The 144179-nt window shown below is 29.5% G+C and overlaps 17 protein-coding genes, 2 long non-coding RNA genes and 1 pseudogene across 29 annotated transcripts; 10 read left to right on the forward strand and 10 right to left on the reverse strand.

Annotated features, from left to right (window-relative positions):
* Positions 1 to 5189: 5189 nt before the first annotated feature.
* On the reverse strand, positions 5190 to 6546 carry LOC8271129 (tropinone reductase-like 1). Its single transcript, XM_015725976.3, has 2 exons — positions 6346 to 6546; positions 5190 to 6156 (listed from the first exon to the last, which is right to left on the reverse strand). Exons 1-2 carry the CDS (start codon positions 6378 to 6380, stop codon positions 5355 to 5357), a joined length of 837 nt encoding a protein of 278 aa, XP_015581462.3. The 5' UTR covers positions 6381 to 6546; the 3' UTR covers positions 5190 to 5354.
* Positions 6547 to 12502: 5956 nt separating this feature from the next.
* Positions 12503 to 13825, forward strand: LOC8271128 (short chain aldehyde dehydrogenase 1). Its single transcript, XM_015725979.3, has 2 exons — positions 12503 to 12664; positions 12843 to 13825. The coding sequence occupies exons 1-2, from the start codon at positions 12624 to 12626 to the stop codon at positions 13639 to 13641; spliced, it is 840 nt and encodes a 279-aa protein (XP_015581465.2). The 5' UTR covers positions 12503 to 12623; the 3' UTR covers positions 13642 to 13825.
* A 9091-nt stretch (positions 13826 to 22916) lies between these two features.
* Positions 22917 to 23962, forward strand: LOC8271127 (annotated as a pseudogene).
* Positions 23963 to 25784: 1822 nt separating this feature from the next.
* LOC112536523 (stemmadenine O-acetyltransferase) lies at positions 25785 to 27116 on the reverse strand. The gene has a single exon (XM_025159296.1). The coding sequence runs from the start codon at positions 27114 to 27116 to the stop codon at positions 25785 to 25787; it is 1332 nt and encodes a 443-aa protein (XP_025015064.1).
* Positions 27117 to 31149: 4033 nt separating this feature from the next.
* On the reverse strand, positions 31150 to 32526 carry LOC8271124 (stemmadenine O-acetyltransferase). Its single transcript, XM_002530126.4, has one exon. The coding sequence runs from the start codon at positions 32524 to 32526 to the stop codon at positions 31150 to 31152; it is 1377 nt and encodes a 458-aa protein (XP_002530172.4).
* A 6301-nt stretch (positions 32527 to 38827) lies between these two features.
* On the reverse strand, positions 38828 to 40062 carry LOC8271123 (short chain aldehyde dehydrogenase 1). Its single transcript, XM_002530125.4, has 2 exons — positions 39903 to 40062; positions 38828 to 39804 (listed from the first exon to the last, which is right to left on the reverse strand). The coding sequence occupies exons 1-2, from the start codon at positions 39938 to 39940 to the stop codon at positions 38994 to 38996; spliced, it is 849 nt and encodes a 282-aa protein (XP_002530171.1). The 5' UTR covers positions 39941 to 40062; the 3' UTR covers positions 38828 to 38993.
* Positions 40063 to 47359: 7297 nt separating this feature from the next.
* Positions 47360 to 48538, forward strand: LOC8271122 (short chain aldehyde dehydrogenase 1). Its single transcript, XM_002530124.4, has 2 exons — positions 47360 to 47520; positions 47610 to 48538. The coding sequence occupies exons 1-2, from the start codon at positions 47483 to 47485 to the stop codon at positions 48403 to 48405; spliced, it is 834 nt and encodes a 277-aa protein (XP_002530170.2). The 5' UTR covers positions 47360 to 47482; the 3' UTR covers positions 48406 to 48538.
* Positions 48539 to 49360: 822 nt separating this feature from the next.
* On the forward strand, positions 49361 to 50059 carry LOC8271121 (40S ribosomal protein S17). The gene has a single exon (XM_002530123.4). The coding sequence runs from the start codon at positions 49472 to 49474 to the stop codon at positions 49904 to 49906; it is 435 nt and encodes a 144-aa protein (XP_002530169.1). The 5' UTR covers positions 49361 to 49471; the 3' UTR covers positions 49907 to 50059.
* A 1178-nt stretch (positions 50060 to 51237) lies between these two features.
* LOC8271120 (MTOR-associated protein MEAK7) lies at positions 51238 to 54858 on the reverse strand. Its single transcript, XM_002530122.4, has 8 exons — positions 54754 to 54858; positions 54555 to 54657; positions 54365 to 54469; positions 54191 to 54276; positions 53809 to 54038; positions 53404 to 53593; positions 52536 to 52719; positions 51238 to 51773 (listed from the first exon to the last, which is right to left on the reverse strand). Exons 1-8 carry the CDS (start codon positions 54804 to 54806, stop codon positions 51468 to 51470), a joined length of 1257 nt encoding a protein of 418 aa, XP_002530168.2. The 5' UTR covers positions 54807 to 54858; the 3' UTR covers positions 51238 to 51467.
* Positions 54859 to 55558: 700 nt separating this feature from the next.
* On the forward strand, positions 55559 to 58680 carry LOC8271119. Of its 3 annotated transcripts, none has more exons than XM_048379817.1 (4): positions 55559 to 55687; positions 55927 to 56119; positions 57969 to 58178; positions 58347 to 58680. In XM_048379817.1, the coding sequence occupies exons 2-3, from the start codon at positions 55958 to 55960 to the stop codon at positions 58140 to 58142; spliced, it is 336 nt and encodes a 111-aa protein (XP_048235774.1). In that variant the 5' UTR covers positions 55559 to 55687; positions 55927 to 55957; the 3' UTR covers positions 58143 to 58178; positions 58347 to 58680. The 3 variants fall into 3 exon arrangements, with proteins under 3 accessions (XP_048235774.1, XP_015581464.1, XP_002530167.1); XM_015725978.3 differs by having other exon boundaries at positions 55637 to 55797; positions 58344 to 58680; XM_002530121.4 differs by having other exon boundaries at positions 55637 to 55797.
* A 12789-nt stretch (positions 58681 to 71469) lies between these two features.
* LOC8271118 (protein GL2-INTERACTING REPRESSOR 1) lies at positions 71470 to 72878 on the forward strand. 2 transcript variants are annotated; one of them, XM_002530120.4, is made up of 2 exons: positions 71470 to 72017; positions 72131 to 72878. In XM_002530120.4, exons 1-2 carry the CDS (start codon positions 71802 to 71804, stop codon positions 72500 to 72502), a joined length of 588 nt encoding a protein of 195 aa, XP_002530166.1. In that variant the 5' UTR covers positions 71470 to 71801; the 3' UTR covers positions 72503 to 72878. The 2 variants fall into 2 exon arrangements, with proteins under 2 accessions (XP_002530166.1, XP_015581463.1); XM_015725977.3 differs by having other exon boundaries at positions 71879 to 72017; positions 72135 to 72878.
* Positions 72879 to 75247: 2369 nt separating this feature from the next.
* Positions 75248 to 82743, reverse strand: LOC8271116 (serine/arginine-rich splicing factor 4). Of its 2 annotated transcripts, XR_007214254.1 has the most exons (3): positions 82423 to 82742; positions 79683 to 81860; positions 75248 to 75539 (listed from the first exon to the last, which is right to left on the reverse strand). XR_007214254.1 is itself a non-coding variant. In XM_025159295.2 (2 exons), exon 2 carries the CDS (start codon positions 81858 to 81860, stop codon positions 79830 to 79832), a length of 2031 nt encoding a protein of 676 aa, XP_025015063.2. In that variant the 5' UTR covers positions 82423 to 82743; the 3' UTR covers positions 79531 to 79829. The 2 variants fall into 2 exon arrangements, 1 of the variants encoding a protein (XP_025015063.2); XM_025159295.2 differs by lacking the exon at positions 75248 to 75539 and having other exon boundaries at positions 79531 to 81860; positions 82423 to 82743.
* Positions 82744 to 85761: 3018 nt separating this feature from the next.
* Positions 85762 to 87895, forward strand: LOC107262131. The gene is made up of 3 exons (XR_007214352.1): positions 85762 to 86326; positions 86677 to 86905; positions 87752 to 87895. It is a non-coding gene; the product is annotated as an uncharacterized LOC107262131 (long non-coding RNA).
* A 1172-nt stretch (positions 87896 to 89067) lies between these two features.
* LOC8271115 (ubiquitin-conjugating enzyme E2 variant 1C) lies at positions 89068 to 92680 on the forward strand. The gene is made up of 4 exons (XM_002530117.4): positions 89068 to 89267; positions 90674 to 90813; positions 91830 to 91955; positions 92277 to 92680. Exons 1-4 carry the CDS (start codon positions 89231 to 89233, stop codon positions 92415 to 92417), a joined length of 444 nt encoding a protein of 147 aa, XP_002530163.1. The 5' UTR covers positions 89068 to 89230; the 3' UTR covers positions 92418 to 92680.
* A 3272-nt stretch (positions 92681 to 95952) lies between these two features.
* Positions 95953 to 97169, forward strand: LOC8271114 (probable CCR4-associated factor 1 homolog 11). The gene has a single exon (XM_048380172.1). The coding sequence runs from the start codon at positions 96205 to 96207 to the stop codon at positions 97069 to 97071; it is 867 nt and encodes a 288-aa protein (XP_048236129.1). The 5' UTR covers positions 95953 to 96204; the 3' UTR covers positions 97072 to 97169.
* A 13804-nt stretch (positions 97170 to 110973) lies between these two features.
* On the forward strand, positions 110974 to 112264 carry LOC8271112 (transcription repressor OFP15). Its single transcript, XM_002530114.4, has one exon. The coding sequence runs from the start codon at positions 111255 to 111257 to the stop codon at positions 112122 to 112124; it is 870 nt and encodes a 289-aa protein (XP_002530160.1). The 5' UTR covers positions 110974 to 111254; the 3' UTR covers positions 112125 to 112264.
* A 14914-nt stretch (positions 112265 to 127178) lies between these two features.
* On the reverse strand, positions 127179 to 128143 carry LOC8271111 (transcription repressor OFP6). The gene has a single exon (XM_002530113.4). The coding sequence runs from the start codon at positions 128046 to 128048 to the stop codon at positions 127419 to 127421; it is 630 nt and encodes a 209-aa protein (XP_002530159.1). The 5' UTR covers positions 128049 to 128143; the 3' UTR covers positions 127179 to 127418.
* A 1301-nt stretch (positions 128144 to 129444) lies between these two features.
* On the reverse strand, positions 129445 to 131379 carry LOC125371340. The gene is made up of 2 exons (XR_007217643.1): positions 130596 to 131379; positions 129445 to 130130 (listed from the first exon to the last, which is right to left on the reverse strand). It is a non-coding gene; the product is annotated as an uncharacterized LOC125371340 (long non-coding RNA).
* A 392-nt stretch (positions 131380 to 131771) lies between these two features.
* On the reverse strand, positions 131772 to 136304 carry LOC8271110 (lipid droplet-associated hydrolase-like). Of its 4 annotated transcripts, none has more exons than XM_048370279.1 (13): positions 136087 to 136283; positions 135884 to 135957; positions 135742 to 135795; positions 135620 to 135648; positions 135455 to 135505; positions 135196 to 135246; positions 134837 to 134896; positions 134670 to 134752; positions 134108 to 134255; positions 133812 to 133862; positions 133423 to 133527; positions 132743 to 132890; positions 131772 to 132293 (listed from the first exon to the last, which is right to left on the reverse strand). In XM_048370279.1, the coding sequence occupies exons 1-12, from the start codon at positions 136131 to 136133 to the stop codon at positions 132744 to 132746; spliced, it is 900 nt and encodes a 299-aa protein (XP_048226236.1). In that variant the 5' UTR covers positions 136134 to 136283; the 3' UTR covers positions 131772 to 132293; position 132743. The 4 variants fall into 4 exon arrangements, with proteins under 4 accessions (XP_048226236.1, XP_015581474.2, XP_048226234.1 ...); XM_015725988.3 differs by having other exon boundaries at positions 135724 to 135795; positions 136087 to 136279; XM_048370277.1 differs by having other exon boundaries at positions 135620 to 135795; positions 136087 to 136291.
* A 1401-nt stretch (positions 136305 to 137705) lies between these two features.
* LOC8271109 (lipid droplet-associated hydrolase) lies at positions 137706 to 142472 on the reverse strand. Of its 4 annotated transcripts, none has more exons than XM_048370274.1 (14): positions 142348 to 142472; positions 142147 to 142236; positions 141977 to 142050; positions 141803 to 141874; positions 141560 to 141688; positions 141295 to 141350; positions 141172 to 141222; positions 140650 to 140700; positions 140166 to 140225; positions 139985 to 140067; positions 139394 to 139541; positions 139157 to 139207; positions 138409 to 138513; positions 137706 to 138062 (listed from the first exon to the last, which is right to left on the reverse strand). In XM_048370274.1, exons 1-14 carry the CDS (start codon positions 142419 to 142421, stop codon positions 137916 to 137918), a joined length of 1191 nt encoding a protein of 396 aa, XP_048226231.1. In that variant the 5' UTR covers positions 142422 to 142472; the 3' UTR covers positions 137706 to 137915. The 4 variants fall into 4 exon arrangements, with proteins under 4 accessions (XP_048226231.1, XP_048226232.1, XP_048226230.1 ...); XM_048370275.1 differs by having other exon boundaries at positions 142147 to 142246; positions 142348 to 142453; XM_048370273.1 differs by having other exon boundaries at positions 142345 to 142440.
* Between the last annotated feature and the right edge of the window lie 1707 nt (positions 142473 to 144179).

The raw sequence follows: 144179 nt of genomic DNA on the forward strand, positions 1-144179 counted from the left end.
TTAATAGAAAATTATCTTCTTTATTATATACATTTTAAATGATATCGCTAATTTTTTAATTATTTTTTACAATTAAATTGTTCTTTTTGTCTTGAATGAAATATTTTTATTTCTCAATAGAAAAGGATAAAACGGAATATTCACTTGGATCAGCCACATCCTTTTCATTTTTATTTTTTTGAGAAAATTCAGTCACATCTATTCGCTTGTTTGTCTTTTATTATTAATTCCAAATAGTTTTTAGTTGTTAGTTAGTGTTTTAAATGAAAATACAGAAGTACTTGAGCAATCGAGAGAATAATAAAGGTGGTTTTAAAGAACAATGTATCAGTTTGAATTTAAAATTGAGGTCCCTCTCATATTTAATATTTGCAGTTTACATTTTTTTTATTTAAAATTGAACTTTTGGGAATTTATTAAAAATTTAAATTTTAAATTTAAAAACACCTTGAATAACAAAATATCAAATATTGATTTTAAATCACCTATCAGAAATTATACAAACATCACGTATTATATATTCAACTTAAATATAAGAGAATCTTAATCCCTAATTTTAAAAGTCAAACAAACCATCAAAACTAAATTTTTGAAAAATCAGAGTTAAAAATTAAGTGGAATCAATAAAAGGATACCTATCATAATCTTTAAATAAAATATTAAGACATTCTTCTTCTTTTTCGTTTTAAATAAAATTCAATATTGAAATGTTGAACAGACCTAACAAGATGAACTTCTATAAATGGTGTGCATTTATAACCTACCTGTCCAAGTAAATGAAGATTTCAGATGAGGAAGGCACCGCAGTTACAGTAGCTCGGATTAGAAGTGAGGGGCCATTATGTTACCGCTTCAGCTGCATGGTCCTACCCAAAATCGCCAAGAGGGAAATCATCTCCTGCGCCATAAATTAATTGTTGTCAGATCTAAGATTAGCAGACCAATCAGAGAGTTCTTTCATTTATTTTTGATTTAATAGTATTTTTATACAAAATTTAGTAATTTTAGCTTATTTTTTTAACTTTGACAAAAACAGTCCGAATTGCAAAATTATTGGCAAAAATTTAGTTTAAACTCGACTCATTCCTACATCATTTAATTTTAATTAAGAATAGAAATTAAATAAAATTATCAATAATGTATGATTCAGACAATCAAATTTAATTAAAAATAAAAATTAGATAAAATTATCGATCATTTATAATTCAAACTATTTTTATTAAATTAAAAATATTGGTCAAAATCATCAAAATTCATACAATTTTGATTTTTTTCCTATATATATCTTTTTGATACTTTTACTTTTAAAAATAGAAAATGATTTGGAATTGATTCTTTTGTACCTCACTAATTTATTAAGCGGTTTAATTATTAATCCAACGGAAAGTTGAAATCGTACGAAACTCAACCACGTCAGGGAAAGAACAAAATACGAAAGGAAACCCCTTTCATTTATTTTATTTCTCATCCTTCACCAGCTATCTACATTCAGCTCAATGCAATAATGGCAGTTTCTCATTCAGATCATGGAACCCATTCTTCCTTCGTTTGCATTATCTATGGCCGCTTCTGTTATTCAACACATCAAGATTCTTCCAGATCTCATTTCTTTTATTTTCTTAAGAAATACTAATTAATTAATTTGTGGTTCAAAATCCATTTTGTTAAACAGAGGGAAAAGCAAAACACCATAAGATTCATAGAGAAAAACTAATGCATTTACAGAATTTTTACCGTTAATTGAACTCTTTTTTAATCATAGCCATTGGATTATAATCTATTACTTGTTTAGCAGGTCATATTTTCTACTCTAGAAAACCTGCAATTTATTAAATAGTTTTTCACAATAATTTATTAATTGTGTAAATTTCTTATACTATAATCTTCATACTTCATACTTCATACTTCCACTTCTTAATTTGAAATTATTTAACTACTTAATTCATTAAAATTTAAAAAATAATTAAAATATTTTAGTTTTTTCTTCTTATTTTTTTGATAATTTCTATTAAATCTGTTCATTTGGCCATCTCATTTTACTTATTAAATTACTTACATATCATAATACAAATGAGACCCAATATAACTTAAGCAACCTGCTATACTAAAGTTTATATGATGCTTACTTTTAATAGCAGATCAATTTTTAAGTGCATATTATATCCAGGTGCACTACAGGAAAAGTCTGATTTAGACACTTAACTTTTTTCTCTTTTTAAATTAATAAAAATTTCTCTTTTTTAATCCTAAATTACGAGCGATCTCTTTCTTTGACTCTTGCCAACTTGTCCATCACTTTTTAAACTACAAATATTATACAATTTTAGAATAAAAAATAATGGACCACAAACCCTTAAAAAGATTCCTTATGCAATTAGTTAATTAAATGAGGAGTTGATAATTTCTTTTATTTTAAGAAAATTTAGAAATTTCAATTCTACTATTTCTAATGTAAGGATTTGTTTTTCTTTTAAAATCCTTTATTTTTTATTAATATATGAGTGTAATTTGCCCAGCTTATTAAAATTTGTATATGTCATAGTGCTTGCTTAATATGCGTTTCTGTAAATAACATCATAAGTGAAATCGGTTAAGATAAAAGTATAAAAGTGCTATCGGTTAAAATAAAAATACAAAAATATTAGAGGTCAAATATGAAAAGTACAAGTGTGAAATTATACAATCACTCGTTAACTTTTTCTTCCTCATTCTATCAGTTTTTACTCTATTATTTATGTATTCATCCCTTTTTTTTAAATCTTTTTCTTTCTTTCTCTCTTTTTATTTTTTTTTTCTCTCTCTTTTTATTCTCCATTAATTTCTTTCGATAAATTATTTCATGGGCTCAAATATAGATAACATTGTGAACCTGGGTCATATTACACGTCAGTAGTTTTTTTTTTTTTTTTTTCAGAGCTTTGTTTGGTTGTTTCTTAATTATATTCGATTTGTTTTCTTTTCTTTTCTTATATAGCCTTTTGGATAATAAAATAGTAACGTCACAATTTAATTAATTATAAAATATAAAATATGACTTTTATATTTAATATTTGGTAAATTAATAATTTTGTTAATGTATTTAAGTTTAAAAATTATTTTATTTACTATTAAATATTAGTTATTGTCTTATTTAAATTTTTTTAATAATTACTCTCTCCATTCCATACTAATGGACGCTTTTTAGTATTTTATTTGGATTTAAAAAATATTTAATAGGCTTAATTATAGAGTATAAATAGCTAATTGAGACTAAATGACTCTTTTATAAATATTAATATATGTATTATATTAAATAAACCTCAAATGCGCAATTGATGAACTTATAGTTTGTAGATAATGAATCTATTATTTTTAATATATAAATACTGATTTGTTTTATGTACAGACGCTATATTCATTCTTTATAAAATGTATATTCATTTACTATTAGTGTCAGGTTCATTAAACATAAACTATAGATTCATCACTTATAAAGTATAAATTCATTTGTTATCGATTTCGGAATTTTAAGTTCATTACTTATAATATATATATATATATATATATATATATATATATATATATATATATATATATGTTATTATTGTAAGTTTTATTAAATATAAAATGTGTATTTATTGATTTTTAGTTATAAACTTGTTCTTAACATATGAATATGTTATTAATGTCAGGTCTAACTGAACATAAATCTTAAGTTTATTGCTTATAAACTGTATATTCATCTACTATTAGTGTTAGGTTCATTAAACATAAACTTTAAAATTCATTATTTATAAATTGTATATTCATATGTTACTAGTGTTAGGCCTACTGAACTTAAATCTTAGGTTCATTGCTCATAAATTGTATATTCTTCTATTGGTATAAGATTTTTTATTAAATATAAAAATATATATTTATTAATTTTTACTGGTGAACTTATTCTTAACATGTAAATCGATTTTTTAATTTTTAATTTTTTAATCTATAATCTATGAACCTCATGTATATATACGTATGAGGAATTTACAATTTACAGCATATAAACCTACAAGTTATTTTATAAATTTAAATAATAATATTGTTGTTTGGAGAAAAATATGTTAAAATTATTTTTATTATATTAGAAATATAAAATTATTTCTTTTCTTATGTTTACTATTAATTATATTAATTAAAACTTCTATATTTTAATACATAATATTTTTAAAAATGGTTTATTTATTCTTAAAAATGAATTTAGTATTGTAGTAAAAAAAATATAAAATACAATAAATTATAAAAATTGAAATAAAATATTATTATAATTAATAATAATATAATAAAAATTAATGAATGAGACATGATAAAAAAATATTTTATAGTATATTGATTCATCTATCTTGTAATGGATTTAAACTTGTGGTATTATTTTATTTTTTATCCATTAATCATTTAATGACATAAGATGTCAATTAATGTCCAACCAAACAAGCCTTAGTTTCATTATTTATCAAAACACACACTTAATTATATAACTTAATAATACACGTGTGTTTTGGTTTCGGCACACGATTCTTCATGTGTCCGAGTTCATGATATAACAAAGTCCTTTTCGGTTTATTTATTTCTTTATCATTTTTTCTTTACCTTGTTAAGAAGTTAAACAATTAATTTAAACAAAGATGTTTTTATAAAAGAAATTTAATTAGTGACTGTTAAGAGGTTTCGTGCGAACGTGGAGATAGAGCCGGTTACTACCTGATAGTAACTTTTGTCTAATGGGTTGGTGTTGTTTGGAGGTTCCTGTGTGCTCTATCTCCAGGCAGTTATGGTGAAGGTTGCTGTTATTGTGTGGATGCTGAAACTCTGCTATTATTGTTGTTACTGCCATCCTACACTTATTCCTGAGCAGTAGATCTTTTTATGTTATGCATGGAGATATTGCTATATTTCTCTGCCTTGGAACTTCCATCTTCTGGTTCTGCAAATTCAGTAGAAATACTCCTGATTCTAGTTGTCAGGTTCCCTGTTTGTTTGTCTAAATTGCTATTGTGGTTGTGGTGGTAGGTTTTCAGTGACCTGCTGTCCTGCCTGCAACTGTCGTTCTGCTTTGCTCTGCCAGTTAGAGTGCTTACCAGAACCAATTGTGAATCTGCTACTATGGATGGACGCCATTCTGATGCAATCAACTGAAGTATAAGTTAAAGTAGTATTAAAATCTTGGCAGATTCTCTAAATTTGAAATTTTTTTATAAAGCAAAAACCACATATAATGGTGTAACATTAGATTAAAATACTATCATAAACATACAAGCAAAAAAGAATCATACACAAACTCGTAATTATTTCAGCACAAAGTAATATTTGATCACTAAAATTTATGGAATGACTACTTATTCTACTTTCTCATATTGTTGATGGATAGAAGCCTTCATAATGGTAGGATTCACAACACTAAATCCTCCATCCACCACAAGATTTAACCCACTAACATAATATGCTTCATCACTAGCCAAATAAAGCGCAGCCTTAGCAATACCATCTGCCCTAAGTGTTTGCCCCCTTAAATTGCCGGCCTTGCTTAATATCCCTTCTGCCATTTGTAGCAAAGCAGGATCAGTAACAGGGGTCATCCCACTAATCAATCCGTAAGGCGAAACGCAGTTGACTCTGATACCATATTCGCCAAGCTCAGATGCCAAGTTCTTGGCCAGACCCCAAATTCCATACTTTGATGCTGCATAAGAATGAGTGGAAAGTCCTGCAATGGATGTACAAGCACTAGCAGTGAATAGTATGCAACCTTTTCGCTGCGGTATCATGACTCTAGCTGCATGTTTAGCTCCTAAAAATGCACCACCTAAGTTAACCTTGAGCATCAAATCTAGTTCTGATTTCTTAGTGTCTAAAATACTTCCTAAACTGCGGTCCATGACACCTGCATTGTTATACATGATATCAAGTTTTCCATGTTTCGCCATGGTTGTATCGACAAGGTTGATCATATCATCTTCATTTGATACATCACAATGGATGTAGGTAACATTTTCTCCAAGCCTATTAGCTATTTCTTGGCCTAGGCTGTCTTTGATATCTGCCAGGACAATCTTTGCTCCGTTTTCATGGAATAAGTGCACTGTTGCTGCTCCAATTCCACTAGCACCACCAGTGATAATTGCTACTTTGCCTTCTAACCTGAAATTTATTAGAAATTTGAGAAATCTAAAAACATCCAAGCACAAATCTATATGGAATTGAGAAAGGCATATCCAAGTATTGCGAGTAAAAATTACCCAGAATTTCGGCAAAATAAAACGTGATTATTGGTTTCACAAATTCATTTTTGTAAAATGTACGATCTGCTGAAAATAATTAGTTAATTACCTTTTATGAGAAACTACTCCAGAAGCCTCACCCATTTCTTTCTGGAAAACTTGGGAACAATTAATGAAGTATCAGGCTTGACTTACTGAATTGTGCTTTCCTTTCAATGCTAATTGGCATTTAAATAGGACAAAAATTGTAGCACTTGTTAAGAAATTATTATTGATATTACAATTCATTTCTTAACCTTTGCTCAAGAAAAAGAAAGAGCTCTTTACTTGGACTTGAGCATATAATTTAAAATGAATTGTAGTTGAACGCCGGCCGACAAATGTAATTAGCATTGTAGAAATAAATAAATTAAGAATTTAGTCATTGATAATGATTTCTTCTATTTTAACTAAATATTTTAATTTAAATTTAAAAAAATTCTTGCATAAGTTTAGTGTATGTTTCCATCTATACACCAAACCGAGTAATGATTTATACATATTTATTAGTTTTAAATAATAAAATATGTGTAAATTATCCAATCAGATCATACTGAAAGGGTCTCAAGAAAATAAGGAGTTTTCAAAAAATTGAGGGTCTTAATTTTTTAATATATATATATATATATATATATATATATGGTTAAATACTATTTATCCTCTCCGGTTTAGTCTAATATATTAGTCAGTCTCTGTATTTTTTTATAACATTAAAACTCCATTCAGTTTAATAAAACTAACTATTATTCCATTCCATGTTAGTTTAAGGATTAAACTGGTAATTTAAAAATATAATTTGATTATTATTAAGTATTAAACATGTCCAAAATTAATTTTATTATTAAATTAGAGTAAAATTTTATTTTTAACATAAGTTAGTTTAAGTGTCTAGTTAAAATAATAAATTTAATATTCTTTTTCTTGCTTTAATTTTTTATTTTTAATACAATTTAATTCAAACAAATTTAAAAATTTTAAAACTACTTATATCTACAATAATATTATTAATTTACTATATAATTTAATTTTAGTTATTAATATAAAATAAATATTTTTAATTAAAATATCATTCTATTGTCATTTTTGTTATATATATTATAATAAAATTATATAAAAGTAAAAACTAAATTAAATAATCATATTTCAATCTAGTGAAATAATTCTAGACACCAAGTTGACAAATTTACTATAAATGAAAAGGATCATGATAATGTTGTATGTTAAAATAATTTTTTTTTTATTAATCATTGAAATGAGATTAATACTAATAATTTTTTTATTTTTAATTGTCTAATAAAAATAATAATTTTAACTATTTATTTTATTTAAATATTTAAAATTAAACTACATTGTAATTTGATAATATTAAATAAAAAGTAAGTATTTTCTTTAGAAAAAAATTATACCAAAAAATAAAAGATATAAAAAAATAAAATAATATTAAATTTATTATTTTAATCAGACACTAAAATTAACTTGTGTTAAAAATAATATTTTATTTTAATTTGATGATAAAATTAACTTTGAACAAGTTTGATATTTGATAATAAATTTAAAGATCAAATTGTAATATTAAATTATTAGTTTAGTCCTCAGATTAATACGAAAATGGTAGTTGTTAGTTTTATTAAAACTGAAGGGGGTTTTAATGTAATAAAGAAAATATAGAGACTGAATTATATATTAAACCGAATCTCAGGAGATAAATAGTATTTAATATATATATATATATATTTATTATAAACATTAATTTTATAAAATTCTAAATAATATTAATTTATGAAGTAATAATTAGTGTTAATAGTATAGTTAGTAACTTATTGAAGTATTTTAAACAAAAAAAAAACCTTAGCTATATTATGTATATAAGTTAAAATTGTTTAGTGATAATAATTTTAAAACAAAAACAAGTTCTTTAAATTTAGAAAATTTTCTATAACATTCTATATTTTCCGACATCAATGATTTATATTTGTTTTTAAAATTAAATTTTATAAAAAAATTATAAAAAAATAAAAACTTTATAAAAAAGATCATTTCTTTTAAATGCATATATAGTTTGTAAAATACCATAATTGTCATGAGAGCTTCAATTAAAAAAATTAATATTATTTGTACTCAACCATGTCACAACTCAAATCTAAACAAGCAAAAAATAATAATTTTTTTAATATATTTATATTATATAACTAAATATTGTCTAAGGCCACAAAAAATGTCAAGTCAGCCCTCTTCCATTGAATATCAAAGTATATATATATATATTGTTCTTCTATTAGTTATGGTGTATACACCAAATCTAAGTGAGAATTACCCAATAAATCTTAATTTTGCACTAAACCTAGATTAGTAAATTAACTCTGGATACTAAACGAAAGAAAAAGAAAATCTTATGTATGGAATAAACAAATCAAAACATCAAAATCTAAATGTCTTCAAAATCCAAAGCTTCCTGATTCCAACATAAACCAAATCTGCATACCCTTAATGGGTCAAGTTGTGTGTACACAAGTTAGATTAACCCTGTTGCGTGCAAGAAAAAAAATTCACAAAAGACATGCTTAAAAACTTGAACTTTGACAATCTAACGTATTTACAGAGGTCCAAGATTATTTGTATCGTCAAAAATTCGGACTAACCCCATAATCAACCCTTCTCATACTATAATTTACTAGCAACTTTAATCAGTTTTTCAATAACCACTATTCAATTTATGTGTATTAGATTTTCTTCTCCTTGCAGAATTTCTAAGGAGAAAAGATGTTCTTTTAATATATTATTTGGAACTTTTTTATTTTATTTTTGTACTTGGCGTGCAATAGAGAATATAATTCTTATGTGTGAAATGATGATTTCTTTTGTTAATTCATTTTTAATTGGGAGATCACTCCATGGATCACAAGCTATAGGCTACATACGGTATAGTGATTAACTGTGATAAATTTTATTAAATATTGTACATACTGAAAGGATGTGAAGAAATAAATCAGACTAGGTCTAATTATCTTTGTTGTTTCTATCATTAACTTTATTATTTTGTCTAATTATTGGAGCACTATTCAGATTTCATGTATATGTAACATTTATTTCTCCTGAAAATCATATTTGAATTTAATAAGAATTATTTTCATGATCAATTACAATTGTTTGAGGAGGAAAAGACTCCTGATTACTTGGTTACTGTCTAGTGATTTAAAAATGAAAAGTTATGAAAATACTGCACTAACTAACGAGAAGAAAGATCTATAAGAAAATCAGATATCTAGAAGATGAATGGAATACCATATATGCATAGTACTTCCCTTCGTTCAGGTTATTATCTCTCACCTACAAAACCTTTCAAAAACTGTCTTCTTATACCTCATGTGGATGATACTTGTTGGGTTTTTTCTTTTCCTAATATAATTATTTTCATGTTTCAATTTTTTGCTTGGCGTTTTCTCTTCTTTATGTATATATATATCTACATATATTGGTCCAAATTTATTATTATCATATTTAATCTAAAAATAATCATGAAATAAAAGCACATAAAGTACTATAAATATAGTTCTTTTTCTATAAAGTTTTTATTGAACTTACAAATTCATATATGATGTTTTGGGATGAGACTGATCTAGTCGCAATAAATAGATGAATCACACATATTATTAATATTCTATAATAATTAGACGTTTTGAATAGAAATTCAAATATTTATGCATGTTCTTCAAATAAGCTAACCTCCTCTTAGTAGCCAATACTCGGATCTAAGTCTCGTTCCAGGAGGTTGCATTGCTATAATTCTTTCCTGATGACTAAATACAAAAATATTTAATTCCGTATGGCCATGGGGAGTAGGAGTTAACAATTATATGCGTTTTTGTAAACTAAAATAAACCCTTCACTAAAAACCAAAGTATGTTTTAAAAATTTATTGCTCTATTCTGTGTGCAAGTATGCGATTGGTATCATTCAGTCTTTTGATGGAAAATATTCTTATTTAATCAAAGTCAATGAAGTTGATATAGACTTAATGAATAAATACTAAATGGTGGTCAATAATTACTTATTTATTTAATTTTTAAGTAGAAGATGAGCACAATGATCTCATCTCTCCTTCTGTTATAATTTTGTTTAATATCCTTTACATATAGGATGCAGTCAGAGTTTGGACTCATTCTTATTCGTTATGTATATTTTATTTAAGAAAACAAGCAGGTTGAATTTTATTTATTTTTCTTTTAATTGAAAAATTCTTCTGATGAGGGAAGCAGTTTGAACTTTGAACTTTAGCAAAGAGAAACTTTCATAGTGAGAATTTGATTTGAGTTTCAACAGAAATGGAATAAATAATTATGATTGTCTTGATCATGAAGGATGGTAGGTTTTTGCCTAACCTCCAAGTTGCTGATATTATATGTATGTATGTATATAATGCTGTATAATTATATGAAACCACGTTACTTGTGCGCTGGTTCGGCCGGATTATTAATCCCAACTGTAATAGTACTTGCACTTTTTTTCTTCTTTTTATTAGAAGGATCAAAAGCATGTATTAAAACACCAAATTAACAAAATCAAATGGGTTAGAAATATTAAAAGCCTATATATAGGGACTATAACAGGGCTTAATACCCAACATAAGCTAACTCCTTAAAGGAGTTGAACAAATGGGTACATTATACAAAATCATTTGGCTAAATTACCCTCGTTATCCTTGAATTTTAGGGCTAATATCACTGAAATTTATAATCTTTAATTTGTAATACTAAATCTCATAAATTTTAATTTTGGTATCACTAAATTCTCTATTGTCACTTTTTGTTAAATGTATTGATGGAAGCTGATGTGAAACTCAATTTAAAAAAATAATTACATGTCATTTAAATGGGACAATGTCAGCAACATGTGTCCTATTATCATTTTCTCTTTCTTTGTATGACTCGTTTGTTATGACTTTTTAGTAACCATACATGTAAAGAAATATTTTTCTTATCAAACTCAATGGCTTTTTAGTCATTCCCTCAATTCACTACCCATTACTAATGACAAACATCTTTACTTTCTCATCGAATTTAAACACTAATTGCTGACTAACAAAAAAGAAAATTAAAAAAGAAACGAAGCTTTATCTCATTCTTTATCACGATTTTGACCATGGTGTCTTCTTTGCTAGGAGAAGAGAGTGTCTTCTCTCACTGCTCCATCAATTTCATATTTAAAGATATTAACATATTTTGTTTAATTTAATTTTTTATAATTTTTCGTTTATGGAATTGTGGTAGTGATATTGTTGTGTTCTTTAATAGTAATTTGATTTTTTTGGTGAAGAAGAAAGATAAAGAATGATGGTGACAAAGTGATGAATGATGAGAATAAATATATGATTCTAATTTTTAAATGTGAATTTAAGAGAAGTGGTGAAGTTGCCATTTTGATTTCAACAAATGACGAGAATGAAGGTAGAATGTGGTTTTTTCTTCTTTCGACTTTAAAAATAGTAATTTCATGATTGACTTTTAGGGTTTAAAGAGATGGAAGAAAGAATGATAAGTTGTAAAAGATAGAAAGAGAAATAACAATTTGAATAGTGGGATACATATTGATGATGTGTTCCACTTAAATGATGTAAATTTTTTTAAAATAAAATTTTCTTATACAGACTACCATATCATTTTTTATATAATATTTAATGAAAATTAACGTTACTGAAATTGAAGTTCAGAGAGTTTAATATTATAAATTAAAGTTAGAAACTTTCATAATATTAGCTTCAAAATCTAAGAATCGTGAAAGTAATTTAGCCGAAATCATCTCCAACTATTGGCTAAGAAAATGAGATTTTGATAAATCTCATTCAAATTTTTGTTCTGGTGCGGTTTTAAATTTATTGTGTACTTAATACAATTTTATAGGGTTAAACTCACTGCTAGAATTAATTTATCCAATTCCATATTTCTGTAAAATGACTGCCTGGACAAAATATATATTTTAGCTTCATTAACAATCCACAAAGCAAGTTGGAGGGGACATTGCATGCCCATCTCCTTACATGCAATTACTTTGCCAGAGATCTATCTCCATTTGATAGCAGTTGGGAGGTCCCTGGTTGGCTCTCTTTACTGATCATAGATTTTTCTTTTCAATTAATACAGATCATGGTTATTAATTACTCCATTCCAAAATTCCAACCACCAAATGAGCATTAATTAGAGAAAAGAGAAAGGAAAGGAAATTGAAGAGAGAGAGAGAGAGCAATTTGTGTCATTTCTCTTAGATGGGCAGTCTGCAGACAACTTATTATATAGTCTCTACAGACTTTGAACTCTTCATTGGTTGAAGTTTCACATTCCATTTCACTTAAGCATGAACTGCTCGACATCAGTAGCCCTCAGTAATGCCAAAAGGTAAGCAAGTTAATTAAATTATTTCTCCAATCTCTCTCTCTCTCTATATATATATGTGTGTGTGTCTTGAGCTTCATTTTTCTTTTCTTGATTTGACTAAATGGTAAGAGATTTTTTATTTTTTTTGAGAATTCGTAAGAAATTATAAATTTAATGTGTCCCTCAACATGTCTTTCAGATTAGCAGGAAAAGTGGCAATAATCACTGGAGGTGCCAGTGGCATTGGGGCTAGCACCTCTGCACTCTTTGCTCAAAATGGAGCTAAGGTAATAATAGCTGATATCCAAGAAAGTCTTGGCCAATCGCTATGCCAAGAAATTGGCAAAGATGGCAATGTATCCTATGTTCATTGTGATGTTACTAGTGACAAAGATGTGAAAAACATTGTTGATTTTGCAATGTCCAAGTACGGAAAGTTAGACATCATGTACAACAATGCTGGCATCTCTGGCAACAACGATCCAACAATTTTAGGCACTGATAATGAGAACTTCAAAAGGGTTTTTGAGATTAACGTCTATGGTGGTTTCTTGGGTGCCAAACATGCTGCTAGGGTTATGATCCCTGCCAAAAAAGGTGTCATTCTTTTTACTTCTAGCGTTGCTTCAGTTAATTGTGGAGAATCACCTCATGCTTATACAATGTCGAAGCATGCGGTGGTTGGACTAATGAAGAATTTATGTGTTGAATTAGGGCAGTATGGAGTAAGGGTGAATTGTATCTCTCCTTGTGCCCTTGCTACTCCATTGCTAAGAAATGCAATGGGGACTGATAAAAGTTTTGTAGAGCATGTTGTTTGTGCATCTGCTAATTTAAAAGGGGTGGTGCCGCAGCCTGAGGATGTGGCAGAGGCCGCCTTGTATTTGGGTAGTGACGAGTCCAAGTATGTGAGTGGATTAAACCTCTTGGTGGATGGAGGCTACAGCACCACCAATCAGTCTTTCAGTACGGTGCTAAGAAATTTAATGTCATCATGATTCAAGATTTTGTACTAGTAGAAATCCACTCGCAAGGACACCAATCTAATGGAGAAGAAAAACTATGTTCTATCAGAATTTATTACAAAATGAGGCTTTAAATTATTTTGTTAATAATTGCAATAGTTTAGCGTTAGGACCACCAGTAAGTTAAGTTAAAAGATTACCTCCATGTTTTTTTTTTTTTTTTGAGAATACCTCCATGTTTATATGTGTCTCCATTATGCATGGCAATCCGGCGGGATACCGTATTCCGGTGGGGAACGTCTCAAATGGGGCGGAAATTATCACTTTCTTCCTCCATGGGGTGGCAAACAGGAGTGCACCACCGTCTCGTGACTTTGTGAAAGACCTAGACATTCAAATACTATGGATATCGCAACTCGAAACTAATCGGGTATAAATTTACAATAAAATTAAACGAATCTATAGATCACGTGTATAGCCATAAAATAATGAACTGTTTTTATTGTAAAATAATGTAATTCATATTTTTAGTTAATATGAAAATATTTCTAGAAAATAAAATGAGAAAATAAGGAGGGGAAATTACGGGACTCTATAGCTCATGAGAAATGAAAAAGGAAGGGGCTTTTCAAATCTTTAAAGGGTTTCAATCATAAATATCACAAAAATATAAAATAATTATAGAAATATCTGTAAAACTTGTTGACAATAAAATACTAAAAAAATGGAATTTTATTTATAAAAATATTCTAAAACGGAATTTTATTTACAAAAATATTCGATTTAGTTTATTCGGATGGAAAGATATACGTTGGCTATATTTTGAGAAAAATATGTTCATGTTAAATATAAATTTTTATAGATAATGAATTTAAAACACATTAATTTTGTAAAATATTATTGCATTTTGTTTAGTGATGAATAAATAAATAAATAAATTTAAAATATAATTTTCTAATTCAAATATTTAGAAATGTAGAGAGAATATCATATTTGAAAAATGAGAAATAGCTAGAAGGTGAAAAAAATATATATTGAGTATATTGTGAAAAAAAAAGTATATGTCTAATATATTTTTGACATAAATTAGATAAAGTATATGTTGATTTTTTAATTATATTTATATATAAATACTAATAATATGAAATATTAATTTCTTTCAATATTAAAATTTAAATGAATAATTTATTTAATATTTATAATATTTTTAAGTATTTCAAAAAGTTAATAAAATGTAAAATATTATTAAATAAAAATAAAAAATGATAAAAATTATATATTTAACCAATAATAGTATATACATACATTAAGTATATATTAGGTATCTCAATTTTTTAAATGAAATAAAATATTAATTCAAAAGAAATAAACCACAAAATATATACGTTTGCTAAATAATATTATATTTTAAGTATTTAAATTTTTTTAAAATGAAATAAAATTTAACTCAAAAAATATTCAATAATAAACTGTATACTTAAGTATCTGAAACTAATTTTGAAAAAAGAAAAAGTGTAGAATAAATACTTTTGAAAACAATAGTGTGCAATTTAAAAAAAATAGAAATATTCTTATAATTATTCTTAAAAATAGATAAATAATGAAATTTTCTATTTTTAAACATAACTAGTACTCGACTTTATATCTTGTGATGGGCCACAATATATATGATTTGGCTTGTCATCTCAATTCAGCATATGAATTAGAATTTGGATCCATCCCCACCACATATGCATAACACATAATTAAATCAGCTAAAGAAAAAAAAAATACGATTAGGTCTAAATAGTCTATCAAGCACTAGCTAGCTTAATCTTTTTAGTCTTTATAGTTTTAAAATAACAACTTAGATTATTAATTTAAAAATCATTTGAAGATGTTATTACGTTTTATTATAATTTAATTTAATTATAAATAATTTTAGAAATATAATTAAATAAAATTTTAAATATTTTATTTTAATAAAAAATATATTTAAATCAATAAATAAATTTTATAGAATTTTGTGAAATTATATCTTACTAATTTTTAATGTTTTCTAATTTCATCATTAGAAGCAGCACTTGCAAAAGGAAGTAAGACAGGTGAGAAATGGAAAGAAACTCAGATATATTGAAGTGTGTGGGGACATAGATAACCTGCTGGGTATCAATAAATTGTTGGTTACGAAGCATCTTTTTCAATGTCAGGTAGCAATAATGATTCAGCCCTCCGAAACCACGTTTTTACATTTTCTCATCAATTAAAGGATTCCTGCATGAATGCCATTAACATTGCTTTCCTCTTCTCCCGCTTAATGGGGTCTACTATTTTCTTCCAGTGTCCTTCCCCGAACTGTAAAAATGTCAAAGCAAGCATATGTAAATTTATATAGACAGGAAAATGAATGTCCTCTTCATATTATATTTATTATCCCATTTTATTTTTATTATCTAATTTTAAATAACAATAGCTAAAGAGAGAAAATATTGGTAAAAAATATATAAATAAATTTTAATTAGAACGGTGTAAAAGGTTTAGGATACAAACACGTGAACTACCAAAATGGCAGAACTAACCGAATTTATCAAAACCTACAAAAAAATTTAATTAATTATAATGTATTTAAAAATAATTATCTTTTAAATTATTTATTTTATTTACGGTAGTTAAGAGAATAACTATAGCAGTGTTATACTTAGAGAAATACTCTAAAAAAATGAATCTCTACAAGAAATATAATGAGAAAACAAAAGAAACATCGTTCTATTATTCTTCTTTCCGCGAGTTCTCTGTAGTTCGTCTTCTACAATATTTAGTTAGTTTTTGCATTATTCTTTCAAGGATCAGAGAATCATTTTAGGACGTGGAGAGTGATGATCAATCTTTTTCATTATTGAAAAATTTTTAAATTTTGAGGGAGCTTTAATTTCTGTTTTATATTTCTTATGTCTTTCTATTTAATTACAATGACCGTTGGATTAAGTATGTTGAGCTAAGTTCCATAAGTGTTTAGTTTGCTTTTTACTTATTTATGAATCTTATATTTTATAAGTTTAATGAATGATTTCTTTACCTTCATACTTGCATTAGTTTCATCTATTATTATTGATTGACCATCATATTAATTTAATAGTAATATTTGTTATGAAAGTTTTTAGGTTAAAAATTTTAAAAACATTATTTTCACTTTAATTATGTTGGTATAAGAAACCTATGTTCCATCGTTAGTTTGAGTGACTAAAGAAAAAAGACACATCACTGTTTCATTTATTAGATTTGGACTTAAAGAAAAATAAGAAGATTACTAAGTCTAAACTAGATTAAATGTTATTTTATCATATAGTTTACATTAAATATTTCATTTGCATATTTATTTTTTAATTTTTTTTTTTCATAAATCTTAAAATTATTTTCAAAATCTTAACTTAGAGTGTCTAGATTTATTTTTAGATATTTTTGTGTAATAGTTGATTTTTATAATATATGCAGCAGAGTTATCTTATGAGATCGACCTCGTAGTGAATTTACCCATATTATCATTCAGTTTGTACACTTACGAATACTAAGTTTAAAACATTATCTCTCAATTGTAATCTATTGTTTAATTAATAAATATTTTTTCATTAGCTTAAATGTTCATTAGCTTAAATGTCCATTAACTTGAATGTTCTCATTTTTAATTAATAATTTTGATGAAAGTTAATGAGTTTATTATTTTGACCTCCTCGGATTTAGCAGTTTAATTTTAAAAATATCTCAACTCTAAAATTATCTCATTTGGTTAGCTTTAACTTTATATATATATACCATAAATTATTCTCTCCTCTATTTCAAAGTGAGATTCAATGTATGTTTATAACCCTGTATCCTATAGACATGTCAGTCAATACCTTTGCCATGAGCCATGCATCTTTACCTTTGTCTTAGCATTTCTTTCAGACCTTATCCGATTGCTTCTCCAAGCCAAGGAGTCATGATTAGACAGCACGTTTTTTTTCTGTTTTTTTTTTTTGTTTTTTTTTGTTTTTAAAGATTTTCGTATTCATTAGAGACCTAATGTGTTGTCAACTACCCAATAGGTAATAGTATTTTTTTTTTTTTTTTAAATTCTTTCTTGGAGTCTTGTAAACATTGCTTGGTATTTTTATTTAACTTGTTGGTTTTTCTTTGATGCCTATGTTGCTTGTTTTTAGTGTATTTTGGCAGATATAATTTGTAACTTTCTATAGCCGGTTTTGGTGTATTCTATTGAGTGCTAGAGCCCTCCCCTGTAGTTTTCCTGTGAGATTCTGGCTGACGTCGAAGGTAGGAGAGGGTGAGAAAATGCAGTTAGGTCTTTGGCCAGGGCAAAGGCGAAGGTGATGCTTGAGATCGATGTATGCTTATATCGTCTAGCTTTTTTCTTCACCTTTGGAGGAAGGATTTTCCTTCAAAGAAGATGGTTGAGTGGTTGTATTTGTTGGGTTCCATGTTATCTTGATCAATTGAATCTTTACTTGCCAAAGTCTAATTTATGGATAAAAAGGTTTTGGCTTTACAAGATTAGAGAAACTTTCAAGAGTCTGGCGAACTAGACCCCGTTTAAAGTCTATGTGGCTGCTGTTAAATCAGCGGTTGAGATTGCAACAATAAAAGAAGGCTTCAATGTGTTCATTAGCTGCCCTGCTTTTTACCATATTTCTCTTTAATTTAGGTTTTTGGTTTGTGTTGATCAAATGCGCTATACCATGCATGGCCATGAAGGGAGGAGGGGAAGTGAAAGTATTTTAAAGGAAAGGAAAATTGAAGGAAAGACAATATAAAGTATTTACTTTATTGTGTTTGGTTATATAAAAATTTTCATCAAAGGAAATAGAGGGAATGAATTAATTTTGAACTTTTTTATTACCATTATAAAGATAAAAATAATTAATTATATTTTAATTTCTCTCAATGAATTGAAATTTTTTATTTTCTAAATTGGAGTATAAATGATTTCAATTTCTATAAAAAAATGGAGGAGAATCATTTCTTTTCAATTCCCTCCCCGTTTTAAAAAATTTATTTATTAAACAACATTAAAAGTAATTCTTTATCTCTTTACTTCTCTTTCTCTTAAATTACCTTCCATTTATGTATACACGGTTGTTTGTCAAATGGTTAGATTGTTATCTAATAAGGGTGTGTTTCAAATTTTCTTCAATTTTAATTTTAATTTTATAGTATTATTTGAATTTTAAAAATTATTTTTGCAAAAGTTAAATAATTTAATTTTTTTTAAAATAGATTTCAGAAAATAGTTTAAAAAATTAAAAATTAAATAAAAAATTAGAAACCTACCTTTTCACACTCTAACTCATTAAAATATTATGCTTTTAGAGCTATAGGCCGGTTAATTTTTATATTTGATCAAACTGGACTTTTTGGCCTATTTAAAACCACCGCCACAATCTTTTCTGATTAGAAAACCAAAAAGCTTTCTGTCTTAAGAATTAAAAGAACAAAAGGTTCTTTTTTTCTTTGTTTTTTCTCATCAGAACACCCCATTAAATTTAAAAGGGTTAAATCCTATTTACTCCTAGTTTAGTTTAATATACGAGTCGGTCTATATATATTTTTATTATATTATTTTTTTTTGTTTTAATAGAACTGATGATGAGATTTCTAAGTGGGTCTTTCAATTAATTCTCTCTTCCTCTCATATATATATATATAATTCAGCACCTTTTATGTATACGTATAATATGAAATAATAGAACAGCTGCAATATAATGGAGAAACAGATTTAGTTTTTGTCTATTGGAAGTATGTGCGATTTTTTAGCTCTTGTTAAGGTTGTAATGCAACCAGAATAGATATTTAAACCAAATCTTGATATATACATGTATGATAATATCAACATAATATTTCTGTTCACAATAAATTCAATGTACTAATCGAGTTTTTAAAGATAAATCAAATCTTTTAGCCGATTAATTATTTTGTCTTGCTGCCAGTGAGGTTCTCCTTTTTTTTTATTTCATTGAATGAGTGAAGATTCTAAATTAATCATACCACTAATAACAGAATATTAAGAGATTAAATTATAGGCGGTGGAAATGAAGATGAGTGGATGGAAGACTAAATCAGAGCTAATCAATTGAGGTGCATGCTACAACTTTAAAGGCAATCCCCTAACTTCTCCCATTAAGACCATTCTACTTGCTGACTTTGTTTACTTTGATGACTCACATTTTGATACTATGTCTAAATTATTTTCCTTTCACTCCACTCCAAAATTTTGTTGAATCTAATTGAAACCTGTCGTGTCTCTTTTCATTTTATTCTGTTTTCCTTTGTTTCCTTTTCATAAAAACTGTTCCTTAATGTTTTTTGGTTGAGCAAAAAATATATATATATTTCAACGAATGTCCAAATCACCATGTTATGGAATAGGAGATAATACACTCCCTATATAGTTGTTAAATTCTATTAATATAGTGCTATAAGGTTCAATAGTTACCAACTCATTATCTTCATATGGTTCTAGATCAATAGGTCGATCATGTTTTTCAATATCCATAAACTCAAGTGATAAATTATAGTAGTTTCGAGGCTTTACTCTTACTACTAAATGCCAATTAGAATTTAGAACATTATTTACATAATAAATTTGGTTCACTTAACATGCTAGGATAAATGAATTAGTTTTAAGTTTGTGTATCATGTTAATACTAATGAAGCCATATATGTTCTTTTTATACCTTTACTTTGATTTTTTTCTCTACGAGGAATATCAAATCAATCACCTTTAAATAATACGACCTGGTTACTAAAGGTATATTGCGACTCCATAATCGTTGTAAGTGCACCATAAAACTTCAAATTACTGATTGATCTATTACCCTTACCAATGATTCCGCTATTTTATGTTTTCAAATATCTCTTTGGTTCTCTTGTGTGAAACTTGTATTCATCCATAAAATAGCCTTTAAAGCAACAAATTCAAAATAGTCAAATCAAGACCATTGAAGGGAGAGAAGACTTTGGCAACAGTAAGTGGCTTTTCCAAAAGCTTCTTCTCATGGATGCGATGCATATATTTATTTCAAAAATAACAAACTCATTCATATGTCCATTGATTCACAATTGGTAATACCAAAATACACTCACAGCACCGCAATATGGACATTTTGTTAGAGAAACACAATACAAAGACATGATCTTTCTTTAGTGCTCTGCGTAAAGCACAATTGGTTACAAAATTGACAAGAATTGTGCAAGCCTATACACAGATGCAATTGCTCAATGGGTAAAGACAAATCTGTAAAAACAAATAAGACATAAATCCATTAAGGAAAATAGAATTCAACAATATAATTATTTGTAAGAAGATAACATACAAAACAACCAGCTTACTTGGATTTTGGCTACCGTTTCTCTAAATCAGACAATTCAAAACTAATTTTTGCTTTGCAAGCAAGGCACTATTAAGTCACAAACATTATTAATATTAGAAAATTTTAAAGTATTTATAGCATTAAAAATTCTTTGCTGCTCACAATAATAGAAATTAAAACCATCTAAAGCAAGAAAATTACATTATGTTGCTATAAAATTATAGAATCATATTATAATAATTAATTATTTTTAAATAAAATAATATATAATAACAAAAAAATTGTTGCAAAAAGAATTTGTTATGTTTTATTACTATATCTTTATTTTTAACCTTTGATAACAATTTTTAATGTTGTTGACATATACTAGCTTTTTAGTAACAAAATAATCTTATTGTAAAATGATTGCTGCTAATTTTTATATTCTTTGTAGTGTATCTATAATATTTTATTATATATATGCTTGAAACTTGTTAGAGTAATTTATTAAATTAAAATTAAATATAGAAGTAAAAGACAGTCTTGTTCTCATACCAATATTGAAAATTTTCAATGATCTACCATAATTTCAATCTCACACTCCAAAACCCTGCTGTGACTGACATAATCATAATCTAGGACATATAGTTACTGTGGCGTGGCATAATTTTCATCACAATCATAATCAAGGCAATCCAATGGTTCAACTTGGCCTTGTTCAATGTAGGAAAATCATAAATATAATTGAATTTTTACAAAAGCATATTTTTTAATTAGAAAATTATACTTTATTTTTAAAATAAAATAAATTTATTTAATTTTAACACACTAATAAAATAATGATAATTTATATAATTCTTTTTAAAAAAATTTAGTAACCTGTAATTTCAGATTACCAATTAAAATAAAATTTGCTAAAGTAACATAATATAGTTTTAAAAATTTATACATCCTTAAAATGTACGAAAAATTTACATAATTTGAGAAAAAATATAAAGATGACTGTCGTTTTTCGTAATTCGGCAATAAATTTTACAATTGAAAAAAATTTAGTATTTTTTATAAATTTATTAATTTTTTCGTAAATTATTAAATTTTGTAAAAGTTAACATTTTCTCATAACATCATTCGTTTTTTTTACAACTTATTCACTTATGAGAAATTACTATAATTTATGAAAAAATTATTGTTATTTTTTGTAATTTAGCAATATAAATTACGATTATGAAAAGATTTAGTATTTTTTGTAAATTTATCATTTTTTTTTTGTAAAAGTAATCATTTTTTCATAATATCATTCATTCTTTTGCAACTAGTAACACTTAAGAAAAATTAGTTTAATTTTCAAAAAAAAATATGAAGATGATTGCCATTTCTCATAATTTAGTAATATATTTTACGATTATAAAAAATTTAATATTTTTCGTGAATTTATCAATTTTCTCGTAAATCATTAAATTTTGTAAAAATAATTATTTTTCATAATATCGTTCATTTTTCTTTTGCAGCTAGTAACACTTACAAAAAATTAGTATAATTTGTGAAAAAATATAAAGAGAATTATCATTTTTCATAAAATATTAATTATTTTCATAATTATAAAATTATAGAGAGTTCAATAGGTTGCTAGTAATCTTTACTTATAAAATTTAAAAACTAAAATTTAAGCTAATTAAGAATCAATAATGTTTAATACAAAGTAGAATTACTTTATTTTAAATAAAGTTACTCAAAAAAGTATTTTTTAATTTACATGATCTCATTTTTCTTTAAAATACTTTATTTTTAAGAAAGATAGAAAACTTTAAGAAATAGAAATCGATTAAATCAATTCAACTTTTCAAACACATTTAAAATAAAATAAGAAATTGACATGACCTAGGTGGGTGGAAGTTGCTATTATTTCTTATGGAGTTGAAGAGTTTCGCTTATAAAAGTCTTGCAACCTCATAACCTGTAAATTAAAACAAACTATAGATTATTCTTAAACACAATCTCCGTGGAAAATGGAAGGCTTTTCTTCGCTAGCTCCAGTCGCTAAGAGGTAACAATTAATGACCCGACAACAGTCTTTTCAAGTTATTTGCCAATTAGTTTGATTTTAGATTTACATATGAATGCAAAGAGACTCGAATTTGATACTTTGTTCCGAATTGACATAATACCCATATTATCTTCCCTAAATTTGCATCCATATTAGCTTAATTCAGAAGCACGAAGGGATTAGATGGTTAACTACTTATGTTTCAGGCTAGAAGGCAAGGTCGCCTTGATCACGGGAGCGACAAGTGGCATTGGCGAGAGCACCGCAAGGCTCTTCGCTCGACAAGGAGCCAGGGTTGTCATTGCTGACATACAAGATGAGTTAGGCTACTCCATATGCAATGAAATCGGATCTGATTATGTCCATTGTGATGTTACTAGTGAAATTGATGTCCAAAATGCAATTGAAACAACAATTTAAAAGCACGGTAAGCTGGACATAATGTTCAATAATGCTGGCACTGCTCCTGAAAATCCCAGCCTAAGCATCTCGGATGTTGAATATAATAGTTATAAGAAAGTTTTTGATGTGAATGTGTACGGATCTTTCTTGGGAGCCAAGCATGCTGCAAGTGCTATGATTCCTGTCAGAAAAGGCAGCATTATTTTTACTTCAAGTGTTGCTTCAGTTACTCATGGTAATCTCCCTCACTTATATGTTGCATCAAAACATGCCTTGGTTGGACTTACCAAAAACTTGTGCGTGGAATTAGGGCAACATGGGATAAGGGTTAATTGTATCTCGCCTTACGGAGTGGCCACTCCGATGATGACGGAAGGAATGGGAGGGATCGACAAGAAGATGGTTGAGGATATTATGGGTGCATCAGCCAACCCGAAACAGGCAGTCCTTGAAGCAAATGATGTAGCAGAGGCAGCACTGTACTTAGGTAGTGATGAATCCAAGTATGTAGTTAAATTTGGTTGTGGATGGTGGATATAGCACCACCAATGTGGCTTTTCGAGAGAAACTGAGAGAATTCTTACCTTGAGACCTGAGAACCCCACCTTCCATTCATATATATATATATATATATACAACCTTTATTTATGTGTATCATTGTATGCTTATTTTATAACATAATTATATCAAATAATTTTGTTTACGTATATATATATATACAACCTCTAATTATGTGTATTATTGTATGCTTATTTTATAATATAATTATATCAAATAAAAAATTTAACAGAGTCTAAATACTCTGATATATTATTAAAAATATATTCTTGCGTCCTTTTATAATATTAAGAGTGAGAAATTAATTATATATTAATTTTATTTGCTAATAATTTTCTTGCATCCTTAAAAGTTTCTATTTTAATCATGTTAATAATTATTTTTTATCTAGTAATCTAGAGTAATTAAGAATGTAACGGCAAAACTTTTATGAGTAGTAAAATAATATTTCAAGAGTTTCAATAAAGCTACATATCTAAAATTCAAAAATTAAAATTTTTAACTAAGCTAGAAGAGACTCTTACAAAAATTCGGGCTATTGAATCAGTGTTATGTGACACCAGTGTTACAAATATTTTTACTTACAGTAACAGGTAAAACAAGTAATAGAACAAGAGTCTTTTTCTTTTTAAAATCTTAACATTGTATGAGATAAATTCTATTTATATGTAATATCATTTAAAATTACTAAAAGTTTAAATTTGATTAATCACAAAGTACTTTTCTTTTTTTATTTTCCTATTTTAAAATATTTTTAGTTAATTTATAAATATTATATATTTTAATTAATTTTAGACTATTAGCAGGTTTACTTTTTATTTTATTACCGCCTCTCAGCAATAATAAAAAAATAAAATTTTAATTTAGTCCTTAATTACATATTATAAAAAAAATTTAATGCTAACTTTTCAATAATTGTAATTTTATGTACGTTTCCATTAATTTATATAATATAAGAATACAAATTAGTTTTTTTATCTTTTTATGAATTCATGGCTGTATTTTTTTTTCTAAATTCAACTGATTCATTGTTAATAACTAATTTGATATAATTCATAAAATGAAATTTTGTTATTGAAATTATAAAAATTAATAAATATGTATAAGAAAATATACTAAAAATAAAAATAAAACAGTAAAAATATATAATTTGTAAAGAAAAAATGTGACAACAAAAACTTAGAGGAAATAAAAGAGAAAATACTCATAAATTGAATATTTATTTTTTATATTCACAAATAAATTAAATTTTAATTATATAATAATTTCTAATTTAAAAAAAGTAATATCGATTATATTAATAGTATTAATTTATATAATATTAGAATTTATAAATAAATATTTTAAAAATAGTTAGTTTGTTATTATTTTTTAAATATTATAAATCAATATTAAATATTAAAAAATTATTAAATTATATTAGTGAAAGAAAAGTTGTTTGTTCCTTTAATAACATTAATGAGAAATTATATACTAATTGTTACTTGTAGTTGCTTTTCTAAAATAATTTATTATTTTTAATTTGAATAAGGAATATAGTTGGAAAAGAAATCGCATGGTAAGGTTAATTACGTAGAAGGCAAATGCTTGTTGGAAGGAGTCCTAAGCATTTGCAAAGCTATATGATACACTTCAGGGGACACCTAATATATTATCAATAGCATAATATGCGTCGTAAAGGCATTAAATTATATACATACCATGATAATATAATGAATTAGGTATAAACATGATAGATTATATGATTTTATGTAATTTTTTAATTAGAGAATCAAATGAAAGAAATTACTTAAGATCATTACATAACTGTCTTCTTGCCAAACATTGTTATAGTAACAACTCATGTGCGGTTCTCAATATAAAGGAGTTGGATTAAGGGCAGCATATTCAAGAAGCTCCTCATCTTTCTCTAATATAACTATCGTTTCTTCATCCAAAACAACCCATGCTTCTATTTCATTGTTTATTCTTCCATCCATAAGAACCACATAAATCATGAAAGGAGCTTCAAAATTTCCATATGAACCAGCACAAGTTATCCAAACAGGCTTTCCCCATCCAAAATCGACCCCATAAAGACCAAAACTACACCAACTAGTGAACATAACGTAGTCCACACTAATAGAGAATGCCGGGCTGGTAAATGCACCATTTATATCTTTAGCTATCTCATAGAACTTTATGATTCCTCCATCACCTTGTATGTTCTTCACAAAAGCGCTGTCAATCTTCACAATTGCTTCCTTCAGTTGGCATACTAAGCTACTTAGTTGTGTTTCTTTTTGGCTGCATATTGTATGTGCTAAGCAGACAAAGTTTCCCATTGAACATTCTGAGAATGGTGATAACATTCTTCGGCATACATTTACAGCATGATTTATTGCAAATGGTTTCTGATCTTTACCAGATTTGAACCTGAAGGCAGCCATGAGATTTTTGGAAAGAAGTGCAGACACCACCTCAACACGACTAGGATTTTCCACACCTGAGCTGATTACTTTCTCTTTAAGACTAGCAATGACAGATACATTAAATACAAAACTTCTTGTATTCATTTTTTTGACTCTGATAAAATGGCCCCATATAGCCATAATATTGGCATCTTGTGGGAAATCATCATATTTTGGAAAAATAGATGAGCCATCAAAATTAGGGTATTTCTTACTAGATTCATATGCCGTGCCAGCCCAAGCTTTTAGAAATGAAGCTAAAGCACAACCATCCATGACCAGGTGTAGAACATTTATATCAATGGTCATGCCACCACATGCAAAAGTTGTTTCTTGAATCATATTAACATAAGAACCTGGAGCTGGTGCATGCAATGGAGATTTATTTGGGAAGAATTTATGTAATGATGTGAGATCTGGTTGTTTGAGATATCCAGAAAGAGTAATGCTTGCTTTAGCCTCTAAATATAACACCCCTTCATCATTACATTTGATGGAAAGTTCATTTCCAAGCTTTCCTGCAAGCGGATAAAATTGTGATAGGGTTTCAGATAAAGATTGTTTTAGTAGTAGTGATCTTTTGGAGGCAAGATCTTTAGGATAGTACAGGATCATAAGAACATAGGCAAAAGACATGAATTGGTCTAGTAGAGAATTGTTGTAGTGGTTTTTCATGTGAGAGGGTGTTGGTGAAGAGGGCCTAATGCAATCTTTGGAAATCATTTCAACTTCCATTTTCAGTGGCAAATTTGCTTCTTGTGACTTACAATGCTTTTTCCTACCAATAAGAGATGATGAAGAGCTTTTATGCAATGCAATTTTTCTTCACAATGAATCAAATTAATATATATAAACTGCATAAATATGTATCACGATTAGGATTAACACGGATACGATTCATTTATTATTCGTGTCATTTTATCTCAATTCTAACACGACATGAATTTTTAAAAAGTGACACGAACACTGCATGCATAACACGTTTAGTTAAGTGGGTTGTATGTAGGTCATAAAATCCAACACAACCCACTTAACCAAATAAATAAATAACACAACCATATAATATTATTAACATACAAATCAATATATTTTTCCAAATTAATCGAAAATATATAAATAATACCAATTATAAATAAAAATTTCATCTAGTACAAGAAGTATTCTTAAAGTTCATTACACATAGTACCAAATCATAATGCAAGACTCATTTAAAATTCATATAAAATTCTAAATTCCAGAATTAGATGAAGTAGCAACATCTTTTTCTAAATCCAATGACTATGCTAAGCTCCATAATTTCTTTTAAAAGTTCTTCCAACTCTAATTTTGCATCTATAAAGTAACAAAAAGAGTAATAAATAAAAAAAATATAGAAAAAGAAAGCCAATAGATTGCCATCCAAAATCTAACTACACAGTTCATATTCAAACAAGAACTTAATCACATAAAAATTAGCCTAAGGTTGTAAAACTCAGCCTCTAGCAAATTATAGGCTTCCATTTTACCAAAATAATAGCAAATATTAGGTGTTACCAGAACTTAATTCAAAAAATAGACTTCCATTTTACCAAAACATTCAGCCTCTATCAAATTATAAAAACTCAAGTAGACCAAACAAACACTAAAGTTCCATAGAAGTGTATTAAAACTACAACAATACCTAACGATGAAGGCAACAAGGACAATGGCAGTAAGGACGACGACAGTAAAAGCGATAGCAGCAGCAGCGGCGTGAGACGGCGTGGAAGACAGCAGCAACGACGTGAGGCGGTAGTAGCAATGACGTGAAAAAGATAATTTGTGAGGGTGGATGGTGGAGGGTTTGAAAGAGTTGATGTGAGTTAGAGATGAGGAGAAAAGAATAGAATTAGCGTTTAGTTTGTGATAGATTTTGTTTAGCTTGGTATATATCAAAATTATATAGTTTTACTTAAATTTACATAATTTTATCTAAACTGAAGACTCTGTACTCACTCATCCATCTGATAACGATATCCTTCATATTGGTACGAGGAGACTTGAAAATCTTTGATTATGTAAATTACATTGAAACTATATAGTTAGACATAATTTTATTTTTAATTGTTTTTATTTGTATATATGATCATTTTTCACTTGTTTTAATGAATAAAAAAATTTATGGATTGTAAATAGATTGAGTCTGGTTGAGATGATCCAACACGATACGAAAAATTAAACAGGTTATAACAGATTTGCAAGTCAACCCGTTACACGCCTTGTTTCAAGCCGTGTCATAAACGGATCAACTCGTTTTCTGACGCGGACCTACTAAGGTTTAATAGTTACCCATATTCTTTTCGTTTTCGGCGAATCGAATTTGCGTATGATGATCTATTTTGACACTCCTAAAAAAATAATTGACAAATTTAAAATTAATTAAAAATTCTACTAAATTTGAATGAAATTAGTTTAATTATTAGTAATTTTATAAATTTAATTATATAAAGTTTTAATTAGAATTTTTACCCATTAAAATTATATTCATGAACTCCCTTGAAAAAAGATATAAGGTACAAAAACATCTATGAATTAATTGGGAACGTGCAATTAAATTCTCATTCTTTAAAATGGTTCAATTTTATCCTTTAATTTTTTTCTTAAAAAAGGTTAAAAATATCCAATCTGTAACGTCGTTAGCTTCTTTGTTAGTACAAAAGCTCAGTAAAAATTAATACCGTACAGACATGTGGATTTATTCTTTTTTTCTATTTTTGAATATAAATAATTAAATTTCAAAAGAAATTACTTTTTAAAATTAAAATAATTTACATAATAACTCTAATGCCGCCACCGCCATTGTTGCCTCCACTCCGCCCTGCCACCATCACCTTTGCCTCCATCTCCAACTACCAAACCAATATCTACTGTCACCAACAACTACCTTCAACTTCCCTATAAAAAACTTCACCAAACCAATTCAGATCCATCAAAAGGAAAAAAAGAAAAAAGAAAAAAAAAACTGCAACACCCGACGTTCATCGCCTCTCGGTCTTTTTCATTCGCCTGATGTTCAATAACTGAAGGCAGGGCCTTTTATTGTAAATCTAAAAACTGTATACGGAAATATAATTCCCATCATTCTGTCTGGTTGTAGTTGTTTGATAAATTAACTGCCAAACAAACCCGTCTCTCGCTCTCTTCGTTCCTATCCAGTCCACCATCCCATTCACTCTCTCCTTTTCTCCAGTTACTAAAGAGTTTTAAACAAAAAGAAGGGGCTCGTTGACCGCTCATAGCCTACACCATCGCTTGTCGTTCATCGCCTCTTCGAATTCGCCTACTGTCGTCATCGCCTCATCGCCCGCCGCTCATCACCATCCGTCGCCGTCTCGTTGCCTACCATCCTCGTCGCTCTTCTTCGTTATCAGTGGTGGATTTTTTTAGTGATGGTGGTGCTTACTCGTCGGGTTGGATTTGTCTTATAATTATTTAATTCTATTATTTGATTAATTAGGTTATATCATTTCTTTTTTTTTTTTTTTTTTAAAAGCAAAAGTAAAAGACATGTGTCTATAGTTACTTTATGACAGAAAAGAAAAGAAAAGAAATTATCCCATTCATGAACAACTTCTTCGTTTTATAAACAATTGTAATTGTGAACAGTTTATAACCTGAGGACTTGCCAGATATACACTCTCTCAATAATTGAGTTTGTTTTTTTTTTTTTTTTTGTTACCATTTAAAAATCCAATTGCACTCCTGAGTTTAAAAACAAACCAATTGCAGACAGTCCAAATTTTCACCAAACATTTGAGTTATTAAATTAATACCCATAAAATAATGCCTGATAATAGCCTATCCACTAATGGAGTGTGTGTGTGCTCCTGCACGTTCAAATAATACAACTAAATGAAATGAGAATTTCCAACACTGCCACTATGGTGTTTAGCTATACAAAGCTGCTCCAATTTGTGAGGGGGAGCAGCAGAAGTCCAACAAACAGGCAAAAATGATAAATAATTATTCTGCGCCAAAGCATGGCTCCACCGGGATCGTATGCTTCAATTTCTCCACCAGTTGGTGTTTCTGCTACTGACGGGCCTGATATGTTGCCGCTGATGATCATAATGATGACGGCTCGATAACCCAGTTAGATTAGACATTTTTTTCTATTTTATAACTTTTTAAGACTTTTTTTTATATATTTCCTTTTAAAATTAATTATTCCTATTTAATTTCTCATTTAATGTATAAATAAATAATAATAAATAAATAAACTTAATATTATAATAATAATAATTAAAATATTTTAACTTTTTAAAGATTATCTCTGCTTTACTAATGGTTATCTCTGCTTTACTAATGGATCAGTTAAAAATAAAATAATTAAATAATTATTTAACAACAATTAATAATAAATAATCCATTTAGTTTAAAATCAAAAATATATTGACAATGTCTAACGTCTATAATCCACCACTATATACGGATAGATTTAGCAATGATTTTAACGACGACTGTCGTTACAAATTTAACTCAAGACAATAGAAAACGTTACACCTTTAGCACCGATATAATTAAATGAATCTTATAATAGTACTGACAAAATTAAATATAGGTAATAGAATTGTAATAAAGTAAAATTAAATTATGAAATAAACAAATTACAACTTCCATTAATTTTTTTCAGGTCCTATCATTTTGATATACAATTGAGTGGCAGTCTATGAAAGCTTAATGATCGAAATGAACACGGGTCTTGAAATTAACCTCATTTATTTTGGAGCAACCAATTGATAGATATAAACTAATTTAAAGGACTTGGATTAGGGGAAGCATATTGGATGAAGTTCTTATCTTTATCTAACATAACCATTATGTCTTCATCCAAAACCATCCATGCTTCTATTCCTTTGTTTTTCCTTGCATCCATAAGAACGATCGAATTCAAGAAAGGTATTTCCAAATCCCCATTACTGTAGCGAGCAGTCGTGGTCCAAACAGGCTTTCCCCACCCGAAATCAACTTGATAGAGACCAAAATTGCACCAACTAGAGAACAAAACGTAGTCCACTCCATTGGAGAACAAGGGACTGGTAAATGAACTAGCTGCCTCTTTCTTTAATTCATAGAGCTTGATGAATCCTCCATGATCACCACCTTTTATGTTCCTCACAAAATCACTGTTGATCTTCATAATTGCTTCCTTCAGTTGGTATACTAAGCTACTTAACTGTGTCTCGTTAGGCTTGCAAATTGTAGCTGCTGGCCATACGAAGTTCCCCACTGAACATTCAGGGATTGGTGGCACCATTCGTCGACGCATGTTCACAGCATGGTTGATTGCAAGTGGCTTGTCAACACCAGATTTAGCTTTAAATATAGCCATCATGTGTTTGATTAGAAGTGCAGAGACCACCTCAACTCGTGTAGGATTTTCTGGCACTCCTGTTTCAGCTCTTGCTTTCTCCATCAGATTGGCAATTGCGGGTCCGTCAAACACAAACCTTCGTCTGGTAATCTTACCTCTTTTCCGAAAGTGGCTCCCATAAGCCATAACATTTGCATCTCTTGGGAATGCGCCATACTGAGGAAACATAGACGTGCCGTCAAAGTTAGGATAGCAGGCTTTAGTAGACTGTTCATCACATGCTATGGCAGCCCAAGCTTTTAGAAATGAAGCTAAACCAGATCCGTCCATGACCGTGTGCAAAACATAAACACCGATGGCAATTCCACCACAAGCAAAGATGGTTTCTTGAATCATGGAAACATAAGATCCTGAAGTTGGCTCATCCGTACTTGGCAACAATTTATATAGTGAATTGAGATCAGGCTGCTGTAGATAATCAGAAAGAGCAATTTTGGTTCTTGCCGCTACAAAGAATGCACCTTCATCACTGCAATCAATGGAAAAATCGTCTTTAATTTTTCCTGCAAGTGGGTGAAATCTTGTTAAGGTTTGGGACAAGGATTGCTGTAGTAATAGTAATCTCTTGGAGATGATATCATCATCATCATCATCTTTGACAGGATTTATGTCCTGGTTGGAATAGAAAAGGATCATCGGTGTATAGACAAGAGGCATAAATTGATCCAATAAAGAAATCTTGTAGGTTCTTAGGTCAGAGGGTGTTGGTACAGAGGGTTTAATGCATCCTTTAGAAAGAATATCAATTTCCATTTTCATCTGAAGCTTTTGCTTGGTTGTGATTCAAAAACAAGTTTCTGCTCACATGAACAAGATACCAAAAGAAAAATAATTACATATAGACTGAGTTTACCGTAAAACTAATTTTAGTCAAGTCAGTATAATATAATTAATTAGTGTAGTTGTAATTTAGGGCTGATTAACGGCCACTTGCAACCTTGTTCATTTATCTAATCATATAAATGGGTTGTTATTGACTTTAAATTAGAAAAAGAACAAAATAATTAATTGCACTTTGTTTTTCCTTATTGCTGGATAATTATTTTGAAGCCTATGGTCTAACATTAAATTTTTTAAGTTAAATAATCTTAGCCATTGATCTTAAGAGAAGTAACTAAGCATGATTATAGTTTAATACATTTTAGTATCCTCAATTAATAATTTAATTGAATGGAACGTTTTTAGCCTACACAAACAGAACAGCCTTTAAATCATTGACCTTTTTTAGCATGCAGGACAAGATTGCTTTTATTTATTTGGTCATGATTTTTGAGCTAGAGAACTTCACCATTTTTTAATATTAACACTGAAAGAAGTGGGTGTGACTAACGAAAGAAGTATAAAACTCATTAACAATAAATTTTTTTTTTAAAAAGATATGAATATTTTATTAATAAAAACTAATAAGTACATTTTAATATAAAAGATAAAAATAAACATCAAACATCAAAAAATATAAATAAAGAAACTCATATCAATCATCAATTGTATTGACGGGGTAATCAATTGTAATTCTACGAAAAGAATGCTCCATTAGATAGCACTAAGTTATATATCAATTTTATAGATGTCTTTTCATGAACTGAATTGTTTGATTGTCGAATTTAATCTCTTTTTCTCTTCGCTACTCTCATAGAAGGAGAACTCAACATCTCTATAATGGATGACCATAAAACTCCTATAGAAGAAGAACTCAAAACTCTTATAATAGAGGACCATACCACTTCTAAAAAAATATTAATATTTATTTATTAAAACTAATTAATAACAAAAAAAGGACCATAGCTGATCAAAAAATGGCCGACAGTGAGCCAATAGATGAAACTTTAATGAAGAATAAGAAAAAAGAGAAAAAAAGAAAGAAAAGAAACGGTTAAATTTTTAGAGATAGAATTAACTCATTAACAAAAATTGAATTTTATTAAATAAAGTTTTAACTATTACTAATAGACAACCTTTACTGTTTATAATTTTTTAATATTTTTATATTTAAACAATGTATTTCTTATGAGTCAGGCTTATTCTAATATCATATTAAATTTTAAAATATGAAAAAAATATTATATAAAATAACTAAAATGTTAAATCTTAGTAATAAAAGATTTTACCACTATCTTTAAATGCAACCAAAGTTTAATATCATTCAAATTTTGAAAAATGTGAAAAATAATATTGAAATAGATTAAACGTAAAGTTTATACTAAAATAGATAAAACATAGAATCCTATTAATAGAAATAATTAGAGTGCAAGATTTATTAATAATAATATACACGAATAAAAATTATATCGTAATTTAGTTTTATGCTATGTTTTAAGAATCAGCCTTGGAATACTTAATTCCATGCACCTATATGATAATTACTTGATTATCCAACCAAGGCATAAGAACAATATTGCTGATCTTATTGCTTAAATTGAATTTAGCTCTTTTTAAAATTTTTTAAATATTTTAGCCCAAATCTTTACATATTTAACTCCAATTAGCCCTATTTATAAAAATAAGAGATTGAATTACACAGTTCCTAAAAAGAGAGTGGATAGAATGAAAATAAAAAAAATATTAATTCTTATACTAGATTATTTAAATTAAAAAAATATATTAATATTTAAAAAAATACATAATAAAAAATAAATATTGCTATAATATTTTTTTTTTCTTAATAACAGTAAAAGAGACAATAACAGTAATAGTGGTATCGAAGGCGGTAGAGGTAAAAACGATTTCAGCGAAAATAATGTTGATAATACTTATTGCTTAATTACATTCATTTTATTATAATTATAAAATAGTTTTTAAATAATATTATAATTTTTATTTATTTTTTATTTTTAAGAGCATTTTTTTCAAAATATGATTAATTTGAGCTAAATATATAAAATTTTAACTAAAAAATCTATAAATTTAAAAAATAACTAAATTCAGCCTAATATGATAAAATTAGTATTCAAATTGCACTTCATTGCAATGTTTTATTATTAGCTCCGTTTCTTTTATTTATTATTTGGGTTTCCAATTTCTAGAAATGTGTCTACATTGCTTAATTATTTAAGTTTATGCATTTTGGTTTTCAATGTCTATATATGCGCCAAATGTATCTTACTGGTTTAGAAAAGGAGAAAGGGTCAATTTAACCCTTGAATTTATGACTAATGTCAAATAGACCCAATTTATAAATGTTTAGTAAATAACCTTTTAAATTTATGTCTAATGGTCAAATAAATCTAATTTAAACTTTTTTATCAAATAGCCCCCTAAATTTATGTTCAAGAGTCAAATATATCTAATTTAAATTATTTTAAAAAAATTAAGTTTTATTTAAATTATAAAATTTAAAAATAAAATTTATTTTATTAATTTACTGATGCAATATTTAATAACACGCTATACAAAAGCATACTCAAAAAACTTTAAATTTTTAGAATTAATTGAATATGTCAAATTTTCAACTTTCTTAATAAATGGATCTCTAACTTTCTAAGAATTAAATAAATCAAATTTCAACTCTCTTAATAAATGGATTTATGACTTATTATTTTTGGGTTAATTACATTCAAATTTTAAATTTTATCAAACACACTCTTACATAGCGCATCACTATATATTTTAAATAAATAGTATTTTTAGTTTTTATAATGCAATTGAAATCTAAAAATTTAATGTTATTTTATTTAAAAAAAAAACATTGACGTCAAAAACCCTTTTGAAATCTTCATTTTCTGTGGCTAATATCCTGGGTTCCAAGTTAACTGAATCACCAGCATTGTTGAACATGATATCAAGCTTTCCATACTTCATGACAACTAAATCTGCAGTATTTTAAATATCAGAATCACATGATACATCGGAATGAACATAAGAAATGATTTATTGATCAGTCTGATCATCTTGCTTGGATATCTGCAAACTGCAATGAGAACCTTGGTTCCACGTTTAATCATTTATGTAAATTAAATAATTCTATTATATTATTTGAATTATCTATATAAATTATATAATTCAGTTACATTTAAAAATTTCATGAATAAGTATAATTAGTTAAATATTTTATTAAAATGTAATTTTCATTTAAATTAGAAGAATTTACTTTGTGACTTGAGAATGAATTAATATATTATTGCAAACTATAGAAGGAATTAATGTAATATTATATATTGAGGGACTAGCTAGAATAATATGGTAAACTTTAAAAGAGAAATGATAATTATTCCTGTATTTCTTATTTCGTCAATCGAAGAGCAAGTTTCTTCTTTCATTTAAAAAAAAGATGATGAAAAACTAATAAACGAAGAAATTAATGTATCATTATAAAGTTGTAATAGAAATCTAACATCTATTGAAAAGTGAGGTTCTAACTTTTGTAGTATGAAAAAGCTTAAGGGGCAAACTGTAAGTATCTTTGAAAACTTTTATGTGCATAAAGTTGAAATGTTCAGCTGAAATTAAATTGAAGAATCTATTATATTTTTACTCTGCTTTAATAACCATCACTATATATATATATATTGCTAACATGGTATTAATCATATTTATTAAATATTAAAGATAATGCATCTTTTAACTAATTAATATAATTTCCTTTGTTAATTCTCTTAATAAAATCAACAGTACATTATTAATCATCATATCATTATTGTTGACGTTTATTTACATAGTATTATTATATTAATATATATAAAACATATATAAGACTCTTTATTAGCAAATTAAATATCACTTATTGGTAAAAGAGAAAAAAACTAAATATTATTAAAAAATTATTATAATACTCAACCCAACATATTAACAATATTAACTTATGACTATATAGTGCTAATATGACATTAATCATATTTATTAAATAATTTTGACTAATTTAATATCTTTTAACTAATTAATACTATATCATATTGTTATATAGTATAATTTAAATTTTAACTTTAATTTTTATTTTTAATTAATTAATTTCACTTTTATTATTAAAATAAAATATTAATAAGTATGTAGTATTGTATGATGTTTAGAAATATAAGACAATTCTTAAGATTTGGATATATTATATGGTTTAATTTTTATTTTTATAATATTAAAATTTAATATTTATATGAAAAGCAAAATATTATTTATGAATTTAATAAAAATTTTATTATTAAATTAAAATAAGAATATTATATATAATTTTTTTTAAAAATAAGTCCAACTATATCATTTTAAGCAAAACTATATAGTTTTAAAGTAATCTGCATAATTATAAATAAAATTACAAAGTTTGAGTAAAACTATAAATTTTGAGTAAAACTATATAGTTTTAATGTACTAAACTAAAAGAAAACTTATCACAAATTACACCCTAATTGTATTTCACATCTCAAACTCACATCCACCCTTTCTCTCAACTCACGCTTCCATCCTCACAAACTCATAGTCTCTCTGTCGCCGTTGCTGCCATTGCTATCGCCACTGCTGTCGTCACCTTCACCGTTGCTTCACTTCTCTTCATGTGTTTAGGCATTGACTTCTACAGTGATACTGCTTTTTGGTACTTTCCTTTTCATTAGTTTTGAATCATTTCTCACTAGATCATCTTCTTTATTTCTAATTACAATACCTTTCTTATTGTCAGTTTTGTATCATGTTTTTTCAGCTAGAATCTCTCTCTTATAATCAACTGTTTTGTTCTTTTCCTTCTATTTACTATTAATTTATCAGTTATAGCCAGAAAGGTGAAAATGAATTGGGTTCTTAAGAGGGGGTCTCGTTGATGAAACAATATGCAAAAGTCACAATCATATTTCTTGGAGGATTTGGCCACCGAGACAAACACGCAATTACAAACTCTTTGTGGAAGAAGTAAACTTGCTTGTTGTTTTTTGCTAGCTAGATATTGTTGTTGAATATATATATATATATATATATATATGAGATAGATTTTGGTTATGGTAGGACAGGAATTTTGCAAACCCTGTTGCAAACATGTCAAAACCTTGTTTGAAGAAGAAATCTGTAATTATATTAATATATCATGTTATTTTGGTTGGGTTGTATTAATAGATTGAAAACTTAATGTTAGATTATATTTTGTAATGTGGTTGTTTTTGTTAATTTTTGTTTATATATTTTAAAATTGAACTATTGTAAACTGGTTCGGTAAATGAGTATTCATTTAATTATCTAAATTTTCATATAAATGAGTATTTAATAGGTAAATATCTGTTATCTATTTAAATATCCATAAAATCTAAAAATTAGTTATTTAATTTAAACGGGACTTAATCGGATTCAGATAATATATAAATATTTTTATTCGAATTTAGAACGAGTTCAAATTAACAATAATAATTTTCTAAACGAATTTGAGACTAGTTTAGAAATATATTTTTTAATTAGTTTCAAATTTAAATATTTTTAATGGATGAGTAACCTACCCATTGCACATCCCTGTATTAGAGATTCCACTTTACAGTAGTCTAGCATTTTAGGAAAGATAGAAATGTAGATTAAGAAAATACAAATCATGATAGTATCTTTTTGCTTCTTTTTACTTTTTTCTTTTACCCTTTTGAGGAGCTTTTATATTCTTACTTTTTTTCTTTTTCCCTTTTCAGGAGCTTTTTTCTTTCTTCAATGCTATTAATAGATGCATAGCAAAACCTTATTTTTGTTATGCTTACATGGTCAAGTTTCAATCATCCTACACTTTTCAAGTTCTTTCTTATAAGCTAAAGTTTTAGCAAAATTTTTGCCTAGCTACACTTGGTATATTAAATCAATAAATATTTGATATATAATTACTGATTTAAAAAAATAAAATATATGTAAATTAACTAATGTTAGAGTGTAAAATAAATAAAAAAATAAATATATATATATTTATATTTTTTTTATTTTTTATTTTGTATGGTCATCTGTGTAAGTAGAATTTCTTAGAAATTTTATAGAGAATGAGAAGGACGGATACTTTTAAAAAAAGAAATTGAAAAGAATGTACGCTGTGGGGCACGCATTTTCTCTGAATATATTATTAATTCAAATTTTAGTGTACTATATATTAAAATTGGAGGAAGTGACAAACACATACATACAATCCACATCTCATTTATTGAACTGAAAGAACAGAGTAAATAATTGAAAACAAGAAAGCTTCCACACTAGCAAAGATGCATCAATTATTTCAGACATAGTGACACAACTGATATCTGAGTTATTGCCGTAGAAAGAAGTAAATGGGGCATCCAACTACCTCAAGAAGAGTGGAAGCTTTGCATTTCCATTGCAAAGGCTGGATTGGTGAGAGTGTAACCTCCATCAACAACCAGATTCATCCCACTCACATACTTGGACTCATCGCTTACCAAATAAAGTGCTGCCTCTGCTATATCTTCTGCTTCCAATGTAACATTTTTCAAGTTGGCTGAAGCTGAAACCACTTCCTGTAACTTCTCCTTTTCTGCCTCCATTACCCCCATGGCTTTCCTCATCATTGGGGTTATAACAACAAATGGTGACACACAGTTGACCCTTATTCCATGTTGTCCCAACTCCACGCTTAGATTCTTGGACAAGCCAAGAATAGCATGTTTTGACGCAACATATGGATGGATAGCCTGAAAGCAAGAAACTGAAAGATAGCTACAAGTGAAAAGAATGCATCCTTTCTTGGCAGGAATCATGACCCTAGCAGCATGCTTTGCCGCTAAGAAAGCACCGAAGACATTGATATCGAAAACCCTTTTGAAATCTTCATTCTCTGTGTCTACAATGCTGGGATACACATTCCCTGCAACTCCAGCATTGCTGAACATTATATCAAGCTTTCCATACTTGGAGACAGCAAAATCCACCGCGTTTTGGACATCGGAATCACATGTTACATCGCAATGGATATAAGAAATGATTTCTTGATCCGGACCAAGTTCTCTGCAGAGGGAGTGGCCAAGCTCATCTTGGACATCTGCAACGACGACCTTGGCTCCATGTTTAACAAACAGCCTTGCACTAGACTCGCCCATGCCACTAGCTCCACCAGTAATCAAAGCCACCTTTCCTTGTAGCCTGCATGCACCAAAATTTAAATTAATCTTTCTATCCTTAAACTAATATATGATCTTTAATTTCTGTCCTGCAATTACTAGATATGTTGTTTTAGTTACCTCTTGGCAGTTGAGGTTGAGGCAGAACTTGTGCTCATCTTGATTGATCTTCTAAAGCTGAGCGAAGCGCAGTGCTGTTGAACTTGCTTTAGATGTTGCAAAGCACACTACCAAATAAGAATATATAGAGCTTTTTTAGCAGCACCCGAGTAATGTGCATGATTGCCTGTACACAGCACGTGAAACTAATGGCAACTTTTTTAATGATTAAATTTATGTTGGACAATTTCTTGTTGAGGTGTGCTTTTTAAAGCGTATTATTTATATAATATTACATTTAATGAATATTTAAATATAAAAAAAATAAAAAATATTATTTAAATTAATTAAATTCTTTTATTTTTTCTTCTTAATTTTATATTTCATAGACATTATAGTTTAAGCTAGATTTAGACGCAATTATTTATCGATTATATATCACTTTTATTGATTTAATTTCTAATAGAACAAAATATAACAAAAGTTATTAAATTTAAATAAAAGTTTTTATTTTTTAAATTTAAATATTTATTAAAATACTCTTTTAACATAAAACTTACTATTAATGATGCTCTTAGAAATCAAATAGGTATAAAGTACATATAATATGTGTATATCTTTTAGTCACATAAGAGATAAATCAAATGAGAAAAGGAAAAGGGTGGAAACAAATTGATGCATGATAGAAGATATATATATATATATATATATATATATATATATATATATATATATTGCTTCATTTTCTGTCTTAAATAATAATAATTTTAATAATAATGATATACTAAACTAGTGAAATCATTACCAACATATATGTGCATGGTGATAAGATTTATAGCCAAGATTTGATATATAAATGAAATAGTGGGTATATAAAGGTCATGTTAGTTGGACTATTTGAGGACAGATTTGAAAAGAGGTGTATGTTGCAGTAGTTGTTTGTATATACTATGGAGATTTTGCAAATTTATGAGTAAGAGAGGATAAAGAAAGTGGGTGAATTGTCCACTAATCATGTAATACTTTAGTATTAAATTAAAATATTTATTGAAGATGGACCCTTTTAAAACAAATGATGGCCAATAATATAAGACTTATGCAATTGAAAAAGTGGGTTTAGTGTAACCAATAAATAAATAAATGAAAGTGGGTATGGGGTCGTTGGCAGCCAAGTTCATATAATATGGCACATATACTGTAAAATTTTAAAAGAAAAAAAGATAAAAGAAGGGCTCGATGCTTACTTTTCACCAAGTTCTTCACAAAGATAGTTCTCCACCATGTTGTTATTCCTATTATCCATTTGAGAAAGATAATTATGAAAATACTTATATTGAAATTAATTAAATTTTGTGGAGTTTAATCTGAAAACAGATAATTGTTTGAAACTGAATATTCATTTCCAAAATTTCGGAAGAGAGATAAACATTGAAAATAAAATTTGTTTTTTTTTTATTAAAACAAAAAAGATAAGTAGAGGAATCATTTTATTCGTGAGAATATAAGATAAAAATGAAAATATAAATAAGTAATTCTTATTGTTAATATTTGATTCAATAAATATTATTTAAAATAAAATTTCTTCTTTAATGAAAGTCACTTATTTATCTCTCCTTTTTAGAAAATAATTTTTTTTTATTTTTATAAAAATCAAATCAAACCGATTATTAACGATCAAATAACTACAATAATAACTTGTTATTTATATATGAATAATTCTTATATATTATTACATATAACAATAATAAATTAAATATTATTATTATTATTAATATCAATGATAAACAAAATTCAATTTTCATTTTATTTTCTACACGAAATTAAATAATATATAAAAATACTTATTTTTATTCTCATTTTTATTTTTAATCTTTCCTCTACTTTATTGGGAGTTAGGGTAAAGATGTTTTAGTATGGTATTTGAACATGTCTTAGGGATTTACCACATAATTTCGAGATCAGCGAAGTTGGTATATGTTTTAAATAATTAAACTCTAAAGACTGTCAGAATAGGAAATTTGTGCAGTGCAATCTCTGCAATAAATATAAAAGAAACAGTGAATAATTATATTATAATATGATGGAATCCAGTTAAATGATACGATACACTATGTAGTTAAAATGGATTTCAATTTAAAATAAATAAATTCAGATTATAGATGAATGAAACCGTTTATAACACGCACCGAGAAATCTAAGTCTAAACAACTAAAACAAAATCTAATTATACTTTAAAATAATAACTTAAATATGAGTCATTTTATATTTATAAAATATATTTTTTAGTTTTAGAATTCCAATTATTAATTTTTTATTCAAAAATTATCGTTTTAGAATTTAACTATTAAATAGATTGGTCCATATAATTTAAGTAATAGATGTGTTGGTATTTAAGTTTGATGTTTTAATATGATTAATATTAAATGAAATTTTTCTTGTTTTTTATTAAAGTTTTTTATTGGTCCATTGTCGATCACTTTTACATCAGCAGTGATTTATTTTTTTTATTAATTAGTTTTAATAAAAATGTTAGTTTATTTTGAATAGTTTTATGGTACTCCATTATGGAGATGTTGAACTCTCTCTTTATAGGAGTTTTATGGTCATCCATTACGGAGGTATTAAGTTCTTCTTCTATGAAAATAGTAAAGAGAAAAAAAAATTCAATCCGATGTTCTAATAATCAGACTCGTTAAAAAATACTTACAAAATTAGTATATAGTTTAGTGTCATCGAATGGAATGTTCTTCCAATAGAATTGGAATCTATTGCTTCCTGCCATCGAAAATAACAGCAGAACTATCAATTGAAAATTAAGATTAAGTACAACTGTGGGAGATAGAAACTCTATCTGTGTTTGTAATCGAAAAGCCTACTGGCTTGGGGTAGTTCTCCTCATTTGCAAGTTCTTTTTCAGTTTATATTAATAAAAATATTATTATTATAAAAAAACACGATTGATGATTATCATGAATAAATTTTTTTATATATATATTTCTTAATATTTGATAAAATTATTTATATATTTTATATCAAGATGTATTTGTTAATTATTATTAATGGAATATTTATATTTTTTCTAAAGAATTAATTAATATTAAATAGGTAATTCAAAGTTAAAAGAATAAATGATTAGTTACTTTAAAGTAGGTGTTAAATTCAATTATAAGAAAATAAATAAAATTTAGAAAAAATAGAAGAAAGAAAGAAGGAAAGAAGTATTTTCTTGAATTATCAATAACAATAGAGTGAGAGCCTATTTATACATGAACGAAGATGACTTAAAGTGGAAGGGTGGTGGGTGACATTATACAAGATTTAATTCATACCTAAAAATTAAAGCTAATCAAAAGATACGATTTGCAAGCTAATAAATTTCCTAACTGATGCTAATTGTATACAAAAATTCCCAAGAATATGTTCTAACAAAATGAGTTTTAAGTTTTAGATTGAATTGTCACTGTTAATTCTGTGTCATTTCTAGTTAATAAAGGAAAAATATTTGGTATATAGATATCTAAGTAGAGATGAAGGGTTTGACAGTAAAATCTTTCTGTGATGTCAAATTTAGACAATAGAATAAGAATGGACTTGAGCTAATCACCTGGGTAAAGATACTTAATTAGGAAAAACATCAAATTTGTATTTGCTTAGATTGTTGCACAGCATTAACAAGACTAATTGATAGAATTCGTGATCAGGTGAGGGGTTATTTGAATATAAATACATACATACATATATGTTTTTAAGATCTTATTAACCCTCGTGAATGAAAATATCCATATGGTTATCTTAAAAAGAATTATACAGTAAAAATGGGAGTGGAGAGCCATCACTTATGTTCAATTCAGGCAACAGGCAACAGGTAGTGGAATCCCTACTGGATGAATAGAAATTGTAAGTAGTTGAACCACCATCTTATAGATTCTACAGAGGAGGCAGCAAGAAGACAACTAACAGATCACAGCTAAAAAAGTGGACGAAATTTTTTGAATATATTATCAGATAAGTTCGAACATTCATACATATAATATGCATATATAGAGAAGAAAAGGGGGTGGGGGGGGGGGGGGGGGGGGGGGGGGTGGGGGAGGGAACAGGGTGCTTTATTTGCTGTGAAATCATGGTTCATCACCTAAATTTACCAATGCAGAACTCAATGATTCCTTGAAGCTAGGTTTGCATCAAATTAAATCAGATGGCTTCTTTTTAGAAATACCAGTCATTTTAGATACCAAACTGATCAGTCCATTAGGTCCAAATTTGAGAGTGTAGTGGCGGTTGTAGGTTCTCAAATAGTGGGTTTATTTTTAGTCCAAATTTGCCATGAATTTTCAGAATTTTTAATTGACAAATAGCAAAAAAAAATAAACCGATCAATCGGTATTAATTGCTGAACCAAAAATATACTAGTCATTAATTAAGTAACTAAAATAATTGGTTCGGTTAATAAAAGAATGAGTCAATTAACCAAACAAAATATTAGAAATCTTGGTGTACAAACATCCCTCGAAATTTGGTTTTGGTGACGTTAGTTTACCAAAAACCAATCAAACCTTTACTAAGTTGAATTCTAGAGAGAGAAGGAGGCCAAATTACCTGGTGATCGTTAATTTTTGGCCCTACAATTACTAAAGTATATAAATTTCAATTTATAATACTAAATTCTTTAAATTTTAATTTTAGTAACACTAAATTTCTTAAAATCAATTTCCATTAACTCCACTAACGAAAAGCTATTGTTGCAGTTCCGATGGCAATTTTTAAAAAAATATAAAAATGTATGTTATTAAATTAAGTAGGACACATTCTCATTTTCGCACACTTCTCATGTACGTTATTGTATTGATAATCTACCTAACATTAAACAGAAACTCCAATTTGCAACCCATTGAATCTAGTAACCTCAGATCTATGAGCAACTCCAAATATCAACAATGAATTTGTAACCTAAAAGAACAATGCAAGTATATTAAATCTAGCTTCACCATAACATGTAATAATAAAACCAAGAGATGATAACACCAACAGCAACCCTAAACAAAATTGAGACTTAATAAAATAAATCAAAATCAATAGATTTACCCTTAAACTAATCAACTAAATTAAAAAAAAAAAAAAAAAGAACAATCAAACGGTTGCAATAAGAGTTGTAGAACAATATGGTGCAGTGGCGAGGATGGATTTGTGAACGATGACGTTGCTAATACAGTAAGTGATGCCCAAACCGTTTATTATTAGTGCGAAGGTGCGAAGGCGAGACTAGTTAGTACAATGACGAGCTGGTACGACGGGGAGACTGCTTGTTGTTGGTGCAATGGGAACACTACTTGTAGTTAGTGCGACGATGAAACAAGTTGATGCGACAATGAGACATAGATAAAGGAAAGAGAGTGATCAATTCTTTTGAGAGGAAGACTGCAACAATGAGACATAGATAAAGGGAAGAGATAGTGATCATTTCTTTTGAGAGGAAGACTAACTATTTTTTCTAAGAGGAAGATTAATCAAATTTCTAAGATCAGCGTATTATAATTATAATTTTATTTTATTAATTTATTTTTAGAATTAAATTTTGAGGGGAGTAAGAAGAGTAAGAGGAGAGAAATGAAGAGAAAATAATTGGACATGTCAGCAACATGTGTCTCACTTGATAATATGTATTTTTCTTTTTTTATTTAAAAAAATTACATTTGAACTACCACATTAATTTTCCATTATAGGGAGTTTAGCGTTACTAAAATCGGAATTTAAAGAGTCTATTGCTACAAATTAAAATTTAGGAATTTTAGTAATACTATAATCAAAATTCAGGAGCGATGAGAATAATTTAACCGGGAGAGAATTGTGATATGAATGTAGGAGCCATAGAGATACAACTTTAAAAATATTGTATGGAGCTAACTTATATTAATTTGGGTTTCTATTTAAGCATCTAACAAAGATTGAGTCAAAAAATTAGTTTGAGATTTTTATATCAAAGTTTCACAAAATTACTCTAAAAACCAACAACTTAATTATTATGCTTTCTATAAACGGGCTTTTCCTTCCTTAAAAACCAATATAAACAATCAATTCAGCAAAATTTCACTGCAATGTTTCTCTGTTTGTCTTTTTCATCTTTTTAAAGTTTCAGTCTCACTAAATTTTCTTTCATTTTCTCTTCTATTTCTAAGTAAAACAGTCCATTGCCTTTCAATGTAACTGCACGTACAAAGGCAGCAAGGAAATCAATGCTGGCAATTGGAGGATATAAAAGAAATAAGGATTTTGTAAGAAAAATTGGAGACTCCGATGTCCTATTGCAAGAATCAGAAGCTCATTAAGGAATGCTGATTTTTATTATCAAGTAAATATTGTTTTTAAGGATTTGGTTCCTGAGTTTTTCGTATGCAATGAAAATAATGAGGATTTAAAATAAACATTGAAGATTTGGATGTTTAGTTGCAAAAGTTTTGTGTTTATTTTTGAAGATAACAAAGAGATTGAAGGAATTGTTAACGGAAAAGTAAAGTGGGTTTTCAAAGAATTTGATAACAATATAGTCATAGATGAGTTCAAGACCATTGAATTGAAATGGATTCTTACTGTTCACTTTTGCCAAATCAAACCAAAAGTGAAAAACTGGGTTTTATAAGTGAAAACAAAGGGACTAACCTGATCCTCCTGCAAAGGAACAAACTTAGCAATTTATGTGAAGCCGCTGAGACTACAATAAGCCAAAGCAAATTTCTCCATCTAAATTTTTAACCAATATGAAAGTAACCCAGGTGGCTAAATGTAAAATAAATGATACAAAAAGGATAGAATGAATCAATTATTGATTTGTATTATCTGTAGCTAAAAGAATATAAAAATATAAAACATTTTTAGAATATTCTGAATATATTATGTCGTTATATAAATATATGTTATTCTTATTATTATGCTTATTAAAACTTTTTCGTTCAAATTTTAAATTATATTTTTTTTATATAATATGAACATAATACTTTTTTCTAATCACAAAAGACACCAAAGAAAAAATATGAAGCATATAAACTTTAATGTAATGAATATTCACATACCGAATGACAACGACTTTTCAAACCTTATAGTTAACAATATATAATGCATTCTAAGTACGTTATGAATATATAATTTATACTAAATTTATTTCAAGTATATAAATAGTGTAATCAAAATATTATTATGAATAGTACATCATATATTTAATAATATACAGTATAAAGCATAGAAAAGTAAAAAAAAAAAATCTAAAATATATTAATCTTTTTAAAACATATAAAAAAAGCATAAAATAAATTACCAAAATTATAAAATTTTTAAAAACACAGGATATCAAGTAAACAATATAAAAGATAATAGTTCACTTCAGTGATTTCCTATATTAATTTTACTTGGGGGAAAGGATAGCCCAAATGAAGACCAAATGCTTAGAGGGTTCAACCCTTTAGTCAGGAATTGTCTTCAGTCCGGCCCATCGATGACTTAAAGAGGAACTTCGCAACACCACTACTTTCTTATCTCAGGTAGCACATTATTGAAGCAAAGTTCATAAGCCTTGAGCTTCTTCTCATTTTATCATTAGCAGAATCAAGATGAGCACGAGTTCTACATCAATCTCAACCACCAAAAGGTAAGTAAAACAACTTAAAGTAGCTTTGGTTCATTAATAGAATTACACAAGCTTATTTAATTTATTAAGTTATGATGATGATGTTACAGGCTAGAAGGAAAGGTAGCTATAATTACTGGTGGAGCGAGTGGAATAGGTGAGTCAAGTGCAAGACTGTTTGTTAAACATGGAGCTAAGGTCATTATTGCAGATATCCAAGATGAACTAGGTCACTCCCTTTGTAAAGTACTTGGATCAGATCAAGAAATCATCTCCTACATCCATTGTGATGTCACAAGTGATTCTGATATGCAAAAGGCTGTGGATTTTGCAGTCTCGAAGTATGGAAAGCTCGACATCATGTTCAGTAATGCTGGAACTTCATGCCCGAGTCCTAGCATTTTAGCCACAGACAATCAAGATTTCAAAAGGGTATTTGATGTTAATGTTTTTGGTGCTTTCTTAGCAGCCAAACATGCTGCTAGGGTCATGATTCCTGCCAAAAGAGGATGTATTATCTTCACCGCGAGCAATCTTTCAGTCACGTGTTTTCAGAGTATGCATCCATATATTGCATCAAAACATGCTGTGGTTGGCTTAGCTAAAAATCTTTGTGTGGAGTTGGGACAGTATGGGATCAGGGTCAATTGCGTCTCGCCATTTGCAGTTGTGACACCATTACTGAAGAAACACATGGGATTGATGGAGATGGAGAAGGAGAAGATCCACGAATTGATTTCGAAATCGGCTAACTTGAAAGGTGCAGTGCTGGAACCTGAAGATGTAGCAGAGGCGGCTGTTTATTTGGGAAGTGATGAGTCTAAATATGTAAGCGGATTGAATCTCCTGGTTGATGGAGGTTATGTTGTTACCAATCCCTCCTTTGAAATTGCAATGAAAACTTAATTTCTTGAGTTGGTATTCGGACAAAAAAAAGTAGATTAGCACTTCACTGTCCGAAAGAGTTAATCGTATGTAAGCTTTCTTAATCAGGAATTGTCTGATTGTTCTATCTATGAAGGTACTGTTTCTCCCACTATGTTTGATCTTTTAGCTTTGGGATTGTACTATTTATGAGCATTAAGCAATGAAGTCTCAATTTTCAAAAAGAAGAAAAAGAAAGAAAGGATCTGTTCTTTTCTGTGTGGTAATTATTTAATTTTGTATTGGCAATTTCTATATTGCAGACAGAAGCTCATTATTCATGATAACTTAGTTTTTGGACTATTCAATCTGATAACTGTAATGAACCTCAATGATCAGGAATCCTACATGCATATATACAATGTATCTAGTTTGCCAACAATGAGGGCCATAATTTAATCAGGACAAATAACACGAGGTGGTTATTTCAACATTATTTATCAGGTTAGTGTACGCTTAGTACAAGATGCCATGGCAATAGCAAACGGAATTCGTGGCTGGCAGGTGGTGGTGATGTTATTAGAGACCATATGAGTTGTTGGATAGCTGGTTTGATGGTGAATATAAGTGGTTGCACTGCTGTTATTTTTGTGTGTTTTTTTCTAGAGTTGCCTTCTCACTTGTATGTATTAATTAATAAATAAAAACATAAATTATATACTTTTTAAAGTTTAAATTTGAATTAAAAATAACCTCTCAATTAATCGATTTAAAACTAAAAAATTGAGATTAGAATTATAAAATAGGCTACGTTAAACACATCTTGATTTTAGAAAAATAATATATTATCTTTTGTGAGGAAACAAAAATAATATATTAAACATTATTTTGCCCAATAAAATGTTGGGCTCAAAAATAGAAGTAACCCAAAACATAGTGATATTGAAGCCCATACGAAAATCAAACATTTACCTGATGTAGACCAATATAAACCCTAACCCTAAAATTTCCCATCTTCTTCTCCATCTTTGTGGCCGCCTCTCCTTCCACACACAAGCACACACACTTGCAGAGAGATTTCCTCTCTTACCTTGTTCAATAAGAAAAAATGGGTCGTGTTCGTACGAAAACAGTGAAGAAATCATCACGACAAGTGATAGAACGGTATTATTCAAAAATGACACTCGATTTTCACACAAACAAGAAAATCTTGGAAGAAGTAGCAATAATCCCATCAAAGCGTCTTCGTAACAAGATTGCTGGGTTTTCCACCCATTTGATGAAACGGATCCAGAAGGGTCCGGTCAGAGGTATTTCGCTGAAACTTCAAGAGGAAGAGAGAGAGCGTCGCATGGACTTTGTGCCTGAAGTTTCGGCTATCAAAACTGATCAGATTGAGGTTGATAAGGAGACTATTGACATGCTTTCTGCTCTTGGTATGGCTGATATGCCTGGTCTCGTCCAGGTGGACCCTGTTGCTGCTGTGCCAGTTGCCCAGTTTGGGTTTGGTAGAGGTGCTGGTGGACCTGGCAGGAGATTTTGAATGGGTTTAGGACTTTTGTTTTGAGTATGGTGACATTGCTACTGTTTTAAATTTAGTTTCTTCAAGTATTTTGGGAACTTGCTATAGCTGTTGAAGCATGATGGAAACTGTTTTTGATTATGTGCAATTTATAAAATTTGGATACTATGGTCATTGAATATTGCAAAACTTTAATGATTTGCTGATTTTCTTGTTAATGGTTACTTTATAAATTATTTTTCTATGGTGTTTGATATTTGCTGGTGGAAAATATTGTATTGATTTGTGCTGTAAGTGTGTTTATTAACTCAAGTGATTAGTTTAGTTATATTATATTGGATTGGTAGTGACTGATTCATATTGGCCGTGGTTGGAATAAATCACGTGGTTCAACTGGCAGTTAATGTTTGATTGCTGATGTTTAAGTGGAAAATTAAACGGTTACTTTTCTGAATTTGTGATGATTCCAATAATAAGCTTGCTTATTTCTTTGTTGGTTGCAATGCTAATTTTTATAATATTTGCCAACTTTGACTAGTTTTTGGTGATTTGTTGATTTTCTTGGCAATGGGCATATGATGCGTGCAACAATTTGGGTTTATGCAGTTGTGTTTTTTTAGATGATTCTTGATATTTTAGTGATAAACTTAGCAATGGTATGTTAAACTTAGCTATACCATTTTCTGTTACAGGTTGGATTGGATCTTTAATGTTTGTAAAGTCTATAAATTGTCTTTCGTTGGTTCATATAATGGTGCTGATTTGGATTAGTTCGGACTGTCCATGCAAAAAATTGGTTTAGTTGCAGCTGTCTTAGATTTGGATTCCAACGGCCAAATTGAATATTTAGTTGAAAGATAGTCATGAATGTTGAAGATTATTCATCAACAATGCATCTTTTTTTGGTTTCTGAAGATTATTCATACAACTGCAGTTTTGATTTTGTTTACGAGTATGATTTATTTATGATTGTGCTGCAATGCAAGTTCATTTGTGAGATTACTGATGTTCAAATTTAGTTACTCTCAATTTAGCCCTGTGCCTTGCACAAAATTTAGTTACTCAACTTGCAGGTTCTTTTGGAAAATTCTGTTTCTTCTTGTGCGAAAGAAAAAGGTTTTAATGTTTGTGTAAAATACCTTTCTTTTTGTTAGTTTTAATTACCAAATTGAATAATTGCTACTGGGAATGGATCTAATCCTTCTAATCAAGTAATTGAGTGTCGTTCCAAATTAACTAAACTAAATTAAGAGCTTAAAAAGATAACCATTAAAGAGAAAATTAATGCCCGGGAAATATATTCTAAGGAAAGAAAAAAAAGACTGATGGTGAACCATAGGCTAGGCAGACTGTAGAAAAAAAAGATTTCACAGCATAACTAAATTAATTCTTAACATTGTATTTGTGTACATTGTATTTGGATTGGATTGGTAAGGGACAACTTTGGTTTCAGAAAGATACAGGCAAACTGTAAAAGTTTCTTAAGCCTTTTCAAACCAATAATTAACTCAGTCAAAAGTGCCTCCTGTGGCAGTATGTGTCTGTTCAAATACATTATCTTGGTGCTGCAAATTTACCAGATTCATTCGCTTGAATTTGCAAGCCCAACCATGTTGAGCATGTGGCGGTCTTCCTTGAATCTTTCCAAAACTGTACCTTTTATCGCGTCCTGCTTTTCTTGCTGTGCTCCTCTATGAGTAATTCCCCAGCACTCTATGACTTCCGGGAATATAGTGTTGGTCTTAGAGAGGGAAGGGCTGCCAAATGTTGTGCAGGTGAATGTGTGCCCTAGATCAAAGCTTGCTGAGAGGAAGAGACCAAAGTGGTTTGCACGCCCTCCAAAGCCAATCCCGTTCGGGATGCTTTCTGAACTAAAATTCAATGCACACTGCCAAACCATGGACAAATGCAATGTTATATTTCCAAGAACATCACATTTGTTATTGTCATGCTTGTACTGCATTATTATATGATGCAGATCAGGGTTTCAACTCTCAACCTTAACTTGGTCTAACCACCTTTCAGCCACAATAGGAATCAAAAGTAAACATATAATTTCATTATGTGGCAGATAGCCTGACCTCCTATCATAAACATTAACATCTTCAAGATGATTTTTTAATGGGAAGGAAGAAAAATGAGAGCTCATAGCCAAAATGTCAAGGAAGGAATCATATTTCTTTCTTTCTTTCTTTCTTTTGGTCTATGTGCATGTTGTGTTTGGTTACACATGCAAATGAAGGATTTTGTACTCTCTAACCCAAGCAGAATATCCAGGATCCTACCATAGCAAGAAACGCAAAAGCATGTGTTCTTGTATCACATCGTCGTACTTTTTTGTATGCATTAAAAAGCTTTAGGTATTGAACTTTTTCTTTACATAAAGCCTCCTATGATCAGTAAACTTTTCATTACCAAAACTTCCCGGGTAAGTGCAATGTTACTAAGAACTAATCTATGAAGATGAGGAGAATCCATTAACATCCATAAGTTCTTCACCCTAAAAAAGTTTTTTTTTTTTTTTGCTTCTCTCTTTTCCTTAATTTCTTATCTGCACTTGTAAACCTATGTAAAAAGCCACATCCAGAGTTAACCTAACAATGAGAATTTACTATTGACGTTATTTAAGAAGGGAAAAACATGAGCGTACCCATTGTACATTGTTGTTTGCTCCAGTAGGCTTGAAAATTGAGGCCCTAGGATATAGCTGAAAGAGAAAAGACTTCATATCTCCATAGAAATCACCATGTCTATCCCAAGGCTGAGAAGCATAACCTCCATATATGCAATCTTCTTTATCCTTAATAATCAAAATTGTTGGCCCTTCGCTATTTCTGCAGTTCAATTTAACTTAAGAAACAGTTCCCCCAATTGAAAAACTGAAATAAAGCTACAGAACCTTTTTTTTTTTTTCCCCATTGTTTTGTACATGGAGAGAAGCAAAGTAAAGATAAAATAATAGCAAAGAACTACATACAAAAATATATACCATTGAATAAACAGAAGGGTGGTTTATGGGTTTTGGTCCATACTGAATGCATAGACCAAATACCTTACGCACAAATGGTCTGCCACAAATAGTGCTCTGGCATATGAAATGAAGATTTCCCATCATGATAAATAGAGCCTAGCTAATAATGCTATGTGATTAAAGCAGCAATATTGACACATCAGAAGAAGGATCCCGGTTACATTCAAGACCAAGCATTCAATTAGGAGACACAATGTTCCTGACATGGAATTTTTAAAATTGTTCCAAGTCAAATACAAAAGCAGTATGGGAACATAAATTGAAGAGGCTATATACTATAAAGCATATCAAAGATTTATTTTCATGTTTGTAAAATGCAGCCAGTCATTATCAATCTCAAAAAGCCACCTTACAGTCTGAATTCTGAAGCAGGAAAAAAAAACTTGAGAGATTATAAAAGCACCTTTTCTTTGGGAGATAAAGACCAAATAGTCTGATTGATTCACATAGATTACATTATTGTACAATAGAAAAGCAGACTACTTACGATACACTGCCCAAGAATGTGTTGAAGCTTAGGCCATTAAAAGCACTGTGGTACAAAAGTTTCCATTCCTCTAACTCCTGCTGGGGAAGGGCTCCTCCTAAATGCCAAGCATATTCCTTCCTCAATATTACCATATTAGGATCAACATTTTCCCCATGAACCAATTGAGGAACTTGGGAACCTTGTCTCCCTGCAAAGAACATAATAGTCAAAACTGGGAATAAGCATTCAATTTCCAACTAAATGATCACCAAAATATGTTACTGAAGGTCTATAAATTGTTGGAAACGACAATCAATGAACATTCCACCCAGGTAGAAGAAGAAAATAAAATAAGCTTTCTTCAATATGATGCTGAAAAGGATTTTAAAGGAGAGGGAACACAAATGAAGAAAGATGAGAAACCTGCTTCAGGTGGAACCAATAAGCTTCCAAGGAACTTCCTGACTGATGGTAGAAGACCACACCAACTTCTGAAGTCCTCAAAAGACATACTTTTTTCAGCACCTCCTTGAATATCCTTTGAGAAAGTTGCAGCATTAAGAAATACCTTAATAACATTCAGATAAGAACTTGATCCATCTTCAGAAAAAACACTCTTCAAAATTGCATTTACAACTGATTCTAGATCAGACCTGACACATCATCAACACAAGTAAATAAACAGTACACAAGAAAGAAACTACATATACACCGTAACAACATAAAAGAACAAGCATAAGTGCAAAATCCACACTTTAAGTTAAGCATATCCAAGTAAAGCTAGTAGAAATAAACATAAATATACCTTGCAACAACACCATCATCATTTACGTCGACTAATTGAAAAATAAACTCCTCAATTTCATCTCTTGTACCTTTCTCATAAATGCTCTGCATGTATACGAATAAAATTTTCAACATAAATAGAAATATAAAATACACTAAAATGAAATTAAAAGGGTCAAATAAAAATTCTTACTTTAGCAATTACAAGGTCTTCAAATATGAGTTTGTCATCTTTTCGCTTCTGGATAACTAAATTGAATAATCTCTCACCTAGATAACTTTTCAATCCAAAATATGCCTTAAAAGAATTTATAAAGTCCTGTTAGTTCCAAAAAAAAAAAAATCACAAAAAGGGTATTTAGCCAATTGAAAAATTAGATTACCTGAAAAACAGAGAGGGAGATGGATTTAGCATTGCTATTTGATTGAGAAGCCAAAGAAGCAAAAAGTGATTTGAGGTGATCAAGTTCATGTGGAGTAAAAGCTCTGTACTAAAACTAAAATTTCTCAATTATATAAACAAATAATTAAAACAAAAAGAATTTAGAGAGATAAAGAGAGTTGGGTTTTAGAGAGAGAAACCTGGTGGCAGAAGTGAAGCGAGGATTTGCAGGAGGAGATTGAGAGTTGCCCATTTCTGGTTTCTTCCTTTGAAACTAAATCATTTTGCACTTCTAATTTTTAATATTTATATATTTCCCTTTTGAATAGATGACCTTGTATTTTATGATAATTTTATATGGAACCCCAACCGCCTAGGCATATGATCAAATCAGTCCTGGGCTGTGATGGATTGATCAAAATCCATAATATTAATCAAGTAAATATCTTATTTTCCCTCTTTTCATACAACCTCAAATTAATCTAGTTTAATTTGATGTTAATAAACTTAAACAAGTTAAGTCAAGTTCTGATATCATTTAAATTTTAAATTAGTCAGAGTTCGAGTAAGAAAAATTAAACTCGATTAAATCAAATTAAATTTCATCTCTTAATATTTTGAGTTATGACAATAATTTCTTTTATTTAATTTTATTACTATAAAAAATAATAATTTTATTTTAATTTAATTATCCTCATTATAAGTAATATGGAGGTAAAGTATACATAGTATAGAATATGTGGAAATCAAGATATAAACATTAAAACAATAGTTATTATTTCTAAAAATTAGATTAATCTATGTTATATTGTTAATCTTCAAAATCTACTTTAAAAGTCTAAGATGTCAAATCAGAATAATAAATTATTATATCAAATAACTTTGATATAAATATTTTAGTCCATTTTATACTTAACGTAGTATAATAGTTTTTTTTTTTTTTTTTATCATCATATAACTGTTATTATGAAGGTATAAATTTTCTTCAAGACTTACTGTGAAAATATTACAATTCTACTGTGACCTCGACTGGATTCGGCTTAATCACAAGAATTTTACAAAATTGGGGGTCAAAAGTACAAATTCCAAAAGACAAGTGGAAGGAAAATGCAGCGTCGAATTAGTCGCTAACATGTAAGACACTGATAGAGTTTCCAGTGATTTTATACTCTTGAAAAAATTTGACAACGAAACCAATTTAGAAGACAACGAGCACCATTGCAGATGCCGCTCTTATTAGTCAGGTCAGCGATCTGATCTTGAAACTGACACCTCTAAATCACCCTTTTCTTGATTTTTCTTCTTTTTCTTTTAACTGAAACTTGCTTTTTTTTCTTTTTTTTTTTTATTTCTTTTGGTTATGATATGAGCAGATTATTGTGCGAAAGCTGCTGGATTTAAAGAATGTCGAGGCCATGGGTACTGGTATTTATGGTAATGTTAATTGTATTCACATCTCAATTTGAATGGAAGCAGCAATTTGGGACTGAGATTGAAGCCACTCCAACTACTATTTCAAGGACGGACCAATTTCATTCCAGAAGAGAAGAAACTGTTAAAGAAAAGGTTCTCACAAAAATTTATTTATTTATAGATGTTACCATTTTTTTTTTTTTTTTTTTTTTGTGGAATTATTTCTTAAGGCTAACTGTTACTTTTGTTAACTTGATTTGCATCAAAACTGAATAAATATATCTAAGGGGTTGAAGTTCAAGTTGAAGATGAAGTTGAAGTTATTTACTTTTTAATGTAATTACCTGAGTTATTGTGTAGTCCACTAGTGGGTTGTGATGTAAAAAAGAGGATTTAATAGTTGTTAGAAGTAGAACTTTCTCAAAATCCGGGCATCCTAGTTAGATCAGGATTGAAGTTGGTTTTGGTTTATATTTGGTACAATGAAGACGGTACCTTTGGAATCTGGCCTCTGTTGAATAAGTCTGTTGTCAGATTGTTTAATCGTTTTGACCACGCTAAGTGAATATCATAACAAGTTTCATCTACTTCTGCTTATTCTTCTTTATATTCTTTCATAGAGAAAGGATTGATTGAGGAGAAGAAGAGAGTTACAAGAAGTACAAGGTGCTAAGATTATTAAATCCACATAAACCTTAGGGAAGTAGAGCTCCATTAAACTTGGTTAGACTGCAAGAAGATGGCAGGATTGATTGGATACAGGCATACAAAGAATCTCCTATGAAAGATCAGGAAACACATTCAGACATTTTGGGAAACAGAAACCTATCATTACTGTTGATTACGATATGCCTGCTCATCATGTGCATGTGTTAAGACTGCGCTAATCATGCAAGTCTTAATCCTAGAAAACCTGGTTGCTTTCTCTTGGGGAGGAAAGCCACAAGCGAACCTAATATTTTACTTCTAAAGAAGAAAAAAAACAACTCTTGTATCTTCCCTGAAGCAAGAATCTCAAATACAATTAATCCAGAGTATCAACAGACTTTCACTTTTATTCTCAAGTCATGCCAACATTGCAATTTGACCTCTACAACCTTTCATAGAATTGGATCACCTGTACCCAACAACTTTTAATATTTGACAGAAGTAGCTAAGCTTTTTCTTCTCAATTTTTCTTTTTCTCATAACTGAAAAGACCCTGTAGATTGGTGTTTTTTTTTAAGGGAAGAATTTAATTTTGAGTCATTGAGGAGATTCACACTTCATGGATGATTAGACACTCAATTAAGTTTTTTTCTAGGATTTCTCTTTTATAAATTTTGTCCAATGATGTACTTAGTAGCTTGCTGTTATGGACCTTTCCTATCTGTGCCCTTGTCAAATGTTTATCTTTTCAATTGTTCATTTTCTTAGTAATTGTTTATTTTTCTGGCGTATAGCAACAAAATGAAATTTTGGTAGTGATGATAGTTTTGTTCTCCCACATGTGCATGAAACAGTTATTGGACTACTCAATTTTAGTACTCTCTGATAATTACTCATTGACAAGGATTATCTAATCATAGTTCATGCCATTTTTAGATTACAAATTATCTTTCATAGCGTAGTTGGAAATTTCTTACGGTTTTTCTCAGACTTTCTTTTTCTCTTTTGATATTTGTGAATCCTTGATGAATATATGCTTACTGTAGGAGTTCTTCTCACTGGGAATTCTATCCCAAGCTTTCCTGATATTTTTGCATTGTTCAACAGTATTAATTTCTCACTAATGCACTTCGCGTAATCTTATCTTCCTTGTGTTTGCTTTCTCTCTTTTCTTTATTTTTTTTATTGGTTAAAAAATTCTTAACATAAATTAGTTTCTTCCATATTTGAATGTCGATTTTCTTTCAGTCTGACTGGATAGCTTGAGTTTCCAGGTCATCCAACAGTTAGTCAAGATTTATAATTTTTGTTTTTTTGTCTATGTTAACTCTATGGGCTCTCAACTTTGCTGCAGATTATCCTCTCTCAAGAAAAGAATATTCAGAAACTTAATGAGCTGGTCCGGAGTCTTCAGGAACAGTTGATACAATGCAGAAGTGAAAATTATGTTGCCAATGGCACTGCAATGCCTGTGAATGAAGCTGAACACTTGAATGAGCTGGAGCAGCAACCGATCTTGGAGGACTAGACATGGATAATGCACATTTAACAAAAAAAATGCTTGGTACGTGCAAATATTTGAACCTTTATCTTTGTTGCTCAGCAAATCAAATTCTGTGAAGATGGTTACATTATTTAAGTTGATTTGTATAATGCAATTTTAATCCATGTCGCCACTATGTTGCACAAACTGAACCCAAATGATTTGGTGGATGAAATCTTTCTGTAGCAGGTTGTAGATATTTTCTGCTTTGGAGTAGAAACTGATGAGCCAATACTACTTCAAAGATCTTTGTGCATGTGGCATTGTTGATCTCTGTTTCGCTAGGTCTCAAGCAACTGAGACTTTAAATTATACATCTGTCAATCCTATTACAATGGTTGTGGTTTCTGGTCTATCTGATTTCACATTCTCACTACCAAATGGCATGGCCTTTCTTCTGAACTGGTCTACTGCGCATGTCCAATTGTTTCTGTTCAAATTTACTTAACCCTTCATTTTACCTTAAAATTCTGTTGTATAAGGATGTGCAGACATAGAAATGAAATTCTTACAGTTCAAATTAGCAAGAAACTCCTATGGCAAGTCCCACTTGGGAATTTTTTTTTTCTACTATACTTATACTTGAGTCTAAGAAACTTGCATTAGTTTGAAGTTGAAAAGAAAAGGGCCATCATCATGTAGGAGCATGTTATGCACGACTCTCATGTGACATGTCAGGGATATAGATACTGTTTTTGGGCATACATAGATGATTTTCCATTGGATCTTGTCCAGTTTTTATGCTGTTGCTTTGGCTCTTCTTCAAAGTCGTCATCGCAGTGGAATAAAAATTATTAGTGCCTATCAAATTTAGCCTTGAAAATGAACAAACATATAAACAACCTTCATCCCAACTCTTAATTTCTGTGATGCTGCTGCATTTCTTGTGAGATTCAAGAATTTCATTTTGTTTACTTGCTCCCTTGATCACCAGCACAGAATAATTGTGATTTGGCCTACCAGTTTAACTTCTACTCAACTGTCAATTTATTACTATGTGCAGATGCATTTAGTTAGTATGGTTATTATTCTTGCTACCATTTCTGGATAGCCTTTACTCTTTAGTTCCCATCAATTGTCTTTATTTTTATGACAACTTGCAGCTATAACTTCAAAAGCTCAAATATTTATTAGTAGAACATGCACTGTTGGTTGCAATTTATGTGTACTATTCATAAGGTGAGAATTTGAAGGGCTCTTGGTGTATCTTTTGAATGACTGAATAATTGATGCGATGTATCAAGGAAATCTACTTTAGATTGGGTGGGTCAATTTAATGTCTCAACCATCTAAGAGAAAAGTTAGATGATTAACATTCCAGTCAAGAAGAGGGTTCAGATTGATGATTATTTAGCTGAATTCTTTATGTTCATGTTATGATCTATTATCGGTTAAATCTGTTATATGGTGTCGGAGTTATTAGGTAGGAGGAGTGTATGCATTTCCCTTTGAGATAAGTTTGTGGGTCAAGTGCCTGTGAAAGGAAGGGATCTATCTACCTAATAAATTTCTCTATCTGGCCTCTCTGATATCTAATAGGGGGACCTAATTTATCTTAGGTATTGTTGTGTGTACGTGATTGGCTTGATTTTAAGGAAATGAGTATACGAGGGATAACCTTAACAGAATGTCTACAACCTGCCAACTTCCTGTAATATACTTGTTGACCCATTACCAGAAACAAAAGAAAAAAGGAAAAGGAAACTGGCTTTGACTTGTTGACATCCATCCAAAATGACTGAACTTACATCTTTGAAATAATTTAAAGCCTGAACCAAGGTTTCATGGGTGCCTGTGGATGAAACTTTACTAAGTGAGTGCTGCTTTCCCCCAACTATTGGATGCTATGGATGAGACTTTGTTAGCTACTAATCACATACCATTTCTACAATATTCTGATGGTAAAGTCGAATATCATATAGACCCCAAACTCTAATATGGATGTAACCATTTAAGGATGAGAATTTATCTTTTCTAGTAATTAAGACAAAATTTCAATAGAATATTCTATCACAGTTTTGGTAGAAGAAAGCAATCTGTAATCCTTTTTTTCTCTATGCTAATCTCTATTGAGTCACCAGCTGGTGAAGGGGAAAAATTGAAAAGAAGAATAAACAAAAATGGTTTTCATCAGGTGGAAGAATCCCAGTAAAATTGTTAAGTAGGACATTTAAATGAAATCCTGATAGCAGTCATGGAAATAATTCCACATGGAAGTAAATCCCTATCTCCATCTAAACCCAGTCTCAATCTTGAAGCAAAAGGTGGATGCCACTCTTAATTTCTTGGACAGATCAACCATAAATAAATTATAACCTTACCCACCTCCCCAACAGAATTAACTTAATGACACATAATGCAATTTATATCAGTAGTTAGCAGTCCCTTGATGAAAACAGAACATGTGCAAATTCTAAACCCTAAATAGCCTCAATCAAAGTGTTTGCCATGCCCATGAAAAATAAAATAAAATATAGTGGTCTCACTTTCATAACCAAATTTCCCTTTTAATGCTTTAAAGAAGGAATTAATCACGGGATGCTAATCTGTTGCCATCGATCTTTCTCACTAGATAATAACATCATTAATGCCTCCTCTAACTTTTCATTCTTTTCTACTTGTAAATTTAAGAGAAGTGTCTCTCATGGAAATTCAATGCAGCCCAAAGACATGCAAATCAGATAACCTATGAGTTTAATTTTCAACTATTAACAATTGCAGGAGACTAAGATCAAATTGTATAACAGAATGAAAACACACTGACTTCTTCTTACTATATATATTTGTATATTGTTCGCAAGTGGAGTTCGAGATTGAGATCTCACAGCTCCATAGACGACTGCAGTACTGATTGAGCTACACCAATTAATCTAACCAAGTGAAGTTAATAATCATACACGCACCTTCACCAAATATATTAAGGAAACCTAGAACTAAGAACGATAAGTGATCATTTTTTTGTTACCTTATCTTTTCTTCCTCCTCTTTTTAAGAAAGGAAATTTGCCGTCCACCGTACTAGCTATAAATATATATTGGATTAAGATCCTCTCATGTTAACGTTAATTGATAGGTCATGTTTATACAATTCTAACCATTAAATTTATAATCAATGATTGAAAATTATCATCTAAAAGATAACTATCTATTTTTAAAAATTTAAATTCAAATTCTTAATAAAATCTCAACTATTCAATCCGAAAATAAAAGGCGAAGATTATAAATATGATAGTTTAGTTCCAATTGAAGAGGATCTCCGGTTAGAGCCCTTGTGAACCCAAAAAAGCTAGGCAAGTCCATTTTGGAAATAACTATTTTATTGTCCTACATTCCCATTCCTTAGAAAGATTGTTAATATAAGTAAAAGGATTTGCCATGTCATATTCAATACTAAATAAACTTCAGCCTACAAAATTAAATTTTCTTCTTCATCTTTACTAATTCAATCACTTTTTACATAAGTTTTATTTACGTTATTGAAGGTTTAATTCTCAAGCTAAAAAAGGAGTATGTATTTACATGTATATTTTTAGTTCTCTTAATTTACACGAGTAGGGTCAAAAGACACTATTGACCATACAATCCCAGACGTGCTCAAGGGTGCATATGGATAGAAGGCTATAAGGCATGAGAAACATCAATTTTTAAAGAGAAATTTACTCTCAATCCCTCATTTTCTTAAGAGATTATTAATTGATATGCAAAAATAATGATAATAATAATAATAATAATACAGAAGGACAGAAGATAAGATACATTTAATTATCTGCATATCATTATAGGAAATTGCATGCACACTTAAGGGTCTAAAGCTCGTTAAAAAAATGTATAATATGGAAGAAGATAAGAGTTGCAATTATTGTATTCCAGTACGACTATCATAAGTTTTAAATACAAGCAGAATCTTTAGAAAAAAAAAAAACACTATTATAATTGCAAATGTCCATAGTCAAATTGTGCTTAGAAAGGTTCCATAATCACATTGCTTCAGTAGTGATCTTTATGGAGAGGAAGTCTCCATGACAATGGTAGAGAGGCTTACATAGCTTGAGTATTGCCCCGTGTTTCAAATTGGTAAATTTGATATATGTTTAGGGTTTCTTTGATATTTAATTTGTTGGTTCAAATTAGGTTTTAATCCTATGATTTTCTTGTATCCTCGCCTTTGAGGTGTTTACAAATGAAACCATTTAGTTGTTATAGCTTGAAATTAGAACATTTACTCTAAAATTTCTTAAAAACCTTAAATATTTTAATGAAAAATTTAATACTTGTAGCAGTCTAGTGACAAAATATAATAATAGAACAGTGAACCTAGAGTACAGATATGATTACTTGTGTGAATCCTGGTTACAGGCCACACCTAGGATGTGGTCGAATTCTAGACCTTAGCATTCAACTCGAGAATGAAATCGATTTAAATATAGAATTTCAATCTATAAGAAGCTAATTACAAGTGAAGCTAATAAAAAACACGTCAGAAATACTAAAATACAAGAATGTTTAATAGAATGAGAAATTTATCATCGAGAGATTTTCGAGCAATTTCTTGTTTTAAGCTATATAAAGAGTGAAGTACCTTTTAGAACTAGTTAAATCAGACAAAAATTGAAAATTTTGAATGGCAAACTTGTAAAATTATGGGAAATGAATGAGGAGCTTTTAAGATTTATTAGAGAATTAGGGCATCAAAAGAAAAAGGGAACAAGACTATTCAAATGGTAGATCTGTAATTTATAACACCTTGTAGAAGCTGGAACTTAGAAAGAAAGTAGGGGTAATTTAGGCAGTTCAGACATTAGATTTATGAGCAGTAACAGTCGTGCTCTTCTTTTATATTTATAGCGCAATTATTAATTAAATCTTAAATTTTATATTTTTAATTATTTATTTAATTATTTTAAAATATTAAAATAAATATTTATGATTTTAACTTATTTTTAAATATATTATTCAATAACAATTTTTAATATTTTACAATGAAAAAAAATAATATTGCAAGGCAATTCAGTTTAGTAACATTAAAATTAGTGAATAAATAAAAAAATTATTACATTTACATCTAAAATATTTAAAATATATATATATGTGAAATCTTTAATATATTAGTAAGTCTATGATAAACTATTTTTATATATTCATAATTATTATTTTTTAATAAGTATAATTGACTATTTATATTCATTTTTTTTACCTTAAAATATTAAAAATTATCATCGAAAAATATTAATATGAATTTATCATTTTTATAATAGAGTATAACGGTACAATTACTCCTGTTCTATGGCAATTAACATATCCTATGAATAAAAAGATAATGAAAAAAATACATTATTCGAAAAACACAAATTAAAGTTTTTCTTTTTATTTTTTTCTTTCTTTTTTGCCTTCCTTACCTTCTAGAAGAGATAATCACAGCTTATTCTATGGTCAAATCCTTCAAACCCATATCAATAACATATATTAAATACAAATGTTAATAAAGAAAAGAAAAAGGAAGAAACTTTGAATTGAAAAGGAAGTGGTCATTTGGTTAAATATAATAAATTGTGAGCTGCTTGAGTAAATGGATATTAAGTTGGTGCTTTAATGAGAGCCACCAAAAGCCAAACTGCATAAATTCTGCCTTAATTTTAAGTCAGTTTTAGATAAGTTTGTATTTATATCAGCCATTTATGCCATTGAAATTGGACTCTGCTGAACTTATTGAATTTGGATTTTAAAGAGAATATAAAAAAAAGGAAGTTGACCCAAATTAGTTTGCTATTGCCAAATGAAAAACCTAACTATATATACATAAAATTAGAAAGTTTTCCTTGTGCACTTCCACTTGATGTTTTGACTTTGTAATTAGCTTTCAAACTAATTATCAAATTGGGAAAAATTACTTTTATTTGATAAAGAAAAAAACTATCAGTTGGGTTGGTCTTAAATAATTGAATATCCATAAAAGAGTATAAATAATGCAATTTGGGCAGCAGGTGGGTGTGAGATAACAGTATGTACTTATTGCAAATTTTTAGTCTTAATTTCAATTAAATTGCATAATTCTATAGTCAATTAAATTGCCATTCAATCTTCTATTCTATAATGCAAAAAAACAAAAGATCTAAGGCAAAAACAATTTATGAATGGTTGCATTTTTCAATTATTAACAATGTTGTAAAGGGAAATTAGATCAGATTGTTTAATGGTGGTAAATTATAGCCAACTACACCTTTTAATTTCAAGTTGCATTTTTCAATGACAACCTTCAATGCTCCTATTAAACTGAAAATTAAATCACTATTGTACCATTTTTTACATGAGAGATTCTTTTTTTTTTTCTTTTAGTTCCCCCATACACAACTGGACAATTTCTCTAGTCTTGGGTTTTTTTCATCTCTCTTTTTTATATTTTACGAAAGGACTTTTTAATACATTTTTTTATATATATCAAATTTTTTATTTAAAAAATTATTTCATAGTAAGACTAGACTCTTTATTTTTTAAATATAAAATAAAAAATTAATTTATTATTTATATTTAGAGAGTCAAATTTCATTCTCTATATTAAATTTAATAACTGCATTGATTTGTTATTTGTATTTGATTAATTGATAATTGTAACTCTTTTATATTAATAAAAATTGAAAAAATAAAACGATTAATACATGTAGAAAAAAAAATAAAATATAAAGTAAAATATAAAGAATTCATTTGATTTAAATAAAAAAAAATTACTTTTTAAATTTTATTATTATAGATATGATGCTCCCTAAAATAAAAGATATTATTAAAAATGCTCTTATATATAGGATTAATTACAATTTACCTCCAAAAATTAAACCTTTTACACTAGTCAGAATATTATCTTTTTATTACATTAAACCCTTGAAATTTTATGTTACTAGTTACTACTCCTTTTGTCCAACATTATCGCAATCAAAGAGTTAAATTGACCAAAAAAATTACAATTTAATCCTTAACTTTTTATCAAGTATTAAGTTTTTTTGTTTTGTATTAGATTAGGGTAAAATTTTAAATTTAGCACAAATTATTGTTAGTGTCTTTAATGAAATATACTATTTAATATTATTTACTTGCTTTTATTTTTTATTTTTAGATAAATCTAATCTTAGTTAAAGCAACAATATTAATTTTTATATAATTTAATTTAAGTTATTAAAATAATACATTTTATAAATAAAAAATAACTTAACCATTCTAAATAACTTTTATTCATAAAGAAATTAAAACTTGTGATAAAATAATAGAAAACATAACATCTTGAATATACGATTGCTTGCATATTTTAAACATTCATCAAATTAAAAATATAAAATCATAAATATTTCTAAATTAAAAAGGCATTGTTACAAAAAATTTATAATATAGAATAAAAGTGTGTTTCTATAAAATATTTTAATTTTTATTTAAAATAGAGCATCCTCAATGGTCCTCTTTAATCTTATAGTAGTTTTAGTTGTTAAAAACTATAAAATTCGTTCATTAATTAGTTTTTGACTATGTGAATTACGGATGAAGATAGTATTAGAGTATCCTCGATGGTGCTCTTTATTTTAAAAAGTATTTTTTTATTTAATAAAGAGTATTTTTATTTATATTTAACTATAAAAAATAGAAAACTTTCTTTGAGTCCAATAGTCTCTTTACTTTGCTTTATCCAACAAGCATTAATGTTTTATATTTTTTTTCTTTTTTTTAGAAGGAGAAAGAAAAATCATTTTTAAAGAAAAATATAAAAAATAATAAATATCAATTAATAAAATATATAGGAAACTAAATTTACTCTTTAGAGTGTCCTCAACAATACCTTATATATGTATGTCTATTAAATTATAAATAAATTAACTATCTATTTTAATGTGTCCTCAAATGTGTTATTTTAAGAATGCTCTCTATTTTACTATCTAGTTAATTTTTTATTAATAAAGTAAAAAGAGAAAAAATAAATAATAAGAGAGGATGTGACTCTTATACTATACATGGCAATAAAGGGGGAAGGGGAATGTAAGGTATTTTAAAGAAAAGGAAAAGGAGTTGAAGGGAAGGGAAGAAAAAGTATTTATCTTATTGTATTTGGTTACATAAAAATTTTCATTAAAGGAAAGAGAGGGGAATTAATTGATCTTAAATTTTTTATTTCAGTCATAGAGATAAAAATAATAATTAATTATATTTTAATTTCTTTTCATGAGTACACTCTAAATTGGAATATAATCAATTTCAACTTCTACAAGAGAAATGAAAGAGAATCATTCCTCTTCAATTCTCTTTTTCTTCTAAAATACTTAATTACCAAACACAATTGCATCTAATTCTTCATCTATTTACTTCCCTATTTACTAATTATTTCTTCATCTATTTACTTCTCTTTCTCTTAAATTACCATCTATCCATGCATAGTGTTAAAGAAAAAAAATAAAAAAAGTAAGAAAAAAAAATAATATAATATACTTAAAGAGTCATTTTCTCTTCTTTTTTAAAAATTTAAAGAGAGAATGTGGCTCTAAAGAGCATCTCTTCTTTATTTTAAAAAGCATAATTTTTATAATAAAAAGTATTTTATAAAATATTTAAATATAAAAGAATATTTTATTTAAACCCAATACACTCTTTATGTTTTATTATTTATTTTACTTTTATTTCTATAAGCATTAAATATTTTGATTTCTCTCTCATTTTCTTCTAACTTTTTATCAATATAAAAACAAGAATTACAAATATCAATTAATCATGTGCATAGAAATTTATATTACATTTATTAAATATAAAGTAGAGAGTGAAGTTTGACTCTTTATATATAGATCGTCAAATTAAGTCTCTATTTTATATTTAAAGAATAAAAAGTGCATTAAAGTGTCATTTTATAATATGATATATAAAAAGTGCATTGGAGATGCTATAAGTCATTTTGAAAAAGAAAGATGAATTAGGGAGTTTCTTGAAAGCTTAGTTTTTGCATATGCTTCCTATAATAGAGAAGGAGCATGACTTAAGAATTTGGAGATACTCTTATTTTATATTTAAAAAATAAAAAGTGTATTAGAGTCTTATTTTATTAAATGACTTTTTATAATTTATATAGAAAGTCATTTGGAGATGCTCTTAGCATCTAAATGAAAAACAATAATATAAAAATTTGGTGAGTTTTAATATTATAAAAAATTATCTTGACTAGTATAACAGATATAATTTGATGAGTTAAATAGTAATTAATCTAAATATATAAAGAACACATTTTAAGAAAATTCTATGGGGCCTTTATTGGTTTAATTGCTAAAAAGAAATTTTACACCATTTTTAGATTTTCAATTTTATCATCATATTTTAATATTAATTTCAATTTTAAATTCCGATGAGTTTTACCAATTGGATTTGCTGATTCATTACTAAAATTTTATTGTTTCAACATATAAGATTAAAGAAACTCTAAAGTTAAGAAAAGAAATAATTAATATATTTAAGTGATAATATATTAGTAATCGGATGAGTCAACAACTCTAAAATTGACCCATCTCTTTTTTGTTATCGTTAAAGTTCATACCATTTCAGCAAATTTGACTAATATACTAAAAATTAAAATTGAAATCAATATTACAATAAAAAATTTAAAATTATGTGCTAAATTTAATAATAAATTAAAAATATAAGAATTTTTTAGCAATCAAGCGGTCTTTATTTTAACAAAAATATGTCTTATTTTCTAATAACTAATTTTAAAAAAAAAATAAAGAGTTAATGGCAGATTTACTTTTTTTTAGAAGTTCAAACAGGACAATATTGAGAAGTGTAATTTTGTAATGTTTTTCTTGCCCTTTCAATAAGCTTACATTTATTTTTATTTTATTAAACTATAATTAGTTAAGTGAAACAAAAGCATAGAAACATTTAGTGCTTAATATGTGAAGATGTTTAGATCTTAACAAATAATAAATATATGTTTAAGTTGAAAGATTTTAATTTTGATTAATTTAACATTGCCTTTTAAGACTTTTTGGTCAGGAAAAGTTATAAGAATGACGTGAACTTGTTAAAATTTGATAATTAAGTATTTAAATTTTTAAAAGTTTCAATTTAATGTATGAATCTAGTAAATAATTATGATTTGATATACATAACATGTCAATAGCAGGATAAGTGAGAGTGGTCCATAAACAGATTCTGGAATAAGGTTTTGATTCACTTTTTTTTTTCTCCTGAGGGTTCTTTTAGTTCTTTGAAGAAGGCAGAACTGAACTGTCTATGGCTTCTTACATCACTGAGTCAAGTATTCACATAGATATGCTGAGTTATCCATTGATATGTTGTTCCTGTTGGTTAAGCATTTCATTTTAACTCTCACTATAATTAAGAAATTAGAACTGACTAAAAGAATAACAGGATTATAAGTCGTTTTAATTATTTTTATTTGGTAATTCAATTCAATTTGAAATTCTATTAGGTTAAATAGTCCTTTCTATAATCCATTCAAATTATTGATTGTTTCCTATGTGAATCATTTTTTCATACAAACTGAACTTATTAATCATACAGCGAACGATTGTTTTTGGAATTTTTTGTTTAATAATAATATTATATAATTCAATTTATCACAATATTTATAAATAATTTTTTTTTTTTTTAAAAATCCATCTTTTACCCCTCTCACATTCATACTTCAAATTATTACTATGTAACAGGTAGCAGTAAATTGTTACTATCGCATAAGGGGTAAATGTTAATAAAAGTAAAAATTGCAGGAATCAAATGTAAACAAATAAAAACATGGGGCAATTATATAAAAAGTTAAAAATGCAAGGAGCAAAAAATGATTTTTTTTTAAAAAAACATTATTATTGAGTGTAGTATTACATTGATTTAATATATATTTATTTAATCATATCAATACACATATGTCCTTAAACTAGTCAGCCACTGGTCCACTATCAGCACATTGGCTTTGCTGTAATTTTCTTCTTAAATATGTATGCTTATGTCCTTCCTTAAATTTTCCTTAACCAGTAAATAAGAGTTTGATCTTTCGTTTGATGTCATATTTATTTATTAATTTATTTTACAAATTTAAGAATTTCCATTCTTTCTTTTTTTTCCTATTGGTTATTGCTCAACAATCAGAATTTATAAAGGATAAGTCATGAATTACATGATTTCATACCTTAATATATGATTTGATACCTACCTATTGGATATTTAATTTTATCCCTTTTTGGATGTTTGATTTCTCCAACATTGAGTATTTAATGAATTATGAACATTTTATTTTTATTAAATAGTTAGTTGTGGTTAATAGGGGAATGATTATTCTTACTCATTTTGTCTTTAGGTTGTAAAATAGCAATTGATTTTCAAAAAATATAATTAAAAGATTGCATGTATGTATGTTTGAACTAAAATGAAACCAAGTAACTAACTTTGTAATGAAACAAGAAAAAAAATTGGTTTAATTTCTAGTTTAATATGGTTCTAGTTTCTTTAATTTTAAAAGAATAGAAATTTAGTCCAGTCTTAATTACTTTTAAATAACCAAATAAAACTAAAACATGCTAAATCTTAGTCTTAACCAACTTCTTTTTCCATTATGATTTTTAAAAATTCAGTTATTTTAATTTTAGTAATATTGAAATTCTTTTAGCTTGATTCTGAAAGAAATCTATTGAAATGTGATATGATAACATACTATCTTAAACTTTATAAAATCATAAAAATATAAAATACATTTTAAGGGCCACATGATAACTTTAATAACATTTCTTCTCAAATAAAGAATTTAGGTTATTTGAATTTAAAATAAAAAATTTTAATGATAAAACTTAAACTTGACAAGAATAATAATAGGAAACACAACTAAATTTAAGGACTATGAATGAAATTTACCCAATGCTTCAACAAGTGTGAACAATTTTTGATATTTCTCATAATTAGTAACGATTAAAAAAGAACATACACAATAATAATTAAAGAGTTTTATGGTGGCTCCTTACCTTTATAATAGAAAAATGAAGATTTTGCACTCTCCTTAAATAGATTTTTCTAGTTATTAGGTAATTAATCCTTTGATTAAGTGTCTATTTAGTAATAAAACCAATATACTAAACTTTTTTAACTATACAATTTCTAAGAATATCTAATATATCAGAAAAAAAGGGAAACGAAATTCTTTGAAGTTGAAATTATTTAATGATTATTTGTTTTTCTTCCTCATGAAATTGAAAATCTAAAATTATAATAAAACAAACAAGTATTCATGTTGGTTAAAGTCCGTCTCGAAAACATATTTTATATGAATCCCATATTAAAACATTCAAAGGTATCATTCCAACTATATCTAAAATTGTTTCCACAAAATAGAAAAATCAAATCAAGTACAAGAATAGCTTTCAAATTAATTAAACTAAAAATTCCATAAATTAATTAAGCTAAAAATATTAATACTAAAAAATTTACAGATGAAATGATAAATAATATTTTTTTAATTTAATTAAAATATGAACATGCAACTGTGATAAAATTTTTAAGATAATATTTTATCACTTATAAAGACTCTGCCTAACACATTCTTAATTTATTATGAATATATATATATCAAAAGAAAAATCTCTCCATATTTATTTTTAAAGAAGGGCAAAAAAGATTACACTTAAAAATCTGTGCCAAAACAAAATTAAACTCGATAATTATTTTTTAAAAATTCTATAGGTGACTTGTTTTCTAAAACATGAACAAATTTAATTTCAGTACAATTGGAAATAACACATAGATGTTAACAATAATTCAGTGTTATTTCAATAAATCCTACTCAAAATCACTGATTATGTCTTTTAATTTATCGAATTGTGTTGGCAATTTGTAGATTTTGAACCACAGGATAGCAAATTAACAAAGCTGGTAATGGGGTTTTAATTTTCCTTTTCCACTTGAGACTGTGAGATGTTTATATTTTAAAAGGTATTGCTTTTTTTTTTCTTTTTCGTTTTGGTACAAAATTAAATTGTTGTTGTTTTCTATGTTATTTTGATGTTGTCATTCAATATATATTTGTTTTGAATAAAATAATTGTGGTGCTTCTAGCTTTCAATTCTTATAGTATAGTGCTGCATATTTAAATATGGTTTAGCTGTATAGTTCCTTTTTATTTAGTTGACATTTAATTTCTTGGTGTTTTCTATTAATTTCTTAGGTGGTGCTGCTTTCACTTCACACTCTCTATCTCTTTTTTTATTTTTCTTTTTTCTTTTTTCTTTTGAAACCAATAAATAAATAAAAAGGGAATTATAAAACATAAGCCTTAAAAGCAATTGGGGTTTTTCCTGTGCACTTTGAAACACCGACCCCTCTCCCTCTTTTCCCACTCTAATAGCAATGAATGAAGGCTTTGCTGCAATTTGTAATTGCCAATATTTACTCCAATTTTCCCACTTCTGCAATACTCCTTGGGATTTTTCCAATTCATTAATACATTTCCTGGCCTCAATTACACTCTTCTTCCACCAATACTTCTTCAATTCAATACCAATTCAATTCAATTCTCTCTCTCTCTCTCTCTCTCTCTACACCCTACACCCTCCACCTCTTCCTCCCATAATTAAATTAAGCTTTAAATAAAAACCCATCTCTCTCCTTTCCATTTCCCTTATATATAATGGCCTTGAAGGTTCAAACCCAGCAACACCACCACCACCAGTATCATTTTGTGGGTGCTACAGTTGCTACACATGGTTCAAGCCTAACCACTCTTTGCCAACCCATCTCACTTACTCTTAATCTCTTCCAATACGCTAACCTCTCTTGCTCTTATATTGAATTAGAAGAGCCTTTTCCTCTTCCCTTAGGTTGGCAAAAGTTCCTTAATCTTCAGGTAACATATATGCTTCTGTTTTCCACTTGTATGCATGTGCCTAATATGTTCTTCTGTTATGTTCCAAAATTTGCTGAACATGAGACCTTCATGTCTGGCTCTGCTTTTTTAAGACAGGTGAAATATACTACACAAAGAACACACGAAAGAAGACCATGAGTCGAAGAAATGGAAATGGACCAAAGCTTGACCTGAAGCTGAACCTCTCGCCACCAAGGGCTGATCCCCGAGTGGAGTCGCCAAACCGATCAGCAACAGTGTCACCAACATCACCACCAAGCTCATGCGTGTCATCCGAACTAAACCAAGATGACACCCTTCGATACTCTAATAGCCCTGAGGCTACTTCCATGGTGCTTGTGGGGTGCCCAAGGTGCCTTATGTATGTCATGCTCTCTGAAGATGATCCCAAGTGCCCTAAATGCAAGAGTACTGTGTTGCTGGATTTCCTTCATGAGAACACAGTTCAAACAAGAAACAGTTAAAAAGGACTAGCTAGGCACTCCTTCTGCTGCTATTAGGACTAGTAGACTCTCTATATATCTTCCTCCCTATTCCCCTTTAATCTCAGGTAGTGCCATTTGGGCTCCATATTTTTTTAGCTCAATCTCATGCTAGAGGAAGGTAGAAGTTGGAGCCCAAATAGCACTACGGTTTTCTTTATCTTTTCTTATTTCTACCTTTCTTTTCCTAGTCATAGAACAAAGAATATGGGCTGAATGATATATATATGAACTCAGAAGAAGTGTCTGATTTTTTTTCTGGGTTCAGCTTTCTTCACCCTTTAGCAGAAGAGAATGTAAGCTGATTCGTTGCAGCTGCCCAAATTTTCCTATGAATGTTAGGTATTTTATGGTTTTATCTTTGTTTTCCTTTCTATTTTAATCAATTTTTGTTTTTATTTTCTGAATCACCTTATACCCTATCCGAGCATGCCACATGGAAAATTACTTGGAACTGACGCAATGTCCATGTCAGTTTGAAACAAAGGAACAGTGAATAATCAGTTGATTTACGTAGTACTCATGAGATGGGTAAAATCTGTGACAAGAAGTTGAAATAGATCTTTTGTACTTGAGAGCAGTCTTAGAAGAAGATGGCAGTAGGATGACTCAGGCCCCACTGATTCTTGAATAATCCCATGCCTAGATATATTTGTGGGTTTCTTTTAAAAAATATATAATAATAATAATAATAATAATAATAAGTTTACAGCAATCACTCCATAGTAGGACCAAACCATATGCTAATGTCATTGATTTCACTGTTTAAACCCACAAAAATGATTAAAGAATTAGCCCACTTTCTGGAACTCCATAGATATGTAGAGGCACATTGATAATGGTATCTATGTAATTGCCCCAGTTAGGCACCATAGTCCCACGATAGGGCAACAATTAACAGCCACTGCCTTGCTAGCCAGACATCCATCAACAAGACCAAACACAAAGATCAAAGACAAGATACAAAACAAGATGAAGAATACGTTATCATTTGTCCCAAACCATGTTAATAGAAACATCAAAGCAAGCATAGAGATTAATGGAAAAAGGTGAAAAAGGATTTAATTTTAAGGGGAAAAAGAAAAAGTAAAAAGGGTAATTAAGTAAATGATGTGGGGAGGTTGGGTAGTTCGAGCATTGAAAAAAGAGGAGGGACTATATTAGATTGAAGAGAAAGACCATTAAAAACACATAAATGCAATAGTAATTGAGACAGTTGAGAATAATGAAGGGTATTACGTCAGATGATAAATACAAATTCAATTCCAACCTTCGGCCCTCTAATTGCTCAAGGGTGTGTTTAATATTACTTTTTCAACATCAATTTTTATATTATATCATAATTTAGATTTTGGAAATTATTTTTATAAAAAATAGATAAATGAATATTTTTCCTAATAGCAGATTTGAGAAAATCAATTTATAAAAAATAAAAATATATAAATCTAATTCTTTTACGCTCAACAAACACATCTCAGTTTTTTTTTTTCTTTCTTTTTTTTTTGCTTTCGTTTTCACTACTCTTCTCATCACTCACTAAATGCCACCTTTCTGCTGCCATTCTCTATTGTGGCAAACCCCTTCTCTACTATAATACCTCCTTGTCCATGTTCTCACCATTAAATTCTGCTCCTCTTTTTTCAACTCTCCTTCCTTAACTCGCACATAAAGCTCTCTCTCTTTCTGTCACATATCATTACTGTTGAAATTATACATTGAAAAGCATAGGGAATACCAAAACAAAATAAAATGACCTTATCCCATGTTCCTACTAAATATTTGAGCTGTTTAATAGAAAAAATTGCAAGAAGTTACGTTCAAATCTTCAACTTAAAAGTCCTATAAATGCTCTAGTAAATATACAAATATCAGAAGCAAACAGTAGTCTGTTTAGGTATGCACATGAGAATGATCCAAGGAACAAATATACTCACGTCATCATGCCTACGCGGAGACAAGATACTGGACCACGCTCTAACAATGAAGTGCAAAGGCCACAAGCATTGCCATACAACCTAAAAACTCACCATTTAAAGGGCCTAAAGACAGAAGCTTATTGAGTGTTAGGGTTTTGCAAAAGAATAATTCATGAATTAAAGTGACAGAAACTAGCCAAACCCCTGACGTTATCAAAGTTAGGACCAGAATCTAGTGGCTAGTTTGACTTGCTAAATGTTATATGAATTATTAAATTTCTAGAAACAGTAAGTTGCCTAACAATTCGTAGCATTCGTCTTTTTCTCTTCTAATTTTAGAAAATAAGTTCAGTGCAAATCTATAGAAATAAAAGATATCCCTGTCAAATCTACCAGTGGGAGTCCTCTATTAGCGTGTGGAATTCCTTCTAAATTGATCCATATCCATCCTTATGAGAAATCCAGACCCCCAGAGCAAATCATTATTACAATAGTAATAGCATTTCATGAGCACCTTTATTAATTGTTTGGATGCCTGTTTCACATACATATGCATGGACAAGTCAAAATTTAATCGTCACTTGACAATATAACCCCTAGAACCTTCGGTAGCACAGCCGAGACTGCGATGGCTTCTCTGTCCCCGCGGGGATGGAGTGAGAATTCAAGAGATGGCAAGACGAGTTATTTATCATTACTATAGGTATCTAGAGTAAATGCAGTGATGTAATGCAGTTGAGGCCTCCTAACAAACAGATAGACTTGAACCAATAACACTTTTCACTAGTTTAACTCAAGCTCGTAAAGCATATGGAAGAAAAGTCTATCTAACAATTTCCATTGCACAAGTAATAATGTAACTGCTTAAAGGCATAAACTGGCCTCATATAATCAAGCTAGATTGCTAGTGTTTCTACTTAGTTCTTGAGCCACAAAGCTGGCGTGAAAATTTCTTTTTCAAGTAAAGCCACTGGGCAAAAGATAATACCTTATATAATACCATGATCTGAACAGCAAAAACAAATGCTTAAGACATGAAATCCTCAACTCCTTATGAATTGCAATGGTTGGCCGGAGGACTTGCAGTTGAATATCGGAATGACCTGCAAGTAAAGATAAAAAAGATTTACATTTTGAATGTTTACTGAAAGGCTTATAAGCTATGTATATATATATATATATATATGTAAATTCTTGTATGCATGGAGATCTGCCAACCGACAGCTAAAAACTAATCCTACAATATTCTTAAATTTAGGCAGGGAATTAGAAAGCAGGACAAAAGACCAAGCATCAATTGCTAAATAAGTTGGTTGGTCAGACATGAAGCATGTAATCAGCAGGACGGAAAAGACAGTGAGGAGTCTAAATTTCAATTCAATGTATAAGAGCATTTCCATTCCACATAGTTAAGCAGTATATCATAAAAAAAAAATTTATGTATTTTTGAGATATGGGAGTATATTTGATGCGACTCTCTAAGTCCCATCTCACATTCGAAGTATGCCTATATTTTGACTTATTCTGCATCCAACAAAAGAACAGCAATTGAAACTTTCCAGGAATGCAGTATCTTGGCCTCCCAAATGCATGTTGGGAACTCAGCGCTTTGCAAGCCCCATATGAGTCATGCCAAATACTGCAACCTTCTGCAAGAATGATATGCATTTGAAACTCCATATTTGGAAGTGCAGGCAGAAGATGACAACAAGAGACAATCTCATTCATCATGAAGAACATGTGTTCCCATTCAAAACCTTTCATGCAGCTGGTGAAGCAAAACTAGTAAAACAGCCGCGCACCAAGATAAGTTTTTAAGAGGATGATCCAGCTCCAGAAAAATATTAAAGCACCATATCGCACTCCAAAATTTCCACTCAGAAATATGCAAAATACAATCCAACACCCAAACCAAATATTGCCACAGCATCGACGTTAAGGTGGAACTTCTGTTCGAACCAAGCGAGGCAAACTCTTAGGCACATAATCTACTATCAAATAATCATGGAATAGATTAATCAAGCCGTTATTTTGATTGGTATTTTGTTCTGATCAATAAATCCTTTACTTGGACTCATATTTTGTATCAGCATCAAGTATTCAGCAGTTGAGGTGCAGCATGCAAGAGTTAGAATTGTGCTACCGAACTGTTAATTGGATTGATGAGCCACCGATCTGTTAATTGGTGTTTCTTGTGTTGAATTAAGCAGAGAAATGTTATGTAACGAACTACCATTGAATAATAGCAGAAATATATTTTTCACAACTCTCTATTCTCTTCTCTTCTCATCTAACTCTCTCACTTCTTCTTGATTTTTCTTGTTCTCCATTAAGATTAACTTGCTGTTTCTAGCTTATGATACCATTGGAACAGGAATCATAACATATTTACTCCCCTTTTCAACTGAACTACTTCTCTCAAGACTACAGTGATGTGAACAAAAATTGCATAATCCAAGAATTTATTCATGTCCTTTTTTCTGTACAAAATTGGAACCATATATTCAGACCAATATTTAACTGACAAAACTAAACTTATTGGAAATATTTACTTATAATCATTAAGAAAAAAAGGCACGCATGTCATGAATTCATATCTCTTCCTGGAACCAGCAGAGAACCTGACATGAGTCCAAACAGAAAATCCAAGCTTACACTAACTGACTGAAGAAAAAAAAAAATCATAAAGTTCTCATGCTACCAGAATGAAATGGCAAAAGGAAACACCTAGAAGGAACCCCACAACCCAAACAGAGAAGAAAGTAAATAAATATCAAAATAAAGAGGATCTTATAAATTTTTGAGGAAAGAGAAAAGGAAAAGCACTTCAAAAATAGTTGATAAACTAGGCATCAGTGTCATTAAAAATGATAATGCACATAGCTTTCTTTTCTTTTCCCTTGCTACCTGCAACTTATGAAAATGATGTCATTTTCTTTATATTTAAAAAGCAAATCTGAAAGGAGTGCACTGCTTTGTTAGAGAATCTAACAGGATTACAGGAATTACTAAATTACCATGTAAGAGAAACAAGAGTCCACCTAAAGCTCGGCACTACATTGGAGTAATTCCCTTGATCATGTAAGTAGAACAAATATATGCATTAGCAAAATGAAGTTCTACGAAATATTTTAGTTTTCGCGTACACAGATTATTTTGCTTTATATGATGTATAGATTTACCATTTTAGCAATTTCCTTATCTAGAAAAAATGAATAGTATTTAGGCCTATAGATATCTATGCAACCTAGACATTTCCTTAATTTTTCTTAAAAAAAATAATGGAATTACAGTGCTTTTATTAATTTGGAAGGCCTGAGTATCCAGTAAATCTCTAATCTCTTTATTTTTATTTTTTCATCCATAAAATTGCTGCAAACCTTCTACCGCATGAGTAAGCATCATATTTCACAGCTTCAAGAAACCATCAATCCCACCTTTTCTCATTCTAACCAACTCTAAATCATCTGAGCCATAAAAACAATTGTTGCTTGAGATCTGACCTTTGTCCATACTCCTTCACAGCTTAACAAAACAATCTTATTCATCTCATTAAGGTCCTTGAGTGTACCTTGATCCTATAAAATATAATTACACTAAAGAGATCCTAATTTAACACCAGTGAACATATTTAATTTCAGAAAAACTTATAATTTAATTTCCATGTCCTAAATATATACTCAATTTCCTGCAAATGCAAACCTAGCAAGCATCAGAACTTCGTTTCCTGGCTTCCCAAGGCAGAAGACTACATATCTGTTAATACATCAATAACATGTCAAGCTAAACAAAACCACCTTGTTATTGTCAAGATCATTTGCTATATAATCCTAATCATTTTCCACCTGATTGTCATGATTGTCTTACCATTCTGTTCAATGGTTTAGTGGAGTGCAATTGCATATTCAAAAACTCTGACAGCAAAATAATCGGGTACAAGCATATAAATAATAACATTTGGGGTGGGTCATCTTCTTCGAGACATCAGCCTAAGCTCAACTCAAACAGAGGACAAGTGATATTTTCAAGAGTTAGATAAATTGCTTTTGAAACGCCAAAAGGCCTCCAACCCTGACAAGGGCCCGGGCTGAACATTTCAGATTGCAGATCATATCACAACTCTAATCAAATGGCAGCATCAACCAGGATGATGATAAAGCTGGCACTGATCATGAGAACTAATGATGAGAAATAAAAATAATCACTCTTGAAAGAAACGAAATTATCTAATGACATTGCCTATATAATTCTGAATGCATTTCAACTAGGACTAAGAAACCTTTACACTGGATGCAAGAAGCCTCTTCATCAAGTGGCTAGGTTTTCATTAAGTCACATGTCAATAAAACAGTGTTAGCTGACAAAAATGGAACATAAGGGCAGTTTAAAGCAAAGGTTGGGTTTAGACTTGTATTAAGTCAGTGAACCAGAAGCAGGTGCCTTTGGACAATTCCAATGAACTAATAAAGTATGACCCTCCCCTGCGAATAAAGCATCCCTCATATTGTTACTTCAGATTGTTTATATTGAAAAGAACACACAATTATTATACAATTTATAAGCTGAATGACAAAAGCTCTAGGATTCAGCTAAAAACATTTGCTATTTAAGCTTCTTTTCACTTGTCCGAAAAAATCAAAGTAACTAATAGAATTTCAAAAAGTAACTTGAAAGCACAGAGCTCTCTAAATAAGAAATTCCTATAAAATTACTAAAATATTTACTTCCTAAATATCAATATCCTAAACAGTACTCCTAGAAAATAACAATACACAAAAAATTGGAATCACATAATTAATCATAGATCAAAATAAATCCTAAATTTATTTATCCTAGTTTGCATCATTCCAATACTTGCCACAATATGAAACTGTCTAGAAAGAACAACCAAGAAGAAAATAAAGGTATAACTTCTTTAGAGATAATGTTAAATACCAAACACATTGATATGATTACTTAAAGCAAACAGGTATTGGACAGAAAGACTAAAAATTTATCAAACTTTAAGTTAAAAAGGCTCGACAAGTATTAATATTCGGCTTAGAATGAAAATGATTATAGCAGTGAAAAGAATATCAAACGAAGCCTCAAAAATCAGGGAAAAGAAACTCCTTATAACTTCTTCAATTCAAAACATGTACAATTGTTGAATATCCTAGCTCTGAACCAATCTTTGAGATACAATAATATAGATTCGAAAGTTCAATAAAATACTGTAGTCATGTAAAACATATTCTGCATGTTACCTGTTCAGATTCTCCTGATAATTATCCATTATAAATTGCTTGTGAACTCCAAAAAACAGTACAACTTGAAGTATGGAAACTCCAAACTTGCAGAGGTTCTAAGAGGACAAGCATAACATGCCAAAAACAAAATCTTTCACGGGTTTCTCAGTTCTCTTGGGTCAATTCTTCCCATCCGCTACTACTTCTGATATATTTGTCAACTACACCAAATTCCCTATTCTGATCAAGTCGCCTCGCATAGTTTTCAACAGAGATAGGACCCTTCTTCAACCTCCTGTAGTAGATAATCTCCCAAGGCCACAAGCGAGCAGAACCAAAGTATGCATCAGCAGGTAAATGCCTTTGATTTTCATTCTGAAGATCATGCCCATAATAATGTTTTATAACCAAGTGCAGCTCCTCTGAGGAAATACTTAATGAATGGCCAGAGCGCAAACTGATGGAAGGATCTGAATCTGGATTCTTCATTTGAACAGGTGCAAGCTCTGTCGTCAATTTATCTGAATCTTGACAGTTCATCTCTACAAGACTTTTTGGAGACCCCCCATTGTCAACTGTTCCTTTCTCTACTGCCACTGTGCTTATATTCGATACTTCATACAATGAGCAGGATGCCATTTGGTGGTCTTCGGTATCCTTCTCTAGAGGCTGGCCTTTCTCCATTTCAATTTCTGCTTGGGGAGGAGTCACCCCAATTTCACTGTTCACTGCCACAATTCTTTTTTCAACTTTTGCCTCCTCCAAGCCATTATCACCTTCTACAGGTTGTTCTTTTTCAGTCAAGATCTCCTTGGATTCTGGAGTAGTAACATTATCTGAAGATCCTTTCAGATTCAACTGTGCCTTGTTTGAAGAAGAAGGTAAGGGTTGACCAAGTGAGACAGACAAGGAGGTATGGGAGCTTGTTCTTGCCATAGACTTGCAGCTCTTGGATTGAGTATAATGTGATCTTGAGGTAGACCTTGATTTGGACGACAACAATCGTGCTCTAGATCTAGAGTGGGAACAAGACCTTTTCACATGCTCCAAGGACTGAGATGATGAGTGAGATCTGGAATGGAGGGAAGACGAAAATGACCTCCTTGTTTTCTTTGTGTCATGTCCTTTTGGAGATTCAATTTCCTTCCTACTTCGCTTGTTTCCTCCGTCGTGCGTTTTCAAGGACTTATCAGTTTCATTGCCAACAGGGGAGCTTCCATTCCATATAGATTTTTGATCCTTTCCTAAGCTAGATGATTTTGTATCATTCTTGAGTAATCTTTTTGGCATTGAATCCCTACTTGACCTTTCCTGTGACCTAGATCCAAATCTTCTTCGTTCACTTCCACCACTACCTCTTCTATCATCATGCCTAGGATCAGACCTAGTGGAATTTCTTAGTGAAGAACTCTCTTGGGGACAATTGCGCATCTTATGACCTGAACCTCCACATTGGTAGCAAGTTGCTTGGAAATTTGCATCGCGAGAACACTTCAAATTGACTTCATTACTGTTATCTCTACCTATATCCTTTTGAGGTCTTCGTAGAGCAGGGGAGCCACCACGATAGGCCAATTGATGGACTCCACTATCATATTTTCTCTCGTAATCTGGGCAAGGTTCATATCTCTCAAATACTACATCATTTTTAAGACCATTTTCATTCAGTTGGTAATGTAGTTGCTCACCCCATCTATCATTTTCCACTCGATCAGATTCAAACCTACCACCTTCACCCAAAAACTCTTCCCTATAGCCAGAATGCTCATCCCCAAAGTTATCTTTGGCACGATTCTTATCGTACATCACCTCTTTATCACGCATGTTAGTGGAAGCACTCCTTTTGCTAAAACCATCTGATTGCTTAACACTCGTTCTATAATCCAGAACATTTGATCCCAACTTTCCTTTAACAGAATCCCTGCTGTGCTGTGGTTCATAGGATCTACCACCAGCCCTTGCTAATCTGTTGAACTGTCTAGGCTGTTTATTTGACCACGAAAGATTTAATGCCTCACCACAAATGTGCTTTTTTTCTAATGCTCTTAGAGCTTTCTCTGCATTTGGAGGGAACTCATACACCACGAATCCATATCCATCCTTTAGCCGTACATCGCATTGTCCAAACCTTTGGAAAACACGCTCAAGTTCATCTCTACGAATGCGTGATGATAGATTACCAATATACAGGGACATCTGCAGCCAAATTCAAATTCTCTACATAATTATAAACTCTCTAAAGAAAGAAAATTCAATTATATTACTCGCAAGAATTCAATCAAATCAACTTAATTTCCGAAAAACCATGTTGCTTGTGGATTGGAAAACACACACACACACACAAAAAATAAACAAAAAATGTCTATGCACCTGTGCCAAAAAGGCAAATTAGTCAAAAATTATTTAGATAGGTTTTAAGACGTTTAAATAATCATCTACTTCCTTCATACTCAATAATAACACAACTACATTATTTTAATCCGTTTAAACACAAAATAGTTATAGAACCAGTTTACATTACCTAGACTTTATGTCCAGCTTTTCTTTTCTTTTTACTTTTTTTTTTTTTTTTTTGAAAGCTAAAACGCCAAATTTGAGAAACAAATTGAAATTTTTAAAGACAATAAACTAAAACAACCCGAGAGTCGAAAAGCGAAAAACATCAGAAAGATACAGAGGAATTTCGTCAAACACTTGCTACGCATTGAAAAAATCACATGGAGAAAGAGACACACATAAAGACAGGGACACACAAAACCTGAAATGAATAGCAGGAGATTGCTTTAGCTTCAATCTTCTATGTCTCTCGTTCGTGACTCGTACGTCGAATCGCGTTATAGCCTGCGGTCTCAATTAGCAGCTTCTTCTTGGTGTTTGGTTGTGTTGTTTTTCTTTATTTAACTTCACATGACGCTCTGTTTTCCCTTTAACTTTTTTTATTTTTTTTATATTAGATTCTTCTCTAATTGCTTGGAACGTGGCAATTATCTGCTGGCCCTGATCTCTCCCGTTTATTGTTGGAGCCATCCGATAAGAAATTATATGCCCAAGTCAATGATAGATTTTTAGCCTTAAAAGAAAAGAAAAGAAAACATCATTTTCATTTTGTGATCATTTTTTTATGTTTTCTTCAAATGAACCAAAAAAAAAAAGAAAAAAAAAACTCTATGAGGTAATTATTCATTATAAAAATAAAAATTACATTGTTGAATTTTCAATTTGTAAAAATCCAATTTTTTCATTCCATTCAATTATTATAATCATATTATAATTATATAATTATATTTAAAAACAGAGTCTTAGTATTAAACAAATTCTAACATTGACGTTTAGTTATAAGTTTAGGCTCATCATAACAGCAACTTCTTCACAACCTACTTAATAAAATAAAAATTATTTAGCTTTAAAATTATGTTATTAAAAACAAATAATACAATAATAATAAATTATTAAGACACTAATGATTAAAGTGCAAATAATTGTATGTACATGGACTGAAAATTTCAACAACGTAATACCTATTATTATAACGAACTGTAGCTACATATTTTTTTAATTTAAAAATATGTATTAAAAATTTATCAAAATAAAAATTTATATTTTTCCTAATGATTTACCTAACTGTTTTTATTATTTTAATCATAAATATTTTTTAATTTGGAAAATATAATAAATACAAACATTATATATCATTATGTATATATACTAAAATTATACTTTTATATTAAAATTATTGACATATTATAATTTTATTTACTAAGCATTATGTGCTGTGGCTATTAATAAGCCACTAATATTACTAGATATGTTAACTTTACAATAGCAAAGACTAAGGGTATACTAGAACAAACATGAGGACTTTCAGTAATCTAAAGAAGAAAAATAACGGACGACCTTAAATAGTAGAAAATAATGTATTTTATTAAGAAAAAAAAAAAAGAGAAAAGCCTACACGTATGCTAAAACAAAAAAAAAATGATAATAATAATAATAGTAGTAGTAGTATTAATTTTCTAATTGATTTATGTTAGTCTCGTATTTATCTAATATTAATCCTAATCCTAATCCTGATCTATTTATATATATTCATTTTTAGAATTTAAAATTTTCTTGATGTGTTTAATTTTTGATACGTGAAATTTTTATTTTGACATGTATATTATTTTTGACACATAGAATTTTATTTCAGAATTAATTAATGTATTGATTAATAAGTTATATTTCTAATTAAATACTGACTCTAATTTTAAAAAATAACATATTTATTATATTTTAATATTATATTAACTAATAAATAATTTTCTAATCGGGATAATGATGCTAATTCTATCCTAAGAATCGTATATTAATTATATTTTAATATATATTAACTAATAAATTGATTTTTTTTAATTGGATAATAATTCTAATTTTAGAAAATAATATTTTAAATAATATTTTAATATTATATTTAGTATTAAATTAATTATTTAATTATATAATAAAATTTTAATCCTAAAAATAGTAATATCAATTATAGTATTAAATTATATAATACTAAAATTAATTAATAAGCATTTTTAAAATAGTTTTTATATTATTATAATAATAAAATTTAAAAATTTAAAAAAATTAAGGACATTCAAAAATAATTAGTTTACTATTATTTTTAATATATTATAAATTAATATATTAAATATTAAAAAATTTATTAAATTATATCTATAAATTTAATTTTATAATCAAAAAATAATCATGGTTGTACAATATATAGATAAATGATTAGTTTAAATATAATGTAATAATATATAAATTATTTAATATTAAATTTTCAATTAAAATACATAATACATATTTTTTATCGTGGTTGAAATCATCATTTTAAGGACTATCTATTTATTTCTTTCGTCATCTTTTACTTTTTAATTTATAATTTACATCAATAAAATCATTTTTAAAAATAAATAGTAGTTTTTTTATTATGTTAATAATAATGATTCTAATATGAATATTTTTATAAATAATTATATAAAAATATATTAAATATATGTTCTTTGTGAGATTAGTAATTTATATTCAAGTATAATTTATGATTTACAAATAGTTAGGGATGACACTTCTGTATTTCTATTGTAATCAATTTCACATTTTAACTTTTTTTTTATAACTAATTTCAGCTCTGAAAACTATTTTTAGTGTTTGATCTCATTTATTTATTATCAATGTAGAAAAGAGTGTGTTACTAAACACTCAGAAGCGTGTGAAAGCATTATAATTTGTTGATATAATAGAAGACTCTCTCACTTCCTTGTAATGAAGAATAGTGACTTAATTTCAAACAAGAAAATAAGGAATTGAAGGTTTTTTATTGTGATTTGTAATGTAATTTAGGGATTTCGATTGTGTGATTTAGAAATTTATATTTTTCTAACCGTTATTATTTAATATTTATTAATACATATTTATCATTCATCTCAATTGACCAGCTCATTAAAATATGTCTACGGTATAATAGTTTATTCATCACGGCAGTGAAAATCAATTATAAATAAAAATTGAAATGTAAAATTCAGTAAAATAGAAATCCAGAAGTGTTAGATGTCAAATATAGAAAATACAAAGGTAAAATAAAATATTAAGCTGTACTACCCGTAAACTTTTAATACTTTAATTTCTTTACTTGTTGGACAACATTTTAGTAAATGAATATTTTGATGCTTAATTTAGCATTTAATAAAATACTTTCAAATAATAATTGATTATTATAAGTAATATTTAATTTGGTAATGTCATAAATAATTTCACTATATAGATTTTCAGTAAAATTAAGGTATAGTTTTGTGATCTTAATTAAATGAATCTAGCTTTATTTAAATTAATTTTAATACGTGTGTGTTATTAAAAAAAATTAAAAAAAGATTTAAATTATGTAGGATAATGTCTATTAGCATTGAGAACGTTTTAATAAGCTTAAATAAAAAAAAAATTATACTAATCTAATTTGCTATACTTAAGTACTAATATGTGTGTATATTTATATGTATATGTGTGTGTTAAGACAAATAGGATAAATGTTACAAAGATACTATAGCATGATAGTTTTATTTGAGGGGATTTATGAGCAATTTTTCTAGAAGTGCAAATTAACTTTTGGTCCTTAGCAAGAGACCTAAAATTTTCCTTCTTCCATTTTTCTCATCATCGACGCCACCTCCCTCTCCCCCTGCACTTTCTATTTCCGGTCACTGCCTTTGCCGCCCCTCTGTCCCTCGCCTATGGGGAGCTACCCTCGACGTTGCTAGCCCATTGCCGTTGTTTGTGCCGCCTTCTACAGTCGAGGGAGAGCTACTCGAGAGGAGGAAGCTTCATTCCTCGCTGTCACCACTAAAATAACCACATGACGTTGTCTTTCCCTTATTTGACACTGGATTTGAGTTCCTCACCCTCCAAACCTATAAGCAGGTCCTCCTTGCCATTGATCAATCATTTTCTAGCTCCTCTAAGCCTCATCGGAATCGAAGCTTTTCGACCTCGATCCGTGGCTTCCGGTGAGTTTCAGGCCAAGACATCTACATTTCTTAACTCATCACAGGTCAAGCTTCATATAGGCATCTCCGGATTCAAAATCCAACACTGTTGGCAGTACCGGCTTTCGGACTTTGGTGTTTAACGAACGTGCAAAAGTTCAGATTTTTGGCTCAGTATAATTTATTTTGAATTATTTAGAGATCTTAGAAGATATTTGGTGTATTAATATTAGTTATTAATAATTAATTAAATTATTTAATTAATTAGTGCTTGGTTACCTAAATACTATAGATTAAATATAGTGGTAATTATTAATTTGGTTTGTAAATTGAGGTTGTGAGTAATTAACTTATTTATGAGTCGAATCGTGAAATAATATTTATTGCCAGACTGATAATTAATATATTGTGAACTGTGTGGTGTTGCGAAGTCTGAAAAAATAATGTAATTTTGATGGCCCAACTCCTGTTAAATAATTATATAATATTTGAAGTGTTTTTTGCAGGTTATGGACCTATTATACGAGGGTAAATGTTTATATTTTATGGGAGGTTCAGCCAAATTTTTGTTCGAATTTCCGAGTCGGAATTTCTTTAGGCGGTCTAATATAGGAGACTAGGCCTAGAAAAAATTATGAATATTTTATTAATTCAATTATTTTCGAGAACAGATAATCCGTCAGTCTAGCTAGCTTCACCCAAGGCGTAGGAGCAGACAACGGAACACGCAAAATTGTGAGTTAAAGTCATATATTCTCTGCATATGTGCCATGCCAAATTTTTATGTAGCATATTTTATTAATAATTATTACGTACATTATTAATATTATCATCATATTAATATATTTTGTTATTGTGGTTATTGCTTGAAAATTTTTATTATTTATTATTTTATATTTAAAAAAATTATTTATATATTTAAATTATTTATTTATTATTTATTTAAATAATAAATTTATAGATTTAATTATTTATACTTAATTTATCTAATTAATAACGTTTATGTCATTTTTCATATTATTACTGTTATGACTGCATATTGATTCATGATGAGACGTAAGTAGAACATGTCACCTAATAGTTGTATTAGGACCGCATGCGCACCGACATTGATAAGAGAGACATGTAGTAAGGGAATACTTTTGCGACATGTCTTGGTTGAGTATAACTCTCTGGACTGAAAATTTGATTGCTGGAAGAAAGATTTTTGGTCGAGCGTTGCTCTCTGGGCGCCGACTATATCAGAAATCAAGTGATTAGACTGAATTTAATGACTCTGATTGAGCTTCGCTCTCTGGGCGTCAGTCCTATTGAAATAAAAGAGCTAAAAGACTGCTAGTATTAGGGTTAAGGTTCTGCTAAAGTGCCTGTCCTGTATGAGTTAAAAATCATATATTTTTAAATTATATTATGCCACACACTTATTATTTTGTGATATTTTATATTATTTAATTGTCCATTTTATATATATATATATATATATATATATATATATATATATATATATATATATATGGTTGCTCTACTTCGGATATATGATTTTAATTCATTTCGGTAGCGATCTCAATTTTAATTTTGCAGATGACAACTAGGTTTTTACCGACTTTCTCTTGACAACCCGATTTCTTTCCTCTTCGAGCCTATTGTAATTAACTATTTTCTTTTACATTTCAAATTATTTGAAATTCTAGATTCTCCACAGTAAACCTGAAATTTTATATTTTATTTTAATCTGTTAAAAACTATAGAAAAATTATTAAGTGACCATACCAATAGATTAATTTAATTATGTTATATTTATGTGAATAAATTATTGGTTTGACCGAGGTGTATGCATATATGCGTGGGTTGTCTAAGTTATTAATAATTACACTTGATATGAATTTTGATGGCCTTAAATCTATCTATTTTTTAGCATCCATCACGACCCATAAAACGAGTAGTGACATAAACCTTTTAAAACAAATACAATTTAATATCCCCATATGTGGCTAAATTCTTCGGCTTGAAAAACTCTGGCATCACCGTCAAGAAGGGATCCTGTTCAGTTTCTACTAACTACGACAATGCCAGCTTTAAGTGAAACTCTTCTACAAAGCTGCATCTGAACTGAACTCAATGGAGTTGGTTTCTGGTCATTGGTTAGTCTCGCAAAAAGAGGCACAAACTGAATCATTTCTTGAGAGAAATTTCCTCTGCAAATAGTAATTTGAATTCCCTATTGCCATCTCCCTAATTAAGAAAGCAAAAGCAAAACATTATGCACAAAACAAACCCAACAAAAGCCCAAAAGGTTTAAAATTGTAGAGGACCATAGCATCCGAACAACAACAAAAGGTCCATACAAAAAGGAGAAGTCCGTTAGTGGCAACCATACAAAACCTAACCAAAATACTAGTCCACTTTATTCCCTCAGAAAAAAGAAAAGAGGAAAAATATCCCACCCCATGCCCTCCTATCATTCATTCACCCACCTCCATTTCCCTTTTCTTATGTTCTTTTTTATTATTAAATGTAATCATAATTTGCCCTCAACTTGTTACGTTAATATTTTTAACTCATTATTCTTATTAATTTATAAAAAATAATAAAAAATATAATTATTCTATTATCACATGTCATAAGAAAATAGTAATAAGATGAGTATTACGATAAACTACTTTATATGTTGTTACGTTCAATTAAAGACATTTTTATTTTTTTAATCTTAATCTAAGGATAAAATTAATAAAAAAAATAAAAGTAAGGCTATATTGTTATAATTAAAGAGGAACTTGAAATAATATCGAATATTAAGATCCGAGTAGCGCAGTATGACAAATTTTAAGAGGCAAACGGTAATTACCCAGAAACCCTTAAGAAAAACAATTTTATTATTATTATTATTATTTTCAGTTTCTTTTTAATCTTTCTATTGCCCTCAACTTTTCGCCTTTTCTTCGGTTTTAGCTTTGCCTTCTTCGCCTTCCTTTTTGTTTCGTAGATTCTTCACCTCTGACCTCTCTCTCTATTTCAGTTCAATCAGATCTCAAACAAAACACCTACAAACAAAATCAACCCATGACGCTTGGCGGCTCAGGAGGATCTAGTGTCGTGGGTGAGTCCTGTGTTTTTCTCAGTTTGTCTCTGATCTTGTGGTTTTTGTCCCTTCTCTGACAAAATCTGCTTATGGGTTTGATTTGTTTCTTCTATTTTTTTCTAAAATTTTGATTCTTTTTCCCGATGTGGGTTTGCTTTCCTTTTTGATTTGGGATTGTGGGTTTCTGTTTTAGTTCAAGAGTTTTTTATGGCTTCCGTGGCGTAGCTCTTTGGGTCATTATTATCATAATTCTCGGGAAAAAAATTCTGATGTCCGTGTTTGATTTTTGAAAATTAACTATATATGCTATTTTATTTTTATTCCTGTTGCTTTATTTGATGGAGGATTCTAATGAATCTGCTCTAAGATAATAGTGATGGCAACTCTAAATACTTGGTTAACTAATTGTTGGTTGTTAGGAGATGACCTGACATTTTCTTATTTGATGAAAGGTACTGAGTCCTTGTTATACAATGGTGTTATAAATTGATGGCTCCTTTTTTCGTTGAAAGATGTTTTTATTATCAGTTGACGTTGATTTGAAATAACGAAAAGCTGACTAGTAATCCCTGTCCATATATATATAAGTAGAAGAAATTGAAATTTGCAAAAATATTATGGATATGCAGCTTTTAAAGATATGATTGTTTCAACTTATCAATCGCCCAACCCATGTTTCTATCTTTGATAGATGATGCCCAAGGGGAACGAATTGGTATTTGGGTTTGTTTATGTTTTGTTCCTTAGAAATTCTTCTTTATCCAGGCAAGCAGGTGTGGACACTGCTTCTGTGCTTTTATGTACCAGGCTTGAAACATCTCACTCCGAATTATAGTCTAATGGGATGTGATTATTGATGATGTTGACTGATATCAATGCCTAATGGGATGTGTCCATGCATGTTTATCATAGATGCCATCATTTAAAGTAAATGCCTATGTTTCTATTCAGGGTGACTTTATATGGCCAGATTTTGACTAGGTCAGTACTGAGTAATGTGCAGGTGACATTGACATTGCCATATTGTACTTCTTATAGAGATTAACAATATTTTCATATATAAGAAGTTGAATAAATGATGTCTTTCTACAAAGAAGTGTAGTATATCGAGCGGCTGTATCTCATGGAGATAGGGAATGTCATGACATGCAATTGTTAAAACTACTACTATGTGTTAGTTGGGTTGGGCGATAGGGCGTGGTTAATCCTAAACCATAGGATGCTTTACTTGTTGCGGATTGAGAAGTTTTTTGTGGCCTTTTATTTCCCTTAACAAAGGGAATACACGTTCTCTTTCAGAAGGATTGTAATGATTAAACCAATTGAGTATGATTTATTTTTCCATAGAAGTCCATTTTGGCACTTCCTTTTTTTTTTTATATTTTATAGTTATGTGTTATTCTGACTGTTTAATTTCTGGGCAGTCCCTCGAAACTTCAGATTGCTGGAGGAGCTTGAACGCGGTGAAAAAGGTATTGGAGATGGTACTGTAAGCTATGGAATGGATGATGGAGATGACATCTACATGCGCTCCTGGACTGGCACTGTCATTGGTCCTCACAATGTAATTGTTTCTTTTGGGTGCAATGATTACTATTAGACCGCTCCATATGTTCAATTTTTCTACTCGTCATGTACATATACATACAACAATCTATTGGGTAATGATTCTTTGAGTATTTGCATCTGTCTTATTACCAAAGACAGAACAAAATGTACTGCAGTTGGATTGCGGTTGTGCATTAGCTTTACTGACCTTAAGGTTCTAAATTTTAGATGCTGTCACAATCACTAATTTAGGTCCTCAACCAGTATATTCTATGTGCCTTGTTTCGTTCAACTTCTTCCCTCTTTTTCAGTTTTCAGAATGTGTATTGGCCTTCAGGTTTCAGGCTGTAGTATTTCTTTTTGTCTTTCGTCATACGTTTTCCTCGTGCATTTTCTTAGTTCGTTATGATTAGTGTTAGAGATGTCCTGTAGTTCCTTTTTGGACATTTATCATGTTTTTGTTTTGGACTGTATGTCAAAGATTTCAGTGATAACAGTAATAAGTACACTTCAGCATTATGGAACTCGTTTACTGAAGATCAAATGGTGATAACTTGGATTGTTAATCTTTACTGAGTAGGTTGGGTAAATATTAGTTGCTCTTTCTGACTCATGCAAGGCAGCAGGATTTTATGGCTAAGCTGTCATTCTGCTTTATTCCTTGGTAAATCACAGACTTAAAGGGTGGATTTTAAGCCAGTAGTTGTCAATGCAGTGTGCTAATCAGCTAGCATCATGCATGGGCACTTCTTGAACTGGCTTAAAAATTCTCTAACTACTAGTTTTGGAGAATCACTCAAATGAAAACAAGGGGAGTAGGATATTCAAGATTAACTCTAATCTCCTATGTCCAAGGTGTAAGCATATACATATTGTTCTTTAATTAAATTGAAGACAAAGCCTCTTCTTCTGGTGTAGACTTTGTGTAAATTCTACTGCATAATGTAAAGTATTATTGTTTTTATGTTTTGCTTGGGCCTCCCAACAATGAAAGGCTGTCAAGTTAATAACTGTTCCTCTCTCCTATGTCAGACTGTACATGAAGGTCGAATTTATCAGTTGAAGCTGTTCTGTGATAAAGATTACCCAGAGAAGCCACCAAGTGTTCGATTTCATTCACGGATCAATATGACTTGTGTTAACCATGAAACTGGAGTGGTATGTTTAATGTTGAAATATTTTATTTTTGGCTTTTTGTTGTCTGTTCAGTACTTGCTCATGTTTTATTTCAAAATATTTTCTGCCTCATTGTATTAATTTATGCAAAAAGATTTGTATACTTTCATTATGTTTCTATGGTTCTTTTTGTTTGGTGGGGCAGAGATTAAGAATTTTTAGTTATATCAACCATCTGAGGATTGATTTATGATGGGATTGATTTAGTCCATTTGGCTGCTTGTTTGATGCGTGAACTGGAATGTAACTGAATGAGAACTTGAGAATGTTTGTTTGCTGCTTGTCAACATCCATTTGTTGCAGGTGGAACCAAAGAAGTTTGGGCTTCTTGCAAATTGGCAGCGGGAGTATACTATGGAGGATATTCTGACGCAGCTGAAGAAGGAGATGGCTGCCCCACACAACCGGAAGCTAGTCCAACCTCCTGAGGGTACCTACTTCTAGCTTTCAAGGACGTATAGGAATATATCATATTGCTTTTGCAATATGCATTATATAGTTTGTAATCCTGTGTTGATCTGGTGAAGTTTGGAACATACAGGGGAATGCCCTAAAAAGGAGTCTCCAGTCACCCCTCCATGGCTTCATTGTCATTTTGTTGCCTTTTTTTATTCAAACTCTGTTTAAGGAATGCTGTTTGATTAATGGGATTTATCTGTGTGTCAAATATTTAAATACCCCTTAAGTAGTATTTAAGTTATGTCAAACTTGTCCTGCAATGCAGCCTTTTTTTTTTTTTTTTCGCCATATGCCAATGGTCAGCGGGGAAGCAGGAGTGGTATATGTCTCTCCCCTCATTGTTTTCTGTGTAATTTTGTTCTCAGTCAGTTCCAACGATGAAAAAGTGGTTAGTTCTTTTATGATATCTCTGCAGGCGCTCCTCTTTTTTGCAGACATAAATTCATAATCAGTGGTGAAGATGAAGGTGATGTTTCTTCACATGTTTCTTAGTGAGGCTGGTAGATAGTCAAAAAGAATGTAAATTTGGCACCCTCGCTAAAATGCAGGACTTCCTATATCATCTCTTGTTTCCTTCCCTTTCCTTTTCCTTTCTTTTTTTCTTGAAAAGAAAAGGAATGGTTTCAAGAGCAGGGATGCATTTTCTATAAACCATAAATAATCCAAATGCTTGTTATTTACATAGGAACAGCTTACTTTTTAAAAGATAAGTCATTATAGAATCTGTTTTATCTTTTGCTATTCCTCAGGCTAAAGAAAAGAACCAAAAATGTAAGCGATGTGCCTAAAACAATGCAAGTCAGAGTTGTAAAGTGGAAGGCTCATCGGTGGGGGAGGTCGCCTAGACTTTTTGCCTCTTATCCGTTGCTTCTCAACTGGTTTTCTTTATTATATTCTATGCTTCCAACCAAACCAAACCAAATGCATGCACTGAATCTTTAAAACTTAAAAGCCAATGGCCGTTTGCCGGCTTTGAAAGTGCATACACAGTGTTGTTATTTAAAACTACGTTACATAATTTTTTAGAGTATGTTTAGTTGGATTACAAAAGGTTAATAGCTAAAGGTTTAATATTTATTTTTTCCCTCTGGCCATTAAAATCTTTAAAAATATTAATATTTAACAAGTAATGCGAATGTTAATATTTTTATTTTAGGGTAATGTATTTTTGTTAGGGTCATTTTAGTACTTTGTAAATATGATTGTTAGCAAATAGCTGCCAAATTGTATATTATTGTGAAGAGATTTTGCCTGGTATGCAATAACCACTATTTTTTCAACTGTCACATTTTGCTAATGGTATAAATTTAATCGTTATTTACTAATGATTATATTTTCAGCGTACCTAAATAATAAAAAGTAACATATATATCCTAAAATGAAAATATATTAAATTACAAAGTAATTTATTGGAATTTTTGTGATTTTAAAAAGATATATATTTGTATTGAGCTAAATTACCCTCGCAATTTTTAGATTTTGAAGATAGTTAGATTTTGAAGCTCGTTTTATTAAAGTCCGTAATTTTTAATTTGTAACACTAAAGGCTCTAAACTTTAACTTTTGTATCATTAAATTTCTACCATTAATGTTTTTAAACATTGTAATAAAAAAATGACATGGCATCACTCTTATTAAAAAAATTAAAATAAGCAATCCACATCATTTAAAAAATTCTCTCTCCTTATAAATATAAAACTAAAAATAAAAAGCAAACATTTTTCTTTTCAAAATATTAAAAATCAACCATGAATAACTCAACAATCAAAAAGCAATATAAACATGTGCCCATCTATTTAAAAGAACTGGATTTGTATAAACATCATATATGAAGTTCTAATAAAAAAAGGTAAATTTACTTTAAAAAAAAAAAACTAATTAAAAAGAAAAAGAATTGAAAGGTAAAATTCTCTCTCACTCTTTTAGAAATCCTGCTGCAACATCTTTTAAGAATTGGATCGAGACATTACTTGATTTCTCACGAAATCAGATTGAAGATGAGAGAGAAGAACATGTGTTTATTGGGTTAGAGAAATGGATATGGACCAGATAAATAGTGAGATGGTACGATGGTGATGCGACATTATGCGATGGTGGTGCGATGACGGTGGCTCAACGTTTTAAAAGAGAAATGCGAATCAGAATTGAGATTTTCTGAACAAAAGCATACGTGTGCCATTAATTTACATGGAAGCAACGATATATAAATTGTCTGAGAGGAAGAGTTATCGAATTTTTGGGATCAATGGATTGCGAATCTTGATTTTATTTGGTTATACTGATTTGTAGCTTTAAATTTATTTTATTTTTTTTAAATGGATTTCATTTATTTTTAAAATTCAATCTTGAACAGAAAGAAAGAAGGGAAAGGTAAAGTAAAAGAGAGATAAAAAAAAGTGAAACACTTTTGTTTTAATGACATGGACTTTGAAGACACCGTCAATTTTCTGTTAATATGTTCATTGGAAGTTGATACGGTGAAGTTTAATATTATAACTATTAACTACAATATACTTGAGCACAAAATATTCATGTTTACTGCCAGCTAAGAAAAGACCACTTCTTTCCTCGTAATGTCAAATTTATTGCATTTTGAGCCATTACTTCAAAAAATGAAGAAAAAAAAATGCTTATTTTTATTTTTATGGGCTAATCTTATGGGTTCAATTTTTTAATTTAATATATAACAACATAAATTCCAAGGTGAAAGAACTAACAATAAAATTAAAATAATTCCACTTAGATCCCATTATGTGATTCAAGTCGCAACCATTTAAAATAATAATATAGAAACTTTGAAGATCTTGATTTGTTAGTTAGAAATACTATGAATAATTCTCATTAATTATTTGTTTCCTTAGCTAGAAATACAAAGATGACTTTTAAACTAAACTCATCTAACTGCAAATAAATCGATGTCATTTAAACTTATTCATCCCATTTTATATTAAATATTTAATTGTAATAGAGTGATAATAAACAATTTTTTTTAAGTTCATTTAACATTTTAAAAGTCAATATAAATTCTGATGCGAAATTTGTTTCTTCAATCTTTATTAACAAAACTTTAATTATAAACTTTTCTACACACAAATAAATTAAAATAATAATTATAATTGTAAATATTTATATTTCTCACCACTTTTAATTTATTATCTCTTTAAATTGAGATTTAAAAATTATTTAACATAATATTATATAATATAAATTCTTAAAAAATCAACTATGTAAATTATAAGATATTCTCTCAAACAGCCAAATAACGGATTTAACTCAATTGGTTGAAGATTATCACTTAAGAAAAATTATAATTTCTGGACAATGTGGATTTATTTATTTTAATTCATCTAAAAATGAAATGACACATTTTTTCTAAGAGGTAAAATAAAAATGATTTTTATCATGTAATTTACGAACTTTTGAATATAACATATACAATATTAAAAAACTAATTGTCTCACAATGTTTTAATAATAATAATAATAATTCAATAAAAAGCAAACGTTAATCAATCGGCAGTACCGTCATTTCATTCTCTCCACCACCTCCATTGTTCATTGTACCTTCGCTTAGAAAACTTGTACCTAAGAAACAAAAACGGCCTCTTTTCTTTCAACAACAAAAACACCTCTCCCTATATATATGTATCTCAATCTATCCTTTCTTTTCTCTCCTCTTCTGCAGCTAAAAAGAAAAAAGAAAAAAAAAATTAAAAAGAATAAAAATCGATTCAAATTCCAAGCCCTAACAATTCAAACGCCAATCTTTTCACATGTCTATTCACTGTCTCCCACCGCCGCTTCCGCCGTCCGTCCAGGTCCGATCCGTATGGGCAGATAATATCGAGTCCGAATTTTCTCTGATCCGATCAATAATCGATAGATACCCGTTGATCTCCATGGACACCGAGTTCCCAGGTATCGTAGTTCGACCCGATGCTGAAGATCCGTATAACCGGTACCGTGACCCGAAATCTCACTACATGAATCTAAAAGCTAATGTTGATATGTTAAATTTGATTCAAGTAGGGCTCACGCTAGCTAATGAAGAAGGTAATCTACCAGATCTTGGCACCAATAATAAATATGGTTTTATTTGGGAATTTAATTTCTGTGATTTTGACGTGACGCGTGATGCACACGCGCACGATTCTGTTGAAATGTTAAGAAGCCAAGGGATTGATTTTGAAAGGAACAGAGAGTTTGGCATTGATTCCGTAAAATTCGCTGAACTGATGATGACATCGGGGCTCGTTTTGAATGACTCGGTCAGTTGGGTATCATTTCACGGCGCTTATGATTTCGGTTACTTAATCAAATGTTTGACGCAGAGAGTACTGCCGGTGGAGTTAACGGAGTTCCTAAAATTAGTTAGGGTTTATTTTGGAAGTGGTGCTGTTTATGATGTGAAATATATGATTAGGTTTTGTGACTTACATGGTGGGTTGGATCGGGTCGGGAAGGCATTGGGTGTGCATCGGGTTGTTGGGAAGAAGCATCAAGCCGGGTCGGATAGTTTGTTGACATTACATGCGTTTCAAATGTTAAAAGAGAAGCATTTTAAGGATAAAGATGAGGGAAAATTAGATAAGTACGCTAATATTTTGTATGGTTTAGAAGTTTTTACATCATTATTTTAATTGTAGATTTTCTTCGTTCTGTCTTTGGAAGTGGGTTTATCGTTGTACACATCATTTCGGGTTTTAACAAAATATTAATACTAGCTATTAGTTTTTAATTCTTTGATTTTGAATCCTTGCATGAATTGATCAATGAATGTGCTCACTTTTGACATTTTTGCATTCTTTTTTTCACATTAGCTTTTGGGCGGTCAATTGCTTATTTTCATATTATGGATTTTTAGAAGTTAGGATTTGGGAATAGTGGTGGGTTGATTATCTATCTAAATTGCTAATAGTTCAAGGATGGAATTTTTGTGAAAATAATCAGTACAATTTGTTTCCTTTTGTAGATTGTAGTAATGGAGGATGATAACTCCATGGTTTAGATTGCTCTGTGATATTGGCGCCTAAAGTCTTAGAATTTCTTACAGTGTAGGATAAGAGCTGTTGTAATCAATCCAAATGAATTAAATAATTTTAGTTGCCATCAGCAAATTGCTTTAACATGGATGAGTTTCTGTGTGTGAATTGTTTTGCTTGAATTTACTTCATTAAGATTCTAGATCTTCATATACTCAAATCCATTTAATTAACCCTTATCTGTATGTAGTTTGGACTACCTATGCAGAATGGTCTAATAATCTAGAGCTGCTAAATTTGATACTTTTATGTAATCCTGGATCTACCCCCTCTCATTTTCTTTGCTCTTGCAACTTCATCATGCATGACCTTCTATTCCAGTGCATTTGTTGAGATCTCTGTATACTTCTGAGAGCAAACTTGCCATAGGATTGTTGCTTATATCACTAATCAAACCCCATCTATCCTCCAGAACATTTGTTGGTTGGCTTAGGAATGTTGAATTGCTTAATGGAAAGGTGGGAAGACAATAGATTTAGAATTAGAACTGATGAAGATCTCAATAAATGTGCTTTATAAAATTTTTTTTACTGGTTTGCTTCTTATCCAGTGTGAGACTTTGACTGAAGATATCAGATATGATTTGCTGCGGTTAACAGGAAAACATGAACTTTATAGATAATACTAAGGTTGAAACTGAGTGTCAACTTTTCTTCATATGTAAAGTTTGTTGTGATTAACTCTTAACCATAATTTGCTAAATACTGTTTGCTTGAAGGCTATGCCATTTTTTTTATATTCCTAATGCCAATATATCACTGTCTCCTCTATTAATTGAAAGTTTGAAACTGACTTGTCTGCGCCCTCTCTAATTCCTTCTTTCTGAAGGGAAATTGTTACAAAAAGGGTAACTGGCAGTAGTACTTCCGCCATTACCTTGATAAATGGTGAATCCCAATATATCACTGTCTCCTCTATTAATTGAATGTTTGAAACTGACTTGTCCGAGCCCTCCCTAATTTCTTCCTTCTGAAGGGAAATTGTTACAAAAGGGTAACCGGTATCAGTACTTCCCCCATTACCTTGATAAATGGTGATGAAGCTGGCAATGGTCATCTCTATACAAATGTACTAGAGAATTTGAAGCTTAGTATCTGGAGTTAAGAGTTATATAGTTATTTATGTATTCTTTTCTCAAACAATGCTGGCTGACTGCTAATCTCAGAGTCTGTTGTTTATTGTAATTCTATATGCTTTACTGACAATATAATGTGACTTTAAGCTTCATATATCCTGAAATTGGTGCTCTGGGTTTTCTGAAGCTGAAAATAGGTAAATATTTTGCATATATTTTCTATTGTTAAAATTATTGATGGAACCATGAAGAATCATTGAGATGAATGTGATTGGAATCCCATTGTTGATGGGCACATGCATAATGACAGCCCTCGATTATAGCTGGACTGCTGCTGGAAGGTAAGTAATTGATTTCAACTTTGTTGACTAAGGGTGTTCTTTCAATTATAGGTATTTGTTTTAGGGAACTTTCAATTAAAGGATTGGTAACTAGTTATTTGAAATTTCAAAATGAATTTTCTCTTACCAGAGCAAGTTGAAGTTGCATATTTATGTCCATTTTTTCACTAGGTTTATTATCCTTAAATTGTATTGTTGTGTTCCTTGAAGCATTTTTTTATTCATTAATGTATTAAGATATTTCTTCTGATTGTGGATAGGCTGGACAATAGGACTTCCTTTATTTTAGGTCTCTTTCCTGTATGCTGTTTCAAGAACGCTATTCATAGGTTTTAAAGGAATTGAAAAAGGTTGCAATGTGTTGTTGCGATTCTGGTTAAATCCTCTTGCTTCGGTGAGTATTTTAATTTTTCTTTTGTTTCTGCATGGGGATTTGGTCTTGCAATACTATCACAAAATTAATCTGGATTCTATAATATGTGTTGCTTTCACTCAGGTACTGGTGACAGGCACATGCTCCATGTTTTGACTTGGACAGGTTCAATTTTCTCTTACCTTTTCTTCTCATATCCATAGTTGCTAGATTGTATAATTCTTGATTTGAATCTTATGATTTGATTCCCTACACTAACAATCTGAATCTATATAGTGAATCTAAGTAGATGAATCATGACTGAATCAAGTGAGTCAACACGATTCGTTAAACTCAGTCAATTCTTTTTCTACTACACCTATAGGTGTAATGGGACCCAATATATTTAAAACTCAAATTCAACTTTAATGCCATTGTGATAAGAGCTGCTAAACCCTTCTTTAAGTAATTTGAAGTCAGATTATTAATAAAAGAAGCAAAATATCTACACAAAACCCGAGTACTAAACAGATTAGAAACTCTTACTACTTAATGCATTTGCATCTTCTACTCCTATTCTAAAATTCTCTAATTAATCCAATAATTCATACTCCTGGAAGATATGGATTATAAATAATTCAATTTTCTTAATGCCAAAAATGAGATATGCCTTTTAATGTTTATTTTGATTTATATAAGCATTTATATTGTTGAAGAATGAATCATAGTCAGGACTTAGACTTGGATTTCTTACTTTATAGGCAAGCATGTTTCTACTTGGTGATATGATCTTCTATAATTATCTAGATCTCTCTCTCTTCTCTCTCTTTATTTATTTATGTATTTGTTTTTCTATAATGCATTTTGTTGGTTGTACAGGGATGTATATTATAATTAATTGATTTAAAAATTATTTTGAAACTTACTGTTTGTTTCAATTCTCGTTTTACAAAATAAGGATTTCATTTTCAAATTGGAACTCAATTTGACAACTATCCTATCTAGTCTCCATTTCTATTTTGGGTGTCCAATACATGGTCTATAAGGTGAACAACAGAGTGGGTTAATAGCGGCTATGACTGATTTTAGGCTCTGTCCTTTGGTGTTGGCTGTTATGTTGGGGATGTCAGAGATCCTTGGCCGATATTTATTCACTCAACTAATGAAAGCTGAGATGGGTATATCTGTAAATATAGAGGAATAATTATGGATTATACTAACCTGCACTTGTTATATAGTGCCTCAACTTTTGCCCCATACAGGAGATGCAAGTTTTGATGACTTATGTGATCAGGCTAGTTGATAGCTAATGTTTGTCCAGATAACTTCTAATTGAATCAATGGTTAGCAAGCTGCATGATCTTCTCTGGACTGTGGTCACAATTAGTTGCTCACAATATATTCAATTTGCTTGATGATGGATGCAAATATTACTAAGAGACTCTAGTGATTGTCCATCAGTAAGAGATTCAAATAAATGATGTTAACTGTGAACTTCTGAAGTGGGACACCAGAAGCAGCATGGATATTGTAATCCATACTGATTTAGCTCTTATTTTGATGTTTATTTCTCAGTGAAACTGGTAATTAAAAGAAGAAAATGTAGAGTTTGGCATTTTGACGGTCAGCTCGAGCTCATATGAGCATTTTCTTTCAACTGTTGCTGTTCAATCACTTTGGCCTGGGTCTTAGTTAAACCTAACAGTTAAAAAGTTACAGTTCAATTGTCCTTTAGCAATTCTCTAAGAGGAGATAGATAAAAAAATACCATTGATGTGGAAATTTGAGTACATTTTTTAATTCATTCGGGATGGGATTAACTATCTTCAAATTCATGAATTCTGATTGGATTTACTATTTACCAGTGCTTAGTGCTTGTGCTTGATCTTGTTTTGCCTTTTGTTACACAGGCTTGTGGACCAGCCAATTGTAACAATTTTTAGCAGCCAACCACTATTTGACACTTCTCAATATGATCTTCTCTGGGTTGAACTGATTTGTTTTGCCTATCCTTTTATGCTTTCTCATAATTTTCTTCCTTCTTTTTCTTTCTTCTGCTCCTCTCAATATATATACTTTCCTTCTTTATTTATGGTTGAATTTCTTGTGATAATTGCAATGTTTTTCCACCTACTGGCAAAGAAAAGTAGAAAGCGAGATTCAATAACAGGTGAGGAATGAATTTTGTGAGGAAAAACATCACAAATGATGGTTCTCATATGTCTTGAACAACCATGATTGTTTCAGATTTGTGGTCTCATACATGGCTTCAAATTTTATGGCTTTATCTAGAGACACTAATCAAGTGTTCCATAGACCAGGTACATGCAGATGATGCAAAAGACTGGATTTCTATAATAAACTAAACCTTTTTCTTTTTTTCGTATGAAGGAGATTGAATAGTTTCTTTCTGTTTGTTTTTTTTATACAGGATAGTTGCTGCTGCTGCCGATTCCTCCTTAAGAACAGGAAAACACATATAGCTCTTAAAAGACCTTTTACCCTGTGAGTTCATCTAATGATGCAAATAGATTGCATAGTGAACATAATATTGAAGTCTTAAATATCATGTTACCGGTGATTGCTCAGATCATGTTTCACTGATAATTTAGATTGTGAGCAAGGGGGGCAGTGAAGCCAATATTCTCAACTATATCAGAAAGATGTGCGCATGTTAATATCTATGGAATTTGACTATACTAGGATTGTTACTCCTAGAAAGAGCATAAGAACATGGTCCCCTGTAAACTTGGAGAAAGGGATAAGGTCCTCCGTCTCACCTTTATCACCTTTATATATACAAAGACAATATTAACATTGCATTTGCCACCCTTAAAATGATAGAACACTTATATCTTCGTCATATTTTGCTGGACATATGGTTTAGTTTTAACCTGAAAACATGGCATCTTGACCTGTGTTAGCTTATTTACACATGTAATGGAGGAAGGAGCCATTGATTAGTTCACTTTGTATTCAATAGTTGTGATTTTTCTCAAGGGAATAGATTAATGATTTGAACATTGGATAGCCATGGAAATTAGAGTCTAAATACTATTATGTAGCTCAAGTATCATAGTCCTTCTCCAAACACCAAGAATATGAAACAAAGAGAAAATTATATGCACATATTCTTTACCATCCAATAAGATTATGTTTATGGGAGTAATCTCATTTCCTGGGAGGGAGACTGGGCATGTTCTCACCAAAAAAGAGCACCCACTAGGGGGGAAAAGTAGGAAAAAAGAATAAAAAATGACACACAGCTAGAAGCTTAGAAGCCACACAATTAGTATGTGATGAAAATCCGTTTTCTGCTTTGTTGGATTGCTATGTTCTTCCTATCTGTTGCTTAAAATATGAGTGTGACTAACTATTGTGCCTTGTGAGGATAATCTGTATTAACATGTTTATTACAGTAGATAGGAGGGACCACCTTGAAGATATATGGACCATCTATTGTAAAAAAATTAACATGGGAGTTTTGAGTTGGAGAAAAAGAACGGCCCCATTATGTACCGGTGTTAATATCTTATTTTTATCTTATTCAGTAACTTGGCTACCTCTTACTGTTTCAGTGATTCTTTAAGTTGAACAGAGATCAAAATTTCATTTTTGACCAGATTTATAAACAAGCTACTGACTTAAAATGAGAAGTTATTTGCTCAGAATCTGCGCTAGGTTCTGGATAGTACCATCAATCTTGGTGACACGACTAGCATCTAATGTTGTTAAAATGCATCTCATTTCCTATTTGCAGCATGGTTAAAAGCTTGTAAGTAATCTTATCCTGGATATCTATATGTGCCCTTATGTTTCTCAGACTTTGGCTGTTGCAGGTGACTAGAGGTTTGGATTATGCCAGCTACTTGGTTGTATGTTAGTTATTAAGACCGGTTCATTGGTTGCAATTGATTCATACCTTGAGTACATCTTTTCCTCTTATAAACCTCACTTAACAGATATCTTAATAGACGAATAAGAGTATGTCTCGGTAAGAATATAGATAAACCAGGTTTGATGTGTCATGTTTACGTTTCAAACTCCAATATCAAGTTGATTTGTCTTATTTAATACTGAGAGGTCAAAGTCATATCTTCACCTGAAATTACTTCTAGACTTTATACTTACTATGGGGATTATTTCATGTACTATATAAAATGCATCAGATGATGTGAGATTCACATCTAAAGCATCTTTTTTAACCTTTCTTTTCCTTTTTTTTTTTTTCTCTCTCTCTTTTGGGTTAATCTAGGAATTCAATTAAACGAGGATGAGCAATGGGGGCAGGTCTGAGTCACTGGTGGGTCAAAAACTTCTCAATCCTGTACACCAGTCTAGCTGACATATTGTCCTACTTGCTGCTAAATCTGGGTAGAGGTGGGCCTTCACTTAGGAATCCATTTTAATTGCTTGGCCACTGCTTGTGAAGTTGTAATATCTAGGTTCATTTTTCTTTTTGTTGGTTAGGTTGCAAATCAGACAAGAGCTGAGAATTGAGATGAGGGGAAAGGGTGAAATTAATATAATAGGATTATTGGGACCTCTTATTAAGGGTCCACCAATATGTTTTGTCATATTTTATGAAATCCTTGTTTTCCTTTAATAGATTCCCTTGCCTTAATTGAGTTGAACATACTCCCTCAGTTGCAGAAAGTGACATATCCATCATCATGGGGGCTAGGATAAGCATGTACAAATGTTTCTATCATCACACATGGGTGTCTCAATTTTTTTTTTCTCCGAGTTGTGGAGACGATTAGATGTATGATCCATTATGTTGTAAGAAGATGAGATGATTATATCAAAATTTGATTCTCAGCTGAGTTTGAAGTTTTCAGTTATCAATTTATCAAATTATTGTTGGACCACAAGAGAAAAAGGAGGAGTTTTTAAGTATCCTTTTTTCTGGAAAAGAAAATTATGATTCCTTTTGTTCAGAAATTTACGGGTATCATTGTGATTATTCCATCGGGTTAAGAACACAAAAAGGAGATGGTCCCTTTGGAATATATGGTATGAAGGGGATAAGATCCTCTATCCAATAGCTTCTTTACTATATAAAGACAACAACAATCATCCTGTAGAGTACGTCCCACCCTAGCTGAAGATAAAGAAAAAGGTTTACTTATTTTTATTAACACTTTAGTTTTACTAAAAGGCAAAACTCATCCATGAATCTTTTGCCTTCTTTTTTCGGGATCAGGCCTCTCAACTTCCACTCGTTTTCCAGTCCTTCCAATTTTGCAGTCTATCATTTTGAAACCCTTGATCAGCAATCCTATATACTAATAATAAAAGGCTCTAGTGACGTCGTAAAGCATTTAGTTATTAGTTAATGGGTTTATAAACCAAGGGCTTAAACAACGACTGCTGCAAATCTGGAGCAGCTAAGGTGGCAGAAATAGAACTTGAGCAAAGTATTTAGATTAGGGTTTGGCAAAGTGTAAAACATTAACGAAAACACCCATCTACTTCTCTTTTTTTTTTTTTTTTTTTTTTGTCGCATTTTCATGTCTATTGCGTTAGTGCTGGTCGACTTCATTGCAGAGAAATTACAAGCAACATCTTTCCAATTATTCAACTGTTACGTTCTGTCAAATTCAGTGGTAGTCGAATTAATTAACAATTTTTTGTTACATTTCCGAAATATCAACTGAGTATTACAAATAAATTACTCCGGTTAAATTCTACCCAGCGAACTATAGACGCAGTTATGGCTAAACGGCTTAATCCGAGCTTACTTTCACAATAAAGTGATAGATGGAACTCAAGTGTGACCATCCACTGACAATTTCCATCTGCAATTTGGGGGAAGAAGTAACTAAATGAGGAGTGAAGTTTCTTACACAGCTATTCACATAGGCCACACGACGTTACATGAGATGGAGAAGGCAGCCATTGTTGGTTTTCGCAGGGTTGTCATGTGCTGGCAATTTGCAATCTTATTCCTTAGAAATTTCAGTGACAAATGTGAATGATTTGAACTTCAAAATATGCATAGATAGTTTATAAAACATAGACAGCAGTTGCACAAGGGACCACCACAAGTCAAATACACGGCGGTCCCCTGATAATACATTATAGGTACGTAACTTTTGTTGTACCAATTTGAAGAGAAGAGCAATCTTCAGCCTGGGGTAAAGAATGTCACTCTTTGTGCATAAACTTATCTTTTCCAATTGGTGAGAAATTTGTCATTTAAAATTACTGACAATTTACCATTTTTTGAATCCATAAAATCGATTGAACATCATGATCATTTTTATATAAATTATTTTTGAATATAAATGTGTGGAAAAAGTTGTTTGCTATACCAATTGAGGTTATGGTTGGTTTTTGCTATATCATATGAAAGAGATTATTCCATTTAGAAGTTTAACTTGTTAAATTAGACTTTGTGAACGGCATTAATACCTCTAACAACGCTCTCTGTTTTTTTATCAAAATTAAAACCTGGGGTTAGACTAGGAAGGAAATTTTTTATTCATTAAGGTTTCAATGTCTTAAGTTGAATTTTCTTTTTCTAAACTAAAAAGACAAATTGAAATATAATTGCGGTTCACATACTATACCATATAATTGCCAAAAAATTTCTAAAACCAAATTTAAGTAAACATGTGCCACTTAATTGGTGGAGTGATGTTAAAACATAGTAGGTCAAATGTATATTTGAATATCTCAACATTTGATGATTTTAACTCTTTAATTTTTTTTAATCTAATACATATTTTGACTTGTATTTTTTATATTATTTAAGTATTTTTTAATATGTGGCTTCATTTATCGTTAAACAAAATTGAAGTATCTATTAAATTAAACCGGAAATTCAAAGTGCTTCAAAGATTATAAAACAAAATTAAGATGTTTGTTAAGTTAAACTAAAGATTAAGATATTAGAGTAACTAAATAATCAAAATTTACATTCTAATATACATTTGTGCCAATATATTATATGAGTGATGTGTCTAAGTTAGTACTCGCAAGTATACGAACCGTTCCTATAGTAAGAGTAAGTTCACCATGAGGTCGATCTCTCAAGGAACTACAAGTCCACTTATTATAAAGACTAATTATCAACACAAAATAATAAAAGTAAATCTAAACGCTCTAAACTAATACTTTGAGATAATAATATTCATAAAGTAAAATAACTAAACAATAAATAAATATGCAATGCAAATGCTTATGATTTAAAACTATATGCTAAAGATAATATTTAGCCCAGCCAATTACTTAATAATCTCTTTGTTTTACTTTAAACCTAAATCTAATGAATGAGATGGTTATATGCCTTTTCCTCTAATCACTCAAACTAATGATGCAACCAAAGTTTCTTCTACCAATGTAGATTGAAGCAAAATTGGTGTCTCTAGTACATTCAACCTAAACATGTTCATAATAATTACTATTGCTAAATTAATATAATGGTTAACTAACAATAATAACTGAAACTAATAAAGATAAGAAGGTAAATAAATTATTTATTAAATAAATAAATAACAAGATTTATATAAAAATAAAAAGGCTAAACTAAACACTTATGAAAAATAGTTTAATATATTTAACCCAATTATCATGGTATTAAATAGAAAGACATAAAATAATAAAGTAAAAGCTCATTCTAGTTCCATTATTTTTCTTTATTGGCTAATATTATCTGAAAATAATCAATTAAACTTAAGTAAAGTATATTATATATAGAAATATCAATGAAAAAAAGGTCAAACTTTCCTAATGGTCTGAGGCTGAGTTAAACCTTAAACCTATGGCTGACACAAAAGATCATCAATACATTAAATAAGGAAAAAAATATATATATTTAGTGTGTCTCTCTCAAGTCTCAATCTACCATCTGGAATAGCATATGGAGGCACGTGAGTCGGAGTTCCCATCTTAATGTACTTGCACATGGTTTTTTATCCTCGTATGCCCCATATGTGTTTATTGTTTTCTGTTTCTGGTTTTTATTCGATTTTTACTCTTCTTTACTAATCGTCCAAAGCTAATGTTCGAAGCAAATCTCCATTTTGATTTATAAAAATTCAATTTTAGTTGAATAACTCAAATTAATTTAATATCTATATGCTTACATTTTATTTGGTTAAAATCTATAAAATTTATAGAATTTATTTACAAATTTAAAATTTATATACTTTAAATAAAGTTGAAGTTAAATTAAAGATCTATACAAATAAATTTATATGAAATTAGCTATATTTTTAAATGGATTTCAAATTAATAATTTTTTTATACATTTATAATATTAAAATATCTCTTTTAATTTTATCGTTTTCATTATATTATATTTTTTTTATATTTTATTTTTCAATAAAATAAATTTTTTTTATAGATTTCAACCAAATATAGTATTACTTCGACTCGAATGAAAGTTCAAGTTGGAATCTTCTTCTAAAAAAATTGTTGGACTAATATCTCCTTAAGCTTTCCCATACAGAATTTTAAAATTAATACTGAAATACGTTTAGATTTTTCTTATTTTTGTCAAAATTAGTCCTATTTGACAAGTTATGGGGCTTCACACTTGATTGCCACAAATTTCTTGTTTCTCATTTAATTTGAAGTACAGAAACTCTTCACTTTTTTATTAATGACCATACTTATTGTACTTAAAATGCATCAAGATATTGTTTACTAATTGAAAAATTATTGAACTGTACATTGAGAAGTTTAATAGGGGAAACATTGTTTTTTATATATAATATTGAAAGAAAAACTAGCCAGACAAGAATTGCACTTCAACGACAAGGATGCTTTCTTCACGACATCTTTTCGGTAAATACTCACAGGACAATACTATAACAAGAAAAAGAATTGTATCCTAATAAACTAAGTTGCCTAAAAATAATAACACTAAATACATAATTAGCTCCCTGTATTTGTTTCATTTTTGCAATTGGTTCTCTCAACTAAATTTTGCTTCAATTGAACCTTTTAACTCCATGAGTTGTGCAATCGAACCCCCTAACTAATAGGAGCAATAAAAGACTAATATTCTTCTCTAATGGTGTTATTTATAATAATAAAGATGAAAAAATAATTAATTAAAATAAGAAATAAAAATATTTATGAAATCCCCTACTCAAAGAGAAATCTTAACTCAACATAACATTATCACTTATTTTCTAATAACTCATTCATATTTCAATTTGCAACACACTATTGAATATCAAATTTAGGAACCTAATTATCAACAAACTCAAGTACCAACAATTTCATTATGTAGCCTAAACAAACAACCCAAATATCAAATATGAGACATGGTAAAATAAGTCTAAATCGACAAATCTACTACTAAACTAATTTAAACAAGAAAATCAAATAAAACAACTGTTGTAGGAGCTTTAATACAACGGTGGTGTATAGGACGCTGAGTTTGTGAACAACGACGTTGGTGCAATATGCAGAGGCGAGACTAGTTGCTGGTACGATGTGCGGCAGTGAGATTGTGTTCCGCGACAATGAGACTGTTATTGGTGTCTTGTGCAGCGGTGAGACTGGCACCGGATGGATCGTGCGATGGCGAGACTGGCTAGTGGCAAGACTGGTTGTAGTTGCAATTTTCGGTGGCGAGACTGGTTACGGCTGGCGTTGTACGGTGCAAGATTGGTTGTTGGTACAGTTTGCTATCGATTTAGAGAAATAGGAGTGAAAGATTTTAATTTATTCTTTATATTTGGAGAAGATGAAGTGAATGGTTTTGATTTTGATTTTTTTTCTTTTTTTGCTAGAATTAAGTCATGTTTTGGTTTATTAATAAAACATTTAGTATATTAATAAATAATTCACTAAACGCGCTTTTAACTATATTTACTAAACATGCGCTTAACTGATATTAGTGAGAAGGTTCCATTGCACAACTCGTGGAGTTAAGAGGTTCAATTACAACAAAATTTAATTAAAGAGGCCAATTGCAAAAATAAGACAAATACAAGGACTCAATTATATATTTAGTCAAAAAATAATAAAACCAAAGTCTCACTAATTATAAAGCTATCATAACCTCTCCATAGTAATATTCTTAGTCATGTCTCTTCGTTATAGTGAATTGTATTTTAAAGAACTTAGTTTTATAATTATTTATGAATCATCAAAAATTAACTCCATGTTATATTAAAAGTCTAAAATGAAATAAAATGTTCATCTAAAATTTGTTATAATAATTTACATTAAAGGTTATAGAAGAGAATATAAATACTCGAGCTTCTAAAATAACTTGATAATATTATATAGATTTATGTACTAATTATTTTAAAAATATATCTCTTTTTTATCAATGCATAGACTTTGAATTTGACATACTTCATTATAGTTGATTATTACTACAATGCGTAAAAGTTTCCTTTATTTTAATGCTATTTGTGTTAAGAATAACTAGATTAAAATATTTAATCTTATAATATAAGTAAAATCAGTTTGATGCCAATACTATTTGTACTGTATTTTTTTTCCCTCTTTAAGATTTTCAACCTATACAAAAATAGAATTGATTTTGTCCTCTGAGATAACTTCAATGTCCAATCCAATCTATTTAAGTTGCACTACTTGATTTTCTCACTGTTAATTAGTTGAAACTCTATGTACCAAATTATTACTAACAAAGTAAATACTTTCACCTTTTTTAAAAATCAAGTTACATCTAAAATTAGATGGCAATAGTACTGAGATTATAAAGTTTTGAACTTCAAAGGAAATTGCTATTTTCATGCAAGAAGAAACTTCTTTCTAAACTAAACAAAGTTTTGTCATTTCTGTTAAAAAGAAATAAAAAACACACACACAAATATATCTTTTGTAATGAAGATGGGTTTGTCATATGTATAGATGGGATATTTCCCTGGTTTTGTATTGACAAGTGTAACTTACTTTCTGGATATCTACATAACAGCTCTGCAACAAAAACCTTCGTTCGATGCCATGTCTGTCTCTCACTCCATTGCAAATCATCAGTCATCATTTCAGTTCAAAAGTTTATATAATAATAATAATAACAATAATAATAATAAAAAAATGTATTCTCTCAATCATGGCTCTTAGTTAACCTGAAAAATGTTATGAGAAAAATGGTAAAAATGATATCTGAAGGAAGAGGGCTTCTTTTCTTCTTTGAATTTCCAACTTCCTATATTAAGAGACAAGTACTAACTTGATTATTTAGGCTTTTAGTATACAATAACCAAGCAAAAGTTACTCTGATAAGTGAGGAGTGATTGGAATGTTTTTCAAATTCATAGATGCCCTAACGCATGCATGAATCTGAGTTTCTCGAATTAGTTTGTTTTCGAATTGGTGATTTAAATGCTTTTCAAATTAATCTAACAATTTAAGTACTGAATGAATTAATAGAATACTTAAGAATTACGGCTCACTAATTAATTATTGGGTTCCACCATTCACTAATAAAACATAGTTTATTAGGAGCTACTCTTTAATTAACTACATGGTTTTATTTAAGAAGTTTCAAAAGTTCAAAATTTTTAAATTTCTTACATAATAATAAGAGGCAAAAATTGTCAGCTAGCTAGAAGGTCGTGTAATTGAAGAAGCTAGCTAGGAAAAGAAGATTGTTTCAAAATTAGAAAACCATATCATTTATTATATACTATATAGTAATTGTTTTTAAAATACGTACCATATAATATTCAATGACCTCAACTGAACAATATTAACTGCTATATCTTAAAATATTGAGTACCCACAAGCAAAAAATAGCTAAAAATAAAATGCCCCACCATTCCCTTCCCTCCCTCTCTTCCTCTCTCTTACCCACTTGTCTCAGCTTCTCCTCTCCTTTAAAATCTACAATTACAGCTCTTTCTGACTTGCCCATTAATGCCTACATAAAGAAAAACTAAACCCTCAAAATTTATTAATTTTTTGTTTTACATTTGCTTTCACCTTTTTTGCAAGGCTAGAAAAATCATTCATTTTGAACCAATATCTTTCTTTCATTTCTTTGAACTCAAAAAAAACCACAAAGAAAAGCAAGCACATGGGCAAGAAAATGAAGCTCCCTTTCCTCTCCAAGATTAACACTACCAGTACAGATTATTCAAGCTTAAACTCTTCATGGCCATGGCCTGCTTATTGTCAACAACCAAAAACCCTTTCTTTTAGAGCAGAAAACATGTTCAAAACTCTTAACTCAGCTTACTTAGAGGGTGCTCTTGATGTTGTTGATAACATACCTGCTAATGAGTCTAGTTACTTCACCAACTCTTCTACTTCTGAATCTGTAAGTCTCTCTAGTGCATCAGATGAGTCAGGAATATCAGGTGAGTGTATAGAGACTGTGATTAAAGGTTTAAGGTCAGAAAGGCTGTTCTTCAAACCAGGAGAAACAAGTTCAATCTTGGAAGAAGCTAATAAGAAAGCTGCAAAAGAAGCAGCAGAAGGAGGTGGTGATGAGTTATTGGCATTTAAAGAAAGTATTGCTTTGTCAATGGATTCTCAAGACCCTTATGTTGATTTCAAGAAATCAATGGAAGAAATGGTGGAAGCTCATGGTTTAAAAGATTGGGAAAGTCTTGAAGAGTTGCTCTCTTGCTATTTGAAAGTAAATGGAAAGAGTAATCATGGCTATATCATTGGTGCTTTTGTAGATTTGCTTGTGGGTCTTGCTCTTGATCATTCTTCTGCATCTTCTACTACTAGTACTGATCAGTCTTACTGTTCTTGTACTCGTTCTCCTTATTCTCCTTTATCTTTCTACACTTCTTCTAATTTTTCTGATGATTCTTCTTCAACTCCATGTGTTTCTTCATTGGAAATTGAGGATGAGGAAGAGGAGATCATTATTCATTCAAGTATTCCTTGTCTGTCTTCGTCATTAGAAGCTAAGAATGAGATTAAAGATAATTAAAAGATGATCAGTGTTTCATCTTAACCCTTTTTCTTGTTTCTCTTCTTTTCCTTTTTGGGGTTCTTTTTGGTCTCATTTATGGAGATATATGTGTATACAAGGAGCTTGAAATATTATGACAGTCAAATCATTTTCATCAACTACTTTCTTTGCTTAATTTCTCATCAACTCTTTATTATCTTTGTGTTCTTGCTTTAAATTACTTTATTTGAATATAAATGATTTCATACTAAAATGTGTAAAAAAATATAAAAATTGCACGTGTGATGTAATATAAGATACATATTGGTAGGAGCATATTATATATAATTATGCTATATTCATTGTGTGCATTATTACATAAATAGTAATAAATCATCTCTTATTTTCTTATATAAGACAAGTGAATCATATTCAAGAAAAGCTATATGTTACGTATAACTGAGGTAAAGAAAATAATCTGATTAGTACTATGAAGTAATTATGATGCATAGGGCATTTGCCCCCTTCTTCTTTTCTTTAATATATCTATTAATCCTTTTCACCTTTAAAGCCATGGAACTACCAGTATAATAGTTATAAGAGTTTATTTTATATATATATATATTAGAAAAATGGGTGAGATTTTTTGAGCAGCGAAGAGTATATTTCATAATTTAGAGAATTATAATTATAATTTCATAAAAAATATATCAAAAAATATTTAATTTTATTCGATAATTAAAATTTAATCTGTTTATGTGGCGAACATGGTATGCATCGCCCACACATAAAATCTAAATAATTACTAAAAATGAAAGTGAGAAAGTGAGAGAGCTTCTTTCAACACCTGCAATTTTAAATAAATAAAGACAGGGGGAGAATTGAAGTTGCAGATTCCCAATTCCAGGAAAATGAAGAAATAAATAAAGATGGTAATGAATTGAAAATAAAAATAAGTTGTTTCTTTTTTGAACAAGTAAATAAGAAAAGGTCGTTGTAAATTAATAATTGAGAAACAGCAACGATGATAACGATATATTATGTTTATATGTATGATCTCATGCAACACAAATCACAGATATGCACGTGTAGCCAGTGTGTTAATTAAATCCGACCATTAAAAACACTGACAAGACGGGACTGATCATAGCCGTTGGTTTTAAATTAAGACGGTCAATATCAATTGATAGGTACAATTCCAGCGCAGATTTTTGGCGTGGTCCTTATATACATATATCCCTCTGCACCCTTATCGTCATAACCCTAAAAATTAAGGAAAAAATATGTTTTCTTTTTCTATTTAATTTTCCTTAAGGAAGAAAGAAAAATAAATTTTGAAATTGATAAATGTCTATATATATGACAATCTTGTTTATGGAGTTTTTGAAAATGGTTACACTGATTCAGGTTAATTTCTGTAATATATTTTGCTTGGATTCAAATTTTGCAAAGCTCATAAATAAATATAAATATTTCCTTCATGTCTGCTGCGGTCAAATTACAAATGTAAGCTAAGTGTATGATGAAATTGAATATGGAAATATAAATTATGATGAGATGGGTCAAGTTGTTGTTACAAGAAAACAAAAACAAAAGAAGAAAAAACCCACCTGCGATTCAGCTTTGTAATGTGGCAAATTTGCTAAAAGGAATTCAGATAAAACAAATTAAAGAGTTCTTGAATAATTTATGTAAAAGAACATTTGCTTGGTACCTTTTTATCTGCCCTATAGATCTTGAATCTCTCTTTTAGAGTAAATGTTGAAGGAAAAAACAAGAAAGGGGTACAAGTTGTTAATAAGTGGGTGTGGGTTGTGGGTATGAGGAGGGGAATGTCACTGCCATAAATTATATTGAGTGGTGGAAAAGAATACGCCTGTAGATATTATAATTTCACTCAATTTGTTTTATATATAGGCATTTCAAAATTAGTATGCTCTTCATTAATATATTAGATACAAATTCATCTAATTTAAGCTAGACAAATGATTACTAACTAATCATAATTGACCTATTGCGTAATGTTTTCTTAGTGTAGCTCAATTATTAATTAAATTATTTTTAGAACCGTAAGGCCCCGAGTTTAAATTTTAATTATTAAATAAAATTCGTTAAAAATTTAATATAGTTGACATTGATTAATAGGCATTTTAAAACCGGCCAGTATTGGCGTACGAGATATTAGTACATATAACAACTACTTAATAATTTATATAATAAAAATAAAAATAATTAAAACAATAATAAATAGTAATTAGCAATTATATAACTATTTATGTAATAACCTTCAAATGTGCAATTTACATCTCAAATTCTACGTAAGCTTGTCATTGTTAAGTTTGCCAATAATTAACCATCTATTTGCTACTAAACCCAAACCGACCCATAAAATTAAAATGTCAGCAGCTTTTTCTTTTTTATGATCAAGGATATGTACACCAATAATAAATGGTAAATATTGTACACAGAATTGATTTTATTTTAAGTTCATGGTGTATGATTCTGACTGAGCTGCTTTTTAGTTAGTACTCTGAATGGGGCATATTAATGAAAAGAAAAAACTTTTATTAGTTACTATAATTAAAACCTGAAAACAGCAATTTAATAACATTGGTGCTAATTAACTATGATATGGAACAGTATTTTGGACTATATATATATATATATATAATCTACTTAATTAATTTGTAATCATACCTTTTTTGTCAACTGTATATGAATAAAATATAAATGGATGCCTCGGCTTCAATCTTTGAGCTAAAGATTCTTGTCTCAGCGCCGAAGCTTCTAAACCTTGTGCCATTGCCATTTTTAAACTCTTAAATTTCACAATAATCAACGCAGAGATAATACTAAAGTAGTGTTGGTATTAGATTAGGTGCTTAATTAATTGAGTTTTAGTAATGTTTCAATATTTTAATTAATATAAGTTTGTCTGTCTTTATTAGTAAGTTGAAAAGGGTCCAAACTTTCTTGCCATGTTTTCCTCTCCGAAACTTCGAAACACTAAATTACAACTCTAATTCCAAATCTCAAGAAAAGATAAGTTTAATTAATTTGTGTCTTCTAAGGAAATGTTGTTCGTAGTGTTAAGCTCTCCAAGAAATTACATATATCGAGTATAGAAATCGATACAAACTCTATAGATAATATTTTGTTGTTGTGCAACTCACTATAAATATAGACGGTTTTTAATTTAATTATTTTTATTAGAATATGCTTTAAAAGCTAAATCAAAATATAGAAAATTAATATATATAAAAAGTAATGAATAATCTTTGTGCACATATATATATTTATATATATAAATAATATTTTTTTATCCTTTTATGAAAAAATAAAAATTTGAATTTAAGATTTTTACTTGACCTCCATAAAGTTCTCTTACTGTACCAAAATTCTAATGGCGATATAATAATTCTTGATATAGAAATGATTCAATTATCTATGCCTATGATATAATTGCTATTTAAATGGAATAGAAATATTGAATTATAGTCATTGAGAGGTGGCTATGATAGTTATGACATTTCAATGCCAGTTATAGAGTTAGAAAATAACTATGATAGATAGTTGAGTGTTAATTATGTAAGTGATGAATAGCTAAGAAATATAATAGCTGAAGAAATACTTGAAAAAATCTAAAAGAAAAATGAAGCAAACTGAATTCAAAATTTTATTGTAAATAAGCTTGAAAATGAAAAATGGAATTGATATCTATAAAGAAGTATGGTCAAGGTAAGTCGATGATCATTATGTCATTTGGTGTGATCTTAGTGAATGAAGAATTATAAATATTGAATAGGGCTTATACATTGAAAATGGAGTTCATACAACATAATCATCAAGTAAAAATCACTTAATGGGACTTAATAGTAAAAACCCACCATATATATCACAGTTGTCTAAAAGATATTATTCATTCAATAATGAACCATATTACTAGTTCATAATCCATGAAAAGATTACAATCAAGATACTAATAAATATATAATGACCTAAATTACCATATAACAAAATTTAGAATATAATTTACCCTTACACTAAAAATCACGATAAAATATATTATATTTTTTATAAAAATAAAAATTTAAAACATAAAAATAAAAATTAATTACAATCAATGATGTTTATATATATAGATTAATTAATAAAAAATATATTTAACAATCAATTATTAAATTAACACTTAAAAAAGACAATAATTTGGAAGGAATAAGGACTATCTTTTTCTTTTTTTTTTTCTTTTTTAGTGGGTTTGTGTTCCATGGGGGCTCATCCTTCACAGTTTCTTGACCAGAACCAGACAAAGAAACAAACCCTACATATAGCCGTTTAATATGCAGGCTTTTACTTGTCAAAACCTTGGAAGAAAACAGCTTGTCTAGGTTTGGTAATTAGGGAGAGGTATTGACCCATTAAAAAAGATTAATTACCAATCTCCAAGGAAATTTATTACCACAAAATTTAGTGATGCAAAGACAGAAGTATAGAAGTTGGTGTCTGTCCATTTCATCTTAGCTTCACGTAACACATCTTCCATTAACTCCACCTTTTGCATGATTCAGTGAAGATGTTCAGTTTTCTTTTTTCTTTTCTTTTAAATGTAAATATATTGAAGAAAAAGAAGAAACAATCAGCTTGGCAAGTTTGCTAGCAATTAATTATCTCTACCTATATTCTTGTTCTAATTGATTATCAACACCTATTACTTATTAAAAAGATAATTTTTTAATGACCCTACCAGTTAAGATAATTTCCCCTTTTCTTTTTTATAAATAAAGAGAAAAGTCAAATTCAATGTCTATTTTAAATTGAAATACACATTTATTAATTATTAAATTAAGTCTATGGATATTCTTTAGTTTATATAGTTAAAGCATTCTAACAAAACTCTTATTTCACTATTACAGAATATATATTTCAAAATTAAAATTCTGAGGGAATTATTGATTCATCATTATTTTTTTAGGAGCTACACTATCGCTTTATAAATTTAAAGAGAAATAAAATAATTTTTAAAATATTTTATTATTATTATTTTTTAAAAGCCATATTCTCTTTCATTTTTTTTTTATTGTAAAATATTGAATAGAGAGTGAACTAAGGAACATTATTAGAATATATATATATATATATATATATATATATATATATTTTTAAAATAAATTAAAAATTATTTTTTTATATCTTAATAGAAAAATATAATTACAAATGTTCTTACACAGTTAAATATTTTTAAAAAATTGTGATAAGTTTATGACTTTTTTTTAAATTAACTAAAGATGAGATTTTTAAAATGACATTCACGGGTAGTATTTCAATCAACTTCATCACTAAAATAATAAATTTTCCCAGCATTTTCATATGGTGCATTAAACTATAAGAATTAAAAAGATTTATATCTGGCATTACCAAAACTATTAAGCTAAAAAAATAAAATGCTGAAGGTCATATTTTAATATATTTCATTTATCTATACTCCAGGTATAAAAAATACTCAAAATTGAAGGCAACATAGGATTGCAGTCTCCCTCAATTTCATGTTTACCAATAAAGCAAATGTGTGAAAGAACATGAAAAATTTAAAAGAAAAACAACCTGAAGAAAGACGGAAATAGGTAGAGATTAATGTAAAGAGCAGACTAATTCGAGTCTCATTTAACGCTTCATAAAGGGGAATGCTTTTGGTAGATACACTGTCATTAATTGTCCATGATGCTTTCTTTCTTTCTTTCTTTCTTAATACGTTATTCATCGTATTCAAGTGTTTTTATTGTTCAACTCTGCTTAAAAAAAAGCAGTACCCGTAAAATTTCTTCTGAATTTTTCATCAATTGGCAGCCTTATGGTGGACCTAATATTTCTCTGTCCGACCCAATTCACTAGTCCATGGAAGGCTTTTCATGGATCCAGCGGAGCATGTTTTACAGATATGGGCTTTCCCACTGAAGATCATTTTTTGGTTCCAAAGCCAGATTTAGAAGCTGAACGAGGATGATTTACATGTATCTATATTGTTGCCTTAAAAATTTATCTTCCGGATTGAACCCATTAAGCTCTTCGTCCAAATTGGATTCAAATAGTATTTCCTCTAAAATGTTAAAAGCACTGAGCTATATATATATATATATATATATATATATATATATATATATATATATATATATTCATATAGGATGGGCAATTAAGAGCATCCCTTTTGAGGGACAAATGGGGTAGTAGGATCTCTATCCTATTTTATGGACAAATAATTCTATCGATCAGTTTTCACGTTTGTCATCTCTCAACTGATATTTGATTCACCAAATAAATATATGTTCATAGAGCAAAAGAGGAGTCATTGTCTGGTGCCTAAGGCCAATTTTTTGTGTTATCAGATCGGCCTATTGCTTCTTTGTTTTTACTGATAAAAGTATCTTTTAATCTTTATACTCTAAGCCTCTCTATCATTGTCTGATCTTTATCCAACAGCACTCTTACATAAATTGACACAAAGGCGTTAGATATAATAAAAATATATAAAAATAAAAATTGACACAAAGACAGCAGCATTACCACGTTTTATTGTCTTCCGAGTTTCCAGTTGAGAGTGTTTTCGTATCCTAAAGAGTAATATAATATTATTAAATAGTACTTAGAAAACTTTAACTCGAAAAATTTTTAATTTTTATAAATAAAAATATGAACTAAACTATTCTCATATATACATTTTATGGCAAAAAATTTAAGAACATAAATCAATTATTAGATTATGACTCTATTATACGTATGCGAGAGAAAATAATAATTTTTTTTTCTCTTTATTTAAATTTATTTTGCGTATAACTTATTTTAATTTGTTTCGATTCTTTTCTATTTATATGGTATATGATATTTTTATAAAATTAATTTTAATATTTTAAAGTTATTTTAAAATTAGTAAAATAATTTTATAAAAATATTTCAAATAAAAAAGAATTGGAAGAGGGATGTTTTAATGGTTAGACATTGATCCTATACTACCCTGGTAGTGTGAGCACTGAGCAGCCCTTCAACTCTCCTTTACTTTCATTTAAGACACAGATTTGAAGTTGTGAGACTTAATTGATTGATACATTAAATGAATTGGAGTTATAAGTGTAAACTAGGTTTTCTTTTTGGTTCAACAGTCTAAACTAGGTAGATAGGAGGAGTGTTACTCATAAAAGCAAATGTCATTTCAAATAAATACCCTTTCGCGATTTTTAATTTCAATAGTCACACAATAATAAATTAATTTTCATTTTCATGCAGTGACTATAGTCATATCCAAATTATTTATCTAATTAAACTATATTCACTTCTAGATTAGAATATAAATATAAACATGATATTCTTTAATATTATATATATATATAAGAAGGCTTTTTTTTATTAATTCCTTATGTGTACAACTAGTTCATAAACAATTTAATTTTTATCAGTTTTCTTTCTGGGAAATCCATAGACTTTTAAAGGTCCCAATTTAATTAAAGCTATCATTATTTAGGTATATGTTTGGAATTAGTGTCCAATGTTAAAAGGAGCAGGTGTAAATTTTTTAATTTAAAATTAATTTTTCTATAAAACTGGTTTCTTAAAATCTGTTTTCAGGAATAAATATTAATTTATTTTTCTTGAAACTAGTTTTTCAAAATCTAAAAATTATGTGAAGAAACTCTTGAGGAACTCTTAGCCTAATGGAGGTTATGGTATTTGTGGGGGGTGCATGTTAAACACATATTGTATGGAGAAAGGCTAATAGTTGGTTCTAGTGCTATCAAATCAAATGGCTCGTGCCGTTGTTGAGCTGATGAACCAAGATATTAGGGTTCCTATCTCCTTTGCTACTACTTGATTGTTCTTAGCCTCATGGCCTCATTTTAATTGTTTTTCTTTTGAAAAAGAAAAATACCAATTTAATGAACATCCTTAAGTAACTTGATTCTATGCCACAAAATCTACATTAGATATTTAAAAAATTAGTATATTTTGCGGCACTTGTTATTATTTAATTATAAATAGTAATATAAACTAAGTTAATATATTATAAAAGATAAAGTAATTTAGATATTCTTAAGAATTATTTAAAAAAAAATATTAATTAATTAATTCCTTAATTATATAGAAAAATGAATGGCAAAAGAGTAAATAATTAAAATCCTCCTAAAGTTTATGAGAATTTATTACTCGATCTCTACTCTTCAAGAATGCATCATCAAATCTTAGATTTTTACTTTATTAACTAGAACTTCCTCCTTTAATCATTAACATAATATTTTATTAGTTTTCTAAATATGTTTTGTTAATATTCAAAACTGCTCTTAAAATATAATATATTCTCCTCAATTAAATTATATATTAACAGATAATATAAGTTTAGATTACTACTAAAATATTTTATTTTTATTAATAAATAAAATAGTCAAATATGAAGAAGTCTTTGATGTTTCAAGTAGTTGCTAGAAGTTAGAAGTTTGATTTCAATAAGTCATAGTTTATAGGAGTCTGTTTATTTCTAATTTGTTAATCACATTTCTATTTTTAAGGCTATTTCCTTGTATTCAGTTAAACTAACAAGGCTATTTAAATAATCCTCTTTTAATAAAAGCAGTAGAGAATTTTATGCAAAATCTCTAATTTTAACAAAATATATTATACTCATAAAAGATATATGAAATAAAACTAGAATTTTGAACCTTAATTTCTTTTTGCAAATAAGTTTATAATGATAGATTTCTGAATAATAAAATATAAATCACATAAATTTTTATAAATCTTCTAAATATAATTTCTAAATCAAATAAAATCAAAAGTAACTTGTATAAATTCATGCATGATATTAAAACAAAGCTGAAAAAACTAAAATAAAATTATAAAGTAAATATTATGAAGTAGATGTGTTTATTTATTGAAAAGATTTTAATGAATTTTGTGAAACAAGGGCAATTTAATAATATTCAATAATTCTAACAGAAGATATTAATAGAAGGATTTTTTTAATCAACAAATCAAAATGTAAATAATTTAATAATATATTTTTGAAAAATCATAAATTTTTATTAAATGAGAGGCTTTTATAACTTATTCAAAGAAAAGGAAAACCAGATCAACAAGTAAGAAAGTTAGAAATCCTTGTTTTTATTTATTTACTTAATTCATTCAGGTATTGGGGTTTTGCAATTAGGGAGAAAGTGACCTGTGACTGAGCAAATTGCCATGAGATTTGTGACAAAATAAAGAGCAATGATGACCAAAGATCAGTCATTTTCTCATTGCTTTCACTCTTCTATCTATTAATTGCTCAACTTTATTTTCTTTTTACTGCCATCGGGTTTGCTTAAAGGTTAAATGTAATCATGATGAAGCAGTTCAGTACATTGTTGTGTTGTTGTAGTTGGAGTTAAGTGTAGCCATTTATGACATTATGAGCCCACTCCATCACCAGGAAAAATATTAAAGTTTGTAGTAAAAAGATTCATGGGCCCAAGTTACCATCCTCAAAGTACCAACTAGACCCATCTACTGCTATCATTATTATTTTGGAAAAACTTGAAAAATCAAAAGTCTTTATTTTTGGAGCAGAGAGAGAACCAAAAATGCATATTATTTTTTCCCTAGATTCATTTGGAAAAAAAAGTGAAAAATCTAATTGGAATTACTTGAGCAGATTCATAATTTCCAGAGAAGAATAATCTTACCAATGTTGAAGATTTCTTTTCTTGTATATTTTCTCCATTTTCAATCAAGATACTGTACTTAAAAGCTTTAAAGATGTTGGTTTCCTTTTCCTTTTGTTCAGTGGTTTGCTGCCTTTACTGATTTAATATGATACTGGATGCCATGTATCACTCTCTTATCACCAAAATGACCCATGAATTGAACTTCTTGGTATTTTTTTTTTTTCAGAACCTTTTTTCAGTTCCTTAGAATGAGTGTGTCCCTTGAGAATTAGACCCTCTTGGTACTTCACCAATACTAAAGTTAAAAAGAAAAATTAAAGAAAGAAAAGAAAACACTATGCATATAAATTTTTGGACTTCCCTTTCTTTTTGGGGACAAATTGGAAAGTTATGGGGTACCCTGTCCTATTGGACAGGAGATGATTTGTTGCACCAGATTTCTCACATTTGATGCACCAAATATGAAATATTTCAAGTCAAGAAGAAAAGAATATCTAAAGCCCCTTTCATAACTTTGAATTTTCTTGTTTAGAAAATATTAGTACTTTTCTTTCTCCATTTCTTAACCTTTTTATCTTTGTCTGTTCTTTATCATACAAGACATGGCTTCTTGATTTTGATTGAATATGATTAGTAGTAATAAGAACCACCAAATGTTAATTTCCAATTTTTTCCACATGCAATTGTCCATTTGAGTTGATATCAAACTAAAAAGTGGATCAATAAAAGCCTTAAAGTATTGATGGAAAAGAATGCTTAATAACCATCTTGTCATGGGTTAGTTATCCTTTAAATATTTTAGCTAATAAGAATCTTAATTTGGTTTTCTGATTAGAGCAACTTATTGCAAAAGAAGAAATTATTCTATCTAGGCCAAATGCCTTATTAAATTACTAAAATTTTTATTTTTTATTTTATTTATTTAAATTTGTATATTTTAATATTAAGAACTCAATAAAATTTCATTAAATATGTATACAAATTCCTAATTAAAATAAAAATAAATATATAAAGACTTAAAAACTCAATAGCAAAAAACTGAATTTGGAACACTCAATGAATGAGTTTCGCCTCATTCCTATTTTATGAGTTTTATGTTGGTTGGCCATATATTTATGTTTAGTTAATTAACATAACACTCATGTGGACTCAAATGCTTTTAGTATCAATTAAAGTGAAGAAACAAACAAAAATTAATTACAATTTTTTCTTTGATCTCTTAAATATTTAGAGTACTTTAACCTCTAGTAGGATTAGGTTGCTAAGTAACATAGATAATCATAATAAATAAATAAATAAAACATCTTTTTTGCACAGCTAAAGAACATGTTCCTAGAATACAACACTTGCTGCCTGTAGAAGCAGACACAACCCCTACTTCTCTTTATCCTAACAATGGGGTAGGGTGGTGAGTTGGACATTAACTTCTTTTATTGGCTATATCAGTATGGTTAACAACTCTTTAGTATTATTTCTTTTTCTTAATTTCTTAAAAATCTTTATCAGAAAAGGATTAGTTTATGATCAAATACTTGTTGTCAATTATAAGGGTCATGTTGTTTTCCACTAACAAATGAAGATTCCTTTGCTTGGTCCCTAGATTTGACTAACCCTTTAAAATAGACCACATTTAAGTCCCTTTTAATTTAGCAGACAACTACATTTATGGAACAAAGTTTGGATAGAAATCCATTTATTTGTCATGTGTTTTTCTGCCCTTTGCATGTATTGCCTCCTTTCCACTTAATTATTCAATATTTTTCAGTTTCTCACTGAGTTATAGCTCAATTAAATCCCACTCAGTCATGTCATGAGAAATTCTTGGACATCAATGAACTAGTGCTATTACCTTTGCTATTACTGAGCTAACAAATTACTTTTAATAAAGATTATGACTTTTCTGGTTATTTACTTGTACTCAAGTTTTTAATTTAGACAAATCTAAAGAGATATATGTGTATGTCACAATCATCAATTTTGGCATTTTTAGATGTTGACATTTCTTTTGTCTCCCATAAGTACAAAAAATATTAGCAATTTCCAGTTTTTTATTGTTTTTGTTTCAAAAGAAAAGAATATCATGAGACCTTGTAATATTGTATGATTTGATATTCATGATTGCTCTTCAACAATAACATTTTAATATGAAGAGTTGAACCAAATAACGCCCAATTTCAAATTATATGATTTGGAAAGGGAAGAGAGGGAAATAATTTCTCACTAGTCGTTATTTATTAACCTCACCGCCCTTTCTACAAGACATGAGACCCCTTCTCCCATAGTCAAACTGCACGTATAATTATTATCTTCAAAGTAATTTCATTGATGATGGATCTCTTCTTTCTTTATAAGAAAATAATCAAACTACTATATCAGTTATATTATAATTAATTATTTTAATTATCAAAAAAATATAAACTGATAAATAATTAATTATTTAATATAAAAGTATTAAATATTTATATAAATGTGTGTTATTACTTTATACCTGCAAAGTTTATACTATAAGAGTCGGAAATTGAAGAAACACAAAGTTTATTGAAAAAAGAGAAAAGGCATTAAACCAACTGTCCTCCTCAACCTGGTTTCAAGTGAAAATTATGCATCCTTTTGTGAGAAAACTATATTAAAAACTAAAAGAAAATAAGACACCCTTTTCGAAAGAAAGTAAAGTGAATTGAGTAATAATATAAGTAATGTATTTCAAGTCCCAAAGCAAGCAGTCATTATGCATATCTTTTCCCACCACCAAATGCTCTCTCTCTTCTCAAAACTGCCAATGAGCTCCACCTTCACCCTTCTTTCTCACTGCCCCTGCACCCCCACCATTCCGCATCACAAATCTTCTTTTGGCAAAATGTCTTTTTAAATCCCTAATATTTTTATTTTTATTTTTTTCATAATTTATTATATATTTTTATCTGCATTTTATTAAAAAAATATTATTAGTCCTTAAATAAAGTCAAATAAAAATATAATATCTTAATAGAACAAATAATAGTGTCAATAAAACAATGTTGACAAATTTAGGAGTTTATGTATGCCCATTTTATAATGCAGAATTTAGAGTCAAAGTATGACATGATAAAATAAAAATGGTCTTTCACTCGGCTAAGTCAGAAAATTAAGATGGAATTGGAATCCACCTGTTTTCTTTTCTTTTATTAATTATATATTACATATTATAAAATTTGAAAATTTTCATCTATTGCACTTATAATATAAAATTATAACACATATAATTTGATCTATTATAATTTAGAAACTATATATTAATAAGTTAAATGCGAAAAAATAAATTTTAATATCAACCACTCTTTATTGAAAAATCTGGCGACTCTAGTAATTGATAAAGTTATCATTTTTGCAAAAAAAAAAAAAAAAAAACTGAGCAAATTATATCAATCATTAGAGGTAATAGATATAATTAATCAAAATTATAAAAATTAACTTTTCATAAAAAACTATCCTGCCATTTATTATTTTTATATTTTTATATTTTAGATTTGTATGATCTAGTATTAATAAAATTAATTTTTTATTTATAAATATTTATTGAATAATTTAGCAGAAAACTAATTAAATATATACGAAATTTCAATATTTATTATACATGCAACCATTTTTACTAAAATTTGACAACTCTTAGAATTATGTTAGTTTTGAAGCAAGATAACATACACACTTGAGTTGATTAGGTAGGTTCACAGTCCAGCTTCGGAGCCAAAATCCTGTAAAACTTCTAATTTAGGAGGCTGCCATGTTAACCTCAAAACCGGGTGACATATACGAACCGTGATTGGATTGACCGGTTCACGGGTTGACTAGCATATAGATCTTATCAGATTTTAGCTAAAAAGGGGTTCAATCAATTAAGTATAAACCAAATCGGTTCTTTAATTCTACTAAAAGATTTTTAATTAAAAAGATTGACCGACTCATAAATTAATCATTCAATCTGTACAAATTTAACGTAATATAAAATCAATTACTACTCCAATTCTTAATTATTTTTTCATCCGTACGGGCAATCTGATTGATATCATATACCACAAAAAATTATATAATGATGAATTAATCTTGGAAATCAGTTTGGCAACCTTACTGCGAGATCTCTTTTAACTAAAGAGATATTATAAGGCTGATCTCAATTACTATTGCTGCATGCAATCTCCTACCCAAGGCAAAGATGGAAATTTGATTGGTTGCAGATGGGATTCTCAATCCCAATCAATTTAGGGATAATTAATTTGTTTATTATTTATTTTTAAATTAAATGTATATTATGTTTTTGAATTTTAATTATTTAAATATTAAAAAATAAAAAATTCAACGCTAAGTGATGGGGCCATCAATATCCCTTTGAAGTTTGTCAAAATAAGAATGATAGTAGGTGGATGGGTATCTAAAGAAGCATCGATGTTGAATTTGAGATGTATGGTGGTAGAACGAAAGCTTCATATAATACCATCTTACTGCTGTATTCCTCAGCTATCCCTCTTATTACATTAGCCAAAAAAATCAGGTCTCGTCTACCAGCATATATCTGTTGGTTCCCCCGACAAAAGAACTTCATTTGTCAGTTGGAGTATCATACAAAAATAGATTTACTGGCTTAAAGTATGTAAATCTTTATGCACCCAATTCTTTTAATTTTGATAAATACAATATTTTATTTTTTTAAAAATTGCAAAAGTAAAATTCTTTTTCTTTAACCAAGAGAATATTTTTTCAACCGATTTTTCTAGATGTATGCAATTTAGGAAAGGGGAAAATATACATTTACAAGCAAGATTAGTCTCCTAATAAATAACTAAAAGATATGGATATATAAATTCTTGAACTCTCGGTTAAAATCTAGTTTAAATTCTTAAATTTTAAATTAATTTAGTTACACCCTTAAATTTAAAAATAATATAATTATATTTCTTGAACTAACATATTTTGTAATTATGGATGATATTGTTGGCTTTTTTTTATAAAATAAAAGAAAGATTATTATTTGATATTTTATTCAATAAAAATAGAAATAATATTTTTTTACATATAAAAAATATGAATTGAGAAGAGTTAAGATAATTTATTTTGGCGTCTAAAAGTAATTAAATTCATCTCTATTATATGATGAGATAGACCAAATTAATTTCAACAATATATAATTAAATTATTTTGAAATATATAATTATGAATTTGATTGAATTTTAACTTTAACTGAAAGTTCAGAAAATTAAATATTTTTTATCTAATAAACACATATGTAAAATCTCAAATTCCTATTCTCACCTGTAAATAAAAGAAAAAAAAAAAGAAGAAGGTAAAAGGCGTAAAACTTATTGACTAAACAAACGATTTGTCTCTCTGAATGTAATTCATTATTAAAGAAAATTGTTTTTATATTATTTGACGGGAATAACTAATTAAAGACAATTTTCTCATTTAAGTCGAAAAAGAAAAAAAACAGCTGGATTATCTGTAGAAGTCTCCATACAGTTAAAAAGGAACTTCTACATTTCATTTAAAAGATTTTATTACAGGTTAATCTTCCTCATATTGATATTCCTACTACAAGAAAATGCTAAAAAAGAAAAAGAAAAAAGGAAACTTTCACGTGCAACACCAAAAACTTAGAAGTCACGTGACATAGGTAGCGTCATCCATAGTAATAATGCAACTTCTGGTGCTGCTGCGACTGCGAGCAAGAAGAAGAACCATAACCGGTAGCAGTGTTATACGACGACGATTTAACAGAGTAAACGCCATTCCAGATCTCAGTAAAAGCTCTAACAATAATCCCATGGTGATAAGGAGAATTAAGCTGCAAGAAACAGTTCAAAAGCTCTTTTAGATCATCTTTAGAGTATATCTCTTTCTCCAATATCATTTGTAGCATTGAATGTCGAAAATCCAGATATGGGTCATCTGAGTCTTTCTCAACTGCTACACTTTCACCTCCAACTCGACCAAATCCTCGTACAGTACTTCTTGAACATTTTGTCTTGTTCTTGCTGCTGCTGCTGTTGTTATTCCTGTCCCAGTAATGATGGGGTGGAGTGTCGGTGGCCGGAGACAATGAGGTGGTTGTAGTGGGGGTGGCGGTGGTGGTGGTTTTTGACGAGGTAGAAGAAGAGTAGTAGAGGTGGTGGTTGTGATAAGTGGTGGTGGCTCTGGGTCTTGGTTTGGGGCTGAAAATGTTAGAAAGACTTGGTTTCTTGCAACTGTTACATCCTAAGTTAACTGAGACAGTGTTGAGGATGAGCCTTTTCTTGTTACTGGATGACATAGTTGTTTTAGTAGTAACAGTTTTTGAGAGAGAAAGAGAGAGGGAGAGATGGGTTTTTGTTGGGAAGCAAGGATGAAGAATTTGACTCCGGATGGTAGGAGTCTATAAATCCATTTTTGGTTATATATAATGAGGGTCCCTTTATGATATCGTTACCAGGCTGTTATGTTGAGCTATCACAGCATGATCTTGGCCGTTTATCTTGAATATATACTTTTGTCTTGCCAGAGATGAGGGTCAAATCAGTTAATTAGTCTTGAATTAATAAGTATTGGGATTGAGGAAAAACAGAGGTTTATATAAATAATGTAATCTAATCTCTCCAGTTTTTTGGTGTATGTGCTAAAAAAAATCGAATCCAACTGATAATTTAGTTCAGTTTTATTTATTTTATTTTGTAAATTTAATTAATTGAGTCTAATTTTTATTTTTATTTTTAATTTGATTTGCTTTTTATTTCATTCGGTTGAAAGAGGTAATCAAATTTTTATTTTTTAGATAAAATATATTTTAATTTTATCATACGATTTAATTTTTTTAAATGATTTTAAGTTCAATTAGTTTATATAATTTTATTTTTACATTTAATTTTTTATTCAATTTGATCCAATTTATATTTATATTCATATTTAAGCTTCAATTCATATTAAAAAAATTTAATTTATTCAATAATATTAATACCAAAGCGGGTAATTAGTTATCCTTAATTGTCATTTATAACACTAAGGGCAATTATATATTTGATATGTAGTAATTAATTACGCAATGTCTTAGGTAAATAAAATCTAAAATATTAAGATGCCTTTTATTTTCAAGAGAATCAGGTACATGATAAAGAACATTAATCAACATTCAAGAATTATAAGTATTGATAATTTAATTTTTTAATTATATAATAGAAATAAAGTTAAAAATATTAATTAATAAAATAGACAAAAACTTATAATAATAATTTAAATGTAAATAAAATAAAGTTATAGAATTTTTGCATGATTTTTTATGATAGACATTTAAGACAAATAAAGAATAAGTAATTAAATTTTTTATTTTATAGTAAATATGAATCAATTTACTATATAAAGAGGACTGACATAAAAACTAAACAAGTATTTCGCATAAAAGGAAAGAATAACAGAGATGAAGGGATGAGATATAGTTGAAGAAATAAACAATAACACTTTAAGCTTAGTTCAAATTGCAAAAAATAATTTTAATAGCAGAAATATACCAGCATGTGACATGATTAACTTACAGGTAAGGTGGTTATGCCCATCAAATGGGGAGATTAAGGTAATGATAAATTCTGTCAAAGTTGAATTACTATGGATACTATTACATGAAGAGTTGTGTATATGTAACCTGAGCGTAGTTGCTGTAGAAACTCATTCTAGATAAGTTGTATTAATTGGAATAAGATTAGACTGCCGATCTCTTGCTTTTTTCTTTTTTGTAAGAAGAAGTATGGCCTAGCTTGGCAGAAGTTACTGCCTCGTTTAACACATTCAGACAGAGGAAAACGGTCAAGTCTAAGCCGTTGTTGATGTAAACTACAGGCTTGTGAGATTATATTCAGGACGAGAAGAAGTGGGTCAGAGATGTATTAGGTGAAAGATGCAGATAGGAATAAGGAAATTTCAGATAGAAAACAAGAGGTATCACTGAATTTGTTGCTTAACAATATGTTTTGTTTTGTGCATGCACACACAATTATGGTTTGTTTGTATTTGTGCATTGTCTTCGAGTCCATTCGTGAAATAAAGAGACAAAAAGCCTAGTGGAGAGAGGCCTTGACTAGAAGAATCACATGTCCTTTTATCAAAATCCTGATGAATACTATATTGAAAGTACCCATGTGCAGCATCATTCCACTTGCACATTCTTTTGTCCATATCATTGCTTTCTTTGTTTTCAGTCGGAAACTTGAGTTTGAGAGCATAAAATTATAAATTCCCAGTTGAGGATGTTAGTTAACCATATATCTCTGGTCCAGAAATCAAGGCTCACGGACATTACAAGCTAATCTTTGGTCGATTTCCTGCCTGGTAATCTTGAGATTCTGCAGCAGGCAACTCTGATTTTGTTCTGTTTAACAAAATATGTCCCATTAGTTGAATGAACCTACTTCATTGATTAAAGATTATTCCAACACCACCAAACATATAGTGTTTTACTAATCATATATTTTTCCTTAAGGTGTTCTATAGTTATCACTGAGGTAAGCAAAAGCTAATCATTGATCAACGATTGTATACTGGCAAATGCTGTATGGATCTTGGGTGTGCAATCTGATCAAAATTTCTATAACCATACTGCAAAAGCATAGATAGAGAGATCATAGATAAATGCAGTCATCTTAATGATTAAAATAATAATGAGAAAACTAATTAAACAGCAAATGCTTATGAGGTAATTCATTTAAGACGCCCCTGAGAAAACAAAGGTGGAGTGAAACTCAGCTTATTTCCCTGGACTAAGTATTTGATTCTTTATTAAGCTCATTTTATCAAAAAGAAAGAAAGAAAGAAAGCATGCTACATCTCAAGTAACCTGTAGTAATCCAGCCTCAGTGCAACAGAAACAATGTCTGTGACCTCCCCTTTCAGTTGATAGAGCACTGCCAGGAACCTGCATTGAAATCTTTATGCTGACAAATGAGTTAACATATCACCTGAAAAGTACGAACGACTAATGACGAAGCTCAATAGAAATTTTCCTGAACAGGTTAAATTACAAGATGAACTCGCAGGGTGATAAAGAAACAGCATTGGAAAATTAACATCCTGAAACACAAAGAGGAGGTTCAGGACCCAATGTAGCAGTCACCATAAACATCGATGTGAAATTCGTCATTGTGTTAGATCCTCCATATTCAAATCCTTCTCAAGTGTTTAGGACCTGCCACATATAGCATGTCCGGCCAAATCCATTTTAATCCACTAGAAAATGCTTAGTGCTACAAAAGGCTAATTAAACACTTAAAATTTGCATGAAACCAGGAAAAGTTCAAACGAGCATTCCTGCATAATACTTGGCAAACATGTTTTCATTTTCATACTAGGTAAATAAGTATAATCCTAAAGCTCATTTGGCACTAATTAAAGAGGATGAAGTCCTTGTAGAATAAACCTGGCTGCATGCAACCAACCGAACTCTTTCACTCGTGACTTTTGAGAAGATTGCAAAGTTTGTTTTCATCAAAGTGGCTGCAAGTCTTGAATCGGCACATGAATACCTGTTGTCCCTGTAAATACAAATATGTCGGTCTACTCTTTATATTTAATTTTTAATATTTAATATTTAATAAATTAATAAGTTTAAAAAAACCAATTTCATTTTTCTTTAGATAATTGAAATTAAATAATTAATAATTCTAATATCTAATATTTTTTTATCCACCAGGGTCAATACAAAAAAAATTCATTTTTTCATTTTAATTCAGGATCCTCTTTTGGTGTAGAGTGAGTGCAGTCTTGCTAATTTTTTTCTAATATTATTATTTTATTTTCTTTCCCAAAATAAAAAATTTGTGAGGTTTGAAGCCGTAATTAACAGCAACAATTTAAAAAAATTATGGTCTCATATGATCATATTAAGTAAAAACAGAAGGACTTTCAAGAATATTTAAACATAATATACAAAGAAAATTACAAAGTCTGACTAGTGTGATTAGCTGTAATTAATCAAAAAATTTAATGCAACAACAAACCATGCAAAACAATCAGATACAAATCCTAATCTCTGGTTAAATATTAAGAAATGTGTTTTTCTTTTAATACTTTCAATTATCATACGTGTAGGTATGTTATTGTTCAACATCTTATCATACAGAAGCCATAATTGAGAGCATATTCAGATTTTAATTTGAATATCCAAGTAACATTTGATACGAAAGTTTGCCCATATATATGTAATGGCTGCCCAGCTCGAGTATGTAGCTCCTTGAGACTAGAGAGAAAAAGGAAAAAAAACATGTTTTTGTTGTTTATGACCCATAATAATGTAAAGGCTGTCCAGCTTGGATCTCCAGGCTGCGGCTTTTGAGCCTTGGAAAGAAAATCAAGTTGTGTTTTTTCTTTTATTGTCCATAATTCGCTTAAGGTACACTGGTTTCTTATAATCAAGGAAGACGCCTGATCTGAGCCAAAGATGGGGGATCTTTACCAGTCTCCACCACTTCCCTAAGATCAAGACCCCTTAGAGCCCACACAGCATCATCATCTCCAGGAAAAATTGTGGGTGAAGTGCCTGCAAAAGCACCAGAAACTATGAGTGAACTTTAGGTCTTTTGGTGAGGGTTTCTTCATTTGTTTTCTCTCGAGCACAGTCAACCAAAGATCAAGAATGCTCTGATACCACTGATAGCTTTAGAACAAAGAAAGAAGGCTAAGAATCTTCAGGATCAACAAAAAGTTTTTCTATGATGTGAACTTATAGGCTTTACAAGTAGTTTTTCTAGTCCTAACATATTTGCAAGTTGTTCCAGGGGATCACTTAACCATAATGCAAAACCACAGATAATATGGAAACGGAGTGGAATAGAATAAGACATTCTTATTTGACCACTAAAAAGAATGATGTAATTTATATCAAATGCCACTACAAGGAGGTGGGACGAATGGATATGATCACTGGTCCAATCCCTTAACAACCAAAAAATCAATTCCATTGAAATTCCAAGATGGAGTGAGACTGACCTTATTGCTGCGAACTAGGTATTTGATTCTTTATCAAGCATGCTACATGTCCAGCTACCCATTCTGAGCCAGCTTCAGTACAAGAGAAACAGTGAGTATGACCTTCTCTTTCAATTGATAGAGCAATTTCAGGAACTTGCTTTGAGATCTGTTGAGGACGAGTAAATTAAGTGTCATCCCAGATAAGACTGGATGAAAACAAGCAAAGCAAAGAGAACAAATTTTGTTCAAAACAAGAAAATTCAGAATGAGCTTGGCAGTATGAAGCAGGGAGATAAAAATAGCACAACAGAATGGTCATGACTCTCATTGTAGCAGTCACCATAAGCATTCCTATGAAATCTTCATTGTTATCATCCATTTTTTCCAATCCTTTTTAAGTCTAAAGCATTTAGGTCCAGCTCCAATTTTAGTTTACTGGAGGATGCTCGATATTACAATGGTCAAACAAAAACAGTTGTGAAAGTTCGGAAACAGTTAAAAGATGAGTCCTAAGTCCTGCCTAAATCATATTTGCATTCTTGAAAAACAGGTTCCATGGATATCCGCAAAAGGAAAAAAAAATAAAAAGATAACACATGATACTTTTCAGATTGAAGGGGGAAAGGAAAAAAAAAAGAAAAAAAGAAAGAAGAGAGACAATGATTCTTCAGAAACTAGACCAAGAATACCACTCTTACCTCCTCAAACAATTGCAGGGGACCCCAGTGGTCATCATCACCAAACAAAAATGTGATTTTATCCTTATTTTCCATCATGAATGTCCAATCCGGCGGCTTCGAAAGCTGAAGTAATTTAAAAGTCACAAATAAAAGAAAAAGAAACTGAAGACCATAGTTATCAGAAATCCAGAAATAGAACTCAAGTGAAATAAAGTTGCAAATGCATGACATGGTAAAGTTACTGAAATGATGTGGTTTGTGCTATAGAATGCGAAAACAGAACCATGTGGATGGTCCAATATACCACTGAAGAGTCCTCATAAGATGCTCTGTGAAAGTACATGCATTGCTATTATGAAATCCTAAAGTACAGTATTTTACAGTGTTAAGCTTATAAGCAAGAGTACCTCCCTGAATTCTGTCATCGTCAGATAGAGAATATTCCGGATCATATGGTACTGTAAATAATGAAAAATAAATAGCAGTAAGTCTTTTTTTTCTTTTTTAACGACCCAACACTTGTGGAAGACGATCTTTTTTAGGATAAATACATTTGTATGATGTCGAAAGTCCTCTAAAGTGAATGCCATTAGAGAGATTGGTAGAGTCATAGATTCGTTTGTTTAAAGAATTAGTGCAACTACATTTGATTCAGGAAGCCAAGAACTTATATCTAGAGAAAAAAAGAAAAACAACACACTACCTGCGGCAAATGACTACAAGCAGCCTCAGCGGCGGTAGCAGAACATGATTTCCCAATAAACTTGAACACAATTAACCTTAAAGCCCACTTAGGTAGCATTCTTGATAATGCAACACTGAAACTTACGGCTGCAGAGAGGACCGAGGACCTGAAAAGACTCGTCAATTTCTACGATTATCTCTATGCATTAATTGTAAAACACAACACTAAGAATGCAAGAGGATGAATCTAAATTCTAAAGCTAAATAGTAGAGAAAGCAGTCAAGACTGAAGAGATAATGATGAAATGGAAGTCATTCTATGAGTTTTAGATAACTAGATAAGTTAATTTAAAGCCCAATTGTTAGTTAACTCAGGATTTTCTTTTTCCCCATTGTTGTACCTGTTTCAATCCAGATGTATATCAATTATAATCTAGGAAAACTCCACCAATGAGGAGATGATTTTCTAGGACGTGGAGCTCATAAGCATAGACAAAAGAGTGCGAAAGTGAATCATAGATTAGACGAAATGAAGATAGAAACAGCAATATTATTTGTAATAAAGAAAGCTAGAACTTTACTCTGAAATCGTCCTGATAATAGGCTGCCATATTGACTTCGGGTTTAATGTTAAAAATGGATAGAGTGCTATACAATATATCACCTGTAAATTCCAGGAAGCAGGTTTTTTAAATGCGAAAGCATACGAGACATCTAATATACAAAGTTGTCAGAAAAGATCCATCACCTTCTCTCCACACCTCCTCAGTGTTTCAATAGATATGTATGAACCGATAGAGTGCCCAACCTTCAAAGAGAAATGGCGGGTCAAACAATGAGGATTCGATTATCAGAAATCACCTAGCACAGTCCATTCTGTGATCATGCAGAATCACTCAGGCAAGTAAAATATCAAAACATTTGCTATGAGATAAATTAAATAAAAAATAAAGGCTGGTCACTTCTGTTCCTGAAATGATAATTGAACAAGTAACACAGAAGATAGTGCTGTTCTTGCATTTTGTAAATACTGGAAATCAGTAGAGCAACTGAGAATTAATCTAAGATAAATTATGTGATTACTTTTTCACCAAATGATTATCTTACCAAGATTATAGGAGCCTCGACATTTTGCAATTCATGGGTGATGAAGTCCACCTATGAAAATATAAATAGCAAGTGGGTACTATAACTTTGCTTCGAAATTAAATGGGAAATTAAACCAGCTTTGCTTAACAAGGTTTCTATATGAGCAAAAGAAGTTTTGCCATATTTCAGGTCATCAATTCTATTATGATGACTGCAAATCAAGCTAAAATCTCCTCTTGATCAGGAGACCCTCTTACTATTGTTAAGGCCAACTGACCTTGTGATCAATCTGCTCTTGCAACGAGAACAACCTTCCATGCTCCCAGTCCTAAGATCAACAAACATCATAATCAATCAAGCACAAATATACTCCAAAGTCACATTACTACTACAAACAAAAGAAATCATACAATGGCAAATGGAAAAAAAGAAACAGGACTACCTTTTTGGTATGAGAAATGTGTCCAATAGCTGTAGATGAACACAAAATGTAAAACAATTTGGTTAAATTAGAAAAGTGGTTAACAAGAGAGAGAGAGAGATTGCCTGTTATGGATGCAACACCTCCAAGCCGCTCATATAAGGATTCTAAAAAGTCCTTGTAGAGTGCAACAAGACCTGTGATTGATCAATATTAACCTCTTATCGTTACTAATTAAATGCTAAATAATACCAAAAGGAAAAAAGAAAAGCATGCATAACCAACCAGGATTTCCAGGGATAAACAGCACATGTAATTTAGGAAAATCAGCTTCAATCTCTAGCAATTCAGTAGTGTAACTGAGAATAGTTCATATTATATATAAAGAATTGCAATAAAAAAAAAAAAAAAAAAAGAATCAGTATAAATACAGAAAGAAACATATGTATAATAAGAATTCAAAATTCTGGAGATGGAAATTAAAGAACCTGGAGACATTGCATAATCTGAAACTCACAGGTTTCATGATGGTCATTAAATTAAGACTTCAGATGCAAACTATTTTTCCAGAACTAGGCAATATATGAAGATAACACAGCCAGAAACAGGTGTAAGCTAAGATCATCTAATATGGTTCCAGTATGCATACTGGATTGGGAACTTGGCATGTATCTATTTGTTGTCCTTATATGTGACACATACCCATAATATTTGTCCGACTTAAAATGCCACAACAAAAAGAAATTATTAAGCTTTTTATGCATAATTCTTTTTATATGTTTTGTCTCAGTTAAATTTTTGTAACCTCAATATACCTCTACATTTGTATTAATACGTGGCTTTATATGGTTAAAAAATTATTTTTAAAAAAATATCTTTTTAAAAATATCCCAAAGTTAATACAAAAATATCGTTTTTATTATATAATTTTTTTAAAAAAATAATAATTTTTTAATTTTCTCTAACATACAATACAATGTGGTTGCTTTTCAATTATTATTTTTATTTTTTAATTACCTTACCAAAAATATTCAACGAAAAATTAAAACTATTATTTAAAAAAAAGTTTAAAAATTATATTTTTAATATTTTAACACAATAAAATAAAAAAAATTAATACCTTAAATTTAATAAAAGAATATTGGATATTTTTATTACTTTTCTTTAAAAAAACTTCATGCAAATAATTGAAAACTATTCTTTCAGATATTAATGAGAATCTATTGTGAGGGATTACAAGTGCAGATTGTGAAAAAAGAAAACCTAAGTGCAGGTCCACCTGTTAAATGTTGTTAACCTTGTGCCTACTAATAGAAGTTAGATTCAAAATTTATGATTACCCCTTATGTAAAGGGAAAAAAAAAAAAAAAAAAACAAGAAAGATATTAGGAAATGGTCACCTAATTATTAGATCCTTATTAATGCTTTGTAATTATCCCTTTTGTTAAAGGGGAAAAAAGACAAAGAAGAAAGACATATTAACAAATGATCACGACTTAATTAGATCTTAATTAATGCTAATGTGGACTTGCATAAATGAACGTTGACATTGCAGTCACATTCAGAACTATAAAAATGGTGATTGCATCTTTTTAAATAATTTTGAGTATAGCAAATTCCTAAAATTTGATTTTGGAAACAAAATCAAGATTCTTAAATTCTTTTAAAAGAGATTATAAGAAAACTAAACAAACTGATTAAAAAAGCTATGCCAACTGAGCAAGTTGCAGACATTTTCCACAAGATTCCCTCTTCCTCGATGCTTAACAAAAAGAGAAATTTAAAAATCTGAGCAAATTCACGAATTTCATTGCAAAGAAACTGTCATGATGTTCATCTCCAAAATTATTTTTATTAGTTATTTAATTAAATCTTGCAAGTCTTCAACAAACTAAGTCCATAAATTTAACTTTGTTATTAAATAACGATTACTATGATTACATGATAGAGAACTTCTCTAAAATTACTCTTTAACTCCAAGCTATTAACCAACATTATCAAAGCCAAAGGAGATGATTTTCACCAGGAAATAGGAGTTACTTTTGCTGAGCTAAGTTGTTTACGAGCCCTTATTTCTTTTTTACTTGTTTTAAAAGAAAAACCAATAAGCTTGCAAATTGGAATGATAATGGAGTTATTATTTATTCTTGAGAAAATACAAACAAAATAAAAATCCAAGCTCACAGATGCATACTTTATTTACAATGTTATTATATATATAAAAGAATGGCATGATTGATAATCAGATGTACAGTTGACAAGTAATTAATGATGGGTATCATTCACTTAGGCTCTGACATGCGCAAAGGTGCCTACTTTACTGGCTAGAGCTTAATACTTGATTCTTTAACAAATTTGCTACATGCTGCGCAACCCATGCCGAGCCAGCCTCAGTGCAACAGAAATTATGCATATGTCCTTCCCTTTCAATTGATAAAGCAATGCCAGGTGCCTGCTTCGCGATCTGTGATCAGAAAAGCTGATGAGTGAAACACAAGCCTAGAAAGTTGAACTGAAGAATTTCAATGCAGGAGAAGCTCCATCCTTCGCATATATTCTACCATAATAAGTCTTGAGGGGTAAAACAAAACCAAAAAGAAAAACTAGGCAGCTCTTCAATTATATACCAGTTACCAAGTATTCAAGTGAAACTACTATTAAGACCTCACAGCCAATAACGTCACGAAATCATCACAGGCATACCCAAAGAATAACCTAAACTGCACTTCATCCGTGCTCATATGCATTCCATTGAACCTTTCAAAAAATAAAGTTTTTCAATACAAAGAAATCCTGAACACATCACTTACCTCTTCATACATCTCCAGTGGACCCCAGTGATCATCAACACCAAACAGGAAAGCTATTTTACTTTGATTTTCTCTCATAAATGCCCAGTCTGGTTTTTCAGAAAGCTAACAAAAAAGAATCATAGTTAACAAAGGTTCCACACATTTTAGCACGCTCATGCGTACTTTGAAGCCCACTTAAATCTTTTGTTGCAGTCAAAGAGGCGGCATACGTTAGAATAAGCATAAAAAAGTTTAAAGTTTTTGAGATGTTTCTCATGCAAATTTCCAAATAATGAAAATATGAAATAAAATTTCAAACAACAATAGCACCACATGTGGTTTTCCATAATATAACCTGTCTATCTATTAGGAACTAATTTCATTTGAATAAAATTCTATAGCAATTCATTTGTGCTCGAACTTTTGATGTGCTATATATTTATGGCTACAGAATAAAGATATAAACATCATATTTGCAACGAATGTAGGATTGATATTTGATTTGATATTTCATTTTCTAGAAAGCCCTACATGCACTAACAAAGGAGGCAAGTGAGAAAATAAGATGGAGAAAGAGCCTGTCTTTCAAATGAATCATTTGGAGTTCCAAGCATGAAAAGTGTAGAATATAAATGAAGTGCTAAAATTTTGTGGAATTTATTTGATAAAAATCACTACACATATAGAAGCTTGGATTCAAAAACACGATTGTTTATGCCACATTTACTACTTTACAATGACACTTTTAAAAAGCAAGAAACAATACCTTTCTAAATTCTGTCAGTGCCATAAAGATCATATTCCGGAAGGTGTGATACTGTCAATAAACAAGATATAAAATTAAAAACGATTCACAGATCCCATATATGTAGAAATTGATGCTAAAACCTTACAACACTGAGAGAAAAGAACATGAATGCCAGTATGTGGTTTAGAAAGTCCACAACCATGTATGTTATTTAATGCATATTTCCAGGCCATGAAGGCAAGTTAAAGGGCATACCTGTAGCAAATGACTGCAAGCAGCGTCAACAGCACTAATAGACCATGACTTCCCAATAGATTTTGACACAATTAATCTGGAAGCACATCTAGGTAGCACTCCCACTGATGCAATACTGAAACTAATCAAAGCGGATAAAACCGGGGACCTGACACACATAAATTCCTACTATAAAACCCTTATTCCTTGTTGGCATACTGACAGAAGTCAAAATTAAGGGCAATGAGCCCTAACAGTATCAGTTGATCAAAGCACTGCTACTGGAAAATTTCATTACCACACAACTTTCCACTAAACTGGATTGACTAATAAATCTTAATCCTTATAAAAATGTATCTATCAACTTCAATATCAACTGATTGGTCAAAACAATTGAGAATCATGTAATTGTATATTTGGGTTAATAGCAACAGGTATGGAATTTGAAATCATAGCCAATCTTTTTAACTTTAACAATTATATGTTTAGAGCATGAAGTAAGCAGGCAGAAAAGAGAGGAAAAAATTGCAGCCAAAATGAAAACAGTGACTACCAATTACCATAACACAACATTGCATAACATTGCTCAAAAAAAAAAAGAAAGAGCTTTACTCTGCTATTTTCTGGATGCTAGTTTGCTTCTCTGAAAGCGGGTTGAACATAAGAAATGGATATAGTCCTACGCAAAATCTTAACTGCAAAGCCGGAAGTAAATATCAAGAAGCATTTATTTCCAATGAAAAATACATAAATAGATGGAGTGGCAATTACTGAAACTGTAAACATTCATCACCTTTTTGGGGGACCTCCTTAGTGTCTCAAGAGATATGTATGAACCAATAGAATGCCCAACCTTTGGAGAGAAATTGCAAGTCAGTCACCCAAAATTTCAATTTGGAAAACAGATCAACTGCGAAAGCCAAAGCTGGTCTGTGCAATTCTAAGTACAACTAAAAAAAGCAATGTAATCATATGTCAAAACTATATCTAGATCTGAAATCAATTTCCCATAAACAAATACCAGCAATGCTAGTAAGGTAAGCAATACTTTTATTAATGTCCAGTATATTTCACAAGGGAGAAGGTATCAATTTTCATCACAATTGCTATTCTCTAACTTTATGATTGTGTTTCCAGCAGATACACTTCATCCAAGATGTAGTTTGATCATGTCTAAACATTTCATTCTATTTCCAATTCCTAATCTAGAAATCCATATCAAGAGGTTGACTCATATTGAAAATAAGATAAAAATGATACAAACAAAATGGCCTAACCAGCATAATAGGAACTTCAACATTTTGCAGCTCCTGTTTGATGAACTCCACCTGCAAAAAAATTGCACAACTGAATGGAGACTAAAATATCCAGAACCTGCTGCAATGCACATTGGTTAACACAAAATGTTAAAAGGAAAATAAGGCTAGGAAAGTCCATAAGTTCTTAACAAGGTGAAAGTGCTGAACTGAAATTTAAGTGTCACAGTCGAGAAAATTAAAGTATGCTGATACATGAGACCTGCTTGAATTAACTACACTTCAAAGGGAACTTCCGAGTTCTGATTTCAGGCCTTCACTTGGTTACCATTACCACAAGTGCACTGACCAAAGCACAAGCAGGTTGATTAAGAGGGCCTATTAATCTTCACTAAAGGAATAAACTTAACCCATCCAGTGTTTTTAATCCTTACAGGGCACTTCTTTCCAACCCAAAAACAAAGTCTCGATTCTTAAATACTAGTGCTAGCTAACGAGAGGTCAGCAGTCAGCTGAATGCCAATAAAGCGAGTAGAAAGATACCTTGTGCTCAATTTGTTGTTCTAACGAGAACAATTTGCCAAGCTCCCAGTTCTAACAAGAAGAAACCTCATGTAAGAAATATATCCGAGCCACTAATCAACAGAAAGAAAAAATAATACGTACAAAGTAATTGCATTGCAAAGCATGCCTTCCATACAGCAAAAGAAAACAGCACAAATCTGGTATACAAAGAAAAGAAATAGTTTATTTTCATGTTGAAACTTTCAATGCACCCTCTGAAACAAATGATTGGTTTGAGTCTTTGAAAGAGCAATTAAAAGGACAAAAGCACTTACACAAGAATTCAACTTAAATTTCATATTCCTGAAAAACATTGAGCTAGAACAATGACATCAAACACATGGCAACCGCATTCACTCTAACATACCATTACAGATAATAATGCATATCATGCTTCTTCTTTTTAATGATAGTTTCAGCACAAACAAGCAGCCACTTTTGAACTCAGCATTAGCAAAATCAAGTACCTTTGCTGTGTGAGAGATATGCCCGATAGCTGTTGATGAATATAAAAAAGTCATCAATCAAATGCAGTAAAGACCAATCGAAACAAAATAACCAGTAAACCAGAAACCAAAAAGAAAAATGAAATAAGCACAAGAGGAATTGCCTGTAACAGATGCACTTCTTCCAAGAAACTCATACAATGATCCCAAAAAATCCTTATAAAATGAAACAACACCTGCATTATTGAACACCCAATTACATTATAAATTCTATTTCTCAAAGTTGAACTAATTAACCGAAATACATATTCACAAAAAAGAAAACATAAAGAAATAACCTGGATTTCCAGGAATGAAAAGAATATGTAATCTAGGATCATCAGAGCAAATCTCGAGCAGTTCAGTTTTGTAACTGAATACAGAATTATAATAAATAAATCAACCATAGAAAGAGCTCAATAAACCATAATTTCCATACCCAACAAAATAATAACAATAATATCATTACCCAGAGACATTGCAGACTCGAAAATCAACAGTGCTCTTGAGTGTAGAATGAGAATTTTCAAGATTCATGCCTCTTCTTTTATATTTTGACCTACACTCCTCTACAAAAGGAAGTCAGTGAACAGAAATGAACATAAACAGTTTGAAGACAATCTAACAGCTAACATGTATTATGTTAGTAACTGATATACTATACAACCACCTGCAATTATTAGTGAAGAAGAGTGATAAAGGGAGAATCTTTGTATAGCAAGAAAGAAAATGAAGAAGACCCATTATTGAGCAAAAGATTAAAAAAGACGTTTACTCCGTTATGTTCGCGTAAAATATTGGTATTTGGTTCAATTTGGCACCTGCAGAATTTTTTGAACTTTTATATCAATCTAGTCCAAAATTTTACTTTTTATTTCAAATTACTCTATTTGGAGATTGAGTTGCTAAAAAGTAATAAACTAATGAATTTAAAGAATTGGTAAAATTTCTTTTTCTATGTCATTTCAGAAAGATTAATTTTTTTTGTTTCTCGAGAGAAAGTGACTCCGAATCTTTGATGTAAGGGCTATAAAATTTGAATTAAAATAGTTCAAGAAATTAAAAAAATCAAATTGAATCCAACTATAAATTTTAAGAGTAAAATTGAATCTTATTCTTAAAATATTGTCCAATTACTTTTTCTTTTCTTTTTAATGTTTGATGCATTAGTAAATATATATTTTTCTCCTCAAAGAAAAGGCAATCTACTCTCAAGAAAAATATATCTTTAAAAAAAATGATTTTTATAACTTTATAAAATTAATAATTTATGTAACATATAGCACACACTTACAATTACTTTAATTATGAAATTACTCTTTTAAATAATAGTTAAAAAGCATTCCCAAGCGGCAGGTGCAAATATTTTTCATCAGGCAAGCAAAGCATTTTATATATGTGAAGTGCACAAATCAGGATTAATTAAGTTAATGTAACTAATAAAAACGTTGGAGAATTCTGGAAATATTTTGGAATTATGGCTTCTAAATACTTGAAAATAATAAATGAATAAAAACTTTCCAAACTGCAGTTTATAAAAGAGTCGAAAAACATGTAATCAGTTTAAGAAAAACTATTTTATTTATACTTATTTTACTTTCTAAAATCACTGTTTTATTCTGTACATATTTCATCTCGTAAACTAAACTTAGCCATAGTTATTTCTGCTGGGATTTTCTTGAAGGTGCAAGAATCTCAGAATGACGTCCATTTTGGCTACCTGATTTGTCCAGAAAAGGCTTTAATCTCTCATTTCTGTGTTATTTGCTTTCAAAAACACTTGCAAGATTTTATGAATGCCTTCATCAACAGAGTGTTTATGTTAAATAATAATATCATCTTCTGTACGTGGAATTGTAGTGCCCAAAGTTTAATCTCCACCTGTGGCTTGGTTGTAGGCTGACGGCTAGTGACTCCATTATTGATGAAAGAGTGTTTGATGGGGTACCCGTTGTATTAAAACTTTCTCTTCTATTTCTAAGTATTACCAATTTTAATTCTTTTTATAGACAAAGTGCTAAATAAGAGTTTTGATTCCTCAAGAATAATATATATCTTGTAGAATAGTGGTTTTCCTAGCATGTTAGTGATTTAATCCAATTGTCAAGTATTAGTGAGTTCTTAATTCATATCAAAATTTATTTTTAGACGAGTCTCCATCAGCTATTACCGATTGAAATAAAAATAACAGTATAGTACTAAAAAGAAATAAATTGAAAAATTAATATCATTTAGAAATAAACAGATAAGATTTTAATACAAGTGAAGCAATTTATCTAAAGTCAAACGTGATGTGAACAATGAATGAAATATTAATGTGCAATTGCATTTTCCATAACATCATAAACAATGAATGAATTTTTATTAAATAGAGTCATATGTAATAGAAATTAAAATCTTAATACTAAAAAAAATTAAAGCATTGATATAAATTAAAAAATATGCTAAAATCTTAGTACCAAACCGAGATATTATCCCAAGGATTTATAATTACAAAATTAT

The sequence above is a fragment of the Ricinus communis genome, chromosome 10 (assembly GCF_019578655.1).
Source record: "Ricinus communis isolate WT05 ecotype wild-type chromosome 10, ASM1957865v1, whole genome shotgun sequence".
Taxonomy (NCBI): Eukaryota; Viridiplantae; Streptophyta; class Magnoliopsida; order Malpighiales; family Euphorbiaceae; genus Ricinus; species Ricinus communis.

Coding starts and splice junctions, on each gene's coding strand:
- LOC8271129 (XM_015725976.3), bottom strand. CDS start 6,380: ATGGGTGAGGCTTCTGGAGTAGTTTCTCATAAAAG. Junction 6,157..6,345: donor GGAGTAGTTTCTCATAAAAG/GTAATTAACTAA, acceptor AATAAATTTCAG/GTTAGAAGGCAAAGTAGCAA.
- LOC8271109 (XM_048370273.1), bottom strand. CDS start 142,421: ATGGGTCTTCTTCATTTTCTTTCTTGCTATACAAAGATTCTCCCTTTA. Junction 141,875..141,976: donor TTTCATTCCTGGAAATCCAG/GTTATTTCTTTA, acceptor TCAATAATGCAG/GTGTTGTTTCATTTTATAAG. Junction 139,542..139,984: donor AGCATCCAGAAAATAGCAGA/GTAAAGCTCTTT, acceptor TATGTGTGTCAG/GTCCCCGGTTTTATCCGCTT.
- LOC8271122 (XM_002530124.4), top strand. CDS start 47,483: ATGAGCACGAGTTCTACATCAATCTCAACCACCAAAAG. Junction 47,521..47,609: donor TCAATCTCAACCACCAAAAG/GTAAGTAAAACA, acceptor ATGATGTTACAG/GCTAGAAGGAAAGGTAGCTA.
- LOC8271116 (XM_025159295.2), bottom strand. CDS start 81,860: ATGTCCCTGTATATTGGTAATCTATCATCACGCATTCGTAGAGATGAA.
- LOC8271118 (XM_002530120.4), top strand. CDS start 71,802: ATGGCCTTGAAGGTTCAAACCCAGCAACACCACCACCACCAGTATCAT. Junction 72,018..72,130: donor AAAAGTTCCTTAATCTTCAG/GTAACATATATG, acceptor TGCTTTTTTAAG/ACAGGTGAAATATACTACAC.
- LOC8271115 (XM_002530117.4), top strand. CDS start 89,231: ATGACGCTTGGCGGCTCAGGAGGATCTAGTGTCGTGG. Junction 90,814..91,829: donor CTGTCATTGGTCCTCACAAT/GTAATTGTTTCT, acceptor CTCCTATGTCAG/ACTGTACATGAAGGTCGAAT. Junction 91,956..92,276: donor TTAACCATGAAACTGGAGTG/GTATGTTTAATG, acceptor CATTTGTTGCAG/GTGGAACCAAAGAAGTTTGG.
- LOC8271120 (XM_002530122.4), bottom strand. CDS start 54,806: ATGGGCAACTCTCAATCTCCTCCTGCAAATCCTCGCTTCACTTCTGCC. Junction 53,594..53,808: donor ATTGGTTCCACCTGAAGCAG/GTTTCTCATCTT, acceptor TGTTCTTTGCAG/GGAGACAAGGTTCCCAAGTT. Junction 51,774..52,535: donor CAAACAACAATGTACAATGG/GTACGCTCATGT, acceptor ATGGTTTGGCAG/TGTGCATTGAATTTTAGTTC.
- LOC8271110 (XM_048370277.1), bottom strand. CDS start 136,133: ATGACCATCATGAAACCTGTGAGTTTCAGATTATGCAATGTCTCCAG. Junction 134,897..135,195: donor TCGAGGCTCCTATAATCTTG/GTAAGATAATCA, acceptor TTCTCTTTGAAG/GTTGGGCACTCTATCGGTTC. Junction 134,256..134,669: donor ATTATCAGGACGATTTCAGA/GTAAAGTTCTAG, acceptor GAGTCTTTTCAG/GTCCTCGGTCCTCTCTGCAG.
- LOC8271121 (XM_002530123.4), top strand. CDS start 49,472: ATGGGTCGTGTTCGTACGAAAACAGTGAAGAAATCATCACGACAAGTG.
- LOC8271114 (XM_048380172.1), top strand. CDS start 96,205: ATGTCTATTCACTGTCTCCCACCGCCGCTTCCGCCGTCCGTCCAGGTC.
- LOC8271124 (XM_002530126.4), bottom strand. CDS start 32,526: ATGGAAATTGATATTCTTTCTAAAGGATGCATTAAACCCTCTGTACCA.
- LOC8271123 (XM_002530125.4), bottom strand. CDS start 39,940: ATGAGCACAAGTTCTGCCTCAACCTCAACTGCCAAGAG. Junction 39,805..39,902: donor TCAACCTCAACTGCCAAGAG/GTAACTAAAACA, acceptor TGGTGCATGCAG/GCTACAAGGAAAGGTGGCTT.
- LOC8271119 (XM_048379817.1), top strand. CDS start 55,958: ATGTCGAGGCCATGGGTACTGGTATTTATGGTAATGTTAATTGTATTC. Junction 56,120..57,968: donor AAGAAACTGTTAAAGAAAAG/GTTCTCACAAAA, acceptor ACTTTGCTGCAG/ATTATCCTCTCTCAAGAAAA.
- LOC8271128 (XM_015725979.3), top strand. CDS start 12,624: ATGAACTGCTCGACATCAGTAGCCCTCAGTAATGCCAAAAG. Junction 12,665..12,842: donor GCCCTCAGTAATGCCAAAAG/GTAAGCAAGTTA, acceptor CATGTCTTTCAG/ATTAGCAGGAAAAGTGGCAA.
- LOC8271111 (XM_002530113.4), bottom strand. CDS start 128,048: ATGTCATCCAGTAACAAGAAAAGGCTCATCCTCAACACTGTCTCAGTT.
- LOC8271112 (XM_002530114.4), top strand. CDS start 111,255: ATGGGCAAGAAAATGAAGCTCCCTTTCCTCTCCAAGATTAACACTACC.
- LOC112536523 (XM_025159296.1), bottom strand. CDS start 27,116: ATGGAAGTTGAAATGATTTCCAAAGATTGCATTAGGCCCTCTTCACCA.